The sequence below is a fragment of the Aotus nancymaae genome, unplaced genomic scaffold (assembly GCF_030222135.1).
Source record: "Aotus nancymaae isolate 86718 unplaced genomic scaffold, 86718_ANA_hifiasm-v0.15.2.pri h1tg000036l, whole genome shotgun sequence".
Taxonomy (NCBI): Eukaryota; Metazoa; Chordata; class Mammalia; order Primates; family Aotidae; genus Aotus; species Aotus nancymaae.
The window spans coordinates 91,143,569-91,284,251 of NW_026988450.1; the positions used below are offsets into that span (position 1 = coordinate 91,143,569).

General features: G+C 52.5%; 4 protein-coding genes across 12 annotated transcripts; 2 read left to right on the forward strand and 2 right to left on the reverse strand.

Moving 5' to 3' along the window:
• Nucleotides 1-10,503: 10,503 nt before the first annotated feature.
• Nucleotides 10,504-99,027, reverse strand: LY6H (lymphocyte antigen 6 family member H). Of its 3 annotated transcripts, XM_064384673.1 has the most exons (5): nucleotides 98,948-99,027; nucleotides 96,881-97,024; nucleotides 12,207-12,334; nucleotides 11,413-11,532; nucleotides 10,504-11,076 (listed from the first exon to the last, which is right to left on the reverse strand). In XM_064384673.1, the coding sequence occupies exons 2-5, from the start codon at nucleotides 96,991-96,993 to the stop codon at nucleotides 10,841-10,843; spliced, it is 597 nt and encodes a 198-aa protein (XP_064240743.1). In that variant the 5' UTR covers nucleotides 96,994-97,024; nucleotides 98,948-99,027; the 3' UTR covers nucleotides 10,504-10,840. The 3 variants fall into 3 exon arrangements, with proteins under 3 accessions (XP_064240743.1, XP_064240744.1, XP_012323783.1); XM_064384674.1 differs by lacking the exons at nucleotides 96,881-97,024; nucleotides 98,948-99,027 and adding an exon at nucleotides 13,161-13,242; XM_012468360.2 differs by lacking the exons at nucleotides 96,881-97,024; nucleotides 98,948-99,027 and adding an exon at nucleotides 12,553-12,619.
• On the reverse strand, nucleotides 63,224-84,767 carry LOC135278067 (cyclin-Y-like protein 2). The gene is made up of 9 exons (XM_064384672.1): nucleotides 84,163-84,767; nucleotides 83,420-83,454; nucleotides 77,039-77,139; nucleotides 73,444-73,479; nucleotides 70,231-70,282; nucleotides 69,316-69,435; nucleotides 68,240-68,406; nucleotides 66,027-66,189; nucleotides 63,224-64,544 (listed from the first exon to the last, which is right to left on the reverse strand). The coding sequence occupies exons 1-9, from the start codon at nucleotides 84,371-84,373 to the stop codon at nucleotides 64,434-64,436; spliced, it is 996 nt and encodes a 331-aa protein (XP_064240742.1). The 5' UTR covers nucleotides 84,374-84,767; the 3' UTR covers nucleotides 63,224-64,433.
• Nucleotides 99,028-100,415: 1,388 nt separating the features above from the next.
• Nucleotides 100,416-105,535, forward strand: GPIHBP1 (glycosylphosphatidylinositol anchored high density lipoprotein binding protein 1). Of its 6 annotated transcripts, none has more exons than XM_064384148.1 (6): nucleotides 100,569-100,775; nucleotides 101,282-101,442; nucleotides 101,949-102,054; nucleotides 102,494-102,610; nucleotides 103,617-103,730; nucleotides 103,901-105,533. In XM_064384148.1, the coding sequence occupies exons 1-6, from the start codon at nucleotides 100,727-100,729 to the stop codon at nucleotides 104,119-104,121; spliced, it is 768 nt and encodes a 255-aa protein (XP_064240218.1). In that variant the 5' UTR covers nucleotides 100,569-100,726; the 3' UTR covers nucleotides 104,122-105,533. The 6 variants fall into 6 exon arrangements, with proteins under 6 accessions (XP_012316661.3, XP_012316663.2, XP_064240219.1 ...); XM_012461236.3 differs by having other exon boundaries at nucleotides 100,570-100,775; nucleotides 103,862-105,532; XM_012461238.3 differs by lacking the exons at nucleotides 100,569-100,775; nucleotides 101,282-101,442 and adding an exon at nucleotides 100,416-100,458 and having other exon boundaries at nucleotides 103,862-105,532.
• A 20,322-nt stretch (nucleotides 105,536-125,857) lies between these two features.
• On the forward strand, nucleotides 125,858-140,467 carry ZFP41 (ZFP41 zinc finger protein). Of its 2 annotated transcripts, none has more exons than XM_064384675.1 (3): nucleotides 125,858-125,883; nucleotides 129,785-131,940; nucleotides 140,423-140,467. In XM_064384675.1, the coding sequence occupies exon 2, from the start codon at nucleotides 129,941-129,943 to the stop codon at nucleotides 130,535-130,537; it is 597 nt and encodes a 198-aa protein (XP_064240745.1). In that variant the 5' UTR covers nucleotides 125,858-125,883; nucleotides 129,785-129,940; the 3' UTR covers nucleotides 130,538-131,940; nucleotides 140,423-140,467. The 2 variants fall into 2 exon arrangements, with proteins under 2 accessions (XP_064240745.1, XP_064240746.1); XM_064384676.1 differs by having other exon boundaries at nucleotides 125,869-125,883; nucleotides 129,782-131,940.
• Nucleotides 140,468-140,683: the final 216 nt, after the last annotated feature.

Here is a 140,683-nt window from a genome sequence, read left to right on the forward strand (position 1 = left end):
ATTACCACTTGTCTGCTGAGGGGCTGGCTGGATAGAACTGGATTCTAGGGATCCCTGCTCCAGAGAGACACCTGCCAGCACCCACCTCACCTGGGGCTGTGGAGACAGGGGAGGGGCGGCCGGGGTCAGTGGCCTGGGGAGGAAGAGTGCGAGCCTGGCCCCAGAACCCACAGCCCAGTCACGCAGCTCCCAGCTCTGCCAGGGACCAGGGCAGTCTGGGGCCTGGCCTCACTGCTGCTCAAAACTCTCCCTCACCCACCCGGACAGTCCCCAGCCCTCACCCCACAGGGGACCCCCCAGCCCTCACCCACCAAGGGAGTCCCCAGCCCTCACCCACCAGGGGAGCCCCCAGCCCTCACCCCACAGGGGAGTCCCCAGCCCTCACCCCGCAGGGGAGCCCCCAGCCCTCACCCACCCGGGGAGCCCCCAGCTGGACACTCAGTGGTTTTCCTAGAGCCTCTGGCTCTCCATCGCTGAGCCAATGACCCATGACTGCCCCGAGCCAGCCCCCAGTGCAGAGGGAAGGAGCTCCATGACGTCAGGGGAGCGTGGGGACAGTGGTGGGGAGGGCAGGGGGGCTCTGCTATAGCTTGGGGATCCTGGAGCTTCAGTCAGGAGGGCTGCCGTTGGGGGGCAGGGGAGGCCCCCAGTCCCAGACTCTCCTGGTCCTTGAGGACCTCAATCTCAGCCAGTCCCACCTTTCAGTCCTCCAGGACACCCCCACCACGGTGTCCCGAGGTGCCCAGCTCAGCCCAGTCAGCCTCAGGCGGCCCTGCCCCACCCACACCTCACTTATGCCCTTGCTGGGTGGTCCAAGGTCCTGGGCCTCCTGGGCACCTCTACCCACCCATTTCCATCAGGCCTCATCTCCTCATCCCACTGGGGCTTCCCAGGTGGACACCCACCCCATCACGGGCTGCAGACCGTGGCTGGCCGGCCTTTCTAGGATCCTGGACCTGAGCCCATGGCTGGGGCTCACAGGCATTAAGGCCGCCTGGTCCTCTGTGGCTGAAGCTTCCTGGCCACCAGGTTTCGTTCATCCCTGTCCTCCCTGTCCCCTAATAACATTCACTGCTGGGAATGACCCCCTGACAAGCCCTCCCCACGCTCTGGACCTGGGCACACGCCTCACTGGTAAGAGCCCACGTGGGAGGGGAGACAGCCCCGCAGCTCAGGCGTCAAGCCTGCGGGAGCAGCAGGAGTCCCCACCCGGCTCTGCAGCCCCTGCTCCCCGTCAGGGCCTCTTGGTTCTGATTTATTCCCCTCTGCAAGTCTGAGCTGTGCTGAGGGGGGCGGACAGATGCATTTCAAACTCACATCAGCAAGCATGGACAGGTGCAGAAACCAGCAAGAGAGAATGAGCAACGGAGCAGAGCGAATGAATGAACACGTGTAGCCCCCTCCCATCCAGTTCCACCTGTACCCGCCAGGCGGGGCTAGAGCCTCACCGTGGGAAGGGGCTCACCAGGGCCAGAGCATCAGGGTGGGCTGCAGCGCCCAGGAGGAGCAGGGGCCACTGGACTTCCCTGGCCAGCGAGGGGACAGAAGACCAGGCCTGGGGCTCCCGGTCACCCAGCACAGGACAGCACAGCGAGGGCCTCAGGAATGCTTCAGGGCAGGGGGACAAATGCCAGGGACGGGTGACCCCGGGGACCACCCTGGTATGTGCTTCTGGGGAGAGGAGTCGTCCCCACAGCTGTGAGCTTGGGTCTGGGTCAGCACGTTCCACGTCCCTACAGGAAACACAGGGAGCAGGGTTGGTGGGTCTGGGACCCCCGCGAGCGAGGCAAGGTCCGCAGGTCCCTAGTGGACCCAGTCCTCCCTCCACTGGAGGTTGGGTGTGGGAAAGCAGCCCCGCTACTGTGCTGCCCAGCCCTGAATCCCCCAGCACAGCCCCAGCACAGCCCCAGCGCACACGGGGCCTCGAAGGGCAGGGGTGAGCCCCAGGCCTGGGCACAACACTGCTTCCAAGTGGGATCCTCCATCAGGCGCTGGGCAATCCCCTGCCCTGCCCCGCCCAAGAAGGAAACAGGAGAGTTTCGCTTTAAGCATTGGATGAGGGAAGATTTCTCTATGACTCAAATCCTGAAGCCTTAAGAAATGATGGTAACAGTGTCTCCATAAACATTCAAGGAAAAGAAGCTTCCATGTGGCAAAACACACACACACCGTAAGCAAAATAAAGGGGGAAATGTGTGCCACTCATACCATAAGTGAAGGGCTTATTCCGGGCTATGAAGAAAGTTCCCGGAAAAGAGGAAGGACTACAACCATCCCACAGAAAAGGGCCCAAGGTGACGAGCAGACACCAGAGAAATGGAAACAACTCCCCCGTCCCCAACAAAAACAGAGAAACCAGAATGCCCAGAAGGAAGATACAGGCTGGTACAGACCAGCAGGGAGCAGGTGCAGGCAGGAGCCGAGGGTCACGGTGCCTCCAGCTCCCCACACCTGTGGCCCAGCTGCCACAATTCAGATCACAGCTGCAATGCCGACCAGTTCCGCGACAGTCCACCAGCGACAGAGGAGCTGTGGTTTCGGCGTCGCTACTGGAAGTGTGACAGTGTGCAGCCATAGGGTAACCACACTCACTTGCAGCTACAGGCCCGGCAAGGCTGACGCTGGGGAGGCGTCCCCACACCGCTGCTAGCTGACATGTCTGAGGCTGTGATGCACAGCACGAGGGCGGCCATCTAAAGATGCAGAAACAGGCCTGGCTCGGTGGCTCACGGCTGCAATCCCAGCACTTTGGGAGGCCAAGGCCGGCAGATCCCTTGAGGTCGGGAGTTGGAGACCAATTTGGCCAACACGGTGAAACCCCATCTCTACTAAAGATACAAAAATTAGCCAGACGAGGTGGTGCACGCCTGTAGTCCCAGCTACTCAGGAGGCTAAGGCACAAGAATCACTTGAATCTGGGATCCAGAGGTTGCGGTGAGCTGAGATCACGCCACTGCACTCCAGCCTGGGCGATAGAGTAAGACTCTGTCTCCAAATAAATTAGCAGAAACAGGAGTGCATGTGCTGTGCGATGCTGCTGTAAACACGGGTCGGGAGCTGGCCCCGCACCGTCACAAAGACCTCCAGGCTGCGTGGAGAGGCCGCCTCAGTAAAGAGCTCAGCTGTGAAGGACGAGCATTTCGCACCCTCTTGTGTTTGTATAAAGACCTCCTGAATAGATACACAGGAAACTGGCAGATTACGACAGGGCAAGAGGCACGCTTCTCACTGTAGACCGTTTTTTAATTGATGCAAGCCTTCTGAGTCTCACTCTGTCGCCAGGCGCCAGGCTGGAGTGCAGTGGCGTGCTCTCGGCTCACTGCAATCTCCACCTCCATGCAATTCTCCTGCCTCAGCCTCCCGAGTAGCTGGGACTATAGGCGTGCACCACCATGCCCAGCTAATTTTTGTATCTTTAGTAGAGATGGGGTTTCACCATGTTGGTGATGCTGGTCTCAAATTCCTGACCTCAAGTGATCCACCCGCCTGGGCCTCCCAAGTGCTGGGGTTACAGGAGTGCTCTTACCTGTTTTTTAAAAAGAACCTAAACAGAGGAGCCCTTGAACCTCCTTGTCCCTTCCTGCTCACGCCCATCCGCAGCAGCCTCCCTCCAGGCAGGGTGACGAAGACGCTAGCCTCCCTCCCAGGTGGCCTCAGCAGCAGGTGCTGGAGTTGGACCCTGCAGTGGCCCCAGCCTGGCCTGAAAGGTCCACAGCTTCTGCCCCGTGAGGCCCACGGGCTCCATTTCTCACGAGCCATGAACAGCCACTCAGGCTACCTGCGCAGCTGGTGGGCTCCGCCCTTCGAATTCTCCCCTCCCCGGGCTGGGGCTCTTCTCAGCACCATTGCTTTCTCACGTTATCCCATCGAGGCAGCTGTGTGCTGTTTACCCTCTGCACCGCCCCTAACGCACAGGCCTGCGCACGCACACGCGGGCTCGCTGGAGGCCAGCCATCTCATCTGCCTCGTCCACTGCTCTGTCCCCAGACCTAGAGCCTATCACTGGCTCCGAGAAAGCAGAAAACTGAGCCCAAGAGCATATAAAACTGTGGGTGTGCTCCCCCTTCCAACGCTGGCACCCTCTGCTTCTCACGGGTGAGGCTGGTACAGACTCCTGGGGCCAGTGCTGGGTCCTTTACATCAGGGCTTCTGGGAGTGGGCCCTGGGCATCCGCCTTTGAACCCGCCTCCCAAGAGACCCTGATGCCCCTGGAGTCCGGGAGTGGCTGGTCCAAAGGGAGGCTGCAGGGAGGAGGGGACTTTCCTGCACCCACCTTGCTTCCCTGTCTGCCTCCAGGGAAGGGCGGCTTTCACCCCACCACTTCGTGAAACTCAAGGAACTTCCAGTCTCCAGTGTGCGGACGTTTCAGGGAGGCCTGGGGATGTCCAAAAACCACACATGTAAGCGTCTGTGTTATAGAGCACGGAGCAGCTGGGGGAGTTTGGAGTTCTGTTCACCAACAGTGATCTCTGCTCTCCTGTGAGGGGCTCGGCTGCCTGCTGCACCCTGGGGCCCCAGAAAGGAGGAGACAGGGCCCCTCCCCGGGAACACCCAGGGCAAGGGCTGGATGGGGGACAGGGGAGACAGGGCCCTAGGTGGCCTTAGCAGCTAGGGGCCCAGGCCGGGAAGGGGCCTGGGGGAAAGCATCTCAGGACAGGCTGTGTTAAAAAGAGCCTGGAAGACCAAGGGAAGCTGGGAAGGATTCCTGGTGGGAGTAGGGAAGCTACAGGCCCCCGGAATCAAGCTGAGGAGGGAGCAGGATTCATCCTCCAAACGCCTGCCCACTGCCTTCCATCCACCCTGCCTGGACCAGCGTCCTGCCGGCCTGGAACAGAGGCCAGAGGTGGGCTCAGGATCAGCCCCGCCCCCACGCCTACAGCGCCCCGTGAGCTGGGTGTGTCCTGCCTCACAGACCTGGGACCAGGCCCAGGGAGGCTGCTGAACTCAGCCAGAACCACACAGCCAGCAGGTGCTAGAAGAGCAGTTGGAATCCAGGTGGCCTGGCGTCTTCTGCAAATCCAGTGCGGATTTTGGTATGTCAGGGTCTGACTCTTCTAAACCTGTTTCCCAAGAAAAAGTGGGCACAGTTAGACCTCAGTCTGGCCGGCGGTCCAACACAAGGGAAGGAGAGACGGCCCGACACGAGGGCTCCCAGCACCCACTGATCTAGCAGCTTCCCCGGCCCCGGAGAGGGGGGCAAGAGGACCCCAGAGGCCCCACGGGGGAAGGTGAACCACTGACCCCAGAGCAGCCAGACTGCTCCAGAGTGAAGGAGACGGGAGACGGCCGTCTGTGCTCTGATAAAGATATCACAAGGAAGGCTACAGACACACCTCAGCCGTAACGTGATGCAAGTGTCTGCGATGCAAACATCCTAACCAAATATTGGCTATCTGAATCTGGCAGTGGTTTAAACGAGTAATACATCACAGATTTCAAGGCAGCTCACCACCAGGACGCCTAGCAATGGAGATGGCCGTGCCGACTATTCATTAAGTAGGAAAATGGGGACTTACCGCAATAGATCATGAAAGGGCATTTCTTTTAAGTTCATCAGCCATTCCTAATAAAAAAAAACTAAATGAAATATGAATAAGAGTCTAGACTGAATAAAGACTGGCTTTGATATCCAACAGCAAACGCTAATTTGTGGCGTAACATGAAGGACCTCCCATGAGCACAGACACCCTGGTCACTGTTACTATTCGGCCATGCTTTGGAGGGCTCAGCTAATGCAACAGAAACAAAAGCTGAACGAGCAATATAAGCACCGGGAAAGAAGCAACCAAATCTTCTTTATTTGCTGATTATACGGTTATGTCCCTTGAACAGCTAAGAGACCCTGCTAATCACGGAATTTAGGAAGATTCGCATTCAGGAATAAGCAGCCCTCCCTTGCTGACCTGCGGTGTTATCTGCGGCTGCCTCAAGTCACCTGAACACACTCTGAACATTTTTGAAAGTTCCCGCATCATGAATCCCACTTTCCCGTGGCAGAATTCAGCCTCCCAGGCCCTCGGGTGTAGCTGCCGGGTGGAACTCCTAAGGCGAGCTACGGAGGCGGGGGCAGCCTCCTTCCCGGGACGGGGCAGGGGCAGCATGCTGCTCCCGGGACAGCAGCGGTGCCAGCCAGGCCAGTTTGGAGTCCTTCCCGGAGGCCACGCCTGCATCCCAAGGCCCCAGCCCTCCCTGCAACCCCACTGTGGAATCCCTCTGCTGAAATGCACTCCAGTGGACGCTGGCCTGGCAGACACGAGGGTAGAAGGGCACAGCCCACAAAGCTAATGAGAAACACTTCTTCATTCCTACAATTTATATTTCTAGACCTCTCCACCCTTCCCGGCTGGCAGCGGCAGGAGGGCAGAGCTGTCCACTCAGGGCGTTTGTGCAGACACCCCGGGGCCCTCAGCCTCGGCCAGTGCCCGGCGCATACAGGCCACCACCAAATGACTTCTCCTTTATCTGCGTCCCTAACCCCATCCCGTCGGTTCTGAGGCTGTCGGGGGCCTGCCTGACCTGGCCACCTTCACCCGGGGCCACTCTGAGGTCTTGGCGCTCTGGGAGTGCTGCACAGGACACCGGGTGCAATCTCTCTCTGGGACCCATTCCAGCCTCAGCCCTCAGCAGCCCCCGTCCCTGCCGGGGCCAGGGGGTCTCTCATCCCGGTTGGAGGGCAGTGCCTCCCTCCCGTTCTGTATTCTGAGACGAAGCAGGCAGGGGACTGAGAGCAGCCCTGTGGAAGGGTGCCCCACAGGCGATGAGCCGGCTGCTGACTGTCCCCATTCTCCTGCCAGAATCACTGCATCTTTAGAAAGATGAGTTCAACAAGCCTGACCCTTGCTTCTTCCTGCACGAAAGAGAATGTGGACAGGATTTGCAAGTGTGCCCCTAGGCTCCATGGCCAGATGCAGCCACACATCCAGCCCCGAGGCTCCACCCTGCTGTCACGCCTGGGCACCTGCGGAGCCGCTGCCCCACGTAGGGTGTGGGCTGGAACCGCTCTGGAGTAGCCTACCAGAAACTCTTGGGGTGACCCCCGTTGCAATCTTCAGCAAGGCTTCTGAACAAAACTAACTTCCATCCTGTAAAGCCCGATTTTTCTTTACTTGACAGTGTCTTGAGATGTTCTGAGAGGTTCCTCCTCAGACTCCCCGCTCTGCCTCACTGTCTGCCTCCGAGGGGCTCACGGCCTGGCGGGTCAGGCTTCCCGAAGCACCAAGCCAGAAGTCTGGGGGACCTCAGTGTTCCGCCCTATCAGCCCCTCCCCTCAGGCAGCAAGCACCCCCAGCCCACCTGCTTCAACAGGGTGGGAGGCTCACGAAAAGAAATCACGAGAAAATGAAAAGCATCCACTCATGACACCAACAATGGCCATTAAATGTAAGGTGGGAAGGGAAACCCCATGCGCAACACCAAGAACCGTAAATGACCCAGTGATAAGCACACCAAGGAGCGAGCACAAGCCCGGTGGAGGGAATGACGAAGCTGCACAGTGGGACGTCACTCAGGAGGCCGAGTGAAGAGGCCGGAGGGGCGCCGAGCTGGCACCGGGAGACGGAGCGCTCAGGATGGCGGCTGCTCCAACCTCACGTGCCAGAGAGACGCATTCCAGTCGAAATGCTAACAGTGTTATTCTGCAACTGGAGACAAGGATCCCGAAGTGCATCTGTGAGAATAGATCGGGAGACGTAGCAATATGCGTTTAAAAAGAAGAACGAGGGCCCTTGCCTTAGCAAGTGTCCAACACGCCGCCCAGCTGCCCTCATGGAAATGGCATCGCATCAAAGGACCTGCAACGAACTGACCAGTGCAATCCCAGCTGGCAGAGGCTCAGAAACAGCCTGGCACGTGTGGGAAGGCATCCTGTTATAGAGCGGCATCTCGGATCAACGGGCCAGAGGCAGGTTACTTAGTAAAGGACATCGAGAAACAGTGGCCATTTGGAAGAAGCTCCTGCCCCTGCCACACTGTAAATGAACCCCAGATGGACTGGCTCTCTGAGTGCAGTAACCGAATCTGCAAACTATTAAGGAACTCTTTTCATAAGGTAAGAGTAGAGGAAATTCTCCTAAGATGCAAAGCCCCAACCACAAAAGAACAATTCGACAGATCTGACTGCGTCGAACCTTAGAACATCCAGCAATGCACGGTGCAAACACCACAAATGAGACACAAGCGGCAGACAGCGGGAAATAGCCACACAACGTATAGCACAGGAAGATGCGTGTCCCTAAAGTGTGCAAAAGGGTGGTGACAGCAGGAAAAAGACAAACGCCGCAATGGGAGCACGGGCAAAGGTGTGACCAGGCGAGAGAGACGCACACGTGGCTGACACAGACGACAGGGAGATTGTCGTTGTCCACGAGACGGGCAAAACATTCCTCGAGCTGAAGAGCATTCGTTGCCAGCAAGTGTGTCCGGAATTTTCAGAAGCAGCGATTTAGTCAGATTTCCTGTCACTTCTCGGCATTAATCCTACACCCATCACCACTTGAGCCCAGGAGGTATGAAGACAAGGGCGGTATTTCAGCGTTGCTGACCACAGACATTTGAGAGCAAACCCCTACACCCACCGATTAGGGACGGTGCAAATGCACAGCTCCCTCATCCAGGGGACCCCTAAGCAGACGTTGAAAACCGGCTGGCCTGGACACGGGGCCCTGGGAGGACATCACTGGTGAATTGCTCAGTAGAAAGAGTTGCGTAGCAGATCCATTTCTCAGCACCGTCTGTGTGCACCGCTGGACCAAGGGCTTCACGTGGACTGTGAGGTTCAGCCCTTCAAAGACAACTTGTCAGGTGGGGACCACACTGAAACTCCTCTGAGATGGGGAAACCGACTTAGCCGGTGCCAGCAGCTTGGGAGCTGGTGGCTTCCTGCCTGTCCCACCCTGGCAACGCCTCAGGGTGGGAGGTGAGGGAGAGGTGAGGGCATGCCCTTCTGATTTTATGATTCCTCAAGGAGGTGGGAGAATTTCACACCTTTTTGTGTCTTTAAATATATCTTTCAGATAATAAATTCAGCATACAAAGATTCATATGAAAACTGGCTCAAGCCTCACCCCAGTTGGGCTGGCCTGTCCATGGCCTCCCTAGCCACCCAAGGCTTCCGTGGGGATTCCCTCGCTCCTGGGCTTTCTGCCCCCTGGGAATTCTCAGCTTCTTTGCAAGTCCCCCCGCCCCCAAAACATCAGGCACAAGCAACAGTAGCACACTTTACTGAAGTGGGGTGGGGACAGGGGGCACATCGCAGAGCAGAGGCCCCTCTACGGTAAAGCCTTTGGCTGTGTCCAGCAGGGAATCGGTGCCAGTGCCCAGGACCACAGGCCTCCTCTCTCTCCCTGGCTCAGCAGCCCTGGACTCGACTCCTCGCCATCACTCATGCAAGGTCAGCTCTTATAGGAACCACTGCTTTCCCTAAGGAGTCCGGGATCCAGCAGTGACCACGAGACTGGGTCAGTCACAGGTGGCACGAAGCAGTAGTGGCCAGAGACCAGGCCGCAGAGAAACCCTGGGGTGCCTGCCAGGCACTGTGGGGCAAGCCACCGGTGGAGCATCAGACGCGGTGGCCAGTGGGTGTGGGAGGCTGGGCTGGATGCGGGGATGCAGCTGAAACTGGAGCGGGAAGGATCCGGACATCATTCCACATTCCCCAGGCCGAGTCTTCCCTGCCCCCTCACCCCGAGGCATCCAGTCCCTCTGGGCCAGCCCACACAGACAGGTGGGCTTCCTCAGCCCCTGGCCACAGGCACTGGCCTCAGGACCCCAACTCAGGGCCGGAAGTGGCCAGGATGGATGTCCAGCGAAGGGGCAGGGTGAGGGAACACGAGGGCTCCACTCAGCCCGACGCAGCCCACAAAGGCAAACAGCGAGGGGTGGGGGCAAGAGGAGGCCAGCATACGTGTGTGCTCACATCTGTGAGTCCCCAGGGTCCCGGGTACACGGCAAGCTGAGCATCCACGGGTGGGTGTGCACAGACGTGGATGTGTGACTGTGGGCGGGTGCACGTGCACCGGGACGCGCCAGTGTGTGCTAGTTATCTGCACACCCAGCACGTGTGCACAGGGCACCTGGGGTGTGCGTGTGTGAGGGTGTGAGCAGGGCAGGCATGGTGTGCATGCATGAGCCCGTGCACAGGCTGGCGGCTGCGTGGGCACCACTGTGTGTGCGAGTCTGGTGTCTGCAGTGTGCACCCAGAATTCCGGTGCCTCCCCCCAGGCCCACCCTGCAATCCTGCTCATCTCAACTCTTACCCATCACCCCAAGTGCTCCCAAACCTCCCCAGGCCCAAGCAGCCCCAGCACAAGCACCCAGCACCCCAGTGCCCTGAGCCCGGGAGCAGAGAGCACGGCTGAAGCACCCCAGTGCTCTGAGCCCGAGACCAGAGAGCACAGCTGAGCACCCGTGCTGCCCCCAGCCCCTCTCTGCTCCCTCCGCACCTCATTCCCGGCTCTCCGCCAGGCCCCCTTTCCTGCCCCCCACACCCAGGCTCAGACCCAGGTCTCAGGACTCAAAAGTGACTTTATTTCTCTGTAGAAGATGCCCTTCCAGCTAGACTGCTGCTTCACTTCCCCTCCGGGACCTGGGGGTCCCAACCCCCTGCCCTCATCCCCAGGTCTCCTGCCCAGATGGCTGGGTTCCCCAGGGATGTCCAGCTGCCCGGGACTCAGAGCTGGCGGAGAGACAGGGAGGCTTCACATCGGGGGAGGAGAGAGAGCCACTGGCCACAGGCACGGAGCTGGGCCAAGGCTGCCCCCAGCCCCAGCCAGGCCAGGCCAGGGAGGGGGCAGCCAGAGGCTCAGGGGAGCAAGCTCAGAAGCCCTGTGGGAAGGAGGAGACCTCAGAGCCCCGCCCAGAGGAGGGCGGGCCCCAGGCTGAGCAGGAGACCCCCAGCCAGGGCCCAGGGGCTGTGCCCTGCCCCGGCCCCCCCATTGCACAAATCCTTCTCGCAGCAGTCCACGTCGACTTTTAAGATCCCAGAGTTAATAAACCCCATCAGATAGTCTGAGAAAAAGTGTCGCTTGACGAAGTCGCAGGAGGAGGCACACATCTTGTTCACCGAGTGATCCTTCCTGCCTGGGAAGAGAAAGCTCGGACTGGGACTGGGGCTAGGGCTCCTGGGCCCTTTCAGCCTTGCCGGGGACCGAGCCCAGTCCCCTCCAAGTCAGCTCAGGGCCCCAGACAGGCAAAACCCAATCCCTCCACCCTCCCAGGCTGGCCCCAACTAGATGGAAAGGGTCACTAAGGAGCCAGAGAGGGACCAGGATCTGCTCACTGTCACACAGCACGGCAGTGTCCTGCCTGCGGCCCCACACTCTCCTCCTGGGCCAGAAGGGCTCAGAGGACACCTTTGACCTCCCCCAAGAGCCTGGCTTTCAGCACATTCCCCCACCACCCTCAGTCCCAACTTACTGCTGCTGGGGTCGGTGATTCGGACACTGGCACACACTGTGTCCGACGGCTGGCACTGCTTCGGAGTGCAATGGCTGGAGTTGGAGGTCAGGGTGCAGTCCTGGCACCACAGGCCATGAGCTGGGCAGAGTATGGGGGGTGACCAGATGCACTGGGGGCCGAACCAGGCCGCCCCCTGCGTCCCTCGCCCATCCCCCTGCTGCAAGCACTCCTAAAAGAGCCCTACCCCACAGGAGTGAGCAGGCCACCGTGACCCCTGGAGGGGGAGCAGAGGCCCTGGGACAACTGTGCCCCATCCTGGCAGTTTGAAGGGAGCTCCTATAGCCCCTGCCTGGCCCCCATGCACAAGTGTGTGTGTGTGCGCGCGCGCGCGCGCTCTCACACACACACACACACACACACACACGGGCTACACAGACCCCACACCAACAGTGCCCCCCCGCACACTCCCACCCAGCCTCATATCCCCCCACCCCCGAGTTCTGTGAGCTCCAAGCTGTGAAGGACCAAACTGCATTTGAAAGGAGGCCCGGGAGCAGGTGACGGATGACCAGGGGCTTCCGTGCGGTGCCAGCCGCCCACCAGTTCCCGGCCCTGGAGGAAGAGCGCTGGAGAGAGCCCGGTTGCGCGGGCAGAGCGGCCGAGGGCCGGGGTCGCCGGGCTCCCGGAGGGGGCGTGGGCTCTCTGGGAAGCGCGGTGGGAACCGTCAGAGGGTGGCGGCCCCATACCCCTCTCTCCCGCGGCGCCTCGGGCTCTCCCAGGTACCTGACCCAGCCCTCGGGCCCCCTACTCACCGGGCGCGGAGCACAGCAGGACGGCCAGCAGCGCCAGGCCGAGGCCCTTCATGGCTGCAGGCAGCATGCTCCGGGCGGGCTTGGGGCCGGCGCGGGGTCTCGGGGTGAGGGTCCTCTGGGTCGCAAGCCTGGCGGGAAGAAGCGTTGGTCAGGAGGCCCCAAGGACCCTCGCCTTTCCGGGCCTCAGGACGCAGCCTTCTACCCGAAATCCAGGGCCGGGGTCTGCCGGAGCGCGCAGAGCCCCACCCCCAGGCGGCTCCCAGAGCTCCCGCCGTCACAGCATCCCCGCTGGGAGAGGGCTGCCCTCCGGGGCGCGGGGACAGCTCGAGACGCCCCGCGCCGGCACCTGTGTGGGGAGAGGAGGGGGGCGTCCTCTTCTCCCCGGGGAGCCGTAGGTGCGTCCGGACCGGAACGAGCGGCAGGAGCGGGAGCCCGTGGTACCTGCCACGGGGGGAGGGGCGCGCGCCAGGTCCCCACCCCCACCCCTGGGCTGGGGGGCCGGGAACCCCGCGCCGAGTCCGGTGCCCGGGCCTTCCGCGCGCGCCTCGGCGCTCACCGCGGGTGGGGCGAGGAGCGCGGGCCTCGGGATCGGGGGCGCACTCACATCCCTGGGGTGTCCGCACTCCGGGCTCGGGCGGCGTGCGTGGCGCGGGGAGCGGTGCCCTTCGGTCTCCCTGCGGACCGGAATCCGGGCGCAGCCTCGTCTTTCGGGGAACGCAGCCGCAGACGCGGACCCCGCGCGAGGGGCGGGGCGGAGCCGGGGCGGGGGCCGCACGGGGGGCGGGGGCGGCGGGAGACGCGCGGGGCGGGGGTGCCCGGGGCTCGCGGCCCCCACACAGGTACAGCTGGCCCCGGCCCTCCGCGCCCCCTCGCTCTCGAGCGCTCGCTCCCTTGGGTTCCCGCTCCCTCCTCCGCGGCGCCCCCCGCTCCTCCCTCGCCTCCGCGATCCCCTACCCAGGCGTGGGCAGGATCCCTTCCCCCTCCGCTTGGCTGCGATCCCCTTGGAATTTCTGGGAAGAACGTTTATTGTGAAAGGAAGCAAAATGCACAAAGACGCAGAGAGGTGGAGGCACCCGGCGCGGCGCCCGGCTCAGGTCCGAGGTCGAAGACCGCTAGGGTCGGACGCCCAGCCCTGGGGCCCCGCCCTCCGCCTCCTCCCGGCCCCTCCCCACTGCTGCCCACCCTCCCTCCCCTCTGCTCCCCTCCCTCCCCTCCCTCCCCTCCCTCCCTACTCCTCCCCATTGCTCCCCATCCCTCCCCGTCCCTCCCCACTGCTCCCCACTCCTCCCCAACCTCATCCCCGCTTTCCTGTTTCCGATGGTTCCAGCCTGAGCATCCATGAAGACCCCCACCAGCAACCGCAGTCCCAGGAACTTCTGTCGCCAACCACACCCGCGCCGGAGGGTAAAGGCACAAATCCTAGCCAGGGCATCAGAGCCTTGGACTCGTGTCTGGGCTTCCTTGGCCCTCCCGCCCTGCCCTCCAGCTGTGGAAAAGCTGTGCCTTTGCACGTGTCCCTGTGCCTGAAATCCGCCTCCGCGGGGGCCCTGGGGAAGCCCCTACCTGCCACCGCGCCTTTGGTCCTGCTTTCTTTCATTCGACCTGAAAACATGTACTCCGTGCTCCCTGCTGGCCTAGCCCTGCCCTGGGCCCGGGAAAGGACACGAGGAGATAGACCTGGTTTCCGCCCTGCTGACTCTCACCTTAGACAAGTGGTGACCCCTAACGCAGCTTAGCTTTGCAGGATGTGACAGTCAGAGCTAATATTTATTGAGCATGTACTGTGCATTCCACCTGTTCTAGACACTTCGTATCTGTTATCATTACAGTCTCACCACAATCCCGCTGTGCAGATAGTATCATTTCCATCTCACAGATGAGGATACTCGCACAGAAAGCTGGAGCTCCCTGCTCAGGGTCACACGGCGACGCAGGTGGCGGGTGACACAGCTGATGTGTAACCTAAGCAGCTTGGGCTGCAGAGACTGCACACCTTCGCTCCGTGTGCGGCTCCAGAGGGGCAAGGGACCACGACGGGAGCCCGATTCGCCTCAGGGTCAGGAAAAGCTTCTCCCAGGACCTGACATTTTATCAGAGACCTGAATGAGGAGTTGAGATTCATAAGGTGCAGAGGGCAAGAGCTAGATCAAGGCTCAAACACAGTTCTTCTCAAAATATACAGAGCTCTCAAGAAAGTAAAGGAAATCTGAGTCCATAAAGAAAGAAGTAAATGGAATAATGGACCCCCAAAGTCTGCCCGCTGAGCAGGAGGCAGATGCGGAAGCCACAGTGGTCCTGGGCAAACCTGGGCCTGCACTGGGTCTGAGGTTCAGAAGCAGAGCCTGAGGCACGGATTCCAGGGCAAGCCATTTCGTAGGCAGTGTGGGAGCAGCCCTGGGAGTGCAGAAGTGGTCCGGGGTAGAGAAGGAGGCAGTCAAGCGTGTGGTACACAGCAAACCGCCACGGTGGGGAACTGGAGCCTGACCCCACAGAGGGCCTCTGGGAAGTGATATAAACTGTGAGCCTCGGTGAGCTCACCCAAGGGATGAGGGAACAGGTGTTTTCACAGCGATACCCAAGAGTCATTGATTGAGGGCTGCCCCAGGGGGTGCATTCTCCTCGACTCTCCACTTGCCACCCACACAGAGCCCTCGGGGGAGCCAAGGTGGTCCAAGGTCAGCAGCACCCCTGCGTGTGAAAGCAAAACCAACAATGAATCCTCTCTAGAGAAAGCAAGCCCCAGCTTAGGGACGGGGTTCCCACAAATCTAACTGAAGCAAATACAAGTTCAAAGTGAAAAATCAGCACATATCTAAAGAAAGTAAGCCTCCAAGTGAGACTCAGCTGAACAGTGACAAGCAACAGATTTAAATCACCACAACTTTCTAAATGGAAAATATCAAATATAGGATATAAAATTAACCTATTTACTATGCTTAAGATATATTAAAGTAAGGAACAAAGCACTATCAAACCGATCACAATGCTTATCAGAAAAAAAAATAAAAATAGAACCTCTAGAAATGAAAATTTTTCATTGAAATGAAAAGGTCAACAGAAACCTGAAAGAATTATGGTAACTGAAAGAAGCCAGTCACAAGAAAACACATATTGTGTGGTTTTCCTTTTATGAAATGTCCAGAATAGAACAATCTAAGAGAGACAGAAGGTAGCTTAGTGGTTGCCTGGTGCTAGAAGGGTGGAATAGGGGAATCAGTTCCTCCCTAGGAACTGGTAATAGGCACTACGGATAAATAAAGTGATAAAATCACTCATTTGGGAGTGATGAAAATGTTCTAAAAATAGTGATTATGGTCACACAACTCTATAAATATACTACAAACCACTGGCTTGTCTCTTTAAAAGGGTGTTATGGTATGTGAATTATATCTCAATAAAGGTGTTGTAAAAAAATACTCAGCAAACATTACACAGCAAATTAGACACAGTTGAAGAGGGAATTCATAAACTAGAAGTTAAATCTTAAAAAAGTTACCAAGAATGTAGCACAAAAGATAAGGAAATATAAAATAGGAAAAATAAGAAACAGATGGTATTTTTCTGATGCCCACTTAAGTCTGAGCAAGAAAAGGAGAAAAGAAAAAACTAAAACAAAACAGAAAGATTGTGTGCAGAGAGCTTAATGGAAGTCTGGTTGAAATCTCAAAGGAAAGAGAGTCAATCATTGATGAAGTTATGCCTGAGAATATTTCAGAACTGATAAAAAATAAGTATACACAGAGAGGTGCAACAGGGACTAAATAGAATAAAGAAAAAGAAAGGTGACACAGTGAAATTGTAGAAAATCTTCCCAGCCTAAAAGAAAAGAAAGATCAGTTCCTGGGAAACAGCAATAAGACTGACAGCAGAATTCCAACAGCCACAATGACAGCCAAAGGAGAGGAAAATCGGATCTGTAAAGGGCTCAGGAGGAAATAACTCTTCCACTTCTGGGCATCTAGCCAGAGAAACAGAAATCAGTATCTCGAAGAGAGACCTGCACTCCCATGGTCACTGTGGCATTATTCACAACAGCCAAGACATGGAATCCACTTGTGTCCATCAGCAGATGAATGGACAAAAGAAAAAGTGAGAGAGAGAGATTAGATAGATATAAGCCAGGCACAGTGGCTCACACCTGGAATCCCAGTATTTTGTAGGGCCAAGGCAGGTGGATCACCTGAGGTCAGGAGTTTGAGACCAGCCTGGCCAAAATGGCAAAACCCCCATCTCTATTAAAAATACAAAAATTAGCCAGGCATGGTGGCACGCACCTGTAATCCCAGCTGCTAGGGAGGCTAAGGCAGGAGAATCACTTGAACCCTAGAGGTGGAGGTTGCAGTGAGCCAAGATCATGCCACTGCATTCCAGCCTGGGCAGCAGAGTGAGATTGTCTCAAAAATAAACAAACACATAAATAAATAATTTAAAAATAAAAAGATTAAATAGATATAGATCTATAAAGTGTTAAAATAGAGATTATGAGATTGATGGAATGCACTCTTTGTAGCAATAATATTCCAAGTTATAAATAAGACCTAAGGTGATGCCAGGCAGGGATTAAGTCACACATCCCTAAACTTAAAGAATAAACTATGTTCTAACCACAAGAATTTTTCTTTTTCTCTAGCAGCTAAATAAGCACTGGCCACAAGAAGATGATAAGTGTGTGAGGTGATGAATATGGTAACTGGCTTCATTTAAGCATTATATAATATATACATATATCAAAATGTTACTTTGTACCCCATAAATACATATAATTATTATGTGTCAAACATTTTTAACTTTAGATAATTTTTTTCAGATGAATAAAAGTCAGAGACATTTAGAGAGTTTACCACTAATAGCCCTTCCCTAAAGAAATTTCTAAAGAATGTACTTCAAGTAGAAAATTTGCCACAGAGAAAAGACTGGGGCCAGATATAGTGGCTCACACCTGTAATCCCAGCACTTTGGGATGCCTAGGTGAAAGGATCACTTGAGGCCAGGAGTTTGAGACCAGTCTGGGAATCACAGGGAGACTCCACCTCTTACAAAAATTAAAAGATCATCTGGGTGTGTTGGTGCACACCTGTAGTCTCAGCTAGTCAGGAGGCTGAGGTGGGAGGATTGAACTTAGGAGGTTGAGGATGCAGTGAGTTGTGATGGTGCCACTGCACTCCAGCCTGAGTAACAGAGCAAGAGCCTGTCTCAAAAAAAAGGACCCAGCTGGTCTTGGTGGCTCACATCTATAATCCCTGCACTTTGGGAAGCTAAGGCAGGCAGAATCAGTTGAGGTCAGGAGTTCAAGACCAGCCTGGCCAACATGGTGAAACCCCATCTCTACTAAAAATACAAAAATTAGTCGGGCATGGTGGCAGGTGCCTATAATCCCAGCTACTCAGGAGGCTGAGGCAGGAGAATTGCTTGAACCTGGGAGGTGTAGGTTTCAGTTATTCGAGATTGTGCCACTGCACTCCAGCCTGGGCAACAGAGCAAGACTCTGTCTCAAAAAAAAAAAAAAAAAAAACCACATCACACATGCAATTAAATGAGTGAGAGAGAGGCTGCCTTCTGTCATGGTGGGCTTCATCCATTCAGCAGAAGGCCCTCACAGAACGAAAGGCGGGCCTCCCCTGTGGCAGACTGCAATGGCACATCAGGTCTTCCCAGGTCTGCACCCTGCCAGCCGCTGCAGGTTTTAGACTTGCCAGCCTTTGCCATCCTGGAAGCCAGTTCTCTAAAACCTCTCTGCACATATGCGTCCTGTTGGCTCTGTTCTCTGACCAGTGCAAGGAGGGGCTACAGCAGAGGGCTTGCCGGCCACTCAGGGAGTCATGGCTCCCGGTGTAAGGCTGGTTGCCTCACCGGGAGCTCGGATGTACACCGTGCCCCGCTTTTTTCCGAAAGCTCAGACATGCTCAGGCATGTTCCCTTCTCCCCTTCTCGCACAGCCTGGCCTTCCCTTAAAGAACCCAGTATGCAAGCGGGGTCTTGTGATTCTAGCCAATAGCAGCCGAGTCTTTCTAGCCAATAGCCGGAGTAATTCTAACCAATAACAGCCAAGTCCTGTATGCAAACAAAGCCTTGTAACCTTACCCAATAGTAGTCCTGCTCTCCCACAACCAATCAAGTTCTTTCACTCCCTATAAAACCCCACGTCTGAGAGGAGTCCGTGCAACTTCTCCGGCCCCTCCTGTCGGACTGCAGAACCTCGCCCAGGAGCCTGAATAAATTCCTTCATATTGGATCTTCTTGTGTTGGCCTCAGTTTCTTCCTTTTAAACTCGGCAAGAACAAACCTTACACCGGGCCCCTTTCCTTCCATCCTCCTGGTCCTGCCCTCCATATCAAAGGATGACTGGCCAGAGAGGAGAGCTTGGGAATGGCTTTGAGGTATGTGATCAAAGACGTCTGCAGAAATGGGAAACGCAAAGGGTTGAAGAGAGGACGGACGCTGTTGATCGGCATCTCAGAAGATCCTCTGATGGCCTCGTGGAGAATGGACTGGAAGGTTCTAGAACAGAACAGGGAGGCCAGAGAGGAGGACGTGGCTTGGACCAGGGCAACGGCTGTGGAAATGGAGTAAGTGGGTGGGCTTGCAAGGCTTGGTGATGTCTGTGTGCAGGACACCTGTCTCCTGGGCAGGAGCTACAGATGCAGATGGGCCGAGGGCATGGGGCCAGAAGGAATGGTCACTAGAGAGCGTGAAGCGCTATCTTAAGTCAGAGATACCTGGGAGGTCACCAGCAAGAGAACTCAAGGACATCTGGGGTGCAGAGGAGAAGCCTTGGCTGGAGACAAAGATGTGGGCATTGCTAGCGCAAGGAAGAGAGCAGACATGGTCATCCAAGGCGGAAGTGGCAAGGGGAAGGAGGGGTCCCCAGGCCCACTCTTGGAGGCACTGGCCATGGGGTCCTGTCTCAAGCAGCAGACAGCACAGGCTCTTCTTGCCAAGGGCGCAGTACAAGCCGGGCCCTGATGTGGGCACCTGGCACCCACCACAGCTGTGAGCCTGGCCCACCTGACACTGATCCCACAGGGCTGAGTCCCGGAGGCTGCTGTCAGGCTGGGGTGCTCTCCATCATCCACGTGGGTCGGCTGGATTCTTAGCAAGGGTTCATACTCTGGGCCCTTCCCATCTCTGCTCCCCTTGTTCCTGCCAAACCATCTTCCTCCCATTTATCCCAGCCACTCCCAAGTGTCCCAGAGTCACCTCTTCCCAGACAGGGCCTGCAGGCATCCTCCAGCAAAGCCCACTGAACCTCCTCCTTCCAAAGCACTGGCTCTTCCCTCCCCCAGCCCCACCTCACCCTGTACCCCTCTCACTCCTTCTCAGCTTCTCGTCTCAGCCTAAATGTTCCCTCTGACCCCCAGATCGGGTGTGGGGGGGCACCGGGGTGCGTGGTGGGCACAGGGGCATATGGGGTGCACAGGGGCATGGGGTGCACAGGGGCTCTGGGAGGACGCAGGGGTGCAGCCCCTCCACGTGGACCTTGTCCCACCGGGGACTATCGGGTCCTTGCAGCTTGGCATCTTGTGGACGTTGCCACCACCGGCATCCAGGGCAGGTCCCAACACAGAGCCCCTGGCTGCACTGACACCTCTCCCAGTTCCATTTCCGCCTGCCATCCTCCTGCTCACCCTCCCTGGGTCCAGGGTCAAGGCCATCAGAGGAAGAGGCCTGAAGAGGAAGTTGTGCTGGGACCAGCCACAGTCTCAAACGTGCCCCCACACCTGCCCCCACACCTGCCCCCACACCTGCCGCTTGCTCCTGTATCTCCACACCACCCCCTACCCCACGCCTTCCTCCCTCTTAGCCTTGGCTAGTGCAACTCATCCCTCCCCAACATCCCCCTCTCCATAGCCAGGACACACGGAGCTCCTCCCAGCCTGTCCTTCCGTAAGCACTGAACAGTCCTGAGCACATCCTCCAGCTCGCCCTCTGGTGGCCTGTGCCCACAGTCCTGAGCACATCCTCCGGCATGGCCTTTTGGTGGCCTGGGCCCGCAGTCCTGAGCACATCCTCCAGTGTGGCCTTTTGGTGGCCTGGGCCCGCAGTCCTGAGCACATCCTCCAGCGTGGCCTTTTGGTGGCCTGGGCCCGCAGTCCTGAGCACATCCTCCAGCGTGGCCTTTTGGTGGCCTGGGCCCGCAGTCCTGAGCACATCCTCCAGCGTGGCCTTTTGGTGGCCTGGGCCCGCAGTCCTGAGCACATCCTCCAGTGTGGCCCTCTGGTGGCCTGCGCCCACAGTCCTGAGCACATCCTCCAGTGTGGCCCTCTGGTGGCCTGCGCCCACAGTCCTGAGCACATCCTCCAGTGTGGCCCTCTGGTGGCCTGCGCCCACAGTCCTGAGCACATCCTCCAGTGTGGCCCTCTGGTGGCCTGCGCCCACAGTCCTGAGCACATCCTCCAGTGTGGCCTTTTGGTGGCCTGGGCCCGCAGTCCTGAGCACATCCTCCGGCATCGCCTTTTGGTGACCTGGGCGAGCAGTGAGGGTCACATCTCAGGTCCTTGCATCCTCCCCGAATGTCCCATCCCTCTCAGAGCCTCTCACACACGGACAGCCACCCTAACTGCTGGCCTCTCCCTGCCACCTGACCACGAGCCAGCGCCAGGCACCTGGCTCCCAGCCACCCCCAGAGCCCGCGCTTTGTGATAGCTCGTCCCTCTCCACACCAGGCTCCACAGCCATCCTGCCTGCACGTGCCTTTGCCCAAGACAGCAACGTCAGCATGCAGGTCTCCTTTAAAGGCACCTGAAATTGTGGGGTGCTCACATCTGCTCCAAAGCATCCCCCACAAAGTACAATTATCATGAGTGCAGCAGCAACCAGCAGACAGGAGAGGCAGCTGCAGGAAGTTCCAGCCACACGAAGCAGAGCCAGCCCCCATCCCCAGGGCAGGGACGGGCCATGCACCTCCCCAGCCTCGCAGAGCTCGGGAAGGAGAAAACCACGTCCTGAGCCAGGGAAGGTAAACGTGCACTCAGCCCTCCCCAGCTGCCGGCACATGAGCACACACTCACCGCACAGCTACACACACAGAATCACTCGCCGCACACACTGGCAGTCACATGCACACTGCACACTGCACACGCGCACCCCCACTCACATTCACACCGAGAGCCCTGGCTCTTGGCCACCCCCTGGCTGACCCTCCTCGGCTGCACACCACGTGGTGCCCGAGTCCTTGAGTGCTCTGTGGGCTCCTGGGCGGTTTGTGTGTCCTGCCTGCCCCTGAGCTGGCCTCTTCTGGCTTCTTTCCTTCGAGACAGAGACAGAACCTCAATAGGAAACCGCCATCCAGCAGGGGCGTGGCCTCCCTGAGCCTCAGTCCCTTCATCTGTAAAATGGGTGGTTCTGAGAACCACGTAAAAGTGTTGGGATTACACAGAAGCCATGGGTCGGGGCTCCTTGGGGTGCCTGGCTGGGGCGAGCACCTGGCAGGGACCGTCACTGCCTTCCCCGTCACAGGTGTCGACCGACTGACGACCAGCTGCGTGCCAGGCACCGTGCTGACACTGGGTCACCACATGAGAGAGCTGAGTCTCTGCCCAGGGAGCGTGTGTGCCAGGAGGAGGACAGGAAGGAGACAAGGAAGCAGATGGAAGGGGCTGTGGGTGCAGGAGGCAGTGAGAGACCGGGCAGCTGGGGACGTGGAAGGGGCTGTGGGCGCAGGAGGCGACGAGAGACCGGGCGGCCGGGGACATGGTCGGAGAAGACCCTCCCAGGGGACACTGAGCCAGGCCTGAGGACTTTGAAGTCCTGGAGGGAGGAGAGAGCCGTGGATGGAGCCAAGTAAGGGTGGGTGGGGGACGGAGGATGGGAGCTGGCTGAGGTGACAGTGGTGGTAGGGATGACTTAGGCCATGTGCTGGGAAAGGGACAGGGTTTTATACTAAAGGCCACAGGGGCCGGGGAAGTGTTCGAGGCGGGGTGGTATTTGGGCCCAGCCAGCCTCACCTGTGTTTGACGAGTCTGTTTCAGATTTCACACTGCCTTTGCCATGGGGCAGCAGACAGCACAGTCTGTCCCCAGGTCCCCAGCACAAGGCTGGCCTCTGCCTCTCTTAGCTGGCCCCAGAGTCCCTGTATAAGAGTGGGGGGCTGTGGGGGGCACTCAGCAGTGGTCCCTGCTGACCACAGCCAACCTACTCCTAGAATAGGAATATCTGCCAAATTGCCCTTCAGAGACTTGAAAGGCCCCTGCCAGACCTGGAGCAAGGCAGGCCCCACCTTCCAGCGTCTAGGCCTGTGGGGTGGTGGACAGGCTCCAGGTGGCTCCCAGTGCTCCACGCCCCTGCAGCTCTCACCTTCAGGGACTCACCTCCCCCCCCCCGCCCCCACGCACAGGCTGCACCTGCCGACTTGCTCTGATGAAGATAGCACAGCAGAGGACAGGACGCAGTTCCCGAGAGCGGTTACAAAACCCATGGCTCTGTCTCGGCCGTGCTCTCTGGCACTCTCTTGCATCCCTGGCGGGGGAGGGGTATCGGCTGCTGTGCTGGGAGGAAGCCCTGTGGACAAGCCCAGGTGACAGTCATGAGGGGCTGAGTTGACCACTGTGCAAGTGAGCCTGGGGGCAGATCCCCTAAGCTGAGCCTTCAGATGAGCCTGCAGCCCCATCCCGAAGACTCAGCACAACCCACGAGAGACGGCAAGCCAGAGCCACCACTGAGCCTGGATAGCCACCCCACAGACACTGAGAGAATAAACTGTGTTAATTGAAGCCCCTGTGTTTTGGGGCAATTTGCCACACAGCAAAAGACAGCACAGGTGTTTAGGGCCTGGCTTGTGCATGACCTGGGGTGGGCAGGGGATGCCAGGACCCCCAAAGAATCATGTCTGGGGGGGCAGCCCCTACGAATGGCAGAGTTCTGCAACCTGGCTCTGGGCTGCTTTTGGAGCGGAGACCCCCTCTTTCCTCACACCAGCTTGGTTGCCAGGGAGACAGATTTCTAGCCCGGTTTCCAGGCTACTCTGCATCCTCCCAGTGCACGTGGCGCCGTTTCACCCTATCAGGAATTTTGCAAACAAGAATAACAACCGTGGTCATGATTAGCAGAAGAAAGGTCTTTAATGACACAGAGCTAACCAATGTCAAGGTGTGGCCCTGGCCCTTGCACTCTGCACAGCCCCTGCAGGGAGCAGGGACAGGGACCACCACCTTCCGCCTCCCAGCCTAACCTGGCCCAGATGCCTGTTTCCAGGGACGCAGGGCAGCAACATGGCACCTGGACGCCCTGCCTGGGAACGCCCCAACAAGCACCCTGCAGCCGAGGCCCAAGTCTCCTTTCCATGCTCCAGGTCTGGCAGTGATTGGCAGCCAGCTGTTCGCCAGAACCCCCTCTCAGAGGCGAGGCAGGATGGGAGCCAGGGGCACTGTTGGAGCCCACTGCTCTCGGACCTTTGGCTTCAGGGCATCTGGGAGTGCTGAGGCCAACAGACGCAGAGGGGATGGCCCTGGTGGGGGTGTGGGGGCGGGCCCTGGCGGGGCGGGGGGCATGGGGGCGGGCCCTGGCGGGGAGGGGGCGTGTGGGCGAGCCCTGGTGGGTGTGGGGGCGGGCCCTGGTGCGAGGGGGGCATGGGGGCGGGCCCTGATGGGGGTGTGGGAGCGGGCCCTGGCGGGGCGGGGGGCATGGGGGCGGGCCCTGGTGGGGTGGGGGCGTGGGGGCAGGCCCTGGCGGGGGTGTGGGGGCGGGCCCTGGCGGGGCGGGGAGCTTGGGGGCGGGCCCACTGGAGACGTGCTGCACAGCTCCCTGTGTTTTCAGCCAGCACTGTCAGCACTATCCGCGCTGCTGGAGGTGGGACCTGGGTGTGTCTCAGAGAAGAGGCACCTGAGGCACCTGTCCCAAGGGCTCACATCGGAGTTCCAGAGAAGAAGGCGTTTACCAAAAGACAGGCCCTGCCCTCCAAGAGGGCCTGCAGGGGTAGGACAGAGACACTGTTGTTCACACAGTAAACATTTCCTGAGGGGCTGCAGCGCTCAGATACAGAGGAAAGCCCCTAATCCCTGAAGGCTGCCAGGACAGTCGGGGAGGCGGTGTGCAGTGTGGGGCCCGCAGAGACATCCACGGCCCAGCTCCCAGTGCTGTGAACGCGGCCTTCGGGAAAAGGGGTCTGTGCATATATAGTTAAGGATCTCAAGATCCTCCTGCATTTGGGCTGGGTCCTAAATCCAGTGACAAGTGTCTTTACAAGAGACAGAAGAGGAGAGGAGCACAGAGGGGGAGGCCGTGTGACCCCAGAGCAGAGGTTGGAGTCGTGGCCACAGGCCAAGGAACCCTTCAAGCCACAGAAGCTGGAAGTCAGGGCAGGACCCTGCCCGAGCCCCTTCCGAGGAAACAAGGCCCTCCTGAAACCTAGACTTCAAGCATCTGGCCTCCAAACCACGAAAGAATACATTTCTGATGTTTTCAGTCACGAAGTTTGTGGAGAGTTCTCCCGGCAGCCTGGGGCCGGCGCCATCACCTCTGGCACTGGGGCTTCTTCAGCCTGACTCCTGTGTCCTCTGACATGACCCTGTGGCTTCCCCAACACATTATGAACAATTTCAGGAACACAGGGAAAACGGAAATAAATTTACGACGAACAGCTGTATACACACCTGGCACCTGGATTCTACAATCCACACGTTACATGTGCTTTATCACATATTCACCCCGATCCATCTCTTGTTCTTGATGGACTTCGAAAGAAGCCATAGCCACCTGCCTGCTTCCCACAGACTCCAGCTCACACTCTAATAACTACTTCACGTGTCGTCAATTACATTTAGAAGTGAAACCATGTTCAGTGAAATGCATGTGCCCGGAGGGTGCCATTCCATAGTTTAGACAAATGCATACGCCCGTGTAACCCAAGCCCCTATCAAAATATACACACTACCACCCCCCACGTTCTCCCCTGCCCAGCTCCATCAAACCCCATCTCCTCCCCTCTGCAAAGGCAGCAACTGTTCTGAAACTTTTAAAACCACAGGCTACTTTGGCCTGCTCTAGAACGTCACAAGTCACACCATGTGGTCCATATTCTTTCCCGCGGGCTCCGGGTGATACGTGCGGCCGGGGTCCTGGCAGTTGGTTCCCTCGCGTGACTGAGCGGTGTTCCACGCAGGAGCGTTCCAACGTTTGCTTATCCACTTCCTTGCTGGCGGCCCCCGGGCTGTGCGCCGTGTTGGGCTCAGGTATGTTCCTGAGTCCTCCACTGTCTTGGGTAAATAGGAGGGCATAGAGTTGCCGTGTCCAGAGTTGCTATGTCCAAAGGTCAAGTAAATTGTTCTCTAAGAAACTGCCAGGCTGGGCACAGTATCACGCCTGTAATCCCAGCACTTTGCGAGGCCAAGACAGGTGAATCATCTGAGGTCAGGAGTTTGAGACCAGCCTGGCCAACATGGTGAAACCCTATCTCTGCTAAAAATACAAAAATAGCTGGGCACGGTGATATGCCTGTAATCCCAGCTACTGGGGAGGCTGGGACAGGAGAATCGCTTGAAGTTGCAGTGAACTGAGATTACACCACTGCACTCCAGCCTGGGTTATGGGTGAAACTTCATCTCAAAAGAAAAAAAAAGAAATTGCCAGACTTTTTGCAGAGCGGTTGTCCCGCCTCATACTCGCAGAGCGTGCCAGCGGTCCCGCTGCCGCACGCCACACACGCGCTTGGTACTGCATGGCAACGGCCCTGAGTGCTCCAGGCCGCCCTGTGCACGTCCTGCTCTGGACTCTGACACGCTGCTACCAGATGGGAGGTCTCGACTCTGAGCTGTCCAGGCACTTGGTGTGTTAAACAAAGAATTGAACAAAATGCACAAACAAATCAACAAAAGAATGAAGCAACAGGCCAGGTGCGGTGGCTCCCGCCTGTAATCCCAGCACTTTGGAAGGCCGAGGCGGGCGGATCACAAAGTCAAGAGACCAAGACCATCATGACCAACGTGGTGAAACCCCGTCTCTACTAAAAATACAAAAATTAGCTGGGCATGGTGGCGCATGCCGGTAGCCCAGCTACTCAGGAGGCTGAGGCAGGAGAATTGCTTGAATCCGGGAGGCGGAGGTTGCAGTGAGCCGAGATTGTGCCACCACACTCCAGCCTGGCTGACACAGCAAGACCCCATCTCAAAAAAAAAAGGAATGAAGCATCGAAAGAAGCAATGAATGCACAGATTCATTGGCGCAAAAGTACAGTCCACAGAGTGGGAGTGGCTCAAGCAAGCGGCTCAAAGCCTGATGCAGGGTTCCTTAGGGTTCTTATAACGCTCAAAGAATTTGGCAACGCCCCTAGGTACCCTTTAGAGGCCTCCAGTGGGTTACGTCTCATGAAGGATTGGCCTGTGCTGCGACCAATCAGAGGCTGAAGTGGAGGCGTGGCCTGCAGTGAGAGGCTGAAGTGGAGGCGTGGCCTGCAGTCAGTCAGAGGCTGAAGTGGAGGCGTGGCCTGCAGTCAGAGGCTGAAGTGGAGACGTGGCCTGCAGTCAGTCAGAGGCTGAAGTGGAGACGTGGCCTGCAGTCAGTCAGAGGCTGAAGTGGAGGCGTGGCCTGCAGTCAGAGGCTGAAGTGGAGACGTGACCTGCAGTCAGTCAGAGGCTGAAGTGGAGACGTGGCCTGCAGTCAGTCAGAGGCTGAAGTGGAGACGTGGCCTGCAGTCAGTCAGAGGCTGAAGTGGAGACGTGGCCTGCAGTCAGTCAGAGGCTGAAGTGGAGACGTGGCCTGCAGTCAGTCAGAGGCTGAAGTGACTTCTGTCTTGAGCATCATGCCAGGAGCGGACATGGCCCATGTGCTGCCTCGTCTTTCCTGGAACTGGCTGCACCTGCTGCCTTCTCACTTATGGCTTAACCCATGGTGACCCTAATTCCCTATTCTCCTGCCTCATTTCCTACTGAGAGAAATGATCTCGTAAGTCTTTTTTTTTTTTTTTGAGATGGAGTTTCTCTCTTGTTGCCCAGGCTGGAGTGCAGTGGTGCAGTCTAGCTCACTGCAACCTCCACCTCCTGGGTTCAAGCAATTATCCTGCCTCAGCCTCCCAAATAGCTGGGATTACAGGCACCTGCCACCATGCCCAGCTAATTTTGTATTTTTAGTAGAGATGGGGTTTCTCCCTACCTCAGGTGATCCACCTGCCTTGGCCTCCCAAAGTGTTGGGATTACAGGCGTGAGCCACCGCGCCCGGCCGATCCCCATAAGTCTTTATGGGAGGCAGAGGGGCTGAAGATCAGTTTTCTGCCAGCCGTGGGCATTGTCCCTGCCTACTGGGGGTCCTGTCTCTCTGTCCCTAGGCAGTTAGGTGGGTCTCCATGGGTGCAGCTGGCTTGATCCAGTTGCAATGGTTGGGTATTTTGGCCCAATTTTGGATTTTGTTCCAAACTGGCTGAAACCCTTGCACAAGTATCATACAAACATGGAATTGCTGTAAATGAGAGAGCAAAAAAATCAGTTAACATTTTAAACAAATTAAACCAGAAATTAAGGCCAACGATATGGCAAACACTGGTGCTACCAAAGGAAGTGATACGGACGGTGCCAGCGTTGCCAGGTTCTGCGGGCGTTCCCGAAGACTCAAGTGTATCTGCAAGTGATACGGACGGTGCCAGCGTTGCCAGGTTCTGCGGGCGTTCCCGAAGACTCAAGTGTATCTGCCCGGGCAATCGTATTCTCAATATTTTCTCGTACTAAACCAGACTGGCTGATGCAAAAACAACATTCTTCCTTTAAATATCAGCCAGCTCCTCCTTGCCGGGCCATGGGGAGGTCTAAGGATCTTTGTTTGTGACACTCCCGCAGCCAGGGAGTCCAGCTGTTGCCGAAGGCTAGTGAGGGCCTTTGCTGTCGGAGGGACACCACAGTGTCCTGAAGCCACTTATGCTGGATTCCAAGGCTCCTCGTCCTGCAGTGACCCCGCTAGACCCAGCCAGGAGAACACGGGTCTGGCATCTCCCCAGCTGTCAGCAGCCATGCAGAGCCAACAAGGATAAGCTTAATAAACTAACAGTTTGGCTAATTATTTCCCTTCTTGTGAGAAACATGCTCACCTATCCAAACCCAAAGAATGGACTTAGAGGCACAAAGAAAAGCGAAAGCGAGATTTTTTTTTTAATTTGGAGACAGAGTCTCGCTCTGTCACCCAGGCTGGAGTGCAGTGGCACGATCTCGGCTCACTGCAGCCTCCACCTCCTGGGTTCAAGCGATCCTTCTGCCTCAGCCTTACGAGTAGCTGAGACTACAGGTGCGCGCCACCACACCCGGCTAATTTTTGTATATTTAGTAGAGACGGGGTTTCACTGCGTTGGACAGGATGGTCTCAATCTCCTGACCTCATGATCCGCCCTCCTCAGTCTCCCAAAGTGCTGGGATTACAGGTGTGCGCTGCTGCGCCCGGCCGAAAGTGAGACTTTTAATAGCAGTCTCGCAAGATCAGGTGTCTGGCAGGCAGGCACAGTCAGTGCAGTGACGGCAAGCCATTCCCCCTCCCCCAGTTCCTCACAGGCTGAGTACTGTGGGGTCACGATCTTCCCGGACGTCACCTATTAGTCATTGGGTTGGAGCTTTCAGTGTTTTCATTAGGGTTGTCTTGCTGCATTTTGTTACAGCCCACAATGCATTGCTGTCATCTCGGGGGCTCTTCAGGTATTTGAATTATGACCCAGGTAGTCAGACAAGCTAAGAATAAAGTTAGCACCAGGCGCAGTGGCTCACGCCTGGAATCCCAGCGCTTTGGGATGCTGAGGCGGGTGGATCATGAGGTCAAGAGTTCAAGACCAGCCTGGCCAAGATGGTGAAACCCTGTCTCTACTAAAAATACAAAAATTAGCCGGGTGCGGTGGCAGGTATCTATAATCCCAGCTACTCGGGAGGCTGAGGCAGGAGAATCACTTGAACTCAGAGAGCGGAGGTTGCGGTGAGCCAAGATCACACCACTGCACTCCAGCCTGGGTGACAGAACAAGACTCCGTCTCAAAATAATAATAATGTTAGCTATTTTGCGAGCTAGTCTAAACTAAACTCTTCGGTTCAGGTGAGGGCAGTTGAGGGCCCCAGCAGGAGCCGGCTGTTACAGGGAGGAGGGGCTCAGTGTGCCTCGTTCTTCTGTAGTTCGTGGACCCAAGTCAATCTGGGCATTTTGTTTTGAAAACGGGCCATCATATACATCACGTTCCACACTTGATGGCAGGCCAACGTCCTTGAGAGCCATTAAGGTATGGCAGGTGAATGCCAGAAAATGAAGTGACACTTCTCAGACTGGCTTCATTTGGAGTCTTTCGTGGCTTTTTTTAAACAGAGAAAAACAATTTGTTTTATCATCACAAAGGAAGTGATTCCATCCGTTGAGAGGAAGGCAATTAAGGTGTAGAAACAACAGGACTACGAGCTCCCGGAGCTCCCCGCTTAAGCAGCCGCGCAGCAAAGGCACGGGGAAGGCGGCGGGCGCTGACTGATTTTCTGGCTGTCTTTTAAGCAGGTACTTGACATCTCCCACAGGTTCATGGGTGCAGTGGCTGGTGGAAGCCTCAGGTCCAGAGCTCCAGGTATTGCAGGCTTGACGTTGGAAAGATGTATCCAACTACTTAATCCTCGTACTTTGCCCCCGGAAGGCGTGGCTCACACCATGGAAAAGTGGTCCCTTCCATTTGGGTTGCAGTCGTTGAGCGGGTGGCCCATGGTTCCTCGGGGTTTTGTTTGTTTGTTTGTTCTGAGATGGAGTCTCGCTCTCTGGCCCAGGCTGGAGTGCGATGGAGCGATCTCGGCTCACGGCAACCTCCGCCTCCCGGATTCAAGTGATTCTCCTATTTCAGCCTCCCACGTAGCTGGGATTATAGGCATGCACTACCACGCCCAGCTAATTTTGTATTTTTAGTAGAGATGGGGGTTCACCCTGTGGCCAGGCTGGTCTCAAACTGCTGACTCGGGTGATCCGCCTGCCTCGGCCTCCAAAGCGATGAGATTACAGGTGTGAGCCACTACACCCGGCTCTTTCCGTGTTTTAACAGGTACCTTATCTCCTGGCCTGATTTGGGGTTGCTGGTTAGTTCCCAGTGTAGCGAGTCTTTGAGTTCCAAACTTTCGTAATGCCTGCTGAAATTGCCCCAGGTTAACGATGTATTTTATTAACCCACCCGTTTCTGGATCATTAATTAGATTATGAGTTAAAAACGGCCTCCCATATAGCATTTCATATGGGCTCACTTTTTTTTTTCTTACAGGAAGTTACAGATTCTTAAGTGGGCTACGGGCAGTGAGCTGGCCCTAGTTTCTGATGTTTGCTGACCTAGCTAAGCTAACTCTGGTTTTAGAGTTTCTACTTTCCCAGAGGATTGAGGCCTCCATACTGAATGTAAATAGTCTTTGACTCCTAGAGCCTTAGCAACCCCTTGAGTTACTTATCACTTTGGAGGCTCTGGGGTAACCGGAACCGGGGAACTATTTCCTTTAAGAGAATCTTTATAACCTCCTTGGAATTTACAGTCTTGATTATCTCCTTTTCACTCCTCTGATGAGTGCGTCAAGAAACTTTGCTCAATCCCAATTAGGGTTGGTGATGGGCATCACCTCTGGCCCAGGTGATTGCCCTGGGGATTTCAGGCAAACGAATCGTCTGCCTTGAGGCGGGGAACCTCAAAAACCCTTTCCTTTTCTGTAGGAGTGCAGCTGGTTGCCAAAATGAATTGGACCTCTCTCCATGATAAATTGAAAGCCAAGGTCCAGAAACCGTCTGCAGCGCTGCCAGGGTCCTCAGCGTCCCTTCCCAACTGTTCCTGACTTGGTCGCATATCAGTCATGGCAAGTAGGACTGGCACTCAAGCTGGCCCTCCTGCCCCGATATTTCCCTGAGAGGCGGCAGTGCCAGGAGCTGCTGAGTTGGCTGTTCCGCTTCCCGTGTGTTAGGGGCTTCTGTAGCTTGCTTCTCTGGCTGGCTTGGCATAGTTGGAGCATGTGGCAAAGGGTCATACGGGGTGGCCATAGTTCCCTCTGAGAGACAGTGACCTTTGTAGGAGAGAGGCATCTCCAATGTTCGGCTCAGTCTTAGGACTTCCTTTCTGAGGGCTAGTGTTAGGAGCTTTATAGATTGAAGGATTCTGATAGAAAGCCATAAAGGCTTCAGTGTATGGTATTTCTGACCATTTACTCACCTTTCCAAAATAAGCATAATTGTAGGATAGTGTTACGATTAAGCCTTCAATTTCTTGGCCATTGCTCCTGGCTGTCTAGCTGACGTTGTGACCAGACAGTATTACAATAAAAACTCAAGCATTGGCCGGGCACGGTCCCTCACACCTGTAATCCCAGCACTTGGGGAGGCCGAGGCGGGCAGATCACAAAGTCAGGAGATCAAGACCATCCTGGCCAACGTGTTGAATCCCCATCTCTACTAAAAATACAAAAATTAGCAGAGCATGGTGGCTCGCGCTTGTAGTCACAGCTACTCAAGAGGCTGAGGTGGGAGAATTGCTTGAACCCAGAAGGCAGAGGTTGCAGTGAGCTGAGATCGCACCATTGCATTCCAGCCTGGTGACAGAGTGAGACTCTGTCTCAATAAAAAATAAAAATAAAAACCTCAAGCCTTTTCTTCTCAGATTATCAGAATCAAATTGATTCCAGGGGTTGAGGGTGCAGCCAGGCAGGGAATCCGGAGTGGTTCCTATAGCTGTCTGGAAAAGAAAATACCCTAGGGAGGACTTATTTGTGGACCCAAAATTCCCACCTGGGGCAGCCCCCTGGGGAAGTCTCAGGTTTAGCTGTGGATCCCCAGGGCGTCCCCTTCAGGGTCCAGTCTTTTTTTTTTTTTTTTTTGAGACTGAGTCTAGCTCTGTCACCCAGGGTGGAGTGCAATGGAGTGATCTCGGCTCACTGCAAGCTCCGCCTTCTGGGTTCAAGTGATTCTCCTGCCTCAGCCTCCCAAGTAGCTGGGATTACAGGTGCGTGCCACCATGCCCAGGTAATTGTTGTATTTTTTCGTAGAGACAGGGTTTCACCATGTTGGCCAGGACGGTCTCGATCTCCTGACCTCATGATCCACGTGCCTTGGCCTCCCAAAGTGCTGGGATTACAGGCGTGAGCCACCGCACTCGGCCAGGGTCCAGTCTTACAGTGTCAGACGTGTCTGGCCTCAGGTGGGCACCGGTGCTGCTCTGGTTGTTTTCCCTCTGTAGGCAATGGCCTGCTATGGCTCCCTTTGTTCCCAGATGCACGCCCTGGCTTTTAGCATCCCACCAATTTAGATGGGCTACATCTTCCTGCATTCTTCATAGGGTCATGGTAGGGCCCTTTACTTCCAGCTCTTCATTTGTTCCAGGGTAAAACTCAAAAACCCCCATATTAACAACATTAAGGTTGGCAGGGTATTTCTGGCAGCCAGCGACACCAGAGGTGGTACGTGAATCCCTGCAGCCGGTAATTTACTTTGGGGTCTGAACAGGAGAAACGCTTAAGTAGAAACCACCAAGATGCGTGGTTTTCCCTAAGCTTGTTCTTTTCTGAACTTTTCACACACAAACAAAAGCGACTTGCAGATGGGAACAGCGGATCACATGCAACGATTTTGCAGTCCCTGGTCCCCACAAAGCATCAGCAGCAAGGCAAGGGCAGAAATGAGAAGATGAAGGATTAAAGCATCTCACGTACGACGGCTGCACGTACGCAAAGCTGACCGTTCACGAGTCTGTCTTGCTGTTGGCAGGACCCAGACGCCCTGTTCCTTGAACGAGTTATCCCGTTACTAGAGGCTTCCTGTAACGGGCCTAACTGCCTGACCCATGCCCGCAAATGGCAGCTTGGACAAAAGAAAGATCAAAAAGAAGAATGAAAGGAAATCTAAACCCCAGACAGCTGGGCTTACCTCCTGGCTGGCTCTCCAAAATATGTTACCAGATAGAAAGTCTTGACTGTGAGTTGTCCAGGGTCTGTCTACAAAGAATTTAACAAAATGTGCTGTGGGAAGTAGACAAGTTCCTTTTTAAAGTTTCCTTTCTTGTTAAAGAATAAGTGAGCTAATAACTTTGTTAAGCCCTATCCTATGTGGCTGTTAGACACGCCACGCTTACAGGCACGTAGTACACTCTATGTCCTTGTACTTTAACCAAGATATCTGTGCTGGACGTGCTCACAGGCATGTCCCAGCTCTCCATGGCTTTTACCTGTTAAAAAAGTTTTAAGTTGTTAGCCAATCGGGTTTTAGTTTAGATTGTGAGGTCTGGCTCCAGCCAATGGAGATCAGACACAGCAGTGAGGACGACCCCAAATGCATAAGGAGTAAATGTGTGTGTTTCCCTTTGTTCTTTGTACTCTTGTGGCATGATGGCTAGCGAGAGTACCCTTCCTGCAGTCCAGGCAGTAAAACTTGTGTTGCTGAAAGATCCTTTGTCTCCGTGCTGATTTTTCTTTGCAGCACCGAGCATCTATTTCCATCACGCACAAAGCAGGAAAAGAACGAAGCATCAAAAGAAGCAAGAAACGCGCAGATTCCCTGAAGTGGAGGCGTGCTCCGCGGAGCGGGAGCGGGAGAGACGCGCAGATTCCCTGAAATGGAGGCGCATCCCACGGAGTGGGAGCGGGAGAAACGCGCAGATTCACTGAAGTGGAGGCGCACTCCGCGGAGTGGGAGCGGGCTCAGGCAGGCGGCTCAGGGGCCCCAACTGCAGTGTTCTCTGGGTTCTTATGCAGCTAAAAGAATGTGGTAACACCCCTAGGTGCCCTTTAGAAGCCTCCAGTGGGTTACACCTCATGCAGGATTGGCCTGTGACCCATCTGTCAGAGCAGAGATGTGGCCAGCTGTCAATCGGAGGCTGAAGTGGCAACGTCTGTCTTGTCATCACAGGAGTGAGGGTGTGGCCTGCGTGCTGCCTCATCTTGCCTAGAACTGGCCGCACCTGCTGTTCCCTTGCTTCTGCCTTAACCCTTGGTTGCCCTAATTCCCTGTGGTCCTGCCTCAATTCCTCTGCAGCTCTGTTCTCTCAGTGGTAATGGTACTTAGAGCCCATAGTGTGGACGCTAGGTGTGCTCATTGCTATGAGGTTTGTATTGCCTCTATGTCTCTGCAGTTAGCAAAGTTAGGAGATAAGTATCCTTTTTCATTATTATTTTTTAAGTGAGGGTCTCCCTCTGTCACCCAAACTGGAGCGCAATGGCACAATCACAGTTCACTGCAGCCCTGACCTCCCATGCTGACACAATTATCCTTTTTCATTATTATTTTTTAAGTGAGGGTCTCCCTCTGTCACCCAAACTGGAGCGCAATGGCACAATCACAGTTCACTGCAGCCCTGACCTCCCATGCTGACACAATTCTCCGACCTCAGCTCCCACAACCCCTGACCCATCACCAGCAGCAGCAGCAGCAGTACCTACAGCTGTGCCACCACACTGGCATTTTTGAGTAGATGTGAGTGTCTCACTGTGTTGCCCAGGCTGAATATCATTTTTAAAAAAGCAAACAAATCACATGTTTACCCTCTTTCTAATTCAAAACCAGGGTTTCATGGTTTTTAACTTGAATTTTTAACCTGTATCTCTTAATTTTTATGCTGAAAAAACTTTGTTTTTAAGAATATTTACATACTCACTTTATTCTATGATATAATAGTTTCAAAATAAAAATGCTAACATTATTACGAAGAAGAAGACTATGAAGTAAGGGTAAGACTTCTGTGCAGTTCTTCTTGTCCTTGGTGTGTATCCCACCAGGATGTATCTTGAAAGTGCAGTGTTCTGAGGCTGCTGGAATAATTACCTTTTCTGTAAAAATAATTTACCAACATGATACACAGTTTGAAGTTCCTCTGTTTCTGGGGATTTTCATTTAGTATTTTTATTGCATGCAGAAAACAGTATAGACAGCATTACAAAACCAAGGCTTTGCTTTGACTTTTTAACAAGGCGCATTCTGAGAAGTCTCCCTTTTGTTCCTGTCCCCCCACCCCTGCCCCATTCTCTCCCTTCACCTATAAAGTTAATCTTGTCATTGTTTCTTTTTTGCAAATATATAAGAGAGTTGTTTGTCCTTACATTCTTTCCCTTACACAAAAGGTGGCATACCCACGGTGCTGTTCTTCCCCGGACGTTGGATTAATGCAGCCTGGAGAAGTCTTCCTATCAGTGCTTAGGGACTGTGCTCACTCTTTCCCACAGCTGCGTGGTCCCTGGGGGGTGTGCACCAATGCACTGGGACAGCCAAGCAGGGATGGGCTATCGGGGCGGGGGGCTTCCAACCCCTGACACTTCAAACAGCGCTGCGGTGAGAAGCACTGTGCTGCCCCGTTTTGTGGGTTGGGCCTATGCCTTTGAGATGGAATCCCGGGAGTGGGTCAAAGGCCAACCCAGACGCAGTCTTGCAAGCACTGACAGATTCCTTTGCGTTCCCGCAGCCGTGCCTGCGAGGGTACCTCCTCACAGCCTCACCCCTGTGAGGTGTGATGCACCTGCTGACTCACCGAGACTGCAGGATTCTGCCAGTATGAGAGCTGAGGAATGACGTCTCCCTGCAATTTTCACTGGCATTTTTCTGACTATGAAGGTGGTTGAGCCTCTTTTCGTGGCATTAAAGAGACATTTGTAAGGATCTTTCTGTAAACTGTTCATATGTTTTCTAAATTTTTCTGATTTTACCCCTAGAGTTTTAGGAACTCTTTTTGTATGTGCAGAAATCAGCCCTTTGGCTCATAAGCTTCCATTTCCCTCCAAGTTTGTCACTTCTCTTTTGACCTCCTTTCTTCCTTCTTTTCTCTTTCCCTGTCTCCCTTTCTCTGTGTGTGTCTGTGTGTGCGTCTGTGTGTGTTTCTGTATGTGTGTGTCTGTGTGTCTCTGTGTCTCTGTGTGTGTCTCTGTGTGTCTGTGTGTCTCTGTGTGTGTGTCTGTGTCTGTGTGTCTGTGTCTGTGTGTCTTTGTGTGTCTCTCTGTGTGTCTGTTTGTGTGTGTCTGTGTGTCTCTGTAATGTGTGTCTCTGTGTGTGTCTGTGTGTGTCTCTGTGTATATGTCTCTGTGTGTGTGTATGTGTGTCTGTGTGTGTGTCTCTGTGTCTGTGTGTGTGTATCTCTGTGTGTCTATGTGTGTGTCTATGTGTGTGTGTCTCTCTGTGTGTGTCTGTCTGTGTGTGTGTCTGTGTGTGTGTCTGTGTGTGTCCCTGTGTGTGTCTCTGTAATGTGTCTGTGTGTGTCTGTGTGTCTCTGTGCATATGTCTCTGTGTGTGTGTCTGTATGTGTGTGTGTCTGTGTGTCTCTATGTCTGTGTATCTCTGTAATGTGTGTGTCTCTGTGTGTGTGTCTGTGTGTGTCTCTGTGTCTTTGTGTGTGTCTGTATGTGTATGTGTCTCTCTGTGTGTCTGTGTGTGTGTCTCTGTGTGTCTGTGTGTGTCTCTGTGTGTCTGTGTGTGTGTGTGTCTGTGTCTCTGTGTGTCTCTGTGTCTCTGTGTGTGTCTGTATGTGTGTTTGTCTCTCTGTATGTGTCTGTGTGTCTCTCTGTGTGTCTATGTGTGTGTGTCTCTCTGTGTGTCTTTGTGTGTGTCTGTGTGTATGTGTATCTCTCTGTGTGTCTGTGGGTGTCTGTGTCTGTATGTGTATGTGTGTCTCTCTGTGTCTCTGTGTGTGTCTCTGTAATGTGTGTCTCTGTGTGTCTATGTGTGTCTCTGTCTCTGTACATATGTCTGTGTGTGTGTGTCTGTATGTGTGTGTGTGTCTGTGTGTGTCTGTGTGTGTCTCTGTAATGTGTGTCTGTGTGTCTCTGTGTATGTGTGTGTGCGTGTCTGTATGTGTGTCTGTGTGTGTCTGTGTGTGTGTCTCATGTGTGTCTGTATGTGTGTGTCTGTGTGTGTCTCTGTGTGTGTCTCTGTCTCTGTGTGTGTCTGTATGTGTATTTTTATCTCTCTGTGTCTGTGTGTGTGTCTCTGTCTGTGCGTGTGTGTGTCTGTGTGTCTCTGTAATGTGTGTCTCTCTGTGTGTGTCTCTGTGTGTCTGTGTGTCTGTATGTGTGTGTCTCTCTGTGTGTCTGTGTGTGTGTCTGTGTGTGTCTGTGTGTGTGTCTGTGTGTGTGTCTGTATGTGTGTCTCTGTGTGTGTGTCTCTGTGTGTCTGTATGTGTGTGTGTCTCTGTGTCTGTGTGTGTCTGTGTGTGTGTCTGTGTGTTTGTCTCTATGTGTGTGTGTCTGTGTGTGTCTGTGTGTGTCTGTGTGTCTGTGTATGTCTGTGTGTGTCTGTATGGGTGTTTGTCTCTGTGTGTGTGTCTGTGTGTGTGTCTGTATGTGTGTGTCTCTCTGTGTGTCTGTGTGTGTGTCTGTGTGTATGTGTCTGTGTGTTTGTCTCTATGTGTCTGTGTGTGTGTCTGTGTGTGTGTGTCTGTATGTGTGTTTGTCTCTCTCTGTGTGTCTGTGTGTGTGTCTGTGTGTGTGTGTCTGTATGTGTGTTTGTCTGTGTGTCTGTGTGTGTGTGTCTGTGTGTGTGTCTGTGTGTGTGTGTCTGTATGTGTGTCTGTGTGTCTGTGTGTGTCTGTATGTGTGTGTCTGTGTGTGTGTCTGTGTGTGTGTCTGTGTGTGTGTGTCTGTCTCCCCCTTTCCTCCTCTGTTGCTGTCGCCCTGGGCATGCATGTCTCCCTCCCGCTGGCGTCAGGCACACAGGCTCCCTCCTGTGCCGGGCACAGTTTGCTGCAGGTGCACATGCTGTGGGCTGGGACAGGCTGGGGACTGAGGCTCTTCCCCTTCAGTGGCTTCCTTGGCCTCTGATACCCTTCCCAGACGTGCTGCGGGCTCTGGGCTTAGTGGACATGTCTGAACTGGGTCACCTCCCCACTTCACTTCTACCAAAGGGAGCATCTGTGCATATGTGTGCATATGTGTGCACATGAGTGTGTGCATGTGTGTGGTCTGCAGACTCTTGGGCCAGAGGCTCCTCTGCAGATGAGGAAGTTTCAGGGACTGCCCTGGGGGCTCCTGTTCACCTGCCGAGCTATGGGGGACCCCAGACCCTCAAGTTCCTGCCCCTTGTCAGCCCTGCCTCTCCGGCCTCAGTCGGGCCTTGGAGCCTGGACAGCCTTGGCCTAGGTCTGCAGCTTGCGGTGTCTTCCCAGGAAGTGAAGTGTCCCTAGTTCCCGCAGCCCCCTCTCCATCTCCCACCTCCCGGCCCCGGCTCTGTATTTGCTCCTGTGCCATCCACCCCCGCCCCCAGCTCCAGCTCCCTGGGAGTGTGTGTTCAGTACACTGGCCTGCACACAGCTCGGTGTCTGTGGAGGAGGGAGCTGGACTCAGGGGTTCCCTGACAGACCCTCTGGGGCATTAGGACCCCGCCAAAGAGATATGGTGTGTGTGGGGAGGCAGTGAGCTTGTGAGAGAGCCCTGGGGGCAGAGCGGGGATGGGGGAGCAGGGGTCCAGTCAGGGTCTCCCTGTGGTCTTCTGTTCTTCTGGAGGTCAGACTTCCTGCAGGGACTGGCAGCCCCATCACACCCAGAGGCTGAGTGAGCTGGCCTAGAGGGCCTGGTGGGAGGTGACGCTCAGCCTCGCCTCACAGCAGGGCCTGCGGGTGGGTGGTGGAGGAAGGTTCCCGAGGGCTCACCTGCGGCACGGGAGGTGACACTGCCTGTCGCCTGAGCAGGGGCCTGGGAGCAGAGCCCAGCCCTGTATGTGAGCTTCTGGGTCTGGAGCAGGGCCAGATCCACTGGGCTCCTCCACACAGCCCTGGTGGGTGGGACAGTCCTGCAGCCCCGCAGCCGAGGCCCAGGCATGGAGAGCGCCTGGACCCACCTTCAGAGCAGGAGCGGGTGTGACGGGTGGCTCAGGCCAGCCAGCATAGCCTTCTGCAAGGGCCAGTGCTCACTGGGGTGGGGCAGATCAATCACGGCCCATCCCAGATTCCCGGGGTGGCTAGGGCCATACCGAGGGGACAGGTACCCTGTGCAGAGGGAGATGTGCACTGGACCCAGGTCCCACCTCACTTGCAACTCCTCGGCCAAGGGCTGCTTTGCAGTTGAGGGTCCCTACCCTGGTACCCCTGATTCAGCGCTGGGGCCCAGTCCCCACACTCCTGGCTGGTGTGGAGAGGCATTGAATGAGAAGGAGACCAGAGTTTCTGGGGAGTCGAGGTGTGGAGCCACCTCACGTGGAAAGCCTTCATGCTGTGTAGTATCCGTGTCCCCTGGTCTCACCCCCCGCCATTCTGTCCAGCCAGGCTACTCCATCCTACGACCTGGGAGGATGGCAGGGACCCAGCCCAAGGCAGGCTCCAGTGGGCAGAGCAGTGGTCTGGCTGTGGCCTGTCACGCTGCAGAGGAGTCTGGGCCGGGGCTGCCTGGACCTCACTGAGACTGGCCAGGCAGGTGTGTCAAAGGCCACCCCAGGAACACATGTGAGTCCCACAGAATTGACTGTGGCTAAGTTTGCCACCTGGCACAACAGGCTGACTCAATATTAGGCTGAATTACTAAATACTCATATCTAGAAATACCAAGGCTGTCCCCACAAACATCCATTTCCGTCCTCTTGGGGACCCACTCTCCCCATGGGGGCCTGGGCTGTTGGGGAGGTGGGCTCGAGTCTGAGGTCATTGAGGGCCCCTCCCTGGCCTCAGCTTGTGGTTAAGTGGCTCATATTCCCTCCGCCCAGTGAGGGGTGAGAAGCCCTGGGACGGGGGCCAGGGTCTCCGGGAGCCCACGAGGAAGCAGATCTGCTCTTGGCAGCCCTTCAGGATTTGGTGTGGGATGAAGCTGATATGACAGGAGACAGAGCAGAGACATGGAGGGGCCTCATGCCTCAAGGTCGCCAACCGGCTGAACCAAGCTCGCCCAAGCCTGGAGTCTCCTGACCTCCGCTCCTCCAACCAGGGGCTCCCGGCGCTAAGCAGAGAACCAGCCTGCAGCCTCGGTCAAGCTGCCGTCCACAGTAACTCTGTTTTCCATTTCATTAAGTTCTGTGATTACCTGTGTTTCATTCTTTCTTCAGATTTATATTGCTCTTTCTCTAACTTTCTGAGGCGGATGCATAGCTAGTTAATTTCCAGCCTTCTCCAATGTATGCATTTAAGGCCAGCATCTTCCTGCTGAATTGGGCTTACTGTGACATTCCCTTCTTCATCTCCAGCAATGACATTTACCTCCAAAGTGCTTTGCCTGCTGGACATGCAGCCACATGAGCTTTCTGGTCGGCCCTGGGCGCTTAGATGTCCTCTCTCTGGGTGATGCGGATGCGTCTCTGGTCGGCCCTGGGCGCTTAGCTGTCCCCTCTCTGGGTGATGCGGATGCATCTCTTGTAAACTATACACTTGCCTTTATTTGTTCTTTTGTATGTGACGTAGCTGCTGCTGGAGTGGGGTTTAAATCTTTCGATGCTTTCTCCACAATACCCCTTCCAGATAATTCCCATCACCTCCCTCCCACTGCTCAAAACCCTGGGTCCTCCCGGCTCCTGCATCCACTGGGCCAGCACCTCTCCTCCTCATCCTCATGCCCCGTCATCCTGCCCACTCCCCTCACACCGAGGACGGGGCCAGTGCACGCAGGGCCCTGGGGCAGGAAGGGGCCTGAGTTGGACATGGGCAAGGAGGGCAGGGCGGGGCTGGGGGGCAGGGACACAGGCCAAGCCCTGAAGGACTTTGAGCTTCAAGAACAGTGGGAAGCCCCCACAGGGTTTAAACAGGGAAGTGGCCAGGCCACCCGGGCAGTTGCTGAGGCCAGCCCACCACTGCAGGAGAATGGGTGGGGGTGGGCAGGAGCCAGAGGGGAAGGGGGCACCCTGGCTGGGGTCCAGTTGAGAGGCTGTTAGGCCGGGACCAGGCGGTGGCCCTGGGGAGGAGGAGAGACAGACTGGCCTCCCCGAGGCCCTAGGACTCCCGCAGGCGGCTAGGCCTGGCTTGGTCTCCTGTCCAGAGGTCCAGCCCTGCCCTCCTGCCTCTCCCTGCTGTGGTCTGAAAATTCCTCCCCACCCAAAATTCCAGTTGAAACTTAATCCCAGTGTGGAAGTATGATGTGTGGGCCTTCAGGAGGTGGTTAGCCAGGAAGACTCTGCCCCACGATGGGGTCAGGCCAGCAGCCCATCAGGAACAGGCCCGCCAGGAACCACGATGGGATCAGGCCAGCAGCCCATCAGGAACAGGCCCTCACCAGACACTGCAGCTGCTGGCCCTGCTCTTGGACTCCCAGCACCTTGATCTTAGATTTTCTGACTTCCAGAACTGTGAGTACTAAATCTCTGTCGTCTATAAATTACCCAGTCTAGAGGGGTTTGTTATAGCACCCAAAGGGGTTAAGATGTGACCCTCAGGCAGGGTGACCCTCAGACCATCCCCACCCCTATGGGTGCTCCCCCAGCCTCCACTGTGGACTCCCCAACTCACCGTCCCCATCCCCTCAGGTCACCCCCACCCCTCTGGTCTCTCCCCGCAACTTCCACCGTGGGCTCCCCCAACCCCCATCCCCGTGGGCTACCCCCACCCCCACCCCCGTGGGCTCTCCGCACCCCCACCTCTCACCCCCGTGGCTCTCCCCACAGATGCCACCTCTCCCAGTCTCTGCTGGGTGCCCCCACGTGTGTACCCAGGTGTTTGCCAGGGCGTCTGCTGAGGGTCTCCAGGCATCTCAGGCCCCACAGGGATGAGGTCACCGGCCACCTCCTTCTTGGAGCAGGCACCCTCACCTGTCCACTGTCTAACCATGATAGGGACACCCCATCCATGGGGGGGCTCAGGCCTCACACCCCACGTCCTGGTGCCAGGTCCCTGGCACTGGGGGAGGAGAGCAGGGGAGAAGGGGAGGGCTCATGTCCCCTAAGCTCCCCAGTCAGGGGCTTTGGAGACTGCTCTCACCTACACACCCTCATACCCACTCCACCCACACCCACCTCTGGACAGACGTCAGAGTCCCTGCCACCTTCTCTCCCATGAATGGCTGCCCCGGGGCAGGAGGGTGGAGTGTGGGCCCCAGCCCTGCAGCTACTCTTGGCGGGTGGGGAACAACAAGAAGCTGGGCCCAGTAGGGGAGGTAGAGCCTGAGCCCCGAGTGTGGCTGAGGGAGGAGGCAGCAGTGCAGGTGCTGGCAGGGGCCTGGAGCCGCCCCACCTCTCCCACGGTTTCCTGGCTATGGTCAACGGCGAGGCCTGTGGGGAACTGGAGGCTATTCTGGCTGCTGCAGAACAGATGTATTCAGGCCTTGCCCTTGGCCGTGTCCTGCACAAAGGGGGCGTGTGGCCGGCCACAGAACATGGAGCCTCCATCCCCGTGCAGGTCCTGATGGGCCTGGGTGACCCTCTTCCCTTCCTCCCAACCCAGCCTGGCTCTGCTGCTCTCTAGTTTGGGGGCAGCACACTCCTTATTTTGGAAATGTTTCAGCCTCCAGGGAGGCTGGCACGGCGGCTGTTCTCCTCTCCCCGTCACACGCGCCACCTGCACCCGTCCATGGGCCCCCAGCTTTTCACCAGGTCTGGATGTGAGTGGACGCCATTCTGGCACCTGCCCGGCACGGGGGGTGGCGGTGGCACAGGAGCCCTCCCAGGTCCCTGCCCCACTCCTGTCACAGCAAGGCTTGCCCGCATTTGCTTCCTGCAGCTGCTGTAACTGATTATCACCAACGCCCGGCTTCAAAGAACCAGAAGGCTCTTCTGGGGGAATCCCTCCTGGTCTCTCCCAGCACCTGGTGGCTCGAGGCGGTTGGTTGCTGTGGCGTGGCCGCATCCTCCAGTGCCTCCTCTGTCTTCACGTGGCCTCCTCATCCTTTCTCTTCTGTCATCACGTGGTCTCCCCGTCCTTTCTCTTCTGTCTTCACGTGGCCTCCCCGTCCTTTCTCTTCTGTCTTCACGTGGCCTCCCCGTCCTTTCTCTTCTGTCTTCACGTGGCCTCCCCGTCCTTTCTCTTCTGTCTTCACGTGGCCTCCCCGTCCTTTCTCTTCTGTCTTCACGTGGCCTCCCCGTCCTTTCTCTTCTGTCTTCACGTGGCCTCCCCGTCCTTTCTCTTCTGTCTTCACGTGGCCTCCCCGTCCTTTCTCTTCTGTCTTCACGTGGCCTCCCCGTCCTTTCTCTTCTGTCTTCACGTGGCCTCCTCGTCCTTTCTCTTCTGTCATCACGTGGTCTCCTCGTCCTTTCTCTTCTGTCATCACGTAGTCTCCTCGTCCTTTCTCTTCTGTCTTCACGTGGCCTCCTCGTCCTTTCTCTTCTGCAGACACTTGCCGTTGGATCTAGGGCCACCCCAAATCTAAGACGATCTCATCTCCAGACCCTTAACTTAATGGCAAAGGCCTTTTTCCAAATCAGCTCACATCACAGGTGCCTGGGGCTGGGAATCAGATATACGTTGTGGGCACCACTCAGCCCGTTGCAGATGGGAGCATTTGAGCATCAAAAGTCATTACCGTAGGTTCAAGGTCCTATTGTACCACATGGTGACTACCATTAATAAAACATAATGTATTCTTGAAAATTGCTGAGAGTAGTTTTAAATGTTGTCACTTCAAACGCTAAGCATATGAGGTAATGTATATGTTAATTCACTCAATTCATCATTCCACAATGTACATATATTTCAAAACCACTTGCTGTACACAATGAATATACACAGTTTTTATTTGTCTAAATAAATAAAATGTCTTAGAAAAAATCATGACTGCAGTTCATTAAACCATGCTGAACATAGTCAAGTCATGAGTTCATACTGACTCTAGAAGGAAGTTACAGAACCAGGTACATTCATCCATCATTGCGAGCTATAAAGAATTACTGGAGTCCAGCACGGTGGCTCATGCCTTTAATCCCAGCACTTTGGGAGGCCGAGGCAGGCAGATTGCCTGAGCTCAGGAGTTCAAGCCCAGTCTGGGCAACAGGGTGAAACCCTGTCTCTACTAAAAAATACAAAAAAGAAAAAAAAAAGCCAGCCATGGTGATAGACAGCTGTAGTCCCAGCAACTCGGGAGGCTGAAGCACGAGAATCACTTGAACCTGGGAGGCAGAGGTTGCCAGGAGCTGCGATTGTGCCACTGCACCCCACAGCCTGGGCGACAAAGTGAAACTGTCTCAAAAATAATAATATTAATAACTACCTGAGACTGGGTAATTTATAAAGAAAAGAGGTTTAATTGACTTACAGTTCCACAGGCTGTACAGGAAGCAGGGCCAGGGAGGCCTCAGGAAACTTACGATCATGGCAGAAGGTGAAGGGGAACATGGCCAGAGGAAGAGCGAGTGAAGGGGAAGGTGCTACACTATTCAAACCGCCAGGTCTGGTAGCACTCACTTGCTATCACGAGAACAGTAAGGGGGAAGTCCACCCCTGTGATCCAATCACCACCCACCAGCCCCTCCTCCAGTGTTGGAGATTACAATTCAACTCAAGATTCAAGCAGGGCCACAAACCCAAAGCATGTCACCTGGGAGCGGGGCAGCAGCTTGGGCCTCCCAGGAGTGGGCCCTGAGCCAGGGAGGCCCGTGCAGGGTGCGTATCAGGGACTGCAGGAAGGGCTGGGAAGGACTGGGCAGGGGGAGACACTAGGTTACCTCTAGGCCAGGCTCGGGGGACCTCACAGGGACTCTGCAGGGGTGGGGAGTGCCCTTCCAGGTGGCTCTGAGCTGGGAAGATGGAACAGGCCTTCTCAGCCACTGGGATTGTTCAGACATTGACCGTCCATTGATGGAAAAGTGTCAGGAGCAGTGCCACCACCTGAACCTGCTGGCCTGGCCCAGCCTCACTCCGACAGGGACAACCAGACCTTCTATGCCTCATGACATGGTGCATATGGAGGCAGAAAGCACTCCTGAGCCTGGGCAACATAGTAAGACCCCATCCCTACAAAAAATTTAAAAATCAGCTGGGCAGGGTGGCGATACCTGTGGTCCCAGCTACTTGGGAGGCTGAGGCGGGAGGATTGCTCAAACCTGGGAGGTCGAGGCTGCAGTGAGCTGTGATCAAACCACGGCACTCCAACCTGAGTGAGGGCAAGACCCTGTCTCAAAAAAAGAGAAAGCCCTCCTGTAAAATATTCTCCCCAGACCATCGAACACGAATCGAGTCAAGCCACACAGGAAACACTGTGGCTGCAGAAGCGAGTCCAAGGATAGCAAATCCCCACATGGAAACATCTACGTAGGACTGACTGCTCTCCTTGGAGGCCAGCATCACGAAAGAGCAGGCTGGGGTGACTGCCCTAGGCAGAGGGAGACTTTAAGAAACCCCAAAAAGACCAAATACAAATGGTCCTTATTAGGAATAGTCCATCAAACTACAGGAAGACGCTTTCACACAATCAGGAACACAGAGACGTAGACAGGTGCTTAGTCTGTTTTCACACTGCTCAGAAGGACATACCTGAGACTGGGCAACTTATTCAGCAAAGAGGTTTAATGGACTCAGCTCCACGTGGCTGGGAAGGCCTCACAATCATGGCGGAAGGCAAGGAGGAGCAAGTCATGTCTTACTTACATGGATGGTGGCAGGCAAAGAGAGATAACTTGTTCAGGGGAACTCTTCTTTATAAAACCGTTGGATCTCAAGAGACTCATTCACTTTGATGAGGACAGCACGGGAAAGACCTGCCCCGGGATTCAATTACCTCTCACCAGGTCCCTCTGAGATTTGGGTAGGGACACAGCCAAACCACATCAACAGGGCTTCAGATCACATGAGGAAATTATTCTAAATTTTGGTAGGGGCGGTAATAGCATCGTGGTTTTATAAGGAAATGTCCCCTTTAAGAGATTCACAGCAACATCAGGGCTGATGATGACTTCTGGGATTTGCTTTTAAATACGCCATCAAAAGGGAGGACGGGAGACCAGAGCAGGGCAGCAAAGCGTTCACGGCTCTTGAAGCAGCACGAGGGGCGTGGGGTTCATCGTGGGTGCAGACGTTTCCCTGATGAAATGCTTGCATGCTCGACACTGTGTACCAGAAGAGGGGCTGCACCCCGTCCCTATGGGGCTCTTCCACCACCCGAGGACGATGCTTTTAAAGTTCCCAAATTTCTGTCACTTACTCGTTCTGTGTTCTTCTAAGTTAGTCCAGAATCTCAGAGTCCCAGACACTTGACAGAAGCTGGTACCAATTGGAAGGAAAACAGACGGGGCCTGGGGAGGCAGAAGGGCCTGGGCCAGGTTGCAGCTCTGTGCTAACGTAGTTTTCTTAGTGTGCTGTCTTGACCCAGTTTTGAGGCCCTGGCGAGAGGCGGGTCAGTTCCCTCCTTGAGCAGTGGACTAAGCCACACCCTTTACAGCCCCTCACCCTCCAGGCCACTGCACACCCACCTGAATTGCCCCATGGCCAAGTGCCAGACAACCATGGACAGCCATGTGCCCCAGAGCCCACCAAAATTGCCCAAATTAGTCAATCCACAGGGAGCTCGACCAACCACCCACCCCACCTCCTGGCCACACACCAGCTGCCCAGCAGCCCAGCTGGCTGCTACCCCATCCCCGGGTGCCCGTGTGGCCCTGCCTGGCAGGCGGCCTTCCTCATTTGGAGCTGTAAGTGACGCAGCACCCTGCCTTTCATCTCTGGAGTGTCAGCGTCCGGTGCCCCACATCAAAAGAAACTTTAAAGTCTACAAAATAGACATAGGGCCAGGCATGCTGGCTCATGCCTGTCCTCCCAGCACAGCACTTTGGGAGGCTGAGGTGGGAGGATCACTGGAGCCCAGAAGTTGGAGACCAGTCTGGGCAATACAGCAAGACCACAACTCTAACAAAAACAATTAGCCGGTTGTGGTGGTGCCACCCCGTAGTCCCAGCTGCTCAGGAGTCTAAGGTGAGAGGATCACTTGAGCCCCAGAGTTTCAGGCGACAGTGAGCTACGATCACAGCATTGCACTCCAGCCTGGGTGACGGAAAGAGACTCTGTCTCTAGAAAAATAAAAATAATAAAACAGACCTAGAAAGGCTGGTGTGGGGCCCCAGTTCTGATGCTCACCATCTGTTTGCCCTTGGGTAACCTGCTCTCCCTCGGCTTTCTCACCTGAAAATGGGGACCCCAAATGCACCAGGCCAGTGCAGGGGCCGGGGGAGAGGACGCAGGTGGCCGGTGGTCAGGGCCAGTGCAGGGGCCGGGGGAGAGGACGCAGCTGGCCGGTGGTCAGGGCCAGTGCAGGGGCCGGGGGAGAGGACGCAGCTGGCCGGTGGTCAGGGCCAGTGCAGGGGCCGGGGGAGAGGACGCAGCTGGCCGGTGGCCAGGGCCAGTGCAGGGGCCAGGGGAGAGGACGCAGGTGGACGGTGGCCAGGGCCAGTGCAAGGGCCGGGGAGAGGATGCAGGTGGCCGGTGGCCAGGGCCAGTGCATGGGCCGGGGGAGAGGACGCAGGTGGCCGGTGCCCAGGGCCAGTGCAGGGGCCGGGGGAGAGGACGCAGGTGGCCGATGGCCAGGGCCAGTGTAGAGGCCGGGGGAGAGGACACAGGTGGCCGATGGCCAGGGCCAGTGCAGGTGCCGGGGGAGAGAACGCAGGTGGCCGATGGCCAGGGCCAGTGCAGGGGCCGGGGGAGAGGACGCAGGTGGCCGGTGGTCAGGGCCAGTGCAGGGGCCGGGGGAGAGGACGCAGCTGGCCGGTGGTCGGGGCCAGTGCAGGGGCCGGGGCAGAGGACGCAGGTGGCCGGTGGCCAGGGCCAGTACAGGGGCCGGGGGAGAGGACGCAGGTGGCCGATGACCAGGGCCAGTGCAGGGGCCGGGGGAGAGGACGCAGGTGGCCGATGGCCAGGGCCAGTGTAGAGGCCGGGGGAGAGGACACAGGTGGCCGATGGCCAGGGCCAGTGCAGGTGCCGGGGGAGAGAACGCAGGTGGCCGATGGCCAGGGCCAGTGCAGGGGCCGGGGGAGAGGACGCAGGTGGCCGGTGGTCAGGGCCAGTGCAGGGGCCGGGGGAGAGGACGCAGCTGGCCGGTGGTCGGGGCCAGTGCAGGGGCCGGGGCAGAGGACGCAGGTGGCCGGTGGCCAGGGCCAGTGCAGGGGCCGGGGGAGAGGACGCAGCTGGCCGGTGGTCGGGGCCAGTGCAGGGGCCGGGGCAGAGGACGCAGGTGGCTGGTGGCCAGGGCCAGTGCAGGGGCCGGGGGAGAGGACGCAGGTGGCAATGTTCATAAAATACCAAGCTTCACAAATGTTGACTATAACTTCTCTCTACAGCTCCCAACATGTGTTATGTCTCCAGCATTCCCAGCCAAGCTGTACACAGCTGGTACCTTCAGGGAAGATGACCCCAGCCCCAGCCCAGGTGTAAATCCTTATCATTCTCAGCCAAGGGTGGTACAACAGTCCCCCTGTCCATAATTAGTTTGCTCCGAGGCATGGAGAGTAGTTCTGGCCCAGAGGACGTCTGCCGGGGGTGACTAGAAAGGTCTCCTCACTCTGGACGCCACCTCCGGTAGGACAGATCAGTTTCCAGCAGGCACGGCTCCCACCGATGTCAAAAGAACCAGATAAATCACAGAACCATATCTTTTGAGACAACAGAGCACTGGAGAAGCAACAGGAACAAGATAAACTAAAATTCCAGAGTCAGGAGGCCATTCAGAGCTGACCTGAAAATTCGCAGCCCCCTCTGCTCTGGGGCAGTTGCTGACTTGGGGCTGGCTGAGAATGTGCCTGTCGACAGGGCAGAGGCTGCTGCTAAGGACAGAGAAAGAAGCAACATTTCTGATGGCTATGCAGGCCCAAGCAACCAGACTGGAGCGCTGAGAGGCCTCAAACACATGGTTGGTGTTCACCATCCTCCTGCAGCAGCTGGATTGACAGAACAGTGGAATGGGTGACAACGAGGTGGCGCTATTTCGCAGGGCTGGGGCAGAGCTCTCCAGAAGGCCGTGTATGCTCTGAATCAGCGTCCAACATGTGGTACTGTTTCTCCCATAGCCAGGATTCACGGGTCCAGGAATCAAGGGGTGGAAGTGGAAGTGGCACCACTCACCATCACCCCTAGTGACCCACTAGCAAAATTTTTGCTTTCTGTTCCGAGGCATTACATTCTGCTGGCCTAGAGGTCTTAGTTTCAGAGGGAGGAACGCTGCCACCAGGAGACACAACAATGATCCCATTAAACTGGAAGGTAAGTTGCCGCCGGGACACGTTGGGCTCCTTCTACCTGCAAATCAACAGGCTAGTAAGGGAGGTACAGTGTTGAAATCAGTCCACTACTCCACCACCGAGGTACGGAAGAGTATGCGTGGAACACAGGAGATCCATTAGGGCATCTGTTAGTATTACCTTGCCCTGCGATTAAGGTCAATGGCAAACCACAACAGCCCGATCCAGGCAGGACTTCAAATGGCCCAGGCCCTTCAGGAATGAAGGTGTGGGTCACTCCACTACCAAAAAAAAACAGGACCTGCTGAGGTGCTTGCTGAAGGCAAAGGGCACACAGAACGGGCAGTAGAGGAAGGGGGTCATCGATACCAGCTCTGACCGCGTGACCGGCCACAGAAACGAGGACTGCGATTGTCAGGAGTATTTCCTCCTTCTTTTGATAAAAACATGTTTGCACATGTATACACTTGTACTAAGAAAACGTCTTCATTTTATTTCCCTTTGCCTTTGTCACGCAACATAAGATTCACTGGCTTCACAGCAGCATTTAAGTATTGTTAACTTTACGTGATCGCATTTGGGTCAGGGACTGGTGCATTTCCCGTTGTACGACAGGTGACTGTATTATGTTGGGCGTAATTATGAGCTCATTGTCTTTATTTGAAGATTACTTATGATCTCAGGAGATATGCATGGGTTCAAATTGACAAGGGGTGGAATTGTGATGGTTAATACTGAGTGTCAAATGACTGGATTGGAAGATGCAAAGTATCGTTCCTGGGTGCGTCTGTGAGGGTGCTGCCAAAGGAGACTCACATTTGAGTCAGTGGACTGGGAGAGGCAGACCCTCCCTCAATCTGGGTGGGCACCATCTAATCAGCTGCCAGCAGGGCCAGAATGAAAGCAGGCAGAAGAACATGGAAAGACTAGACTGGTTTAGTCTCTGGCCTCCATCCCTCTCCCGTGCTGGATGCTTCCTGTCCTCAAACGTCGGATTGCAAGTTCTTCAGCCTTGGGACTCGGACTGGCTCCCTTGCTCCTCAGCTTGCAGACGGCCTATTGTGGGACCTTATGAGTTAATACTACATAATAAACTCCCCTTTAGATAGATAGATGATAGAGAGATTGATGGATTGATAGATAGATAGATAACAGACATAGATACAGATAGATATCCCATTAGTTCTGTCCTCTAGAGAACGCTAACTAATACAGTTGGTTTCACATAAATCTTAGAATCCGGCTGTCAATTTCCACACATAAAAACTAAAACCACAAAGTAAGTGCCACTACACACCCAGCAGCACCGCTAGGAGCGAGAAGGCTACTATACCAAGCACTGGCAAGGCTGCGGAGCAAGCAGAACTCGTTTACAAAACCTGTGGACCTGGTACAACTGCTTTGGAAAAGTGTTTGGCCGTGCCTGCTAAAGTTAAGCACACACATGTCCCGCTCCGGGTGTTTGCCCGACAGAAATGAGGGCTTACGTCCATCAAAGCACATGCGGAGGATGCTCAGAGCAGCCTTCTTCTAAAAGCCAAGGCTGGACACGAGTCACACACCCCTGACAGTGGGGTGCTCAGAAGGCTAGTGACGCCAGCATTTTCACACAGCAACACTGCATACAGCAGAGCCGCTGACAGTGAGGGGACTCCGGGCACACACAGCAGCGTGGACGAACTCAGACGTATGTTGTTCAATAAAAGAAGCCAGACATCATACTGCGTGATTCCGTTTGCACGATGTTTTAAAACAGACAAAAAGGTAGGCTTTGGGGTTTCTGGAATGTCCTGCATCTCGGTACGTGTGGCTGTGACACATTATTTTATACGTGTGTGTCACATCTGTAGTTATGTAGATGATATCATTTCATCAAGGTGTACATTCAGGAGTTGCACATTTAAGCTCTGTCTCAGTCTGTATGTGCCGCTCTAACCGTACCTGAGACTGGGTAACTTATAACAAAGAGAAATTGATTGGCTCACTGTTCCGGGAGCTGGAGGTATGAGGTCAAGGTGATGGCAGTTTCGGTGTCCAGTGAGGCCACTCTCATTGTCTAAGATGACACCCTGCATGCTGTGTCCTCCAGAGGGGAGGAAGGTGGGACCCTCACATGGCAGAAGGCAGAAAGGTCAAGAGGGGTGCCCACCCCCTCAGCCCTTTTACAACAGCACTAAACTCACCCATAAGGATGTCCCCCTCCTCACACCACCACCTTGGCTATTAAATTCCAACATGAGCTTTGGAGGGGACGAACCTCCAAACCAGAGCAAGCTCTATATAAATTATACCTTAATGCTTCCAATGAAACGAACAAGCACGCTTGTGCAGGAACGCTCACGGCAGCACTATTTTAAACGGCCAAAACCGAGAACTCTCTGAAGCCCATCCCTGTGGGATGGATAGGTACCTCTGGCATGGGCACAGGCCGCACTGCCGCAGAGCACTGCAAGAACCAGACAGCCCGATCCACAGCGGTGCTGACGGGCCTCGGAGCCTCCAGGAGAGGACACAGCGGAGAAAGCACCTGCTAGAGGCTCCCACCATGGACAGCGCCCGGTTTACGACGCTTGACTTGGGATTTTTTTGACTTTGCCATAGGCTTCTCTGGGTATTAAATGCATTTTCTACTGGGAAAGTTGTCACAATGAAAATGAAGTAGAGTGTTAAGAAAATCACATTACCTGACAAACAGAGCCAGGGAAGGCCATAAAGGGTGGGTTCTCAGGCTCGTACATGCCCAATAGCAAAAAAGACTGCCAAAAACACAAGCTCACACAAAAGCCACCAGCCTCACACAGAAAGTGCTTCTGCAAGGACCTCTGCCCCATGGCTGCCGTCCAGCCTCAGCGCGACTCTCGTTATTGATCTTTGTGGCCAAGGATAATTATCTCAAAACAATTGCGCGATCCTCCTCGTTCATTCCTTTAAGCATCTTTGTCTTCCTTTACCTCCCTGAACACACAGAGTTTACCACAACATGCGTGTTTCCACTGCAACACTCTGTTCTGAAATAAACATCTTTTCTTGCAAACAAATGACCTCTCTCTGTTACTGAGATTGACAAGACTTACCATATTTTCGACTTGCAGTGGGTTTGCTGGGACATCATCCGTGTATGCATCAAGGAGGACTTGTATGTAAGATGCGCCCAACTATTCTGTGATATGGAAACTCAGGAAGCTCGGGTTGGTGGTGACTGGAGGAGAGAATGAGGGCACCTCCCGGGTGCTGTTAATAGACTGTTTCCTGGTCTACAGGCTGATTCCGTGGATAGTTCCAATTTGCGAAAGTGCATCAAGCTGGATTATATATGGATATGATACCTAAAAACAAACAACAAACATCTTGGCTTGGGAGGGTGGATTCTTCCTTCTTTGGAATGCTGGGTTTGTCTCCAACGCCTGGAACTGCAGCAGCCATTCTGCGAGCATGAGGGAAGCCGTCCTGGTGACTGCGTGCTGCGGGGTGAGGAGGTGGGGAAGTCCTGAGCCTTCTGCTGCTAAGCCACTGGGTTAACCATCCCTGCGCTGGCCCTACCTTGAGACTTCCTGTTACATTAGACAACACACTTTTCTTACCGTTAATGATGTGACCTCAGATCCCATTCTCTCCAGTTTGTAGCCAAAGGCTCAGTAATCCAGCCAGGACTATGAGGGAGAGGTTTAGGCAGGAAGAGAAATCCAAACGGAGTGAGGACGGAGCACCGACTTCTTCTCCTGGCTCAAATTCCTTTCTAAGGGGCCTTGGGAAATTCATGCTTACAAGTCATAAAATCATGTTAAACAGGCCTTTTGACCCAATACACTGGGATCTTTTTTTTTTTTTTTTTTTTTTAGATAGGATCTTGCTCTATCACCCAGGCTGGAGTGCAGTGGTGCAATCTCAGCTCACTGCAGCCTCTGCCTCCTGGGTTCAAGCAATCCTCCCACTTCAGTCTCCTGTGTAGCTGGGATTACAGGTGTGCGCCACCATGCCCAGCTAATATTTGCATTTTTAGTAGAGACGAATTTTACCCATGTTGGCCAGGCTGGTCTCAAATTCCCGACCTCAGGTGATCCAGCCACCTCGGCCTCCCAAAGTGCTGGGATTACAGGTGTGAGCCACCACGCCCAGGCCTGGGGCTCCCTTTTCAGCCTGAACTCCGGCATGGCATTGGCATTGCATAACAGACAGCAGACCCCCTTACCTTACCTTAGGTGTTCCTTTCTACTGACTCCAAGTGTTTAGGCAAAGCTCAGCTCTCTCAATCAATTGCAAACTAAAGAATCCTCAGCCCACTAAGACTTGCAAGCCCCAGCTTCCAGATGTCCCGCCTTTTCAGACCAAACGAATATGCACCACCCCCCATGTTCTGATTCATTATTTTACCTGGAATTCTTGTCACTCTGAAATGTATAAAACCAAACTGTAACCCAGTGGCCTCAGCACCACTTTCCCAGGACCGCTTGAGGCTGAGTTTCCCAAGCCTCAGTGGCTCACTCGCATAGACTCAGAACAAACCTCTTTATATCTTTGGCAGAGCTTGGCTTTTCCATCATCAATAGCAAAAGTAACACAGAGCCTGGGACATGCTTAGTGAGAAGAGCCATGTCATTATCCGATGTAAGTTTCCCTCCATCTTACTTCAGACGTTCTGCTACCCACAGTACTCTTTCCTCAAAGAAAACTTTACATGAAAGCTCAACAAGCATATTCAAACCTGAAAGGAGGCCGGTGCAGTGGCAAAAGCACAGCTAGTCCTTTTTAAGTCAGATTTGGGAAGACCAGGCCCTGTGCCCTCCCCTGCAGCCCCGCGAGACACCTGGGTGGGGTCCCAGCACTCTGAGGAGCTGCCTGGGAAGCCATGGCCGTCCCCGCAGGAGCGTCTGGGCTCCCAGCTTCAACCTGTAGCTCTGGCTGGTGAAATAATTTCCGGGCCCAGGAAATGCAGGCAGCATGGTGGAAGGGGCTGTGGCTAAAGAGAGCTCATGGAAGGCCAAGCTCCCAGTGGAACCCAAAGTCTGTGCATGAGGCAGCTGCTCCCAACAGCCCTGGGAACTTAAAGAAAGAGAATGGCGAACTTGAAGTGCTAAATCTGCGTCAAGATGCAGCCTGGAAGCTGGGCCTTCCCGTCCTGTAACTAAAGGAGCTTCTGTTCTTGCCAATATCACTGAGAGGGGCACAGCCGGCACCAAGTGTGAGCCCCCAGGACGCCCTGTGCAGATCAGCCGAGCTCCACCCCAGCAGGAGCGCAGTGTGAAAGAGCATCAGCCGGGAGCTGGGGGAGAAGAGTGGAGGACCCGGGAGTCTCCTGAAGCCCACCCTGCCTTCAGCCAATGCGTCCGCTTCTGAAGAGGCTGCACCTGCCCTGTCTAGCACCCTGCACCTACTGCACCTCTGAGACAGGGCAGGAAGAAGCTGGTCGCAACCATGACCCTCCCAGCTCCCCGCTACCCAGATAGCCAGCTTACTTCTGACTGCAGTCAGAATGTCATGCATACCCCAGGGGACTAAGCATACTCAGACCTGAAAGGAGGCTGGGTGCGGTGGATCATGCCTGTAATCCCAGCACTTTGGGAGGCCAAGGCGGGTGGATCACCTGAGGTCAGGAGTTTGAGACCAGCCTGGCTATCATGGTGAAACCCTGTTTCTACTAAAAATACAAAAAATTAGCCTGGCATGGCGGTGCATGCCTGTAATCCCAGCTAGTTGGGAGGCTGAGGCAGGAGAATCACTTGAACCGGGGAGGCGGCGGTTGCAGTGAGCCAAGATTGCACCATTGCCCTCCAGCCTGGGCAACAAGAGCAAAACTCCATCTCAAAACAAAAAAAAAAACCTGAAAGGAGAAGGCTACCTAGCAAAAGATTCACAAGAGCTTGTTATTTTATATCAGCAAACATCTGGTGAATAGGAGTGGAGCTGGGGAGGGCGGCATTTTGGATTGAGCTCACGTGCTGGTCTGGACACCCTGAGCAGAGACCTCATATTCAAAGGGATAGCTCTAGCAGCTGTTAGGGGCTCGAACAATTTGCTCACCTTGGTGACAAAAACCTGGAATTCACAGTGGCCAGGTGGAGCCGAGAGGGGCAGCTAACAAGGAATGAGGCCCTAAGCCAGGTGCAGAGCACAGAGGCCCCCAGCTGGGGACGGAGGCCCAGCCAGCATCTCTGCTGCATTCCTTGAGGCCGGGGCCTGTTCACAGGCCCCGATATTCTCCCGGCCTCCTGCACGGGGCTACTGCCATTTGTCTGAGGAGCCGGCAGCTGAGGGAGGAAAGCAATGATCTCTCGGGCAGTCTGGCACGGGCTCCAGGCCATCACTGCTTTTTCTGGGCACCCTGGCTGCCCAGGGGTGTTGCAGTGTGGTTGGGACGTATGAGGGTGAGGTGACAGAGTTGTGACCCAGTTCTGCCCTCAAGCTCAGTAGGACTAGAACCTCACCCTTGGTGACTTCCCAGTCCCCAGGTGCAATGGCTACACCCCGAGCTTGCAGGGTCGTCTTATGGGCTCCCCGATCCTGGAGGAAGGATCTGCAGGACGTCACCACTAGCGAGGCCACACAGGGGGTCTGGCCGTCAGCACCACGGCCAGGGACATGCGGCGCAGGACCCATCCCCTCACTCCCGACTCACCACCCTCTGGTGAATGGAAAGCGGGACCTGAGGAATAACAGTGACCATCAGAAGTTCAGGGGCCATTTAACCACAGGTCTACGCTGGCTCTTGGAACACAGGGCTAGTGATCTGGAAAATGTGTTTTTCTCCTGACCAATAAGCAGAAAACACACAAAAGGGTTCCCTCATCTGCCAAGGGTGCAGCAGTCCCTTACCATCCCGCTCCAGGCCTTCTCCGGCCAGCCCTGTGCCTCAGTTTACACTGAGGGGCACTGGGCTCTAGGGGGCCATGCTGCTGAGCAGCCCACCAGGAGCAGGTGTTGTCTGACCCATGGAGTCTGGAAGTAAAGGTGGCCAACACAGCCTACTTCCCTGGAGAGAGGGAGGGACAGTTGGGACCCCTGCCTGATGCAGCAGAAGCTGTGAAGCCTGTGTCACGGGGTCGTAGATGACAGGAAGTGCATCCAGGACACTGCGGTTCAGAAGCCCCATCCGGCTCTCCCTGTGAGATCCCACCCTGCACTACTGTGTGAGCTCAAGAGGGGCTTACAGCCCCGGGCTCTGGCAGCCACAGACTCTGGCTGAGACACAAGGGCTGTGCCCTGGGACTAAACACAGAGCTTCATAAGTCAGGCTGGAGAGGAGGAGCAGGGGCAGGTAGGTGGGGGCAGGAGGCCCAAGCTGAGCCCCAGAGAGGCTGCTGGTGGCCACTGTTTTTCCTGGAGGGCTGGGTGGGGCTGGGGGCTGGGGGCTGGGGGCTGGGGCCCTCCCTCCACCCTCCACCCAAGCCCACTCAGGAGCAGAAACTCAGGTGGCCCTGCCAGCACAGGGACATCCCCATGATGTGGTCCTGACATGTAGAGGACCACCCTCACCCACCTCACACCCCAGATCCAGTTGGACCCAAAGGACCAACTATGAGAAGCCATCGCGGTGGCCCAGGAGGGCCTGCATCCCCAGAGTCATCAGGGCCACCTCTGCTGCAGGGTCAGCTGCCCATCGCCACCTGCGGGCAGAGGGAGACCCCGCCCAAGACTTCCTCCTGTGGCCTCCTCCCCCATCCTCCCTGGTTCCCACCTAACCTCCTCTCCTCTCCTCTGACCCTCCAGTGGGGCCACTGTGGAAGACACTGTAAGTTCTGCCTCCACGCCTGCCAGGAGTCCGAGTGGGACGTCCCCGCAACGTGGTCCTGACGTGCAGAGGCTGCCAGGGGCCCTGTGCCACCCTCAAGGCTGGGGTCCATGCCGTAGCCCAGCAGGGGTTCCTGCCTGCCCTGGGCTGTCCCTCTCTGGCTTCTCCAGCAGCTGCTCTCCCTCCACGTACCCTCACCCGCCGCTGTGGCCAGTGCCTGCCGCTCACCCACCCACACACAGATCCCACCCTGAGCTCAGCCATCAGCTTCTTGCCTTCCAGGGACTGCAGGGCCCCAAGCCTCTGGTTCCCAGACCTCTCTGCTGGGTGGTGGGGTTGGGGGGCGGTCAGCCAGAGCAGAAGACACTACCCTGCAGATCAGAAGCCAAACGTGGACCCTGACAGAAGGCAAGCCCAGCGGGCGCAGTCTCCACAGGAACACACAGCAGCGGTGCAGATCCGGCCTCCTCCTGTCCCTACAGAAAGCAGCGTCCTCTGCTTCCTCCGCTTCCTGTTTTTCTGATTAGGATGTAGAGTTTCTTCACTGTCATACAGCTGCAAAGTATGCCTGCATCGTTATTTTTAGTCTCTTAATATTGTGAAGTTGTTACATCGTTTCTAACATTTTAACAATCTCAGTGTGAAGGAGACTGATTCTAAATGGATAAAATAAATGATGGGAACATGTGTCCTTGCTCTTGCGTTTTTCCAAGAGGGGGACCCAGTCCAGCCACGGGGGGATGTTAAAGTCAAGCCTTGAATCGGGCACCAAGCTAGGGGTGGGGACAGGAGGCCCTTCATGGAGAAGGGTCTCCAGAGAGGATGGTGCCTGGGCCCTGCTCTAGAAATGGAAGACAGACAGCGGCAGGAGGCAGCGTGGTGGGAGCTTGGAGGACTGTCTGAAGCTGTGTTGAGCGGAGCTAGACGGAGGTCACTCTCACAAGTGGGGGACAAGAGGGACCCCTTTGGAAGAGCGAGGAAAGGGAGACTCTCCAGGGTTACGTTGGTAGGGCTGAGAGTGTCTAAGGACTAGGAAATTGAGCATGGAGGGTTCCGGGTGTGGAGCAGCGCAGAGGGGAGCTGGGAGGCCAGGGAGGCTACCCAAGTGAACCACATGTGAACGAGTTGATGAAGGAGCTTCTGGAAACAGGGTATGTTTCCCTCATGGGTTCTAGGGGTGCATGGGAACTGCAGGAGCCATGGGAGCTCCTTCCCCTGGCCCACCCACCCACAGCTACCTCTGAGTGCTAGATTCCAGGAAAGAAAAAAGGCTTGTGCCTCAGTATGCACGGTGGGCAGCCTGCCCAGCCTGGCACTGTGGGCTCATCAGATTCAGAGAGTGCCAGGCGCAGTGGCTCACACCTGTAATCCCACCACTCTGGGAGGCCAAGGAGGGTGGATCACCTGAGTTTGGGAGCTCAAGACCAGCCTAGCCAACATGGGGAAACCCTGTCTCTACTAAAAATACAAAAATTAGCTGGGCGTGGTGGCGCAAACCTGCAATCCCAGCTACTCAGGAGGCTGAAGCAGGAGAATCGCTTGAACCCAGGAGGCGGAGGTTACAGGGAGCAAAGACTGCATCACTGCACTCCAGCTTGAGTGACAGAGAAAGACTCTGTCTCAAGCAGAGTAACCCCAGGAGAGGCCCCTCACTGCCCACCCAGGGGAGGAAGGTCTGGACTCTACTCTGAAAATCAAGCCCCTCCCTCTGCCAGACTCAGGTTCAGTGAGACAGGAGAGGGTTGGCTGCAGAGAGAGCAAGAAGGAGCCCAGGCCAGGGAAAGCGGCAGCAAGGCCAGCCCCTCTGCAGCCCACATCCACCCAAACGGTCCTGCACTGCTAGTATGGACGCTGGACACTTGCCCCTCAGTCAGAAACATTTCCCACCCTTCCTTACAGAAAAACTGCTCACTCATGCCCAGCCACAAGGTGCCCTCCTCCCTCCCGATGCCTCCCTGATTCCAACCCCAATCACTGGGCCAGCTGCCTGCTGGAGACGGCGGTGCACAGGCCTGGATCTGACTCCAGCTGGTGTCAACACGGGGAAGGGCGTACAGGAGAGAAGCCCAGGCCCAGGATGGGACCACACAGCCCCCAGGACAGCAGAGCCCATGGGCCCACCTGGGCATGATGCCAGCACGGACCCTGCCCACCGAGCCCCACCCTCTCCATGTCACCCAGGCAGGAGGGAGTGTGGATGGCTGGGCATCCCCTGTCCACAACCAGCACCAAGGTCTGAGCCCAAGGCTGCTGCTGCCAGAAAGAGATATATGACTCACACAGGCCCCACCTGGGAGGAGGCCCAGAGAGCAGCTGTGTCAGAAGGGCCAGCCCCAAGAGCCGGGCCAGCCCCAAGAGCCAGCCCAGCCTAGCCGCAGAGCAGGCAAGTCCAGGCCCCACGGCACAGGGGTCTGCGGGCCGGGAGCTGGGGTGACCGGGCTGCCCTTAAAGGGCACCTTGGGGCGTGGGCATGGCTCAGGGAGGAGGCCCAGGCCTGGAAAGGTGGTCGAACCCAAGGGCACAGGTGCAGGCTCTAAAATGGCCCATGGCAGCTGCCCTCAGGACCACCAGCCCTTAGCCCTGGCTCTGGGGACCATTGCCCTGCCCTGAAGATCTCGGGGGTCATATCTTCACCCTGGAGTGTCTGAGAGGTCATGATCCTGTCCTGGAGGCTTGAGGGAGGCGGTGCCTGGGTGGGAGGAGGGGGTCAGCTCCACATACAGAGCCTGCCACACCCACCTGTTGGCTGGGGGAAGTGCTGGGGGACCAGGTGTCTGCCATTTGTGGGTCCTCCTTCACACCCACGCCCCATCCCAAGTGGCAGCTCCTGTAGGGGCTGGATCAGACTCAGAAGCCTTTCCCGGGCGGGACAGAGGGAACAGCCTCTCAGCGGCGAGCACTAAATTTAGCACTAAATAGCTTTTCAAGTAACGTAGTTAGATCAGCAGATGACATGTATAGTGGATCGTGTTTCACTGTCTCCGTTGTGTTACTAAGAATGAGCATTTGATTATTTCTTCCTGGTCTCTGTCTATGTGGCTATCTTGTAAATCGATACATTTCTTTATATTCCAGGTGGATTAAACTTCTCATTTCTTTTAAGTATATCTAATTAATAATACAAGGAAGTAGGCATTCCGTTTAATAATCAAGAGCAAGGTGTACTCAAAGCATTCATTTAAAGCGTACCTGTGTGTGGAACTAATTTCAGACAATAGAAATTATTAGTTCAAATGTTTAAGAATTAGGCATAAAAAATAAATTTGAGAAATTTTGTTTCCTTGCATGTATTTTTAAACCATAAGGGTTATTTTCCATCTGATATAAAATTAGTTTATAAATCTTAATCAGTTACTAGATGTGAATTAAGTTTTATGCCATGAAAAGTTGGAGTCTCAGGGTTGCTGATTTTCTGCTAATGGGAAAAATTGAGTAAGTATTTAAAATAGTTTGCAGCCTTCTCCCACAGGAGACAAGAGAAAGATAAGTGTGATTTTAGGTCTTTCTTGTCCATTTTTGTTTTCAGTGGAGTCTTCTACTCTGTAACTTCCCCCAAGATCTGGTTCTTCCCTCCCCCTCTCCCCCCACCCAACACCCACCAGTTCACATTACTAGATGATTCTTAATTGTCAAACGAGTTAGACCTTGTATATCCTACTCCTGGGCCCTACAAGTTGCCTGTGGGGGCTTAAGACCAGGTTAATAAGTAGGAACTGAAAGTCTTCCAGATTCACAGTAGAAAATTTTATAGACATTTCTGTTAAAGAAATATATCAATTTTATGTATTTCAGTTCTGTTACTGTAAATACCTTGTTCATGTAAATACCTAAATATCTGTTCACGGATATGAGTAAGAAGAAAATCATAATACTCTTTCTAGAGGTGGGTCTTTTATATTAACAAAATTATATGAATAAAAACAGTAATTGGTTAAAACAAGATTTTATTTAACATATTTCAAAGATTTTATTTAATATATTTATTTCTGAGATGCAGTCTCACTCTGTCACCCTGGAGTGCATTGGTCCAATCTCGGCTCACTGCAACCTTTGCCTCCCGTGTTCCAGCAACTCCATCTATACTTCTGTCCATAAATCATGGGCTTCCATAACCCTCTTGCTCAAGTTTAATAATTCGATAAAACTTCTCACAGAACTGAGCAGAGAAACTTTACCTATGATTATCAGGTTTTATATAGGATACAACTCAGGAAAACCAAATAGAAAAAAAATGTATAGGACAAAGTAAAGTGGGGGAAAAGATGGGGTGGTTAGTCAATCTTGGTAAACAGCCATGGTTAAGAACTCTCCATCTTTTGTTTCTGTAAGAACAGCTTACTGCAAATAAACACCCTTTTCATAATGACTTAGATGATGCTTCCTCTTTTAGATATCACAAATCCACAAACTCTCTAAATTCTCCCTTATAAATTAATCATCTTGTCTTCAGTGTTCAGAACAAAATACTTGTTAAATACACTTTGCTCAAATTTCTCTCCTTTCCCCAGCTCCCAGAATCTGCTCTGCCTTCAGTCTGATCCAACATACAACACCCCCTTTATGCCCCTCCTAAGAACAGGCTGACTTTAGGGTGAAACATTCCCTAAGCTTGAATCTGATTTTGCCATTCTCCATTCTCCTCTCTTCCTCCCACCTTCCTTCTAATCTTGTTTGCTCCTCCATATGAAACACAGCCCTTTTCTGCCTCTTTTGAGATGCTTGCAGATCTGATGCTTGGTGCTTTCCCCATTGCAATACTCCTTTACAATAAAGTCTCTTCTTATCCACATCTGAATTTATTTGGTAGTATCTAGAAACAGCCTCAGGACAATGAGAATTACACCCTCACAGAGGACATCACCACCTGCCTCCCATCTCAACTCTCACCATGTCTGCCTGTTCACTCCCAGCTTTCCAGGGCTCTATAGCTCCCCTCAGTATAAAGGTCCTTCTATGGCGACTGTGAGCATGCTGGGACACCTGCAGGGGAGGCTCCCCAGGAAGAAATGACTGTGCTATTCATGAACTCCTTTGACAAGTCAAGTTTAGCCTTAGGCTGCAGTCTACAGGCTCAGGTCTCTGATTTCCAGTCAAGGTTATTCATTTGGTTTTAAGTTAAAAAAAAACAAAACAAAAGAAAACCTCAGTGTGTGGCAGGGCACAGTGGCTCACACCTGTAATCTCAGCAATTTGGGAGGCTGAGGCCGGCGGATCACCTGAGGTCAGAAGTTCAAGACCAGTTGACCAACATGGAGAAACCTCATCTCTACTAAAAATACAAAATTAGCTGGGCATGGTGGCACACGCCTGGAATCCCAGCTACTCGGAAGGGTGAGGCAGGAGAATCACTTGAACCCAGGAGGTGGTGGAGTTCCAGCAAAATTGATCAAACTCACTGCTTATGTTTACAGGAGTAAAGGAAAATGTAAGGTACTTAAATTTTATACTTCAAGAGAAACCAAAATATCCATCAGACAATAAACAGGTCATTTAGCTATTATTTCCATAATGACAAATAATTTATTAAGGAATCATATATTAACACTTCCAGGAATGTTGAGTTTTATCTCATAGAATTTAACATTAAGACATGCAGATAACAGGATACAGAATAGATTTTTCCACTATCACAAATACTCCACCATACAGAAAAGAGGAACTAATTTTCTTTTCATAAATCACTAATTTGTCTACCACAATTTCTTGTGGAAATGAATTTATTTCTCTGTAGCTACAAAGAAAAATCTCACCCAGTAATATTCCTGAAACTAAGCCCTGAGATTCTGCTTGAAATCATTCACAAAAAATATCGACCTCAGGTACTTATTACACATTTTTAGGAGAAGAACAAATAAAACTAAGAATTTTTTTTTTTTGGTATATTTAGTAGAGGTGGGGTTTCACTGTATTATTAGCCAGGATGATCTCGATCTCCTGTCGAGACCATCCTGGTCAACATGGTGAAACCCCGTCTCTACTAAAAATACAAAAAATTAGCTGGGCACGGCGCGTGCCTGTAATCCCAGCTACTCAGGAGGCTGAGGCAGGAGAACTGCCTGAACCCAGGAGGCGGAGGTTGCGGTGAGTGGAGATGGCGCCATTGCACTCCAGCCTGGGTAACAAGAGAGAAACGCCGTCTCAAAAAAAAAAAAAAAAAAAGACCAATTCACTTTTTCTTTCTTTCTTTTTTTTTTTTTTGAGAAGGAGTTTCGCTCTTGTTACCCAGGCTGGAGTGCAATGGCGCGATCTTGGCTCACTGCAACCTCCGCCTCCTGGGTTCACGCAATTCTCCTGCCTCAGCCTCCGCCTCCTGAGTAGCTGGGATTACAGGCAGGCGCCACTGTGCCCAGCTAATTTTTATATTTTCAGTAGAGACGGGGTTTCACCATGTTGACCAGGATGGTTTCGATCTCTTGACCTCGTGATCCACCCACCTCGGCCTCCCAATTTATGTTTTTTTGATAATATTTTCCCATCTTCCAAGCTTTATCAATAAAATTCATTGTATACTTAATAAAAATGCAAGTTGAAATAAGAAAATAAATCTTTTCAAGGTGACACAGCCAAGAGTGACACTCCTGGCTGGAATAACACGCCTGACTCCAGTGTAAGTCAGGACATCCTATTGTGGGGATCCTCTCACCCCTATTCTGCTCACCGAAGTACTCAATAACCACCTTCTTGAGAGACGCTGCACTGTGCCCCCGGGTATGCCTCAGGGCATTTTACTTCGCAGGGCCTTGCACAATCTTGCTAGGGAATCAATTTTCATTGTCTTTGGGGAGTTTTTCTCCCTTTCCAATACTGAAAAAAACCAGATGGTCGGAATTATTTCTGTCTTTCCCCTAAATATAAGCATTCAATTTGGCTGCCAGCAGTGTGTCTCCAAGAAATGGAAACTGGGGTTAGAGAAAGAAAATCTTAAGGCCACAAAGATTTAGCTTTTTAGATAAAGGGTAAAGCAGATTTATAATCACCTACCGGTAATAATGTAAAGGTTCAAGTTAATTGTCTACAAATAAAATAGCACTGGCTCAGATATGGAAGTTCTGGATTTAACAGGACAGTGCCTCCACTGCATGGGACAGGTACTACACACATACGAACATCATAAAGACTACTGAACGCCTGCATTTGAACTACTGACTTAGGATGAGCCTCATTTGGCTCGGTGACAAATGCACCTGACCAAACTCATATCGTCACTAAATCTCTCATCTACATTGTATCTATTCTGTAGATACAAAGCCCCAAAATGTACATACTATACATACAGTTGGTACCGACATGAAGGCCCATTGCTTTTTCTTTTCTTTTGGGGGCAGAAGGAGCCTTCACTTTGGAGTGGTTTCTAAAACACGGATTACATTAAAAGGGACCGAAGAGTGTAAGAGTGTGTTGTTGCCCTGACAAGGTCCCATTCTTTACTAGGAAGTATAATCTTAGTTGTCCTTGAGTTCACTTGAATTGAGGTGTTTCTTCTTTTGAAAATATTAAGTTTTCCAGTTCTTTGGCAGGAGAGGTGATATCTTCCTGTCTTTTTTGATGAGGGGTTCAGATGTTACACTACCCCTCATTTCTTCATTCAGCAGAGGATGGCCTTAGCGCGCTGAAGACCAATTAAGTCATCAGCACTGAAAGACCTAATTTTGTTAGCAGTATAGAAGAAGTTGTCTTGTTCTAGCCTTGAAAAAGCCTAAGAATGTCAAATAGAAAAGAGGTACAATTTTAAAAAGGGTTCCAACCTTTTAACAATCACCACTGATGAGAAGCCACACATGCAGACTCCTTTAGATAGTTCAGCTACAGCTACTTTGGCTGAGGTTTACACGGCCAACTTCCGGCAGCTGACTTAGGTCACCTCCTTTCAGGGCTGGAATTAGATTGCTGGAGCAAAGGGGAGCTTGCTTTATTAAGTTACTTAAAAATTGGGCTCTCAAAAATGTCACAGCATTGTGACCGGCTTCTAAGAACACTATCTGTTACCTGTGCACTTGTTCCTTAAACATAATGAACACACACTTTTGCAAGAAGTTAGTTTATCCATCTATTCAAATTCTACCCAATCTGCAGTAGTTACTATATACTCAAAGCAAATTTTAATGAGGCAGGCACGGGCCGGATTGTATTGGAACGTCAACGAAGTCTAACGACTAAAGCATCAAAAGGCACTACTTGACTTGCACTAATTATGGTAGAAAAATGTATTATTTTAAAATACCTTCAAGGTGCCACAGAACATGCCTATTTTAAAGGTTCATCCTTTTCAGCTGTGAGTAATTTTGCTGCGTACTTACCAAAAGTCACAAACCACAAATACTACTTTGTCCCATAAAAGTTATCATTTCCAGGAAAATCCCATGTACTTCCTGCATCCAGTACTTGAGCTACACACACCTCATACAGTCTAAGTGCAGGTCTCGGCTTAGGCACTAATGCTTTGGTCTACCAAACCCACGGGACTGACTGCACTGTGGTATACAAAGTAGAAAATGACAGAAATTTGCAAACTGTGCAGTAAAAAGTATTCAAGAGTGGTGAGTGCATTATGGCAAGAAATCATTTATGTATGATTATTTGCAAGGGCAAAGGTTCAAATTCATTAAGAAAGAAGTAAATTTTATTAAAACATTCTGAATTGGCCGGGTGCGGTGGCTCACGCCTGTAATCCCAGCACTTTGGGAGACCGAGGCGGGTGGATCATGAGGTCAAGAGATCAAGACCATCCTGGTCAACATGGTGAAACCCCGTCTCTACTAAAAATACAAAAAAATTAGCTGGGCATGGTGGTGCGTGCCTGTAATCCCAGCTACTCAGGAGGCTGAGGCAGGAGAATTGCCTGAACCCAGGAGGCGGAGGTTGTGGTGAGCCGGGGTTCACGCCATTGCACTCCAGCCTGGGTAACAAGAGCGAAACTCCGTCTCAAAAAAAAAAAAAAAAAAAAAATTCTGAATTATGGTCACAAAAGAGATAGTGTCTTTAATTTTCAAATAACGTGGATCCTTGTAAAAACTATAAAAGATACAGGAAATAGAATGCCAAAAGGTTAATAAGCTCTTCAGTATGTTAGTTATTTTTGAAGCTTTCCGTTTTTCTAATCACTACTTAATATGACCTAGTCACAGATGCTGGCATTGGTGTTTGACTGAAAACCCACTTAGTAACTTCGTAGCCTTACCCCCAGCTTCCATGCTCTTTCTCTCTCAAGAAGGTAAACTGGCAAACGCAGGCCACGCTCGTGTGCCAAGGCACGAAGATTGAAGTAGTATCTGCCACGAATGCTGCCAGGAACGCTGATATTACGATCAATTAGCTCCACGAAGCGCCTTTCCAACTCATTCCTGGGGAAGGAGGAACAACAAAACCAACACAAGACAATGTCAGTTCACTGGGCCATCTTCAAAAACATTATTCTCACGTAAGAACTGTGGTAAAGCCATCCCATGCTCTAGTTTATTAGAATGCATCAAAGAACTGACACTGGACAGAACCCTATTGATCAAAGAAATACAAGAAAGCGTGCAACTTTCCCAGCATTCCTTGAAAACTTAGAAATAACTTATACTGGAAAAGAAACTTGAATGTAAAAAACATGTTAATAAACTTGATTTTCCCACGTGCTTTCAAAGGCATATTCAAATGTAACATGGAGAAAAACAACGTAATCTTAAGAAACATAGCCTTCAGTTTTTTCATTTCTTTGAAAACATGAAAGGACTCAATGGAGTAAAACCCTTATAAATACAAACATGTGGTAAGGTCTTCAGCTGTTACAGTTCCACATGAAGATAAGAACTCATTTCTGAAATAAAACCTATGAATGTATAGCACGTAGAAATGCCTTCATTTACGTGATATTTGCCCAAGACTCATGATAACACACACTGCAGATACACCTTATAAATATAAGAAAGCATATAGGACTGGAACCCTAGTCAAATACCAAATACAGAGACGTTTTCAGTTTTAAGAACTTCTTCAACATTTATGTGAAAACTTCCCCTAGAGGGAAATCCTATCAATGTTTGTAAATTGGAAAGCCTGATGCAAAATGATTCTTGTATAATCTTCAAAAATGTACATAAGTAAATGTTATACTACTTCTATTTTGTTTCTCAGTGATTCTTCATTGCAAAGGGTCTTTGTACTAACATTTTGGTTACAGTTTTGCAGATACTCTTTAAAGATTACTATATGAATTTAATAGGCAGGTTTGTGGTGTTGTTGCTGTTGTCAGTTAGTAAAATTTTTCTCTATTTAAAAATATCACACTGAGCTACTACAATCGCTCCAAATTCTGTTTTGAAACAAATACAGCCTATGCACGTGGATTCCTATGCACATGTCCAAACAGGGCACAGCTGCTTGCGGTCCATTCTGCATCTAGCACAAGTTTGGGATGAGGAGAGAGGTGACAGCCTCCTCTGCACTCCTACAGCTGAACTTGGGGCTCATTCCTGAGGGTTCCATTGCACAACTCAGACTCCATGCTCACTCCCAAGGCACCAACAATAGTGATCAGATGACAGAAATGATGGATGCCATTTATTACCTGTCGCTATTATGGGACAGAAATACTCTTTACATTTCGAATGGTAGAAAGATCAGAGAGAGACATCTTGGCTAAACTAAACTCATTTCATGAAAGTACTTGTCATGGGCCTGGAGTGAGACTGAGAGCCCTCCCAAGTGCTGCTGTGGTTGCATGAGTACCCCAGGAACCTCCTGAATGTGGCGAGCATTGGGTGATGCTCCAGCAACGTTTCTCAGACTGCCTGAGGGGAACACTGGAACTTCTAACTCATCAGCCCAATGATGCGACACTCTGAAGAGGGAGAGGACGGGGCACAGGGATCTGTGGCTATTCTGTATCTCAAGGTTTCTATAAAACAGATCTTCAGATAAAAGCAGGGAGAACACCAGCAAAAGCAAGTACACAATGTATGACTCAGGGTGAAGCTACACATTTTCCCCAGTCCACAGGCCCCAGACCTGTCAATGGCCAAACAATTATTTCAAAGGCCAGACATGTGCTCCTTACAAAGAGACTGGAACTTGCAGACAGCTTGTAAAAAGCCGTAAGGATATTTACTGTACTATTATGTTCTGGCAGCACACTGGTAAGATATTTGCCAAAAACATTCACCAGAAAAATACTTTTCCATTTATGAGATTATTTACAACAGCAATTTACCAAGACCTACCAATGAACAGTGAAAAATATGAATGGTTGTTCTAAAGCTGGGGAGAAAGAGTATGTGGTATTCATGTCCATTCTTAGTATCTGCACAATGTAACCTTTACAAATATTTCTGAAAGTGTTTAAGTTTATGGGAGCAAATAAAGTACTCAAAAATGGTTACAACGTTCACAAAAACCATACAAACTCACATATCTTCAACCGTAATGCTCTCAAAGAGCCTGCAGTAGTGCTCATGGCACACAGCCACATTGTGCCCAACCCTCATGGCAAGAAGAGTGGCTCCGAAGACTATCCTCTTCCAGTTGGTTGGACAAATGTTGATACCAGCATAACTTATAAGTCTTTCGACGTACACCTGCAAAACAGAGGACCGGCCTGTGACTTAGCTGGGTTGCAGTGTTGTGATAAGAACTCTTGTGAAAAACCAGAATACTCCTGCTTTTGACCATAAAGTAAGTGCCTGTTATTCTTATGTTCTACAAAGGCTTTGCTTGACCAGGCCAAGCAAGGGACCATATCACAATCATACATCAAATATTTCTGCTACCTACTCTGCCCAGCAAGGGTAGATTAGGCACATCCAAGGAACAATGAATTGAAGGCAGCAGCTCTCAATCACGACATGCATCAGAACTGCCTGGGGATACAGTGTGGGACTCAGCTTAGATGTAGGCATCTATTCCTGCCCATCAACCAGATGGTTTTGCTACTACTCCCCATTCTAAGCCCTCCACATGCCTTGGATGTGTGCGTACTGTGTGCATGTGTGCACTCAAGTGTGGGAGGAGAAATCAGAAATCCTTCCTGCTGCCTTTCATAGCAATTGTTCTGTGATGAGAAAAGCAATGGCAACATTTTAAGCCATGAGGATGACTCAACTCCAATAGTATATTTGCTTTCATAAGTTTCTCTTAAAGTTCTGAGATAATTTCAGAAACCTACCTTTATTTAAAAACAGGACCATGCCACCCTGTTTACAAGATCAATTTCTTTTGTTTCCTTTCTTTTTTTTTTTTGGAGATGGAGTCTCTCTCTGTCACCCAGGCTGGAATACAGTGGCTTGATCTCTGGTCAAGGCAAACTCTGCCTCCTGAGTTGAAGCAATTCTCCTGCCCGAGCCTCCTGAGTACCTGGGACTACAGGGGCATGTCAGCAAGCCTGGCTAATTTTTGTATTTTTAGTAGAGACAGGGTTTAACCATGTTGGCCAGTCTGCTCTACAAGACCAATTTCTAAAGATGCTTTATAAACAGAAAATAGCTCACCAAACTTCTGATTGCCAAGTCAGCTGTTAGCCTTTTGACTTTAAATAGAGAACGAAGAAATCTGAAAATCAATCTGCGTTGAGGATCATACTGAAAGTAGACCTCCGGAAGCCGTTCTTGCTGAAAGAAGAAAAAAATGCAACGTAAGTATCCAGTGAAGAAAAAACCTAAAGTGCTCTTAAAACAGCAGTGTTCACATTTGTGCCCATCGTATCACAATAATTTTGATTAGTGAGATGTCTTTTAGATTTTACAATATGAACAGTGGAATCTTAAAACACCATAATGATTTAATACTCATCAGCATTCACTTAAAGATAATATGAGCTTAGCCTCAGAAAATTATGGTTCTTTTTTACTCTTTCCCCCACATAATTCCATCCAAATGTAAGTTACTTTTAGGCTTTAATGTCTTACTGACCATATGTCATTCTTCTCAGCAATAAACTGAGAAAACACAGTTTCCTCTAACCATGAGGCTCTAAGCCTACGCTGTTAAATACAATAATTACTAGCCACATGTGGCTATTATGTACCTGAGGAAGCACATTTTAAAATTTTTACACCATGTAAGTTGATTTAAACTGAAATTATTTTTAACTAGCTTCATAGCTTCTGTGTGAAAAGTACTTACATATTGCTTATTGCAATATGAGTATATGTGATTGTCCTTTAATTGCCTTTTTAAAAGATACATTTTCCATTATTTGGATATTATATTTACTCATACTAGCTCATGTACTGAAGAGAGCTACACATCAGTTCTTATTCCAGCCTATTCTTTTTACAGCACTTAAGATGACTAAATGCAATACAAAATGGGGAAGAGGATTTAAAGAAAGATGACTTCGAGTTCAGCATGAAACAAATGCCAGTCTATGATGCAAATACAACTTCAGTAAAAGTGCCACTTACTGTAAATGGGTGTAACCGTTCATCAAAGATGCTCAAAGTTCTATCAGCATCTCTATAAAATAAGAATGTGCATTACTTCAAAAACTGTTCAATATCTTAGTAAACTGTTTAGTGAAATAATGCCTCCTATGTGCTCTGGGGCTTATTTCAGCAAAGCAAACAGTTTTTACAAATTCTTCACCTGGATCCTGACCTGCAGAGGGTTTCCTGACTTCTTCCTCGGCACAACATGTCCTGTGCTATGAATTCTTTTTTATGATAACCAGTCAGAACTGCCTGTAAGTATTGACCCTTAACAGGCAATGACAACAAACCAAACATATTTTCACTCTTCTAACCACACACTGAAACACAAGAACATTTTACGAAGCAGTGGTGGTGGGCAATAAAGTCTTTAGAACTTTAATAAATCAAAAAGTGATTCAGATTTTCTAACTCTCTTTCTCTTTAGTTCTCTGTAGCATAGTCTCGTGATGTATTTATTTTCTGTTGTTTGAATTAAAAACTCATCTGCCTTATTTTAAAAGAGGTCAGTCTTTGACAAACTTTAAACTTCATAAAACTAATGCATTGTGCTTGTGTAATAAAACCAGTGGTTCTCCAAATGTGCTCTGTGGACCTCTGGGGATCCCCAAGACCCTTTTCCAGAAGGCCTAAGAGGTCACCTCCCTTTCCCTTTCCCTTTCCCTTTCCCTTCCCTTCCCCTTCCTTCCCCTCCCTTCCCCTCACTTCCCTTCTTTGTTTTCCTTTCTTTTTTCTTTCCTTTCCTTGTTTTGTTTTTTTTTTTGAGACAGGGTTTCACTCTTGTTGCCCAGGCGGGAGTGCAATGGTGCAATCTTGGCTCACTGAAACATCCACCTCCCAGGTTCAAGAGATTCTCCTGCCTCAGCCTCCCAAGTAGCTGGGATTACAGGCACCCACCACCATGCCCAGCTAATTTCTGTATTTTTAGTAGAAATGGGCTTTCACCATGTTAACCAGGCTGGTCTTGAACTCCTGACCTCAGGTGATCCGCCTGCCTGACCTCCTAAGGATTACAGGCCTGACCCACTGTGCCCACCCAACACTGTTCTGATAATCATACTAATTCAACCTGAGAAAGCTGATAATAACATTTTTTTAATTATGAAAGTAATACAAAGACACTGCCTGCTTTTTCATAGACACTTGCCATGACTGTATAGAAGCAAAAGTGGGTAAAACTGCTGGTTTCTCAGCCTAAATCAAGGCAGTGGTACCAATTACATTCTATGCTTTATTGTCCATTACAATTTAAAAAGATAGGCTGAAGTACTTAAGGATGTCTTTGATGAAGCAGTAAAAAATGGTGTTACTAAATCTTGACATGTAGCTTTAATATTCTGAATCAGTGGAAAGTTAACAAGAAGTGCTTCTGCTGACTGTAGTACCATTGTGTTTAAAAAAAAAAAAAAGAATTCATGATTTAATTGTGAGCTGAACAATCACTTTTTTCACAGGACACCATTTTTATTTAAAAGTACAACTGAGTCAGTGCAGCAGCTCACGCCTGTAAAATCACAACACTTTGGGAGGCTAAGGCAGGCAGATCCCTTGAGCTCCTTCAGGAGTTCAAGACCAGCCTGGGCAACATGGCAAAACTCTGTCTCTACCAAAAATACACAAAAATTAGCCAGGCGTGGTGCCACATGGCTGTGGTTCCAGCTACACAGGGGCCTGAGGTGAGAGGACTGCCTGAGCTGAGATCATGCCAGTGCATGCAGCCAAGTGACAGAGCGAGACTTGGTCTAAAAAAAAAAAGGGCAACTATCATTCTCAAAAATAAATGACATGAGGTTGTCACTTCAAGGAAAATAAGTATTTGTTCCCAATGATAAAATTTAAGCTTTCCTGAGGACTCTGAAAAACTCGTTCTTTCTACTATAGCTTGACAGCTTTTCAATATTTAAAGATATTTTAAAATAAGACTGGTGGTTAAACTAAAAGTAATTTTTGACAAAATAAAACACAAACCAACATATTCCAAATAACTAACGCCTAAGATTATAAATGCAAGTATGGGTGAAAAGAACAATTTACCGTGCAAGAAAGAGGAGTGAGTACTGATGGAATAATTTCAGTAATACGTAAAATGCCACTGTAACTAAGTTAAGAAAGTAGCACTTGTGGAGTTTTGACTTAGCATTAATGAATACCCACAACTGTCTCAGAGCTTTAAAAATACACCTTTTACCAACTACACATTTGCATGTTAGGTCATGTTATTGCCTCGTTATTTATTTATTTTTTTTAAGTTGAGACAGAGTCTCACTCTGTCACCCAGGCTGGTGTGCAATGGCACGATCTCTCTGCTCACTGCAACCTCTGCCTCCTGGGTTCAAGCGATTCTCTTGCCTCAGCCTCCGTAGCAGTTGGGACTATAGGAATGCACCACCACGCCCACCTATGTTTTTGTATTTTTAGTAGAGACGTGTTTTCTCATGGTGATCAAGCTGGTCTCAACCTCCTGTCCTCAAGTGATCCGCCTGCCTCGGCCTCCAAAAGTGCTGGGATTACAGGCATGTGCCACCATGCCTAGCCATCTTAAAGTAAATTCTTTAAAGCAAATGGCAAAGAAAGAGCTAGAAAACCCAGCTTTGTTCTACTAAGCTCCACATTAGAGATTTTCAACAATAGAAATACCTGACACACTTTTTACTCAACTTTCCGCTGAAAAAAGTTATTTTTTCTTTTTTTTTAATTTCCAGTTTCCTGATACATGAGAAAAAAGTTATTTTTTCATTAAAAAATTTATGTTAACAATATTGTTCTCAAAGAATACTTTCTGTTGGCAAAACTTGGGTCATGGGTTACTACTGACATCTAGTTGGTACAGGCCATCAATGCTGCTAAGCTTTCTGCAAAGCACAGGACAAAGCATTATTTAGCTCATAATATCAACAGTGGTAAGGCTGTGAAATCTCAGCTAAAAATAGATTTGGAAAACAAATCTCAATTTTATAGTTCTACAACAGTAAATACCAATATAATCAATATAAACACATACTCTTTGAGATTCCCAATCATTTAAGATTTAAGAGAGTCTTAAGGTCCAAAGAAAACACAAATAATTTGCCTCGATATTTTAGTCGGCACAATACAGCTTATGATGTCTAGACCTGTGACCTAACACTGAGCTTGACAGCTTGCAAAGTAATTAGCTAGAATAACAAGACAGGTTTTTAAAAAGCTCACCTTTGCTTGATATGATAATATATCTGCAAGGCCACACTGTGGAAGGAAAAACATTCATCAAAATAGATGTTATCACTGGTTAGGCCTGAAGACATATTTTTAAAAGGGTGCAGAGGAAACTCTCCTAGTGGCCCTGAAATTAAAATCTTCTGGTTCAGAACAGTACCATAAGGGCACTTTCTTGTTTTCATTTCTTGGCTTTCAGCAAAAACGTGAGAACCAAAATGCAAAGCAATATGCTGTCAGAAGACGTGTTTCTATTGATTATTATAATACATAAATAATAACATATTTCCCTTATATGCTCTTCTATCCACAAAACCTTTCATCGCGTGCAATTTATTTTATGTATGTATTTATTTTTTGACCCAGAGTCTCACTCTGTTGCCCAGACTGATCTTGGCTCACCACAACCTCCACCTCCAGGGTTCAAGCAATTCTCATGCCTCAGCCTCCCAAGTAGCTGAGACTACAGGTTTCCACCACTATGCCCGGATAATTTTTATATTTTTAGTAGGGACAGGGTTTCACCATGATGGTCAGGTTGGTCTCAAACTCCTGGCCTCAACTGATCACCCTGCCTCAGCTTCCCAAATTGCTGGGATTATAGGCATGAGCCGCCACACCCAGCCTCATGCAATTTATATCTCTGTGTACATATGCTTAAATTTCAGCCACACAGTAGTGGTGTTTTTTTTTTAAGATGTTAGGCCCTGCATTTTAGTTTAGTTCACTATCTCCTACCCACCCATTTCTTTATTATGATTTCCCTAAAAATGTTTCACATAATGAAAGTGCTTTCTAACAAATAAAAGTTGTTTGAAATCTCTGTTACAAAATTATTAGAAAATAGATTAGTGAACATAAGCTCACATGACATCAGTGATAGGTACAGCAATCCTAAAATAAGCAGTGCTAACAAGGTAGTGTGTAATATCAGTGGCAGGTACCTTCAGTTAGCTTAACTGAAATATTTATGAACAGATACAACTCTTCAGATATATGTAACTGTATTTCTAAGTTACCCACAGATGCTGTGTATCACAAAACAAGAGCATCTCTTAGATAAGTTATGTGCTTCCATTTGCCCTCAGCATATAGAATGAGGCTCAAAATAACTGAGGGAAGGCAAATCTCAATTTTAGTCATAGGTCTGTATAATATTAGCACTTTTCAAAAAGCCTGCAACATTAGCATTTAAGCATTTAAAACTACTTCAAGTAGTTTTCATCTCTGAAATCATTTTTTATTTTTGGAGACGGAGTCTTGCACCTTCACCCAGGCTGGAGTGCAACGGCGGAATCTCAGCTCACTGCAACCTCTGACTCCTGGGTTCATGAGATTCTCCTGACTCAGCCTCCTGAGTAGCTGAAATTACAGGCGTTTGTCACCACGCCCAGCTAATTTTTTGTATTTTTAGTAGAGACAGGGTTTCACTATGTTGGCCAGACTGGTCTCCAACTCCTGACTTCATGATCCACCCACCTTGGCCTCCCAAAGTGCTGGGATTACAGGTATAAGACACCGCACCCGGCCTTGAAATAATTTTACAATCACAGAATGTGAAGGTATATGCTGGAAAGGACCAATGACCATACATGACATTTAATCAAACACTCATTTCACAGATCAGGGAAATAGATCTTAAAAAACTGACGTGCCCAAGGTCCCACCAAATAGGAGCAGTTTCTCATCCTAAACTCAAATTAGGCAGTGGCTCTCAAATTTTGCTGCACATTAAAATCACCTGAGAAGCTTCAACAATTGCCTCATTTGAAACATGAGATGTTTTGATTTAATTAGCATTGGATATAACTTTGGACATCGTGGGTTGTTGTTAAAAGTTTCCCAGGTGATTTCAATGCATAGGAAAATTTGGAATGATTGAGTTGGGGTGCAAATCAGAATCTTATGGCATACTTTTTCTTTACATGAAGATGCCTCACATAGATCCCTATTTTCCTAAAAGGCTTCTCAGTGCCTAGAGATAGAGGGAAAGTGGAGATGGGAAGATGCATGTGTTTGCAGACACGTATTTTGAAGAAAAACTTTGCAAAAGTGATCCCAGTGAGTTCCATCTATCCCATTGATAACAGTGCACTACTAACTCATGATATTTTCCAAAATCTTTTCTTGAAGCCAATCTGCCCTATTAATTTGCTCAATAAACCTATATTTCACCAATAGCAAATATTCTAAAAAAAAATTTTAACTTGCTGATGGCAAGTTAAAACTTACTTTACTTTTGAAAGTAGACTTCTAAAAATTAGAATAATGAGGGAAAAAGCATGAAATTTCTTTGAGCAAGATTAACCTTAAAAGCTACTTTTGAATGGTAGGCTAACACATCAAAATCTTTTGAATTCAAAAGAAACCAGGGACTCGTGATGTGGTGATCCCAGCACTTTGGAAGGCCGAGGTGGGTGGATCACCTGAGGTCGGGAGTTCGAGACGAGCCTGACCAACATGGAGAAACTCTGTCTCTACTAAAAAAAATAATAATAATACAAAATCAGCCAGGCATGGTGGTGCATGCCTGTAATCTCAGCTACTCAGGAGGCTGAGGCAGGAGAAACGCTTGAACATGGGAGATTGCAGTGAGCTGAGGTAGCGCCATTGCACTCCACCCTAGGCAACAAGAGCAAAACTCCGTCTCAAAAATAAATAATAAATAAAAAGACTGACTAGACTTGGCTGACTACAGACATTTAGTGATTACTCAATAGGTCCCAAAGCTCAGAACCTGAGACAGAGTTTGAGTCCAGTTTTTGCTGAAACACAATTTCATCTCAACTATTGTTATAAGGGAGAGAGGAAAGTGGCATTATTACAAGTGTAAACTTGCAATTTTTAATTAAAGTAAAAGTTACTGACAATCAAATTAGCTAAAAAGGCTAGTGCATTCTAAACAAAATTGTTTATAAGCTAAGTAGTTATGTTTCTAGAATTAAAAGTAAAATTAAAAATAAAGACATTAATATTCTAAATTAGCACTTTCCAAACTCTGTTCTAAAAATCAACACTCATGACCCAAGGAGATGATAATAATGTACACTGGACAGCCCCTGTGGTGTTGGTGTTGGTGGCTGTTCCTTTTAAAATAAACTTCATCTCAGGGTGCTCTCAAAGTGCATCTTTGTGGCCCATGAGGTGCTCATGCACAATGGGAGAAATTCAAATGCAGATACACTGTGGTGCCAGAAGAGAAAAAGCTATTCCTTCCTCCAAGACTAATGTCCAAAGTAGTACATGTTGATTTAGGCCTGCAACTTATTAAACAAACTAATTCTTCACACACAAAAAAAATTCAATAAAGGGAACCTATCCTTCTCACTGCACTCAACATTGCCTTAAGGTTTAATAAAGGCATCAAATAAATAGCTACACTTTTTCTGAAATTTCTTACTTGCTAACTGATTTTTCCTTCCACCACGATGTCCGAGATTAAAAGAGAAATTGATATTTAATATTTAGAATCTGGATATCAATATATAGTTGACTCCAATTTCTTGAAAGTGATTGAAGAGGACAACCAAATGGCTGAAATAATTTTAGAATAAAGGAGTCTGTCCCTTGGCAGTACAGTTGTACTCACGAGTTTACTGTCAGTGAAGGATGAGGGCAGCTGGCTGTGCTGTCATCAATGAATATGGTGGAGCATGAACTATATAATTGCGGTAAATGCCCAGTAGATACCTGAAGAGGAAGGGAAGTATATGGTAAACTTATCAAAGTGTATTTTTTTCTCAGTTAAAATGTCAAATGACAAAGCACTAAGATATTCCTTACACTCCATAAACCGCCTGAGTGTGGTATCGTGTGCACTCTACAGAAAACCCGTTGGAGGCTGTTAACTTCCAGAGATGATGTTTGAGATATGGATTATAAAATGCTCCTCTTAATATGGTACCTGTCACCAAACCTAACAAGGATTTTATGAATAAGATTTCACTGTTTTCAGCAGCTGAGAATTTCTACTATTTACTTACTACAATAAAATGTAACCTATTAAATAATACTGGTACAGGAGCATTTCATTGCAATGAATATAAAACTAATGCATTTACTGAGTTACTAGTCCTAAATGTATTATTTCAGGTGATAATTGTGACAAAATAGGTGTTTCAGATTCAGAGGCTCTGTGTGCCAGGGCTGCTGGGCTACCAAGTGAGGAAGCCATAGGTTCCTCTAGTCCTGTTTTCTTATGTGGAGGATAAAAAAAGTATCACTTAAATATTCTCTCACACCCTGAAAACAGATGACAACTTAAAAATTTAACTTTTCCTTCATGTTTAAATGAGACTGCCATCACATGACTCAAATGAGACTCCCAGAAAACTTACCATTCATTTCAAAACTTGATTAATTTCATTCTATAAATCATGTGACCTGCACCTAGGCATTTTCCTGCTATACCCCTGCTCTCTGCCTACTGCCTTTCTCTTTCCTGGTTTCAGCAAACTTGACTCCATCTACCCTCTTGGATCGATCTCTTTGACAGCAGCCACACCAAAAACGGTTTCTTTGCACACTGATTAGTCAAATTCACCACTGATTACAAGATACTAAAATTTTTTTATTTGCATACGTTTTAGAGGGAACAGGTGGCATTTGGTTACAAAAGCAAGTTCTTCAGTGATGATCTGTGAGATTTTGGTGTACCCATCACCCGAGCAAGGAAATACTGGCAAAATATTCCCCTCATGAGAAAGTATGCCACTCCATAAGAGTAAGGGAAGGTTCTTACTCTTCCTATCTCTAGCTGCTGAGCACAGAATTTTGAATAAATCAAAAACTTCGACAAGTGTCTGACAAATTCATTCAGTCTTACTACATTTAATTACACCAAAAACACTACTAACAGTTTACTGTTTATAGGTATTATTTAAGGTAATCACAAAAAGAAACAAATCATCTAACTTCAGTCAGCATAAATCAGAGTGTGAAATTTTATGATCTTTAACAAGAAATAGAAGGGGTTACATAGAAGTTTAGTAACAAAAACTAGAAAATGATGACACCTGTAATTTAGTAAGTCAAACCAAAGGCTTACCATCAAAGGTCCAGTATCCATTGGATGCCGATGCCCAGCCACTGACTTCTTCCACTGTACCCGCTCCCTCTGATTTTAACCCATGAAAAATACTAAGGTTGTTTTCCTTGTCAAGGTCTTTCACCTCCTCGGTTAGGTCCTTTCCTAAGTATTTTATTTTACTTTTGCAGCTATTATAAAAGGGGCTGAGTTCTTGGTCTGATTCTCAGCGTGGTTGCTGTTAGGGTATAACAGAGCTACTGATTTGTGTACGTTAATTTCATCTCCTGAAACTTTGTTAAATTCATGTATCAGTTCCAGGAGCTTTTTGGAGGAGTCGTCAGGGTTTTCTAGGTATACAATCATATCATCGACAAACAGCAACAGTTTGAATTCCTATTTACTGATGTGGATGCCCTTTCTTTCTTTCTCTTGTGTGACTGCTCTGTCTAGGTCTTCCAGTATTACAGTGAACAGAAGTGGTGAGAGAGTGGGGCATCCTTGTCTTGTTCCAGTTCTCAAGGGGAATGCATTCAACTTTTCCCCATTCAGTATTATGTTGGCTGTGGATTTCTCATAGATGGCTTTTATTACATTGAGCTATGATCCTTGTATGCCAATTTTGCTGAGAGTTTTAATCATAAAAGGAGGCTAGATTTTGTCAAATGCTTTTTCTGCATCTATTGAGACAATCACGTGATTTTTGTTTTGAATTCTGTTTATGTGGCGTATCACATTTATTGACCTGTGTATGTTAAATCATGCTTGCATCCCTTGTATAGAACCCATTTCATCATGGTGGATTATCTTTTTCACATGCTGGTGGGAACTACAAACATTGCTGAATGAAATCACGGACACAAACAAATGGAAAGACATACCATGCTCATGAATGGATAGAATGCATATTGTGAAAATGACCATACTGCCAAAAGCAATCTACAAATTCAATGAAATTCCCATCAAAATACCACCATCCTTCTTCACAGAACTAGGAAAAAAAAAAAAAAAATCCTAAACTCATATGGGACCAAACAAGACCCCACATAGCCAAAACAAAATTATGCAAAAACAACAAATCTCGAGGCATCACCTAACCTGATTTCAAACTATACTATTAAACGCCATAGTCACCAAAACAGCATGGAACTGGTATAAAAGCAGGCACATACACCAATGAAACAGAACAGAGAACCCAGAAATTAACCCAAATACCTATAGCCAACTGATCTTCAACAAAGCCAACTAAAACATTAAGTGAAACAAGTAAACCTTAGTCAACCAATGGTGCTGGGATCACTGGCAAGCCACATGCAGGAGAATGAAACTGGATCCTCAACTCTCACCTTACACAAAAATCAACTCCAGCTGGATCAAGGACATAAATCTATGACCTAAAACCACAGAAATTCTAGATGATAACATTGGAAATACCCTTCTTGACCCTGGCTTAGGCAAAGACTTCATCGCCAAGAATTCAAAAGCAAATGCAACAAAAATGAACAAGTGAGACTTAACTAAAGAGCTTCTGCACAGGGAAAGGAACAATCAGTAGAGTAAACAGACAACCCACAGAGTGGGAGAAAGTCTTCCCAGTCTATACATCTGACCAAGGGCTATTATCCAGAATCTACAAGGAACTCCAGCAAATTACAATTGACAAATTACAATTACAAAATATGGAACCAGCCCAAATGCCCATCAATCAACAAGTGAATAAAGAAACTGTGATATACATATACATACATACATATATATATATATTTATGATGGAATACCACTCAGCCATAATATTGAATACATTCATGGCATTCCATTCCCAGCAACCTGGATAAAACTGGAGACTGTTATTCTAAGTGAAGTCACTCAGGAATGGAAAACTAAACATTGCATGTTCTCATTCATATGTGGGAGCTAAGCGATGATGATGCAAAGGCATAAGAATGATACAGTGGACTTTGGAGACTCAGGGAAACTCTGGGAAAGGGGTGGGGGATAAAAGGCTACAAATCAGGTTCAGTGGATACTGCTCAGGTGATGGATGCACCAAAATCTCACAAATCATCACTAAAGAGCTTACTCAGGTAACCAAATACCACCTGTTCCTCCAAAAAGAAGTGAAAAATAAACAAACTACAGCATTCTTCTCAGCAAACATAAAAAAAATAAAATAAAAGCTAACGGTTATATTTTTTTCTCTGCTTTTTGGCAGAACAAATTTCAGGTATGTTTTTAAACAATTAGTAACTCTTTTCCTTTTTCTGAGATAGGGTCTCACTTTGTTGCCCAGGCTGGAGGGCAGTGGTGCAATGATCGCTAACTGCAGCCTCAAACTCCTGAGCTCAAGCAATCCTTTGCCTCAGCCACCTCAGTAGGTAAAACTAAAGGCATAAGCCACCATGCCTGGCTAATTTCTTAGTTCACCTTTTTGAGGAGATGAGCTCTTGCTATGCCGACCAGGCTAAAAATAAACAAATCTTAATTAACTGAAATATTTCTAACACAGTGAGCATTCATGAAAACAGCTCCATCTATGTTGTCAAGTAATGGGATAATATGACAGTGTATAAAGTTTGAATGAAAATATTAAACAAGGCTTTAGAAGAAAACTGTAATATGCTTATTATAGATACATCACTCAAGAATTGTCTTGGTAAATATCATTAATGATATTGAAATTAAACTTTGATTTACACTGAAATATAGGTCTTAAAAAAATAAGAAAAAAGAAAAACAGAAAAACAAAGTGACTGGAACAGAAGTGAGCAGTTTGTCTTGCAGAGCTAAAGGCAGGCTGTGAATTTCAAGGCAAACAGCACTTTGAAAAGTAGGGTGAAATATAAAAAGGAGGGCAAAAGCCATCAAGGTCAGTTGAAAATCTGTGATTAGAGCCCCAAGTCCACCTGTTCTCCCATCTGATAAGAAACTTAGATGTGTGTTCCCTGAATACACCAAAGCTGAGAATTTCTGCCTCACGGCTACCATGGCCTAAACCTGAGATAGAAACAAAACTGTACACCAAAAATGGAACTCCAACTTTCTTCCCTAACTCTGCTTTTGGAAAGCAAGTAGCCACGCTTTTACTTCCCAGGCAGAAACTTGGGAGATCCTTCTCAAGAAACTGAACTGTCTCGAATAAAAAGATCCCCAGATAATACACTGAGGTCCCCCAAATGAAAAGCTAGTTTGGCTTCCAAAACCTCACACTGGTGCCATCAGTTAACACAAGTCATGCTTTCAAATCAAGTAAGCCAGGGACCACCACACATTGGAGAAAAGCCTCCAACAAGAGAGACTGAAATAACAACAAAAAAAAAATTTCACGGGACCAGTCAAAATCAGGAGCAAAACTTTAGAAAAATCTTAAAACACCCTAAAAACTATAAAAATTCAATAGACATAGTAGAGGATAAACTCACAGAATATCCCAGAAGTAGAATAAAAAGACAAACTGAAAAAAACAGAAGGGGAAATATTTAAAACCAATGCAGACATACTCTCTAAGCAGTCTAGTGTCTCAGTAACAAGACTGCCCGAAACAAAGTAACAGAGAACATAAAAACATTCTCCGAAAGAGACAGTCTGCAGACTTAGTAGCCTCAATAAAATGAAAAGATTCCCCACCAAGATGTTATTATGAAATTTTGGAATCTCAGAGACAGGAAAGCTCCTAAACAGCTTCAACAGATACATAAAACACAGTTAGAAACAATGTATCACGTGACGGCAACAGATTCAAGAACAACACTGTGATGAGAGCACAATTGCAGAATATTTTCAGAAGCGTAACATTTAGATTCAACCTAGAAGTTGACGCTGTATCAAGAAGGAAGGATTTTAAGACTGGCCAGATCTCTAAACATCTCTGTCCGGGAAAACGTGCTCAAGTACAACTAGAAAGGATAACAGGACAGAAGAAAACACAGAATCTAGGACTCAGGCGATCCCACACAAGCCGGCAGTTATGTGAGACCAAAAAGACTTTAAAGAGATAGCACAGAAAAGCAGACATCGAGCCTATCTAGGGAAAGCCGCTCTATATTGAACTAGAATGACAAAAGGCCAAAGACAGTTGCCCACCCCCTACCAAAAAAAAAAAAAGAGGAACAGATATGTTTTAGCAGATGGAAAATATATTTGAAAGGCATGTGATAAATGCTACAGCACTTGGGCGAGAAAACAGCTGGTAGAAAACAGGCCAATGAATATAGTCAGAAAATTAGCTTCATGCTAAAAAATAATGGATGTGAAATGTCAATTATATGTAAAATATAATTTAATCATAATGATTAAAATTATTTAACAAAGTGACAGACCACCCTGAGGCTACTTACTGCTGGATAAACCAGCATAGGCTAGGAAAAAAGAGATGATCCAGAAGAAGTGCAGAAGTGCTCAAATTTCAAAACTGTTTCAGAGAACAAACGAAGGAACATGTAATGCAGAGACACAGTGAAAACACCATATGATTTAGCCGTGAATAATATTTGGATAGACACAATCGTGTCAATGTTACTGACTGAATTAAAAAGCGTGCTACAATTGAAAGAAACAGAGGGAGAAAAATAAGGTCATGGCTAGCAAGGAAGATATGCTTTCACCTGCTGTGACAGAGGGTCAACAGACCATACTGACAATTAACTTAGCTCTTCTATTTTTGTTATTTCATGAAAGATAAGATTAAATATTTAAAGCAGATCTTGATAGCACAACAAGACTACTGAAATTTAACTTAAATGTCAGAAGTCCTTAAAAGGTGGGCACACTAAGCTCAAGACTTTCCTGGATAAATTGGATACAAATCAAGAGATTCCTTTAAATTTAAAGGAATTAAACCCAATTAATAATAAATAAAGGAATATAAACCCAATTCTAATTTAAACGAATCCAGAGATACTTTTACATCAAACTGTCAATCTCTCACCTTTATTAGTGTGTACTTACATGGTTTGCATAGCTGCTTTGTCTTTTTTCGTGCACTAAGAATGAAAAAATAAACTGGTCACTTCTCACACAAATAATATAAAGTAAAAGTAGTTGTTAGCATCTTACTGACTACTCCCATATGAAATGAGATAAAATTCCATTTCAAAAAATGATTTTCGACAATTTATAATTTAAACTATCTGGCATGATAAATCTCCTAAAGTAAAACCTAAAAACTTCGATTTACTTTTTAACCTAGTTTACTTTTTGTTTTTGTTACATATGAATGAAACAATACTCATGTACAAAAGAAAAGGGCAAAAAATTAGGCCAGATGAAACATTTAGCTAATAAAAAAGTTTACCTGCTGCATATATGAGCCACGATCCATTAGTATTCTCCCATTTTGCATTTACACATAGCTTAATTACTAAAGAAGACTTATCAAAGAGCCACAGGATAATAAATAGAGCTACAGACAAGAGCCATGAATAAATGCTCCCACGCCAGCCTGGGAGAATGAGATGAGGGAGGAAGAACTGGGCATTTGGGAGGGGAGGAGAAAAGAAACTGAGTGGACTCTGTGGAGAAAGACTAAGCGGTGGGAATGGGAATGCAAGGCAGAGCCAGCCTTTGTTCCTGGCCAGCCCTGGGAAAGCTGGCTACAAGCAGAAAGGAGCTTTAAGTGGGGATGCCTCCCAGGGGACCCTGGGGACAGCAGCAGCCAGAGTTGTGCCAAGGGCACAGGTTCCCCTCCTTACCTTCAGGCATCTCCCGGTCATGGACGTGGTGCACGTGGAGGTCCTTGCCAGCTTCAAAAGTCACTTCAGCAGGGGCTACAATGGGACTCACTGGTGCTCCTGCCATCCTGTCCCCAGCTGCTGCCCTATAGATCTTAGACTTACGGCGAGAAACTGGCCCCCGGTGCTGGTCCACCTTGGGGCGCACACAACAGCTCAGTATATTCCCCATGAGCACCTCTACTCCTGTCTGCCACCACCTGTGCTTCTGCTCACAGTGGTGGCCACACACTCCCGCTGCCCTAGGCTGAGGCTATGCCGCACTTGCAGAGATGGTATCGCCCGCTGCTCGCCTGCCCACCCCACAGCCTGGCCCCAGCTGGGACTCGGGCCAAGGCCTGCCCCTGCCACCTCCTCTGAGTTGACCTGTCTAGGAAGGTGAAGACCAGCCGGCTTATTTAATAGGTTGTGAACCCAACGAGCGCTGAGAGACCGCAACAACTGCCTGAAGAGAGTAAAGACAGAGGAGCTCCTCCTCCTTCTGCAGTTACCTACAGACTGAAGCCCACTGGCCCAGGTCGGAACCCAGGCACGTGACTCACAATGCCCCACCCTAACTGCCTACCCTCCCCCGCATGCCCCACCCTAACTGCCTACCCTCCCCAACAGCTCGGAATGCCCGTGCCTGGGCTGCCCCACCCTGTGGCTTAGGATGCTGCTGCTCTCCTGGCTCCTCATATAGTGCCAGTGGGACTGAGGTTTTCATTCATCACCAGATTCCTGAGCTTTTTAGTCCTAAGAAAAGCACACAGTGGTTTGTTACTGGAAGCCATCTTACCCTATGAGTTCTGTATGAAGCCTCAGTCAGTAGAGTGGGTCCCATTAGCAACCAAGTTAGACAACTTGTATTTTGCTCATTGAATGTAGATACATGTGAATTGTTGATTGTGTTTGTAATGAGATGCTCCTCTCCTGTCTTCCAATGAGTGGTAGTTTTTGTCTGCAACTTGACCACAGCAATCCCTGGCACCCAAGCTCTACTCTCACTGAAGCATTATGGCTGTGTGTTTTGAATGACGCCTTAGGACCCAATCTGCCTCCGCCTCCTTCTCCATGAAATAGAAATCTAACTTGTCCTTCCAAGCTCTGAAATGCTGAAACTTATCCACTCCCTTTTCCCCGCTCTGTTTCTTCCTTCCATGGCAGGGACTTTCAGATTTTCTTTATTTTACTAACAAAGCACTAACCATGACTTTGTCATACAAAATCAAGAGCCATCAAGTTGGGTACCACAGTCCTAACTCAATAAAGATGAATACTCAACATCTGGCAGGCAGTATGTACCTGACAGTGTCCCCACTGTGCTCTGCTCTGCTCATTTAACCCTCAGAAACAATCTCATTTTACAGATTTTACAGAAGAAGTGGAGATGGGAAAGGTAAGTAACCTCCCCAAGGTCACATGACTGCTCAGGGTGGGACTATGATTTGATCCCAGGTAGTCTGAATTCCCCAAATCCTCAAGTATGATTATCAGAAAGGGTATTAGTCCATTTTCACACTGATTCTGAGAAATACCTGAGGTTAGGTAATTTATGAAAGGAAGAAAAAGTTTAACTGACTCATAGTTCCACATGGCTGGGGAGGCCTCAGGAAACTTACAATCACAGCAGAAGGGGAAGCAGGCACGTCTTACGTGGTGGCCACACGGAGAGTGTGAACATGTGAAGGAGCAACTGTCAAACACATATGAAACCATCAGATCTCAGCTGGGTATGGTGGCTCAGGCCTGTAATCACAGCACTTTGGGAGGCCAAAGCGGGTGGATCACCTGAGGTCAGGAGTTCCAGACAAGCCTGGCTAACATGGTGAAATCTCATCCTCTACTAAAAATAACAAAAATTAGCCAGGCGTGGTGGCCCATGCATGTAATCCCAGCTACTCAGGAGGCTGAGGCAGGAGGATCGCTGGAACCCAGGAGGTGGGCACTGCAGTCAGCCAAGATCATGCCACTGCACTCCAGCCTGGGTAACAGAGCAGGACTCCATCCCCAAAACAAAACAAACCTCATAAGATCTCAAGAGAACTCACTGACTATCACAAGAACAGCCTGAAAAAAACTGCCCCCATGATCCAATCACCTCCCACCAGGCCCCTTCCTTCGATATGTGGGGCTTATGGGGATTACAATTCAAGATGAGATGTCGGTGGGGACATGGCCAAACCATATCAGAAAGTAAAGGCAAAAGTCAAGCTTGGAGAATTGACATTGTAGATTAGCATATTTTTAAAAGAACAACTTATTTTTTATCTTTTGAGACAGAGTCTCGCTCCATCGCCCAGACAGTGGTACAATCTTGGCTCACTGCAACTTCTGCCTCCCAAGTTCAAGTGATTCTCATTCAAGTGCCTCAGCCTCCCAAGTAGCCGGGATTACAGTAGCCCGCCACTGCACTTGGCTAATTTTTATATTTTCAGTAGACATGGGGTTTCACCATATTGGTGAGGCTGACCTCGAATTCCTGACCTCAAGTGATCCACCTGCCTTGGCTTCCCAAAGTGCTAGGATTACAGGTGTGAATACTGCTCCGGCCAGAACAACCTTTTTTTCACGTGGATTTTAAAATGCCTCCCCTTCGTTCAACATTGATTAAGTTCCTTCTACATGCCAGACACTGTATGTGTAAAACAGTACGAACTCTCAGTGAGTGTAGGCAGATATACAAACAAAGGCTTCAGGAGTTCCCGTTTTCTGAGTGCTAGACAGTGTATGAACCTGAGACACAAACCCACCTCTATTTGACCCTGAATTTGATGCTGGGGTGGTTTTAATTTTATGCTGAGAATTTGAGTCATTGAACCATACAAGGGTGAGGAGTCTCTGCCAGATGTGTGGGGAGTGGTCTGGATAATAAAGAAGAATTGAAGGAAGCAACGAGACCAATTAAGAGACTTTATCTAAAGGAAGAGTAATGCCAAAGGCACTGGCAGTGACAAAAGTGGAGGACAAAGTTTGTGATCATTTGGGAGACAGACTAGGAAGTGCTTGGTCATGAGATGTGAAAGAAGAGGGAAAATAGAGGAGAAACACAGCTGCTCAGGCTCTGCCGGGGAAGACTGGGCACATAGCGGTGTCTTCCTCCTGGTAGAGAATGTGGGAAGAGAAATAGGAAAGGAGGAACAGATAGTTTTTTACTCTCAGTGTCACACTAAAATGGAACCCTCTGGTCAAAAGTTGAATACAAATCTCTGCAGGCCAAGTCCATTTGTGACATCCCAACATATGTTCTCAAAAATAACACACATACTAAATCAAACCATTAAGACTAACTGGGGAAATTTCCTAAAATTTACATGCTAAAAATATCACCAGTTTTCATTTATTACTTTCATGGAATAACTATCAATCTATGGTTATAGCATATGAGACGTCTTGCATAAAATAAAGCTAATACATGAAACAAAACATTTAAAATTCTATTGTCCCCAGAGAATAGAGAAAGCCACTGAAGCCATGGGTGTGGAAGTGACTGCCTTGAGAAGTTGTGTATAGTAAGGAGAACTGGAAAGAAAGAAGACCTGGAGAATAGGGTGATTTACACGGCATTAAGTAAAGCTTGCAAACGTGAGCACTCGGAGTCAAAGGGAGCTGCGTATGATCAGGAACAGCTGTTCTTGTCAGTCATTAGAAAGGAGAGAATGTCTGCTTTTCATTTCTGTAACAGAAGCACCTAGCGTAGTACCTGGTCAACAGATACTCAGTATAAATTATCCCAATTCACAGAGTCAAATTTTGCCAGGAGGGCAGGAAAGCTACAAATCAGTTATGGCAACTTAGTGATTGGGCTTGTGCACGTGTGTGAGTGAGCCGGATGTCAGGCAGTGGGGAAAGTAGTGAACTGGAGGTGAGAAAGCAATGACACAAACTGAGAGCTTCTCTTCCCAAGTATTTGGCTGAGAAGAGAGATGCAGCAGTGGTTCAAGGGAGATACGTGGTAAAGAAAGCCTTTCATTCCAAGATTCAACAAAAGCATGAGGATACTTCTATGTTAAAGGGAAAGAGCCAACAGAGAAAACACATTTTTGAGGTTAGAAGAGAAGGAAGAACGAATGCACAAGTGGCCCCAAAAGGCACAGGTGCATGCAATCTGGATAAGGAACAGATTAGCTTTGGATGCCAACAAAAGCAAGAAGGGAGAAAGGACTTTGTATCTCTAGAGATATTTCTGGTAGAGGAAAGGTTTAGGAAAGAGATCTTCTGATGACCTTTATTTTAACAGATTTTTCAAAAAACTACTGTGTATTCCTTCAAAAAGGATTTTATTATAGAAAATCGCACACTTCTTGATCAGGCTTTTGTTGCCTCTTCCCACCCCCAAGCATTTCAATCTTTCCTCTTGTCACAGGCATCAAGGAAGCTCCCTGTGCATCATCTGCACAGCCTACAGTTGTGTCACCCTTAGCCTCTTATGTCCTCCTCCGGTAGTGTCAGTCAGGACATCCAACCTTGCAAACTCAAGAGTCCGCACGTGGCCAAGATCACGTCGGGATGAGCAGAACCCCTCTGCTGATCTGCAGACAAATGTGCCCTACCTTCTGGCCTTCTACCAGCAACTGGAGGCTCTGGAAATTTCCAGACACACAACAGTGTTCTCAACTGCAGGCTGCTGCCCCATCCTATGGCAGAGTAGACCTTTTCTCCACTAGACTTGGCCTGTTATCCAGTTGAATGAAATGTCTTTTTAACACAGAAACAGGGCACAGAAACTAGTGTTCCTTGGCCCTGAACCCCATCACACGGTCTGCAGGTACACACCAGTCCTCAGCAAATACCACACAATTGAGGCCTCAGGCCCTGGAGTGTGCTCATCGGCTCTGCTTTCCGAAAACATCAAGGTACTTTTGGCAAGTCTGCAGACTTCACGCAGAAAAACAGAAACAAGTGATGAACACACACACACAGCCCCCACAGTGACTACAAGGATCTCCCTCCAGGGCATTTGCAGAGAGGAGAGCAGAAAACATCCCAGGGGCCTCTCACGGCTACTTCCTTGAGCCCCTTTTCAGACAGTGCTATCTAGACCTGTCTCAGCCCAAGCACCAACACCTTGATATACAACAACTGTCTTTGTTACCTGAAATTCTCCATCAAGAAACTGATCTCTTCTATTTAACATTGACAGGAATGTCCTCAAGCATTGTCCTCATTGGCAGGGGTGCAGTAGGGTAGTTTCTTAAAAAGTCAGGCCTCTGCCCACCACCTAGAAAACCTGGAAATTTCCATCTATGCCACAAAGTCCAAATCACTGGCTACTGCTACAATGTATGGCAGACTAGACCATCTCTCCAATAGATCTGGGTTGCTGTTCCATTGAATGAAATGACTTTTCTATTACAGGATCAGGGTAAGGGAGCAAAAGGGTCTTACAACTGAACTCCAGTGTACAGTCTGCACAGACACTAGTATTGTGCAAATATGATACAGCGAGGCCCCAGGACCCTTAAGCCAGCTGAATGCATTGAGTTTCAGGAAATAGTGAGATACATTCAGTGCAACAGTGGGCTGCATGCTGAAAGAAATCAAGCCAAGGAAACACACACCACTCTGACACTGACACACACACACACAAAGACACCCTAGTGGCCAATAGCTCCTCTCACCAGGAACCTGCAGACAAAAGAGCAGAAACCCTCTGAGGGGTCCATCACTATACTTTCTGGAGCCGCTTTTATCAGATGACCAGTTCCAGGACAGCACTGTCTTATCTTGGTCCCATCCAAATTGCCATCACCCTGTGATGTGGGAGCTGGCCTCCTAACCAGAACCTCTCTGTCAGACAAATTTTTCTTTATAAAATGATGAGGATGAACCTTCAGATGGTGTCCTGATCAGGATGGGTGGAGAGGGGGGTTTCCTAGAAAGTCAGGCAGGGCAGGGCTGAAGCCCTCTGTGTTAGCTGTGGGCTTCTGATATGAAGGCAGGTAAGACTGCACAGATTTGGGGTCCAGTCAGGGGATGGACTGGGTGTGCTGAAGAACTCCAGTTGGGAATGTTCTATTGCCATAACAGAGTACCTGAACCTAGGTCATTTATAAAGAACAGAAACGTATTCTCTCACAGCTCTGCAGGCTTGTTAGTCCAAAATCAAGAGGCCTCCGGCAAGGGCATTCTTACTACAACCTCACATGGAAGATGCTGAAAGGGAGAGAGGATGGATATGATGTGCTCGCATGACAGCAGAGTGACAAAGAGTAAACGCAATCCTTCAAGCCTTCTTTATACTTATATAAGATGTAACTTTTTTAATGTATATAAAAAATAACATCCCCCTCATCTACTACAGGGTAGTAGATACCACCCATGTGTGGGACATGCAGAATAGATAAATAATTTAGCCTCTCCTTTATCAGTTTTCCTTTTTGACCTAAACACCTCCATTAGGCTGCAGCTCCCAACACTGCTGTGTTAAGGATTAGAGTTCCAACACATACCTTTTGAAGGATACATTAAGACCACAGAAATTGTAAACTAAAAGAGTATTGACAATGGGAGAGAGATCCAAGATGGCTGATCACTAGCAGCTCGGGCACGTAGCTCCCAGTGAAAGCACAGAGAACGAGAGGACGCCACACTTTCAGACAAATTTTTGTTGCCCACGGACTAAGAGATTCCCAGCGGAGGAGCCCCACGGCTCGCCAGAGCGACTCTTGTGGCCGGCGCGGTGGTTTTGCTGGTGCCTCAGCGCGGCAGTTCCTGGTGCAGAGTTCGGAGATTCCCGGGCAGAAAAGCACCATCAATCTTAACACTGCTGTTTTGGCCAGTGTGGTGGACTGCTCAGATTTCGGTGCTGGGAATCAACAAGTTGGACGTCTGCTCAGAGACCTACTTAGAAAGTCGGTAATTACAAAGACGACAGAGGGATAAATATATAATGAAGGGAAGAAACCAGCCTAAAAAGGCAGAGAATACTCAAAATCAGAATGCTCTCCCTCTACAGGGGATCACAGTTCCTCATCAGCAACGGAACAAGGCTTAATGGAGAACGAGTGTGTTCCAATAACAGAAGCAGGTTTCAAAAGGTGGGTGATAAGAAACTTCTGTGAATTAAAAGAACTTGTTCTAACCCAATGTAAAGGAAGTAAGAACCTTGAAAAAAGGTTTGACGAAATGCTAACAAGAATGGACAATTTAGAGAGGAATATAAGTGAATTGATGGAGTTGAAAAACACAACAAGAGAACTTCACGAAGTATGCACAAGTTTAAACAGTCGAATTGATCAAGCAGAAGAAAGGATATCAGATGTCAGGGAACAGCTTAATGAAATGAAACGAGAAGACAAGATTGGAGAAAAAAGGATAAAAAGGAATGAGCAAAGTCTAGGATATATGGGACTGTGAAAAGACCTAATTTACGTTTGATAGGTGTACCTGAATGTGACGAAGAGAATGAATCCAAGTTGGAAAATACTCTTCAGGATATCATTCAGGAAAACTTTCCCAACCTAGCAAGGCAGGGTAATATTCAACTCCAGGTAATACAGAGAACACCACAAAGATATTCTTCAAGAAGACCAACCCCAAGGCACATAATCGCCAGATTTATTAAGGTTGAAATGAAGGAGAAAATACTAAGGGCAGTCAGAGAGAAAGGTCAGGTTACCCATAAAGGGAAACCTATCAGACTCACAGCAGATCTCTCAGCAGAAACCCTACAAGCTAGAAAAGAGTGGGGACCAATATTTAACATCCTTAAAGAAAAGAACTTTCAACCCAGAATTTCATATCCAGCCAAACTAAGCTTTAAAAGCGAAGGAAAAATTAAATCTTTTGCGAACAAACAAGTACTTAGAGATTTCACCACCACCAGGCCTGCTTTACAAGAGCTTCTGAAAGAAGCACTATACATATAAAGGAACAACCAATATCAGCCTTTCCAAAAATATATCAAAAAGCAAAGAGCATCAACACAATGAAAAATTTACACCAACTAATGGGCAAAACAGCCAGCTAGCATCAAATGGCAGTATTAAACTCATATATATTCAAAGTGGATAAAAAGCCAAAACCCATCGGTATGCTGCATCCAGACCCATCTCACATGCAATGATACACAAAGACTCAAAACAAACAGAAGGAGGAAGATTCACCAACCAAACAGAGAGTAAAAATAAATAAAAAACAGGAGATGCAATTCTCTCCTCTGATACAATAGACTTTAAAGCAACAAAGATCAAAAGAGGCAAAGAAGGACATTACATAATGGCAAAAGGATCAATGTAACAAGAAGAGCTAACGATTCAATAGATCAATGAGACAGAAAATCAACAAGGACATCCAGGACTTGAACTCAGACCCAGAACAAGTAAACTTAATAAACATTTATAGAACTCTCCACTTCAAATACACAAAACACACATTATCACCTCACACCTATTCCAAAAGTGACTACATAATTGGAAGTAAATCACTCCTCAGTAATCACATAGCATTTCATAGGTTTAAATGAAATATTGGTTGGCTGCTTGTTTGTCATTTTCTTCCCTTATTCCTTCCTGTCTGCATCATTAAGTATAATTATTGGTATAAAAAAGGTTTTCAATACCCATTACTAAACTGCATTCTAGCCTGGGCAAGAAAGCAATACTCCTATTCTCTCTTTTTCTCTTCCTTTTTCTTCCTCTTCTTCATTCTTTTCTTTCTTTCTTCAAAAAGAAAAAAAGAAAATGAAGGAATTTATTCTTTTTGAATTCACCTCAATTTGAGACAGTTACATAAAAAAAAAAGTATGCATATGTCAATGTCTGTATCAATATGTAATATCAATATAATCAATGCACACAACAATATGTATCTGTACTTAAATCATCTCTTTAGCACTAATTATTACAATCTGATGGACTGCAAAGCAAAAGTATAAAACCCCACAAAACCAAAAAAAAAATAAAAAATAAAAAGAGTATTCAAGCCAGGTTTCAATCAATGTAAAAGTTTATTTTGCCAAGGTTAACAACATGCCCAGAAGAAATAAACACAGAATCACAGAAACAGTCTGTGGCCTGTGATTTTCTCCAAAGGTGATTTTGAGAGCTTCAATATTTAAAAAGAAAAAGTGTGGAAGTGTGATGCCTCTGGCTTTGTTCTTTTTGCTTAGGATTGTCTTGGCTGGGCAGGGTCTTTTGTGATTCCATATGAAGTTTAAAGTGGTTTTTTCCAGTTCTGTGAAGAAGGTCATTGGTAGCTTGATGGGGATAGCATTGAATCTATAGATTACTTTGGGAAGTATGGCCATTTTCACAATATTGATTCTTGCTAACCATGAGCATGGACTGTTTCTCCATCTGTCTGTGTCCTCTCTTATTTCGTTGAGCAGTGGTTTGTAGTTCTCCTTGAAGAGGTCCTTTACATCCTTTGTTAGTTGTATTCCTAGGTATTTTATTCTCTTTGTAGCAATTGTGAATGGGAGTTCGCTCTTGATTTGGCTCTCTGTTTGTCTGTTATTGGTATATAGGAATGTTTGTGATCTTTGCACATTGATTTTGTATCCTGAGACTTTGCTGAAGTTGCTTATCAGTTTCAGGAGATTTTGGGCTGAGACGATGAGGTCTTCTAGATATACAATCATGTCGTCTGCAAAGAGAGACAGTTTGACTTCCTCCTTTCCTAATCGAATGCCCTTTATTTCTTTTTCTTGCCTGATTGCTCTGGCTAGAACTTCCAACACTATGTTGAATAGGAGTGGTGAGAGAGGGCATCCTTGCCTAGTGCCTGATTTCAAAGGGAATTCTTCCAGCTTTTGCCCGTTCAGTATGATATTGGCAGTAGGTTTGTCATATATAGCTTTTATCATTGTATGATACGTTCCATCAATACCTAGTTTATTGAGAGTTTTTAGCATGAAGGCTTGTTGAATTTTATCAAAAGCCTTCTCTGCATCTATTGAGATAATCATGTGGTTTTTGTCTTTGGTTCCGTTTATGTGATGGATTACATTTATGGATTTGTGTATGTTGAACCAGCCTTGCATCCCTGGGATGAAGCCTACTTGGTCATGATGGATAAACTTCTTGATGTGCTGTTGCAATCTGTTTGCCAGTATTTTATGGAAGATTTTTGTGTCGATGTCCATCATGGATATTGGCCTGAAGTTTTCTTTTTTAGTTGAGCCTCCGCCTGGTTTCGGTATCAGGATGATGCTGGTCTCATGAAATGAGTTAGGGAGAAGTCCCTCCTTTTGCATCGTTTGATACAGTTTCAGAAGGAATGGAACCAGCTCCTCTTTGTACGTCTAGTAGAATTCGGCTGTGAACCCACCTGGACTTGGACTTTTTTTAGTTAGTAGGCTATTGATTGCTGCCTCTACTTCAGCCCTTGTTATTGGTCTAGTCAGGGTTTCAGCTCCCTCCTGGTTTAGTTTTGGTAGAGTACAAGTGTCTAGGAATTTATCCATTTCTTCCATCAAAACAGCATGGTACTGGTACCAAAACAGAGACGTAGACCAATGGAACAGAACAGAGACCCCAGAAGAAACACCACACATCTACAACCATCTGATCTTAGACAAACCCAGCAAAAACAAGCAATGGGGAAAGGACTCCATGTTTAATAAATGGTGTTGGGAAACTGGGCTAGCAATGTGCAGAAAGCAGAAACTGGACCCCTACCTGTCACCTTACACTAAAATTAACTCCAGATGGATCAAAGATTTAAACATAAAACCTAACACCATAAAAACACTCGAAGAAAACGTAGGCAAAACCATCCAGGACATAGGCATAGGCAAGGACTTCATGACTAAAACACCAAAAGCAATGGCAGTAAAAGCCAGGATAGACAAATGGGATCTAAATAGAAATTCCATTTGACCCAGCAATCCCACTATCGGGTATATACCCAAAGAACTATAAATCATTCTACTATAAAGACACATGCACACGTATGTTCGTTGCAGCCCTGTGTATAACAGCAAAGACCTGGAACCAACCCAAATGCCCATCAACGATAGACTGGACAAAGAAAATGTGGTACATATATACACCATGGAATACTACACAGCCATAAAAAACGACGAGTTTGTGTCCTTTGTAGGGACTTGGATGAATCTGGAAACCATCATTCTCAGCAAACTGACCCAAGAACAGAAAGCCAAGCACCGTACGTTCTCACTCATAGGTGCGTGTTGAACAACGAGAACATGTGGACTCAGGGAGAGGAGCATCACACACAGGGGACAGTTGGGGGGGCAGGGGAGAGACATGCCAGATATAGTACGCACCTAAAGTAAAATAAATAAATCGAAATACAACAACAACATTGGCTCAGATTTGTTATGACACACTATAATGGCCAAACAGAGCACATCGGGGTGCTGTATTTGGTGCAAGGGACGCTGCTTGGCAACCTCTGATCGAAGTACAGCTCAGTCATATCTTGAGCACCGATGGTGACGGGGAGCTCACCACCTCTCTGTGGTGCCTCCTGCCTCAGATCCAAGTGGGTGCTGATGGCACAGCGTCTCCAAGTGGCTTCCTAGCCCTTGGGACTGCAGACTTCTAGGGCCCTGGCAATGCTTTCTCAGTAAAGAAGCCAAGCTGGCAAAACACATCCTCTTCAAAGCCAACATAATGCCCCTGCCTGCCCACGGCACTCTCTGCTGGTGCACTAGGCGACCTTCAGGCTATCTGGGACCAGCTCTGACAGCCTCCGCTTTGGGATCAGCTGCTGCGGCAGCCTACACATGCCATGGGGCAGCAGCGGTGGCATCCCTGGACACTGGCCCCAGTAGCATGGAACCCAGGAACAGATACTGCCACAGTCAGCCCGCAGATGCAGGAGGGCAGGAGGCGCTCAGTCACAACTCTGTGTCTGCACAGTGCCCAGTGCCTGCAAACCTGTGCTCTGGGCCAGGCCCAAGGAAAAGTGGACCCTAGGGTGGGACGGCGGTACGCTCCACGACCCTCAACGCCCTCGGGGAGCAGCCCTGCCAGAATCTGCCAGGGGCTCAGCTACAGCTCCCACCTGGAAATGGTGCAAGTCACTATCAGTGGCAACCCCTGGCCCTGTCCTCCCCCACCAGCAGCAGGAAACCCGGGACCGGATGTCACCACGGCGCCTAATTTAGGTTGTTGGCGGCACAGCTGCAAGGTGATGGAAACCGGTGCTCAGCCTCATCGTGGGTGCTGCAGTGGGCCCAGAGCCCGCGACCCCACACTCTGGGCTTGGGCCAAGGAGGCACAGGTCATAGGGTAGGGGGAGGTGCCTTGGGCAACCCCCAGGCTGTCTGAGACCAGCCCTGCAGTCTCCCGTGCATTCTGCTGCACCTGCCACTTATAGATGGCATTCAGCAGTGTGGTGGCAACCCAGGATCCTGCCCGCCTCCAGCAGCAACGCGGACCCAAGGGCCAGACCCTGCTGCGGTGCCTAAATCAGGCCTCGAAGCAGGAGGAGGACTGGAACTGGCATCCAGCCCCATCTCAGTGGCTGTAGGGTACTCAGCACCTGTGACCAGCACCCTGAACCAGGGTGGAAAAGGAGGAGGGCGGGAACAGGCACTGCCACCCTCTGCCACGGGCTCAACCGTAGCTGCCACCTGCACACGACGCGGCAGAAGCGGCGGCAGCCCCAGCTCTGCCTGCAGTAACCAGCAGGGGGAGACCCAGGGACTGAGGCCGCCTCAGAGGCTGCCACCTGGCCACCTCTGCACCCCTGTCCCTGCCCTGGTGGCAGCCAGCCACGCTCCTACCTCTCCGACGCTCTGCAGTCTCCGTCGCTGCCACCCACCGCAGCGAGGCGAGCCGTGGTGCCACAGGCTCCAGCCTCCAGCATGCAGCAGATGGCTCTGCCTTCTCCTGGCATGGAGCAGCTGGGCAGGCAAAGCCGGAAAAGCCTAGAACGGGACACAGAGAGTGGTAGTGTTAGACCCCCACCTTGTCCTGATGGCCGCTGGGTGGCACAGGCCAGTTTCAGTGAAGGCACTCACACCCACCCTCCACAGTCCACAGCATCTCTTTCTGGCCCAAACTGGCTAGGGAGTGGAGACTGGAGACACGATGGTGCCTGGGCTTCCTGCTCCACAGGAACCACTGGGACCACCCAGGCTGTGCTCGGGAAGCAGGAGCAGCAGAAACTCAGACCCAGCCAGCCCTCCCCACCAATGTGCTGGTTCCCACTCCTGAGACCTCCACCCACGGGGCCCTGTCACCCCGTGGTGTCTGCTGCTGCATGCCTGGGCATCCCTGGCAGGCTCTGCAGCACAGAATGTGAGGGCTCAGGCCTGGGAACCATGATGGGTCTGGGTGCCCTGCTGTGATCAGAATTTTCACAGAAACATGTGCCCACCACGCAGGAGGAGATGGTCCTTTAGAGTTTAGAGTCCGGGGAGAGCAGGACCACTCCTCTCTCAGAGACCACCGCTGTCACTGAAACCTCCATCGCCTGCCACTGGTAGGGCAGCTTCCGACAGAGCCCCCTGATCCGCTGCCACCGGCAGTGTAGCCCCAGGATAGTGTCAAAACCCCATCCCCCACCACCAGCAGTGTAGCCCCAAGATAGTGCCAACACCCCATCCCCCACCACCAGCAGTGTAGCACATGATGGCAGCCCCTAACCTGCCCCTGCCTTAGACACTGCAGCACTCGATGGCACCCACAAACCAACCCCCTGCCATGGGCAGCACAGCCTGGGATAGCATCCCAACAGGCTCCCTGGGGTGGGCAGTGTAGCCACAGATAGGGTCCCCAAGCAGACCCCCACCGCAGGCAGTGATGCCCCCATATGGCACCCAAACCACCCCCCACTGCGGGCACTGCAACCCTGAATAGTGGCTGCCCTAACTCACTCCCCGTCGGGAACAGTGCGGCCCTGGATAGAGCCCCCAACCAACCCCCTGCCTTGGGCAGTGCAGCCACAGAGAGCACTCCAAACTCCCTCTCCACCTTGGGAAGTACCACCATGGACAGCTCAGGTAGCCCGATAGTGCACCCAACCTGCCCCTGTCACAACCCACGCAGCCTGAAATAGCACACTCACCCACTCTTTGCCAGGCAGTGCAGATCCCTGGGAGCACCTGACCCACCCGCCACCTCTCCACCACTCAGGCTGTGTATCCGGCCCCCACAGTTCCCCCACCAACCCTCTACCCACCTCCACAGGCAGTCCAAACCTGTGTAGCTCTCCCAACAAGCCCCCAACCTCTGTCTCAGTGTAGTCCCCATGGTGCCTTTAACACCACCTCTCCACCCCACCAGAACCCTAACCCATCCTCCACCGCCAGCACTGCAGCCCCAGATAGTGCCCCCAACCTGCTCCCCATGTGGGCAATGCAGCCTTGGATAGTGCCCCCACACAGCTCCCAGACACAGGCAATGATGTCCTGGATACCACACCCCCCACCCACTGGGGGCAATGTAACAGCTGATAACACCCCAACCTATCCCTCACCGCTGGCAGTGTTGCACCCCACAGTGCCACCAACCCATCCCAGACCTGATAGCTCCTCCAACTCACCCCCCACCTAGGGCAGTACATCCCTGGACAGTGCCCACAAGATACCCCATTTCTGCTGACAGTACCGCTTGGGACAGGCCCCATCCCAGCCCCCAGCAATGGGCAGCACATCCCAGGAAAGGGCCCCCAACCCTCTCCCCTATGCGGGCAGTGGCGCCTCAAATAACCCCCCAACCAGCCGCCGCAACACCAGCAGTGACACCCTGGATAGTGCCCACTGCCCATGGCAGGGCACCCGCAAGCCGTCCCCCATGCCTCAGGCTGTGCGGGCCAGGATGGCGAACCTATCCCACCATCTTTTTACCTTTCCAGCTGTACTGTAGTCTCCGTCACCGCCACCAACTGCAACAGCGAGGCGAGGGGATACTGCACACTCCAGGCTCCAGCCTCCAGCACGGGCAGCTACTCCTCCTTCAACTCTAAGCCAGCTCGGAGCAGATAGGCCCACGAACTCAGAAGAATCTGAAATGGTGAGACCAACGTGTACACACACACAGAAAAACACTACAAATAGCAGAAAAATCCAATCTAGAAACTGACCAGACAATTCTGCAGACATAAAATCGAAAAACAGGTAAGAGATTACGTCCTCAATTCATTAGGAAAATGCAATTTGCCAGGCAAGGTGGCTCACGCCTGCAATCCCAGCACTTTGGGAGGTCTAGTTGGGCGGATTATCTGAGGTCAGGAGTTTGAAACCAGCCTGACCAATATGGTGAAACCCCATCTCTACTAAAAATACAAGTATTAGCCAGGCGTCATCGTGGTGGGTGTCTGTAGTCCCAGCTACTCAGGAGGCTGAGACAGAACTGCCTGAACCCAGGAGGTGAAGCTTTCAGTGAGCTGACATTGCGGCACTGCACTCCAGCCTGGGTGACAGAGCCAGACTCAGTCTCTTAAAAAAAAAAAAAAAGAGGAGGAATGCAGGTGTGGTTTTAGAAAAAGGGAACTCATACGCTGTAGGTAGAAATGAAAATTAGGATACTCCAGCTCAGAGGGCCGTGGGGCTCGGAGGGACCCAGGTCCCACACTTCACCATGGCTCAGGGCTTGTGCACTCCTGGACACTGGATGCAGGTCAGACATGGACACAGCCTTCCCGGCAGGGCTGTGGACACCGTCACAGCCAGCACCCTACAACCGCCCCCACACGGACGACTGGGGCCCAAAGGCCCACAAAGAAGTCAGGACTGGAAAGCACGGAGCCGCGGAGAAGGAGCAGGGAGGTCTGGAGGATTCCCGGTGGGGTACAAGTCCCCGCCACTCACCTCAGAGATACGCGTAGTCCTCCACCCTCACGTGGAAGCCACCACGGCTTCTCCAAAGAAATTCGCTCTGACCACGCCGCGGCCTCTGCTGACTCCCTCCGGCCGGGCCGGGCCGGGCCGCCGCCTCCGTTGACTCCTTCTGGCCGGACCGGGCCGGACCGCCGCCTCCGCTGACTCCCTCCGGCCGGGCCGGGCCGGGCCGGGCCAGGCCGCCGCCTCCGCTGACTCCCTCCGGCCGGGCCGGGCCGGGCCGGGCCAGGCCGCCGCCTCCGCTGACTCCCTCCGGCCGGGCCGGGCCGCCGCCCCCGCGGACTACTTCCTTTTGGGCCGGATCGCCGCCTCCAGTGACTCCTTCCGGCCGGGCCGGAAGGGAGGCAGGGTGACAAGGAGGCAGGACGTAGGGGAGGCGGGCGAATGGGAGGCACAGCAATGGGGAGGCGGAGTATGGGGAGGTGGAGCGATGGGGAGGCGGGGCAGGCCTCGGGGAAAGCAGGGAGAGGGCAAGTGGGGGCTGGATGGGGGCGCAGGGGAGGCGGGTCCGCGGGGAGGTGAGTCCATAGGGAGGCGGGGCAGTGGGATAGGCGGGCTGAGAGCAAGAAGGTGCTGGGAGGCAGATTGGGGTGAGACCACAGGCAGACGGGTGGGGCTGGGCTGGGGGGAATGGCACCAGGTGTGAAGAGAATGGGGCCTGCGGGGTGTGTCCGCATGAACACCGCTATGGGCGACCCTGGCTTGGAAGTGGCCTTGCAGCCTTGGACTGGGAAGGGCTGGACCCTGGGTGGGTGCCCGTAGAGTGGAAAGAATGACAGGTTCGAGATGAATGAAGGAGAGATGTTTGACGCGGTGGCTGAGACATCAGAGACAGGTATTCCCAGCCTCAGGCGCTGTCCTAAGCCCAGCAAGTCACCTCATCCCACGAAGGAACTGAAGCCCGGGAAACCCAAGGGGCTAGTCCAGGACCCAGAGCCGGGGGAAGGAAGAACCCGGTCTTAAATGCCCCACCCCACCCGTTGAAAGTCGGGGAAACTGAGGTCTCGGAAGGCGAGCGCAGTCCCAGAGTACAGGGACCTCCAGGGAGAAGGAGGGGATGAGGCTGGAGCCCCCAGGCCAGAGGGGTGTGGATGGCCCAAGCTCCAAAGCACACAGATGTGCAGGCTTGACCCTGGCTCCCGCTGCCCCACCCCTCTGCTGCACTGGGGAGAGGGGCGGCTCAGAGCCTGGACTCTACCCTCTGCATCCTCCCCTAGGGGATCTGCATCCGCTTTGGTGGAGGGGGTGGTTCAGGGAGAGGTCTGGGGGTGCCAAGCCTCTCCCAGGGCAGCCTTGTCTCACACAAGGCCAGAAGGCAGGTGAGTCTGATGGCTTTCCCAGCTGGAGGCCGAGGGAGCAGGCTCAGCAGCTCCGGAAAGCTCTCCACAGGACACAAGCAGGAACAGCACTACAGACAGAGAGAACAGCAGGGGCAAAGTCTGGAGGTGGAAGTGAGGGGCAGCCAGGAGGCCTCAGGCCCAGCAAGCACACTGCTGAGTGGGGTAAGGAGGAGGTGAACACACAGGCTTAGCTTGAGGGCGTTGACTGTGTTTTTATTTAAACACTCTTTAAGGGGCCCGGGTGGGATGCTGGCTCTGGGATGAAGATGCTTGGCCAGTGACTGGCAAATAGAGGGTCTGGGACCCAAGCTCCTGTGGCTGTGGAGCCCAGACATGGGGTTAGGGGGTGTCAGGCATGGCCCAATCTGAGGCGAGACTCCCTGTCCTGCCCTGCAGGGCCGAGGCACTGAGCAGCAAGCCAGGGCAGGGCCAGCAGCTCCTGTGGCCAGCACCACCTTCAGCCGCCGCAGTACAGGTGCACAGGACGCTCCAAGGCCAGCCACAATGACTTCTCCTTCCCCTCTGGCCCCAGAGGTCCTGGAGGGAAACGACAGTCCCTGGCCTGGCGCCTGGAGCTGGGGACCAGTGTGAGGCCCATTGTTTGAGGCTGGAGCTGGTGGGGGCCACTGGGAAGCCCCCGGCAATGCCCTTCATCCCACTTACCGCAGCTCCAGAGCCCTACAGAAGGACTCAGAGTGAGGGACACAGCAGCGTCCGGCAAGATGAAGGCGCTCGGAGCTGTCCTGCTTGTCCTGCTGCTATGCGGGCAGCCAGGTACGGAGCAAAGGGTAACCCTGTGGTGGGGGGCAGCGGGCGCAGTCCCGGAGCACAGGGACCTCCAGAGACCCCCAGCAGGGGCTTAGGGAGAAGGAGGGGATGAGGCTGGAGCCCCGAGGCCAGAGGGGCATGGATGGAAGCTGGCCTGGGCCCCTGAGAGTCCCCAAACATCTGTGGCCCTATTTACGTGGGGTGTGAGGAGGGGCTATCATAAAGCGCCAGCCCACAGCAGCTGCTGTTGTAACGCCAATGCCAGGGAACGCTTGGCTGCAGGACAGTGAGTAGGGTGTGCGGGGGCCAGAGGTGACACCAGGTAGGCTGCCCTGGGGCCTGAGGGGGTGGGGGGGCCAAGGAGTAGGGGGCGCGACACTTGCCCAGAGCCGGTATCCCAAGGATCTGGGATAGCTGAGGCTTACAAGCATTTTCGCACGGCCAGGGAGAGGGCAGGCAGAGCAGGAGGAGGAGGAGGACTACAGGCCAGATGGCTACGACGAGGAAGATGAGGACGAGGTGGAAGAGGAGAGCAACAGGCTCCCTGGTGGCAGGGACAGAGGTACGGCCACCCAACCCCAGGGCCCTGCTCTGCCTGGAGCGTTCTGGGTGGGGCTGTGGTGGAGGCCAACAGGCCAAAGCCCTGCTGTGAGCTTGCCTCCAGCAGAGTGGGGGACACTCAGCGCACCCCTCACTTCTCCCAGTCACCATGACACTCAGTTGCCTTCCAGAGTCGGGAACAGGGGAAGAAGCCACCAACTGGGAGGGTGAGCGGTGCCAGGATGTAGAGGTTAAACAGTTCACCAGGCAGAGAAGGGCTGAGTGGGGCCCAGCGTGGAGACAGCAGGTGCAGGCGCCCCAGGGTTGGGTTCAGTTTGGTGGGGCAGAGAGAGCAGCAGGGTGGGCCGCCCTGTGCCGGGGAGGGCTGGACTGGCTGCTGCAGGCTGGGGAGCCAGGGAAGCGCTGAAGGCAGAGCAGCATGGGGCCAGTGAGAGCCCACCCTCAGCGCCCCCTCGCACGCCCCCTACGCAGTGGGGCCACCCTCTGCTGTCTCCCATCTGAAGAACGAAGCAGAGCAGATTGCCACATCCAACCCACTGCCGGCCCCTCAAGCCGGGGCTCCCAGCACGCCCCACCACACCCAGCCCACACCCGCCCCCAGGGCCCCCAGGCCTGCCCTCAGCCCAAGCCCCAACCCACACACTCACGCGGTGTCCGCTGTGAGGTCCTCTTCTGCCAGGCCCGGTGCTCCTGGAGGCAGGACTGAGTCAGACTCACTGCCAGGTTTTCCATCCCACAGCAGGAGCCTGGGCAGAACTGTCACAGGAGCTGAGTGATGACGGAAAGTTCACCCTTCCTAGCCTGAAATCCCTCACCCCTGAACACACAGGCTCACGCACATGCACAGCTCCCAGGGCCAAGCTGGGGTCACCAGCCCATCTGAACAGCGGGTACCGAAGTCTCAGCAGGCTAGGCTTTGGGGGCACAGCTGAGAATGACGAGGTGGACAGGGGTGTGGGAGGAGACCCAGGGGACCCAGCCTTGGCCTGAGCCTGGCTCGTCCACAGTGCTGCTGCGGTGCTACACCTGCCAGTCCCTGCCCAGGGACGAGCGCTGTAACCTGACGCAGAACTGCAGGCATGGCCACACCTGCACCACCCTCATTGCCCATGGGAACACGGGTAAGTGGGTGTGGAGCCCCAGCACATGCACCCTCAGGCGGTGGGAAAGCCGAGGGCCCTAACAGAGCCCTGCAGAGCCACCTCGGAGGCCCTGCCCAGCCTCAGCCCCTGTTCCCCACTCCCCTCCCCAGAGTCAGGCCTCCTGACCACCCACTCCACCTGGTGTGCAGACAGCTGCCAGCCCTTCACCAAGACGGTCGAGGGGACCCAGATGACCATGACCTGCTGCCAGTCCAGCCTGTGCAACGTCCCGCCCTGGCAGAGCTCCCGAGTCCAGGACCCACTGGACAAGGGGGCGGGCGGCCCCCTGGACAGCTCCAAAACTGTGGGCACGGCCTTCCTGCTCATCCTCCTCGCCGGCCTTGGTGCAATAGAGGCTGGGAGACCCTGACCCACCCCAGGAGACCCTGACCACGGCCCTCCCCACCCCCGAAAGACCCTGACCACGGCCCTCCCCACCCCCGGGAGACCCTGACTCATGGCCCTCCTCACCCCCGGAGACCCTGACCACAGCCCTTCCCAGCCCCAAGAGACCTTGACCCACTGCCTCTCCCTACCCCGAGCCCACCTGACTCACCCCCGGCCTGGCCAGCACTCTGTCTGGTACCTCCCCCTCCTGCCCCTGCGCCAGCTTTGGAGAATGAACTCGGAGTGTCGGGCGATCCGGCCATCATAGGCCCCCTTGCCCAGTTGCCTCCTCTCCCCACCCCCTGTGAGCATCAGAACGGCAGCACGTGGGCACCATGCCCCAGGACCTGCAGCCCTCATGGGGGTGGGGGTGCCCACCAGCCCAGCCAGGCAGAGACGACACCCACCACATGCCTGGGGGCCCCCACGACCAATCCTTACCCTTTACTTTCTGCCGTGGGAATCCCTCCATCTGCCAGTGGCCACATGGGCACGCCCTGCCCTTCCTCAGGGCAGCCTCCCCACTGTCCGGAGGGAAGAGGCTTTGGAGGGAGGGTGTCGTCGCCCCTAAGAGAGACAGGCCTGGGGCGCTGCGGGCTAGAGCAGGAGACGCGTGGAGTTGTTGAGAGGAGAGGAGCAGATGAGATGGAATTTTTCCAGCCTCATCCTGGCAGCACTCTAGATTCCAGCCCCCAGGCCCGAAGCCTGATCGGTGTCACGGAGGGGCCTGGGGGTGGCGGACAGGCTACCCTGTGCCAGGGAGGGGGAAGAATGGGCCTGCAGCTTCCTGCAGGAAGCAGGACTGGGTAGCAGAGCCAGGCGGGTAGATGGCCTATTCTGGGAGGTCCCCAGGGGCTCCTCTGGCGGGGCTGGTGACTGCTCCAAGCTCTGCCTTCACCACGGTCCTGGGATGGCAGGCAGAGGCCCAGCCTGGGTCACAGCTCAGCCACTCACTTGGGTCTCAGTTTCCCCTTCTGAGAAGTACAGAGCGAGACTTAAAGAACCCCTGGATCCCACCAGTTCTACACTCCATGCACCAGGAAGCCCAGAGTGCTGCCCGGCCTGCCAAGTTCATCCCAGCGGGCACGGGGGGCTCCGCTAACTACTCTCTCCTTTCCCTCAATAAAAAAACCCGCAATGCCTACCTGGGGGTCTCGAAGCAAATGCCTTAGATGGAGGGGTCACGTCTTTCTCCTTCCCCTTCCTCCTTCCTGTTGGCTGAAGTGATGAGTGGAGCTCAGCAACCACTTTGCACCGTGAGGCAGCACCAGGCATCAGGGCAGCACGGCCAGAGGGGCCCAGCTCGCTGCCGACGGAAGGCACTGCCTACCTCAGGGTCCCCTTACCTGGGAGGGGAATAAATTTCTCCTGTGTGGAAGCTAGTGATTTGGGGTCCCTCTGTTACCTGCATTTCGCACTCACACATGCAATCGTGTGTGCACAAACACGCACGCCTACAGCCCCGCTGGAGCACAGTGCAGGGCTCGGGCTGCCTGCTTGGAATCTCAGGTCCAGCCCTCCCCAGCTCCATGGCCCTGGGAATGCCTTCACCTCCCACTCAGCTCTGTTAAGCGGGAGTCCAGGAGAGCCCTCCCTGTGGGCTGCAGTGAGGCTCCACCGGGGTGCCACGGGTCGGGGCTTACAGCCCCATGCCTGGCAGAGAGCACGTTCTGGGTAAATGGGAGCTGTGGCCATCAGGACCCTTCTCGTGACCCCACTCTTCACTTGCCATCTGTGTGTGTGAACATAGCACATGCCCCACCTGAGCCAGCCTGAGACCCTCACGATCCAAACAAACCTCATTAACCACACCCGACTTAGAAACGCTGGGTGATGTAACCTGAGTTCGCCAAATGCTCCCTGCACACAGCTGCCTTAAAGCCCTGCACAGGTCTGTGTGACAGATCCCCACCCCTCCCCACCCACACCACCTCTGGGCGTGCAGTCTGAAGCCACTGGCTATAGGACCTGCCCCGGCCTTGGGTTCCTGTCTTCTCCCAGGGTCCTGGGCCCTGCCAGCAGCTGGGTCCCTCATCCTTGCCCCTGAGGAAGCAGAAAGCCCAGCCAGACTCCCCTGGGCTCTCACCTGCCCTGCCCAAAGGCGCGGGAGCTGAGCGTGCCCCTGCAGCTTTAGAAGCTGGTGAGGGGCCAATACAGGGACAGAGCAGCCCACTGCCAGCACCCACCGCAAACACCACCCCCAGCAGCCCACAGAGGGCTTTCTCCTGGCACCCACAGGCTCTGAGCAGGAGGGGGCGTCATGCTTAGCTGGCTAAGGTGCCCTGTCACAGCCCACCTGAGGTAGGAAAGGCTGCAGCTGGGATGTGAGGCTGGAGCTCAAGGTCCCACAGCTGGGCCGTGCAGATTCAGGATCCATCCCAGGGCTTCCTGCCAACCGCAGCCGCTTCCCATAGGTGTCCCAGGCTCCAGGACGCCTGAGCTGGGGACTGGATGCCAGCCAAGAGCCAGCCAGATTTCCAGGCCAAGTCCAATCTGAGCCAGGTGGGTCAGTGGAGCCAACGGGCAGATGGCCACAACCGAGACATCCTGGGCCCCGTCTCAGAGCCCAGGACACGCTGTCAGCCTCAGGAGTGAACACAGAGGGGCCACCCTTTCTCATCCAGCCTGGGCAGCAGGGAGACTAGGGGCTGGGTGTGCTGGGCAGGGAGGGGCAGGGCCCCGGCCCTGGAATCCACGTCCATCTGTACCAGTTTCCCAAGGCTGCCGGGACAAATCACACAAATCTCATGACCACACAAGTTCATGCTGTGGTTCTGGAGATCAGACGTTAAAGTCAAGGCTCTGGTTGGGCTGTGTTTTCTCTAGAGAGAAGCCACTCCCCGCCCCCCTCAGCTTCAAGAGGCTGCCTGCACTCCTTGGCTCCTGGCACTTCCTCCACCTTCAAAGCCTCTCCAACCACTGCTCCCTCACCGCCTTCCCAAGTCAGTTCTCCCTCGGACCCCTGCTTACAGGGACCCTGTGACCACACTTAGGACCCGCCTGGAGAATCTGGAGCCATCTCCCATCTCAGGGCCTCTGCTTCCTCATGGCTGCAAAGTCCCTTTTGCCATATAAGGCACATTAGCAGGCTCAAGGATTTGAAACTGGGTATGTCAGGGACCTTTCCTGAGCCCACATCAGCCCCTCCCTGGACACCTGCCCGAGACTGGCCGTGCTCTGGAAGCCGCCATCTGGGGACATCAAACCAAGCTCCCTGGCTCAAGGGGCCACAGTCCCAGGAAGGGGCCTTGCCAGAACCCCGGTGGCCGCAGTCCAGAAGTCAGCCCCGCAGTTATGTCTTCCTGCCCCAAAAGAATTCAGACCTTTTCGCCCCTGCTCATCATGAGAAGCCAGCCAGAGGTTTGCTGTCACTCCATCTCTCCTGCACCCCTTGGGCCTGCCCACACCCATGTCTCCCAGCCATCAAAACTGACCAAGAGCCAGGGTGCAGTGCCTGACTCAACTCATAGGACAAACCCTAACCACGCCTCCCTCCCCCAGGAGCTCTGGCCACGCCCATATAAGGACACACACAAGGGGCGTCTGACACCCCCAGGACTGGGCCCCCCACCTCCACCCACCAGCCATTCGGTGACAGGCGGACTCAGATACGTGGGTGGGGCAACCTAGGTGGGGCGGACCCGAGGAAGTGCAGAAGAGACAGTGAGAGCAGGACTCTGCCTCGAACCCTGGGGGACATGGGACTCTCCCCAGAGCCCACCAGTCCATCCCCTCCCTCCTCTTCAGGGACTGCGGCCTGCAAGCACTGCTCCGGCACCCACTCTCTGAGGGATGGAGCCGGTGTTGCCGTGGAAACGGGCATCTCAGACTGGAATTCGTTCCTAACACGCTCGCCAGTTCTGTCTCTTAATTCATTGGACTTAATGGTGACGTCCCTGCAGTGGAGGAGCAGGTGAGGAGCCAGCTGCAGAAGCTCGCCTGGGCCCCTGTGAACCTGTGAGCCCAGCTCCCGTGGCTCAGTGGCGTCCCCAGCAGGCTCTGAAGTGCACTGCAAGTCACGCCGCACTCTGGGCAAAACCCAGCTCTCTTTCTTCTCTCCCCTCTCCGCTCTGGAGGCCACCAGCCTCCCGGGGACCCCTGTCCTGACCCTGCAGCGCCTCAGGCTCCTGCCCCTTGCCTCAGGCTAGGGAGCCCAGGAACCCAGGGAAAGGGAACCTGCCACGCCCCTCCCCGAAACCTCTTGCATCCTCTAACTCCCACGCTCCAGGGAACACAACTCCACCTCCACGTGAAGAGACGGGACGAGTGAGAAACAAGATGAATCGGAAAGAGGGAAACGTCGGCTGGGCGTCATCAAACCAAAGGCGAGGCGGCGTCCTCCCTGCCCCTCAGCCCTTCCTGGAGCTCCGGGCCAGCAGGGGCCTCCAGCACCAGTGGGCAGGGAAGCCTGTCCCACCTGGCCCGGCTCAGCCTGAGGTCTGGATCAGTTCCCAATGCTTTCAGTAGCAAGAAACAGGAACAGAAAACCGTCTCATTGCAAGTTTGAAATAGAAGCTTCATTTTGCCAGTAAAGAGAATTGTGGAGGCAGGTGGCTGCAGGCACCCCTGAACCACCCAGGGATGAGTGTGCAGGGGCCTGGCTGTGCCTGTCGGGGAAACCCCGCTTAACTCGCAGGGAATCAGGGAACACTGCCCTTCCTGCTCACCGTGGCGGCCCTAGAATTGCACCATCAACCAGAGTCTGCTGCTGGCAAAGGGGCCCAGAGGTCTCCACACTCAGACCACACACCTCAGGTCACGGAGCTCGGGCAGGTACAGGTGGGAAGGGGTGGGGGCCGGTGCCTGAGGCCCCAGATGCCTGATGCCCCTAGGGAGGGCCGGAGGGCACTGCCAGGCCTTCACGAGCACACAGAGGGGTCCTGCGGAGATCTGCTCCCACGCCTCCGGGCCTTGTCCTCTTCTGTAAAGGGGAAGCTGGCCCAGGAGCTTCCGAACCCTTCCGAGGGAACCTGGTCAGCCTTCGGGAGACCCGGCAAGATGAGGGGAGGCAGAGTCTCCGAGCCACAGGCCGTCCGGGGTGTGTGGCCCCTTCCTGCGGGGGAGCTGGTGGGGAGGCACACGGGTTACAGCCAGACCCCCAGAACCACCTGGGGCAGGGGACCCCAGGCCCAGTGCCAGCACCCTGCCCCTTCTGCAGCCCTGCCCCAGCCACCAGCCACTGAGGCCCAGCCAGTCCTCCCCAGCCTAGGGCATCCCTCTGGAGCTACCAACCTCAGTACCCGCCTCTGTCCCCTGCTCCCTAGCCTCTCCCCTGGGCCCGTCACAACACCGGGCTCTACCCCCTACTCCAGGACCCTCTCCTAGGCCTCTGTTTACCCCATCCCCAGCCACTGACCCCCACCCTGGGCCTCTTCCCCTCAACCCTGTGCCTCTGTCCCCCGCTTCGACCTCTGTCCCCCACCCCTGACCTGTGTCCCCACGGGGCCTCTGTCCTGTTCTCTGTGCAGCGTCCATGTGGGTTCCCCAGGGGCCATCGCCTCAGCACTTTGGCAGCTCCGAGTGGCCGCCAGGTCTTCCAGGTCCAGCGTGGGAAGGGCCTGCAGCTCTCAGCCGCACTCTGTGAGCCGCACTCCAGTCAGCAAGCACCTGGTGTTCCTGGCGGCATGAAGGTGTCATGGGCCCTCCAACCAGAGCGACTCCATCTTGAATAGGGGCTGGGTAAATCGAGGCTGACACCTGCTGGATTCTGGGACTTTGGGCGTTCAGTCACCAGGATATTACAGTTAAGGGAACAAGGTAATAATGTTTGCCAAACAGACCCAGGAAGTAAGGTCCTGATATCCGATGTCTTAGGAACAAAAGCATTCTTTTGTTCTGGTTTAAGAATGAGTTTCGCTTTGAAGATAATAATACAGATTCTTGCGAAAGACAGTAGTTCCACACAGATAAGCCATCCTTTCTCCGGAGCTCTAGCAGAGCTCAGCTCCCCATCCTTTCCCCGGAGCCCTAGCAGAGCTCAGCTCCCCATCCGTTCTCCGGAGCTCTAGCAGAGCTCAGCTCCCCACAATGTTTTGGCTTTCCTGTCTCATATATGAACTCACACTGCACTAAGGCGGCACCTTCCTCCTGGTGCTTTCAGGAATGCCCACTCTGTCTACGGAGTAGCCATTGTTTATTCCTTCACTTTCTTAATAAACCTGTTTTCTGCGGACTCGACCTGGATTCTTTCTGGCATGAGATTCAAGAAACCTCTCTTAGGGTCTAGATCAGGACCCCTTTCCAGTAACAAAGGTAACAGGCAAATCAGCCTAGAACCTGGGAACCCTGGGAACCCTGGGACCTGGGACCCATGGAACCCCGGAACCCTAGGAACCCTGGAACCCTAGGAACCCTGGGACCTGAGAACCCTGGGAACCCTGGAACCCTAGGAACCCTGGGAACCCTGGGACCTGAGAACCCTGAGAACCATGGAAGCCTGGAACCCTGGGACCTCTGGAACCCTGGGAACCCTAGAACCCTGGAACCCTGGGACCTGAGAACCCTGGGAACCCTTGAACTCTGGGAACCCTGGGACCCCTGGAAACCTGGGAACCCTGGGAACCCTGGGACCTCTGGAACACTGGGAACCCTGGAACCCTGGCACCTGAGAACCCTGGAACCCTGGAACCCTGGAACCCTGGGAACCCTTGAACTCTGGGACCCCTGGGACCCCTGGAACCCTGGAACCCTGGAACCCTGGGAACCCTGGGACCTCTGGAACACTGGGAACCCTGGAACCCTGGCACCTGAGAACCCTGGGAACCCTGGAACCCTGGGAACCCTGGGACCCCTGGAAACCTGGGAACCCTGGAACCCTGGGAACCCTGGGACCTCTGGAACACTGGGAACCCTGGAACCCTGGCACCTGAGAACCCTGGGAACCCTGGAACCCTGGAACCCTGGGAACCCTTGAACTCTGGGACCCCTGGGACCCCTGGGACCCTGGAACCCTGGAACCCTGGGAACCCTGGGACCTCTGGAACACTGGGAACCCTGGAACCCTGGCACCTGAGAACCCTGGAACCCTGGAACCCTGGGAACCCTGGGACCTCTGGAACACTGGGAACCCTGGAACCCTGGCACCTGAGAACCCTGGGACCCCTGGAACCCTGGAACCCTGGAATCCAGGAGCTCCAGCAGTCAGGCCCTTCTTTTCCTGGAGCCTGCCCTGAGGCTCTGGGGGACACACCCCAGGGCTGGTGCCAGCATCCTCACTCCTTCAGGACCCACGGACTAGGCTTTCCCTGGAACCTGCCCCATACTTGTGACAGTAACTAGACTGTGGCCAGAAATCTCCTACCCTGAGCTGTCGCTGCCCCTTATTTTTTTGTAAGCCAAAAAAATATTTTTGTAAGCCAAAAAGTATCTGAGACGAGTCTCAATCAATTTAGAGGTTTATTTTGCTAAGGTTAAGGATTGTGACCCATGACACAGCCTTAGGACGTCCTGAGAGCATGTGCTCGAGGTGGTCAGGGTACAGCTTGACTTTATACATTTTAGGGAGACAGAAATTGCAGGCAAAGCCAGAAATCAATACACAATGTATCCTCTGGTTCGGCCCAGAAAGGCGGGACATGTGGAAGCAGGGGCCACAGGTGGAAGGCTTCCTGGATTGGCCATTGGCTGGAGGGATCAAGCTGGGCCTGAAGAGATGAATTCAGCTAGAGTCACGCTAAGAGGGGTGCAGGAGGGTGTGAAAGCCGAGGCCCTCGTAACCGAGCCGCTTAGTAGCTTCACCTTAAATCGCCTTTTCTGCTTCCTCCCCAGTTTCAAGCTGTAGCTCTGAGATAAACTTTACAGCCTCGGCATGTGCTGTGAGCTCCACTCTCGTTCCCATTCTGTGCTCCGAGCCTTATGCACACTTATTTACCTGGAAGGTTGCTAGGTACGCACCATGCTCACTTATCTGCTCGCTATTTCCTTAAAACCATCAGATCCTGATACAGACCAGACACCTCCAGAACTCTCTCTCCAGCAAAAGGTTACTTCAAGGCAGGAACGCGCTCCCGGCTAGAGACTGACTACATGTCTGAGGACAATTCGTTTATAACCTGGTGGAAGCCACGCTGGCACCGGCCCCTTCACCCGATGGAACAATAATTCAAGATGAGCCTTGGGGGTGGGTCATGCGCCTGGCACCTCCCCACCCCCTGCCTCCTCTGCATTCCAAACCCTCTCTTTCAAATCCCTTGCCTGGCTGGGCATGGTGGCTCACGCCTATAATCCCAGCACTTTGGGAGGCCAAGATGGGAGGATCACCTGTGGTCAGGAGTTCGAGACTAGCCTGACCAACATGGTGAAACCCGTCTATACTGAAAATACAAAAATTAGCCGGGCATGGTGGCACATGCCTGAAATCCCAGCTACTTTGGAGGTTGAGGCAGGAGAATCGCTTGAACCTGGGAGGCGGAGGTTGCGGTGAGCCGAGACTGCATCACTGCACTCCAGCCTGGGCGACAAAAGCAAAATTCTGTCTCAAAAAAAAAAAAGAAAGAAAGAAAATACCCTGTGTTCCCTCTGCAAATGGAAGAGTGGAGCTGCTTTCTGCTCTTCCCCTGCTGGCTCGGATAATAAAGTCTCGTTCTCTTTCCATCACAACTTGTTACTATTTTGGCTTCTTTCTACAAGAAGGAGCAGTGAGCAGCCAGACCCTTCTGCAGATTGCATTATCACGTAGAGGAAGGCACCAGGTAATTTTTTTTTTTTTTTTTTTGAGATGGAGTCTCAACCAGACATGGTGGCTCACCCCTGTAATCTCAGCAATTTGGGAGGCCTAGGTGGGCAGACCACCTGAGGTCAGGAGTTCAAGACCAGCCTGACTGACATGATGAAACCCTGTCTCTACTAAAAACACAACATTAGCTAGGCCTGGTGGCAGACAATCATAGTCCTAGCTACATGGGAGGCTGAAGAAGAAGAATCGCTTGAACCCAGGAGGCGGAGGTTGCAGCGAGCCAAGGTCATGCCATTGCGCTCCAGCCTGGACAAAAAGAGCGAAACTCCATCTCGAAAAACAAAGAGAGAGAGAGAGAGATGGAGTCTCGCTCTGTTGAGTAGGCTGGAGTGCAATGGCGCAATTTTGGCTCACCGTGAGCCACCACACCCGGCCGCCTCCAGGTAATTCTTGTAGAAAACTTAGAACATAATGAGTGACCAACACACCACCAACCAGCTGATGTACGCCAGGTTGTTTCTCCCTGTCCACATTTTGGAGCCTTTTATCTAGTTTATCTAATGACTGTTTCATTCTGGATGAACTCCGCGCACAACTTTGTCTCCTGCAATTTCGTTGGGATCAGGTGTGGCTATCTGGAGCAGCGTGCATTTCAGCAGCTCGGATGGTCCGTGACCGAAGCCAGGTAGGAGCCTTTCAAAACCTGATGGCTCTGGCACTTACTGCTAGGAACGGTCCTCGTTTCCACTCTGTAGAAGGAGCTTGGCTTTGAGGTCCTTGATGCTGGTGGAGTGACGTGAGGAAGCACTGCCTTTGTGGTCAGGCCCCTGAGGAGGGAGGTGGCTCCTGGCGCCGGGCCTCGGCCTCCTGGCTGTACAGGGGACAGTGACGTTCTGCAGAGCTTTTAGCAGATCCTAAGGAGCCTCAGTGCTCCTTAGGCAGCAGATCCTGGCTGCCTCAGTGTTGCTTCCCACCAGCCCTGGACCGTCCCCTCCAGAATCTCTGAGCCCAGGTGACAGCAAGGTACACATTGCTTCTTGTCACCCTCCTGGCCACACTGGCTCACTTACATCCAAGAACAGCCTCACAGAGGGTAAGATACTCACGCAGCAACCCTGCCAGTTACAAGTTATTGTTCTCTTTTTTTTTTGTTTTATTTTTTGTTGTTGTTTTGAGAAGGAATCTCTCTCTGTCGCCCAGGCTGAGTGCAGCGGCACGATCTCAGCTCACTGCAACCTCCACCTCCTGAGTTCAAGCAATTCTCCTGCCTCAGCCTCCAGAGTAGCTGGGACTATAGGCGCACACCACCATGCCCAGCTAATTTTTGTATTTTCTCAGTAGAGACGGGGTTTCACCATGTTGGCCAGACTGGTCTCCAACTCCTGACCTCAGGCGATCCTCCTGCCCCAGCCTCCCAGAGTCCTGGGATCACAGGCACGAGCCACCAGGCCCAACTGGTTTTTCCTACAAGTTGTTGTTTTCAACGTGTGCTTTTGCATAAGCAGAGAAAACCGTCTGGAAGTGGGCGCGAGCTCCGGGGAGCTGCTTTCAGGGACAGCAGTGAAGGGGCGCTGCCTCTTTCGTTTGGATCTCCTCGGTGGGCATGCCAATTTTGAAACGAAAAGTCAATGTCAATGAAAGAAAAGCCATATGTGGCTGAATCCCCACAGCAACTAAGCCCCTGCTCCCCCGTCTGGGGTTTGCAGGAGGCCTCCAGGAAGGTGACGCTTCACTGAGCACTGAAGTCGGGGGAGGAAGGGCAGGAAGGCAGCCAGGAGCAACTGGGCAGGGGCACGGTTTCCAGGAGACGCTGGGAGCCCCCAGCAGCGCAGCAGGCCTAGGGGTGCTGGGCAGAGTGCTCCGTGCTGGACCAAGGTGAGTGGGAACCCAGGTCGGGGACCTGCAATATCGGCCACAGGAACAAGGAGGTGTGGTGGGAGAGAGCATGGCCCTCAGGGAGCCCCCTCACCCCCAGCTCCCCCTCCTTGCCAGTGCTGTGAGTCATTTGCTGGTTCCTTCCACAGACCTTCCCAGAACTCTGTACCAGGCGCTATGTGGGAGGCGGGGCTGGGGGAGACGCACATCTGAATGAGAACATCCCAGACCCCACAGCCAGGCTGGTGAGCACGGGCACAAGCAGAGGCGTCCGTGTGGTATGGAGAATCTGTGTGGAGTCAGAGGTGGACGTCACAGGGACGTGGAGTGCAGGGAGGCCTGCCTGGAGGAGGGGGCGCCCAGCTGCCCGGCCCCTGCCTCCTGCACCTCCTTGCATGCACTTGGTCCCCGTGAAGTCCCTCCTGGGTGCTTTGGGAGTAAGGATGAAGTGCCCCAAGGGCATTTCCACACTCCAGCCCCACCTCTGCACTGGACTTCTTCCCCCAGCCTGAACCCCATGCTTTAGACCGCCCTGGCCCAAAAGCCCCTCCTGTTCTGAAAGACGAAACCAAGGCCCAGCAGAGGGAGGGACTCAGCTTCTTGTTCTGACACAGGGTGCACACGTGACACACCCTTCGTCACAAAACAATGTGGGGGCACCCAGCCTGCAAGCCAGCACCCCCGCAGCACGTTCCTGCCCCCCATCGTCCTGTGGTCTTAGCACCCCCGCCTTGGCTCCCCACATCCCGGGCCCAGGCTGGGTCCTGGCGAAGGTCTCACGCAATCCCACACAACTCACGAGGTTGCTGTTGCGCCCATTCTGCAAAGCGCAGAGGCAACGAAGGAGACTGGATGGAGCCAGGATTCAAGGAGCGCTGAGCCCCGGGGCACAGGCCACCCTCCCGGGTTTCCCGATTCTGGGCTTGGCCTGCCTCCTCTGTCCTCCAGCGAGCATCCTGACTGCCCCGCCCTCTCCATCCTCCTGTGACCCCAGGCTCCTTCTGTCCAGTGCCCACAGCTCGTAGTTTTATGTTGCTGCCACCTGGGGTCCTGCCCAGTGTCCCAGTTGATGGGAAGCTCCTGAAGGGCAGGTCAGTGCAGGGACGGCTCCCGGAGGAAGGGTCTGAAGTCGCTGTTAAGACTGCAGTGAGGCTGGGTGTGGTGGCTCACACCTGTGATCCCATCACTTTGAGAGGCCAAGGCAGGAAGATCACTTGAGTCCAGGAGTTCCAGACCAGCCTGGACTGGTGATAGTGAGACACCATCTCTACAAAATTAAAAAAAAAATTAGCGCAGCATGGTGATGCATGCCTGTAGTTCCGGCTACTCAGGAGGCTGAAGTGGGAGGACTGCTTGAGCCCAGGAGGTCGAAGCTGCAGTAAGTGAGGATCACACCACTGCACTCAGGCTGGGCAACAGACTGAGACCCTGTCTCTCAAAATAAAAGAAAAAGAAAAGGAAAAGAGAAAGAGACAGAGAGACTGCAGTAAAAGAGAACCTGCAAAGAGGAAACAGTTGTGTGTGACTTTGCACCCACAGGATTTAATTTATGGAGGTGACAGTGCTGGCACGGAGAGGCCAGTGCCATGAGATGGTGCCATCATGCCCAGGAGGGCATGAGGATATACGGATGGGACAGGAATGAGTGTGGGGTCAGCCCCAGGCCTCCTAACAGCCAGGCTAGAGGCTGCCTGCTGGCACCTGGGACTTTACCGTTGTGTCTGTGAGCCTCACAGGACTCCAGGACCCTCCACACCTCAGGCAAGATCACAAAGTCTCCTTGAGAACCACGGACAGTGCCGGCAAGCACCTCCAGGCCACTGACCTGACTATGGCGCCTCTGTCTCCTCCAGGCTCAGCTCTCACCATGAGCTGGCCAGCAGCAGGACCACCGGCACCCACGTCTGACCTCGGGCTCCATCCCCTGCAGGACCCACGGGGCCTGGTCCAGCGGCACCAGAACACCTGGGCCCACCCCTCCCCCGCACTGTTTTCTCAGCACTTGCTGTTTCCTCCCAGGCCACCTTCCCAGCTAACTCCTTTTGATTGATTGATTGATTGATCGATTGATTGATGGAAATAGATACTCGGTGCCACAAAGAAAAATTAGCCCTGAGACAAAGGATCTTTCAGCAATGCAATTTTTACTTCCTGGGCTGCAGGAAGGGTACTCTCACTAGCCATCGTGCCACAAGAGTACAATGAACAAAGGAAAACAGACACATTTATTCCGTTTGCATTCGGGGTCGTCCTCACTGCTGTGTCTGATCTCCATTGGCTGGAGTCAGACCTCACAATCTAAACTAAAACCCGATTGGCTAATAACTTAAAACTTTTCTAAACAGGTAAAGGCAATGGAGAGCTGGGACATGCCTGTGAGCACGTCCAGCACAGGTATCTTAGTTAAAGTACAAGGACATAGAATGTACTACGTGCCTATAAGCATGGCGTGTCTAACAGCTGCTTAGGATAGGGCTTAACAAAGTTATTAGCACACTTATTCTTTTTTTTTTTTTTTTTTAAGACGGAGTTTCGCTTTTGTTACCCAGGCTGGAGTGCAATGGCGCGATCTCGGCTCACTGCAACCTCCGCCTCCTGGGTTCAGGCAATTCTCCTGCCTCAGCCTCCTGAGTATCTGGGATTACAGGCACGCGCCACCATGCCCAGCTAATTTTTTGTATTTTTAGTAGAGATGGGGTTTCACCATGTTGACCGGGATGGTCTCGATCTCTTGACCTCGTGATCCACCCGCCTCGGCCTCCCAAAGTGCTGGGATTACAGGCGTGAGCCACCGCGCCCGGCAGCACGCTTATTCTTTAACAAGAAAGGAAACTTTAAAAAGAAACTTTTCTACTATGGGCAGAGATCCAGGAGCTTGGCACTGTGGGGGTCAGTCCAGACAGGACAGTGCAGCCTGGAGGAGGGAGCGGGAGCCAAGCCGAAGGGGGGTGCAGGCCAGGGCCCTGGGGGCGAAGCGCGCTGCTGGGAGCTGCCCCTGACAGCTCCGTCGTCACCTGGTCATTTACGCAAGCCTGAGGGAGTCCCTTCCCCCAGTTCACCTGCCCAGACCCAGCGTGTCCCATCTCCATGCCCCACCCCTGGGTGACCTTCCTGGACCAAGTGTGTCCCGTGCCCACACCTCATCCCCCGGGGTCACCTGCCCAGACCAAGTGTGTTCCATCCCCACACCCCATGCCCACTTCACCTGCCCAGACCAAGTGCGTCCTGTGCCCAGGCTCCTTCTCCTAAGTCACCTGCCCAGACCCAGCATGTCCCATCTCCATGCCCCACCCCAGGGTCATCTACCCAGACCGAGTGTGTCCCATCCGCACACCCTACGCCCACTTCACCTGCCCAGACCAAGTGCATCCTGTGCCCACGCCCCTTCTGCCAGGTCACCTACTCCTTCTCCACTCACCCAGAGGAAGGAGATGGGGTGTGCAGATCTGATTTAATCTGATGTCTTCCCGGGAATTTCCTGTCTCCCAGGACAGGAAATGGGCGTCCACGGCTGGGCCTCCAGCTCCTTGTTCTAGTCTGTGGGAACTCGCTGGAGAACGAGGCAGTGTCCCCAAAACAGGAAATTCCTGAGGAAGGAGCCTCTGTCTTTTATCCCAGATAGACCCTAGGGATGCCTTCCTGAGACCACTGAGGTCTACAGAAGCTGATGGTCACCGGGTGGGTCAGCTCTGCAGGAAGCAGGGCGAGGCCACGGCTCCAGCACCCAGGTCCCTGATGGGAGATGCCAGTATCGAGACCTTTCCAGAGGAGGGAGGCATCCCCGGCTCCTGTCATGGAAGCAGGTCATGCGCCTTCTGGCCGGCCTCAGGCTTGCGCACAGCCAGGGGCTCCTGCCCTCCAGGGTCTGAAGGTGGGAGGGGAAGGGGTTCAGCTAGTTCCACGCTGGACACCACAGGGCGCAGGGGGCTTCCAGATGTCAGGAGGTGGGAGCGCCGCCTGACACTCAGGCTTCTGGCAGCAGAGACTTTATGGGGCAAGGGTGAGCCTTTCACTGCCTCTCTGGACCTGGCTCCCAGCTGGGACATCCCATGACCGGGAGGAGGGTGGGAACCCAGCAGAGGACGGCCTCCTTGACATAAAAACTGCTCCGCAAAAGACCTATGGAAGAGGAAGAAGACAAACCACAGACTGGGAGAAAATGTTTGCAAATGGCAGCGCGGACAGTGGACTGGAACCTACAATCTATTCACAATGTATCAAAACTCAACGGCACAAACACTCCACTTACAACACGGGCAAACGACGTGAAGAGCTATTTCCCTGAAGAGGACACGCAGAAGGCAAACGCGCACAGGAAGAGATGTTCAGCACCAGGCACCCTCGACGTTCAGACATGAAAACCTCAGCAAGGCTGCGGCAGCGGCTCACAAGTATAATCCCAGGACGGGGAGGCTGAGGTGGGCGGATCACTTGAGCCCCAAAGTTCAAGATCAGCCTGGGCAACATAACAAACCCTGTTTCTAAACAAACAAACAAAAAATTTGCAGTTTGGTCTCATTTTACACCTATCAGAATGGCTAAAATAAAAAATAAACCGGCCGGGCATATGGCTCACCCCTGTAATTCCAGCACTTTGGGAGGCCAAAGCGGGTGGATCACTTGAGGTCAGGAGTTCGAGACTAGCCTGGCCAACATGGTGAAACCCTGTCTCTACTAAAAATACAAAAATTAGCCAGGTGTGGTGGCAGGCCCCTGTAATCCCAGCTACTCAGGAGGCTGAGGCAGGAGAATCGCTTGAACCTGGAAAGTGAAGTCTGCAGTGAGCCGAGATCGTGCCACTGCACTCCAGCCTGGATGACAGAGCTAGACTCCATCTCAAAAAATAGAAATAAATAAATTAAATAAATAAATAAACCATGACCACCCCACATGCTGATGGGGAGGCAGAGAAGCTGGGTCCCCTGTGCGCTGCTGCTGGGAGTGGGCGATGGCATGGCCTCTCTGGAAGACCACTTGACTCTTTCTTATCAAACTAGACATGCAACTTCCATGACCCTCTGATCAAGCCCCAGAGAAATGAAAGTCACATTCATACAAACACCTGCTCGTGCATGTTCATAGAAGCTTTACTTGTTTTAGCCAAAACCTGGGAAGCAGTCCAGATGTCCTTCAATGATAAAGGGTTCAGCTGGGTCCATGGGCGTCAGGGGAGACAGCTCAGCCACAGGAAGGAAGCGCTGCTGAAAGGCACAGCCGCAGGGGGAGCCAGAGACTCTCCCAGAGTCAAAGAGGCCTCTCAACAGGTGACCTCCAGGACGACTTGCTCCGCACAGCACTCTGAAGTGACAATTCTGGAAATGAAGAGAAAGGATGAGTGGCTGCCTGGGCTCCCAAATGCCCCTCCCCACGGAGGAGCATGTAATATTCACCACAGTGAGGCAAAATGTTACCCTTCGGGCGGTGCGGTGGCTCACGCCTGTAATCCCAGCACTTTGGGAAGCCAAGGCCAGAAGATCACCTGAGGTCAGGAGTTCAAGACCAGCCTGGACAACTTGGTGAACGCCATCTCTACTAAAAATACAAAAATTCGCTGGGTGTGGTGGCGGGCACCTGTAATCCCAGCTACTCAGGAGGCTGAGGCAGGAGAATCACTCAAACAAAGAGGCAGAGGTTGGGGTGAGCCAAGATTGCACCACTGCACTCCAGCCTGGGTGACAGAGTGCGACCCTGTCTTAAAAAAATAGAAAGGAGAGAGGGAGGCCCTTGCTTACATGTCATGACTTAGGTCCAGGAGACCCAGGGGTGGGCAGAATGCAAGGGACTCAGAGCTCCAGGCTGAGTCGGCTTGGAAGAACATTCAAGGCGATTGAGCTCCACGAGAGCAAAGCCGGTTGCGTGTGCCTTTGCTATTGTGACTGCTTTATTTTTTCCTTTTTCACTTTTCAGAGGCAGGGACTCACTCCATCACCCAGGTGGGAGAGCAGTGGCGTGCTCTCGGCTCACTGCAGCCTCGACCTCCTGACTCCAGCCATCCTCCCACCTCAGCCTCCCAAGCAGCTGGAACCACAGGCACGCACCACCACACCCGGCTGATTTTTTTGTAGAGACAGAGTCTAGCTGTGTTGCCCAGAATGGTCTCAAACTTCTGAGCTCAAGTGATCCTCCCGCCTCGGCCTCCTAAAGTGCAGGCATCACAGGTGCAAGCCACGGTGCCAGCCTTGCTGCTGTGGTTTTAGCATGGGTTGGGTTTGGTTTTATTGTGTGTTTTGGAGCCACGGTGCCAGCCTTGCTGCTGTGGTTTTAGCATGGGTTGGGTTTGGTTTTATTGTGTGTTTTGGAGCCACGGTGCCAGCCTTGCTGCTTTGGTTTTAGCTTGGGTTGGGTTTGGTTTTATTGTGTGTTTTTGCACAGCACTTGGTCAGACCCTGCAGAAATCAGAAAGTATGTACTGACTGGTTTCAACTGGCGTGGGAAAACCGGGATGTAGGGAGCCAGCCCTACATCACCTGTGGATACCCTGAGTTTGGTGGCAACAAAGCCATGAGAAAAAGACAGATTAAGAGAGAAAGTGGGACCAGGGGGCCATCCGTTATTACTGGAGGAGACAGTGAAGGCCACCAATCCCAGTGTCTCTCTTAATCTTTTTCTCATTCCTTTGTCGCCACCAAACTTGTGGTACCCACGGGTGATGTAGGGATCCATGAGCCCTGCATTGGGTGCCAGAATGTACGGAACCAGCCCTACATCACCCATGGGTACCCCATGTTCGGTGGCAACAAAGGAATGAGAAAAAGACAGATTAAGAGAGAAAGCGGGACCAGGGGGCCATCCATCATTACTGGAGGAGACAGTGAAGGCCCCGAGCTCTGATCATCTACATTATTTATTGGTTACAGTCACTGTGATCTATAGGGTAGGGGTGGAGTGATGGCAGGGAGAGGGTGACGTGATGGTGGGGTGAATCAGTGAGCTGGAACTGAATCAGTGAGCTAGAACTGGTGTGTCATTGTAAAGGCTGATAACAGTGGCAGTTTCAGGAGTTTCACAAAACAAGCACATGTGGTTATCGTTGGCCTGATATCTATGTGCAGCTGATAGAACGCGGGCCTTACAAGGAGCCTGCAAGTCTGGCTATGTCATAGTGCTACGAAGGGGTTTTACGTCTTTGAGCACAATGTTTATGGTAACAGAGTCGAGGTCACCCTGCACCGGAACATGAGGCATGGGGAGGCCTTCCTCCTCAGAGGCCTTCTGCGGCCTTCCGCGGTTTGTTGGTCCTTGCTTAGGTGTTACTCACAACCCATTTACGTAGGCACTCTGTAAGTCCCTCCTCTGCTGCCTCTCCCAACATGGGGAACCCTCTCCTGTGTTTCCTTAAAGGTGCCCAGGCCACCAGCTTCGTGAACACCCAGCCAACAGGCTGTGCCTGGTGCCACCGTGGGAGGGCCAGCCCTGGACACAGGGAGGACAGACGAAAGGCCAAGACAGCTTTCTACCAGTGTGAATGCTGTATGCCAGCTGCTGGGCTCTCCTCCTGGTGGCCACCCACTGTCACGCTCTGCCCTCGCACCCTGGGGCCACGAGGCCAGACAGCCTGGGCTCCGATCTGCCACGTTCCTCAGGTGGCCACGTTACTCCAGTTATCCCTCATGCTGTGACAGCAGCTACCTCTGAGGACCCTGGGGTGCATATGAGTGTGCAGTGGAAGCCAGGCGTCTGTGAGTTCCACCGTCACACACCCCCGAGGGATCCCCAGCCAGTGTCACATGGCCACCAGAGGCACAGAAGCCCTGTCTCAACCACATGTGCTGGGTTGTCCTGTAAATGTGCCCCAAGGCCACACACAAACCTGTGTCACACAGACCTCCCTCAGGTGCTGGGGGCCCTGGTGCAGCCACCCCTACCTGTCGCCCACATTCCTACCGAGCGATGCAGCCTATTGCTGAGACCTCTGGTGGACCTGTATCACCCTCCCCCAGGCACTGTGGTCCGGGTCCCTCTCCTCCTGCGCCCAGGTCTCCTCTTCTTCCGAGGATCCCCTCTCTCCTGGACCGTGACATGGGTGGCCTCAGCACTGTGAGGCCAGGTGTCTGCCTCCCCCACAGACACAGGGCTCCTGCATCTTCCCTGCCAGCTCTGTGGACCCAGGGTCATGCCGCTCGGCTGGTTCAAGACCACAGCTCACCCCCACTGAGGGTTCCAAGGAGCATAATCGCTATGACAAAAATAATCTTAAAACAGACCTCTTCGCCAAAAAAAAGAATGAAAAGCAAAACAGACCTCTTCATAGCCGTGGGAGACCAGGCTGCACAGAAAGTAAGCTGTGGAGCCAGTATGTGACATCAGCCCACCTGTCCCTGGAGACCAGTGCTGCCTCTTGCTTCTCCAAGGCAGAGACCGTCCTGAGTATGGCGCAGGGCCCAGTTCCTGTCCACACCTGCTCTGTGCAGCCGGCAGAGGGAGGAAGGCCATGGAGTGTAACGAACATGGTGGCCCCACCACGTTGAGTGGGCCGGGGGTAGGGATGAGTGCGTGGGCCTGGGAGCCAGGCCGCCTGCGCTCAGATCCCAGCACTGACTCCGTATTGCCGTCTGGTCCTGGGCAAGACGCTTAGCCTTTCTGTGCCTCAGTTTCCTTATCTGTAAGACGGGAGTGTAAGCCGGAGCTATGTCATCTGAGGGCTCCATCAGGGCTGGCTCCCACGATGGCTCCACATGCAGCTGTTTCTCACTACGTGAGCATCTCCATCAGCTTCTGCGTTTGCTCACAACATGGTGGCCGGCTCCTACCAGAGCAAGTGACCAGAGGGTGAGAGCAGTCAAACGCCCAGGAGCCCCTCGGGACCTGTGTCTGAAGTCGCTCTGTCTGGACCTCACTTTATTCCGACTGCGGAAATGAGTCACCCAGCCCAGGCCACATTCAAGGAGGTGAGTGAGGTTCTGTCTGGATTGGAGGAGTGGCCAAGCGTTGTGCCCAAGCGTTGTGCCCCATGTTTTAAACAGAACCATTTCGTTTTCACTGGCCGCTTTCACTCGCTGATCGTTGCAGTTCCGTAAGAAAATCACTGCGGCACAGCCTCGGGGGAGCCGCCTCGGAAGTCTGAAGGAAGGTTGGTGGGCGTGCCCTGCTGTCTGCAGCAGAGGGACTGACCTAGCAGGGGGACAGACAGCAAGCACCATGGCCCACGGCTGTGTTCTCACGCACACAGACATGGCTGTGAAGTGTCGGTCTATGAGGACACATGGTCAGGAATGTATTTTGGGGGCATGTTTCTTTTTTCTTTTTCTGAGACTGAGTCTCACCTCGTTGCCCAGGCTAGAGTGCTATGGTGCAATCTCGGTTCACTGCAGCCTCCACCTCCCAGGTTCAAGCTATTCTCGTGCCTCAGCCTCCCGGGTAGCTGGGACTACAGGCATGAGCCACCAGCTGGGGGCGTGTTTCTTTACAACTTTCTATTTCCAATCTCTCTGTCATCTGGCTGCAGCCAGGACCTGGGACACAGACGTGACTTTTCTTACAGAGCTGTAAGGTCACGTGCAGCACGTAACCTGTGGGGACAACTACCCATGCAGCCTCAGCCTGAGGCAGGCAGGGGCAAGGCCGGGGCTGGCACAGAGGAGCTTGAACAAGTGGAGTCTTAAAAAGCAGGAAAGGGTCTGTCAGGCGGAGGCGGGGAGGGGTGTTCAAGGCCCAGGGCTGGGGCACACGGCCAGTGGCCTGTGGCAGGGCATGCGCTTGCTGCTGAATCTCCTGGGAGAGGAAAGGGTGGTGTGAGGGGCAGCCTGCAAGTCCGAGCAGGCCCCAGTGCAGCTGCTAAGGGGACCCAGGCCTCATCCTGCAGGACAGGCATGAAGCTGTTATAGAGCCACTGCCGGTTGCCCTATAAGTCAGTCCCTCAAGCTGTAGGGGGGTGGCGGCGGGTGGACAGGGGAGCCCAAATGAAGGCAGGTAGACCCTGGGGCAGGGCAGCGAAGTAGTGCTGTGGAGAGGAGACAGGGCTCCAGCCAGGACAGAGAAAGCAGCCTGGACAGGAGGGGGTGGTTTAAAACATTGGGAGGTAAAAGCAACAGGATGAGAGAGGGGGTGGGACGAGGAGGGCGGAAGCAGAACTGTCTGGTTCTCAACACCTTGCCAAGTCCAGGAGGCAGCTGGAGAGAGGCCTGGGTGGGGGCAGGCAGTTCCTAGGGTCCCACCGCACTGGCAGCACCTAAGATCTCCACCCACATTCACTCGGTCCACAGGACATGAGGACCCAGAACGACACAGCTGGCTGCCCTCCCAGGGCTGATCCGCGCGGGAGTGTGTGGGGTGGGGGATAATTAATAATAAATATAATAAGGAAACTATATGCAAAGTGTAAATGGGAAGGGTTGTTGGGGGCAGAATCCTGCGGATATACTAAGGTGAGCCCCCGGAGCCGGCGCCATGCCCATCCTTCCCTTGGCTACAGGTGGCACCTGTGACTTCACTCTGAGTAGAAGTGGGTGGAGGGGGTGGGTGGCTCGTCACCCATGATTAGGGGTGTTCCATAGGACTGCATCTGGGGGTGGGGGGGGCCGGCTGCTGCGGGGGCGGGGCATGAGGGTGCCAGTTCGGGGCGGGGCTCTCGGGGGCGTGGTGCGGGGGCGGAGCCTGTGGGGCGGGGCATGAGGGGGAGCCGGCTCCGGGAGGAGCTTTTGGGAGCGGGCCTCTCAGGGGCGGGGCATGAGAGCAGAGCCTGATGGGGTTGGGGGGCAAACGGGGAGCCGGCTCAGGGAGGAGCTTTCTGAGGTGGGGCCCGCTTGGGGCGGAGCCTGCTTGGGGCGGGGCCTTCGGTAGGACGCCTGCCATAGAGGACTGTGAGGGGGCGGGGTCAGCTCTAGGAGGAACCTGCGGCGGCTGTTAGGGCCGGAACCTGAGAGTGCGGGGCCTGATCGGGGCGTGGCCTTCGGGGGCGGAGTCGTCTGTGGGTGGAGCCAGCTCGGGCCGAGCCCTCCACCGCCCATTACCACCGAGTCCGACCCCGGGTCCTAGCGCGGCCACCGGAAGGGGCGGGTCAGCAGGCGGGCTCTTCCTGCGAGCTCTGAGGACCAACCGGGACGCGGGCGCGGAGCGGTCGGGGTCCCGCGAAGAGGGTGCCCCTTTTCCGTCCCCTGCCCCCGCGAGGGGCGCGCCCGCCCAGGGCAGTCCTGGTAGGGCCCGGGCGCATCCGCGCTCTGCAGCGGCAGGTGCTCGTCGCCCCTCGTCTCCAGCCAGGTACTCTCGGGGCCCCCGCCCGCCGCCTCCGTCCCAGGTCGCGCGGCGTCGGGATGGGCCCCGCGGTCTCCCCGCGCCCGGCCCTCCAGGGAGGGAGCGAGACCCGGCTCTGAGCACCTCCCAGGCCCCGGCCCCGGCCCCAAGGCCGACCTGGCTCCGCACGCGGGCCGCGGGGCTCGCCGTTGGAAGGGGGCCTCTTAAGTAGGAGCTCGCGGGACACCCTGGCGGGCCTCTCCGCCTGGCTCGGAGCCTGACATCTCAGGCCTTGGCACAGCTAGCTGGCCCCTGTTAGGCCGTGGACCCAGCAGGCTGTTTCAGTGCAGTTTGCCCTTGAATCTCAAGCCCACTAATGTTCCAGTTTCTCCATGAGACCCAGATCCCTGAAGGCAGTGGAGGGAGGCACCAAGGTGAGTAAGGTTTCCTAGGCAGCCCCTACCGCCCATGGATACCCAGAGCTTCATGTTACTAGTGAAGGGTCGTCGGTCCAGAGAGGCGATGGAGCTACGCTGGAGTTGCATGACAGAACCAGAACCTAACCTTTGGGGCTCTGGCAAGCGTGGGTTGCGTTGTCTGTAACTAGCTAATCACTCCTGTCTACAGGCCTGTGAAGTGAGGCCAAGACAATCGCTATGGTCCACTATGTTTTTAAAAGTATTTTATTTCTCAGGGTGGGCAGCGTGTAGAGAAGTGAGTCATTCCAGTCTGCCATTTAACGCCTACCAGCCTGAGTTGGGTCGACAAGACCATAATGGAGAATGTTCCTTGAGCACAGTATGTGACCAGGATTTGGAGATAAAAAAGACATGATTCTCGCCTTCAGGAGCCCCTGCTGCATAAGGAGACTGCCACGTCAGTGACCAGCCACATCCAGTTACAAGTGTCTGGAAGAGGGAACAGTGCTGTGCAGCACGGAGGACCCCCACCCAGACCTTGGGCAGCAGGTGTCAGGCTCAGTGGGTTCACAAACCGCCCCTCCATGGAGTGGAGTCTGCAGAGAGCCAGATGGGTTTCCACTGTACCCTGGAGAGCTTCGCTTCTCCACCTCAGCCCTGCCCGTGAGGCAAACGGAGCTGGGCGACTGGTCTTCTGTGTTGGTTTTTGGTTCTCATCTTTGTTTCCTACCAGAGCTGGACCCCGGTCTCAAACTCCAGGCAGCTTGGGCTGTGATCCTCTCTCCTGGGAACCAGGGCTCCCCCTGCCCACCCCAGCAGAGATGCTGCATCCTCCCTCAGCACACGTGGCCTTCAGCTTTGGTTCTGGCACCCACCTGATCTCCCTCCTCCCACACACCACCTCTAGATAGAGCACTAGAAAGTGATGTTGGCCTGAAACAGTCACATTCATCTAAACATTTTCCTGTAAAAAAGACCAGACTCCCCTTGTTGAGATAGGAAATCTGTTTACGTGTTACCTGCACTCATAAGGGAGAGGAGGGAAGGCCACAGACCTTGTCTCGACTTAACAAAGAGAATTCAAGGTATTTATGTGTTGAAACGTGTCCTTTGCAACATGTGTTTCAACTCCATTTTCCACTTAGGCTCAACCCTGGCCTCAGACTCCAGCCTGGTTAACGAAACAGCTAATACAAAGGGTACACGATAGTGCTACTTAGAATACAAGCGAGCATGGTGGCTCACACCTAGAGTCCCAGCTACGCAGGAAGCTGAGGTGGGAGGATGGCTTAAACCCAGGATCTTGAGCCTTCAGTGAGCTGCAGTTGTGCTGCTGCACTCTAGCCAAGGCAACAGAAAGAACCTGTCTCAAGAAGAAAAAAAAAGAACGCCACTGTGGGATAAGGCGGTGGTGAGAATCATAGGCTTCCTGGTGGATGAGAGGAAGCTTCTCGGTCCCGGGGGCTCCTGGCGTTCTCAGCAGGAATGGTTTGAAGTCGGAACGCTGTCTGCTTTCCTGGGAGCTGCAGAGGAAGCAGTGTTTTCCAGTCTCAGAGATTTCTTTCCCCAGCAGCTTCGAGCCTGGCGTTTTTCAAGGCTTTCCACTGGCATTCTGTTGCCACTGAGAGGCAAGGGCAGGTCAAGGGAGCCCCGAAACAGCACAGAGCAGGGCTCCACAGTGGAGGGATGGCCTGCGGCTGAGGCTTCCACGTCGCACCTTTCCCGTCGCCTCCAGCCGCTGGGGTTCACTGATTCTTGTTGGACTCATGGCAAGATTGGGCTGCAATTAGATGGCATCATGGACAGGGACAGACCTCTGTCTTCCCCCTGAGCGCTAGCGAGAGATATTTCCGTGGCGTAACCTTCAAACAACGCAAGCCAAGTGCCAGCCAACTGTCCCCGGGGCTGCAGCCTGCGTCCAACTGAGAACAGGCCTGGGCATCCCAGTGCTGCCTCGAGTGTGACCTGGGGAAGGGGTGTTGAAGATGAGATTAATGATCCAGAGATTTGTGAAGAGCTTAGAGCAGGGGACATACTCTAAGTGACAGCTGCTGTTGTGATTTCTCAGTTATTCAACCAATATTTGACAAGGAACCTTGGTGTGCCAGGAGCCATGGCAGGGCTTTGGAACAGAGAGCAAACCACCCAGAGGAGTTTAGCCCCTCTCATGTGCTGGGAGGAAAAATAGGGCAGGGAAGCTGGCGGGGGACAGTTCCTTAAGAAGGGGGCGTCAGAGCAGAAAGTTGAGGGGCCAGTCAGGCGAGGCAGAAGGGATTAGGTGTGTTTGGTGAACCTAAAGAAGGCTGGGATGGCAAGGGGGTGCCCAGGGGATGGGTGTGGCCCCAGGCAGGGTATGTGGGGCCCATGGTGTGAGGGACACCACCGGGAGTCTGAGCCAGGATGTGACACAAGGGGGTCTGCCGGCTGCTGTGGGCCGTGGCGGGGACGGGGGCAGGGGCAGCCCTGGTTTCATGAGTTCGGAACCCAGCTTCCGCTGGGAGCCTAGTGAAGGGTCGTCGGTGTGGGTGACAGTGTTGCTCTGGGATTTAGGGGAGTTTTATTTTCCAGTTCTAGGCTATTTCTACTTCTGTGGGGAAAGGGAGGTGAGAGACACATCTGTCACTGCAGCCTCTGGGCAGTGGGCACGAGAGAGGCTGGGCAGCCTCCCCATGATACTGCAAGTGGCAGCACTCAGGACCGCCTGCCACAGAGCAGGCTCCTTGGGGCGGGCCAGCAGCAGGAGTGGCTGGGAGAAGAGACATGCTCTCCTGTGGAATGTGCTTCCAACATGTCGGAGAACAGGGATTGAAGCAACCCCCTAGTGGGAGGGGAGGCCTGCCGAGGGGCCCCCTTTCCGAGTGAGCAACCCACGCTTGCCAGAGCCCCAAAGGTTAGGTTCTGGTTCTGTCATGCAACTCCAGCGTAGCTCCATCGCCTCTCTGGACCGACGACCCTTCACTAGTAACATGAAGCTCTGGGTATCCATGGGCGGTAGGGGCTGCCTAGGAAACCTTACTCACCTTGGTGCCTCCCTCCACTGCCTTCAGGGATCTGGGTCTCATGGAGAAACTGGAACATTAGTGGGCTTGAGATTCAAGGGCAAACTGCACTGAAACAGGTCGTCTAGTGAAGGCCGCCTGCAGCGGTAGCTCCAAAGCACGGTGACTGATCCCAAGCCCGGGATGGTAGAGAAGGAGACTAGGGCAGGAACCAAGGGGACTCGGGGGTGGATGAGGGAAGCCGCAGGGCAGTCGGTAGGGGCATCAGATCCTGACAGCATGCAGACCCCGAACCCTGGCAGAGAAGCAGGGATTCCTTGGTGAGCCACTGATCCCTTCACCGACAAGAAAAGGCCAGGAGAGTGAGTCAGGTGGGGCTCTGGGGAAGTCAGCTATTCTGTTTGAGTCACTCGTTGGGGAACACATGGGAAGGGAGGGGCTGCACCAGAACCCCACAGCACCTGAAAGGGGACATCATCTGATGTCCATGTTCTTGCTTCTCCCCAGCAGCAAGAGGATGGTGGCCCTTGGCCTCCTGCAGAGGGTTGGCCCCATGCTGAGAGCTTGGAGAGGTGCGTGGGAAGCAAACCGTTCTTGAGGAAGTGGCGCCAGCTGAGAGAAGCCAGCAGCCCCCTAGCCCTCAACGCTTCCAAGGAACAGAGAACAATGGAGAAGCCTGCAGGCAGAAGAAAAAGGACTCCAACCCCAAGGGAAGAAGCAGACGGGCAGAAGAGCGCACTCAGAGAGGAGAAAGCGTCCAGGGATAGGAAGCCACCTGAGAGACCCGCTGTGCCCAGGAAGCCCCGAGCAGAGCCCCGCCTGAGTCCTGAAGACGAAGAGCACATCTTTGATGCCTTCGATGCTTCATTTAAAGATGACTTTGAGGGGGTTCCCGTGTTCATTCCTTTTCAGAGGAAGAAACCCTATGAGTGCGGTGAATGCGGGCGGATCTTTAAGCACAAGACAGACCACATTCGGCATCAGAGGGTCCACACCGGAGAGAAGCCCTTCACATGTGCGCAGTGCGGGAAGGCCTTCCGACACAGCTCCGATGTCACCAAACACCAGAGGACTCACACGGGGGAGAAGCCCTTCAAATGCGGGGAGTGCGGGAAAGCCTTTAATTGCGGCTCCAATCTCCTGAAACACCAGAAGACGCACACCGGGGAGAAGCCGTATGAGTGCGTGGACTGTGGGAAAGCCTTTGCCTACAGCTCCTGTCTCATCCGCCATCGGAAACGCCACCCGCGGAAGAATCCCTGAGCTGGGGCCGCCGTCTGCAGACTCGGACTCCTGCTCCGTGGCTCCCTGATGTTGGGCGTCTGGTGGAGGTGCTGGGCCATGTGTGCTGTGTTCAGCGCCCTGGGGGATCCCCAGAAAATCGCCTGGTCAGAGGTGGGAATGCCTGAGTGAGTGAGAGACCTTCCCGCTGCAGAGAATCTCTAGATCAAGATGCTGCAGTCATGTGGAAGCCACCAGAGGCTCCTTGCAACCACAGACCATTGTCCAAGTTCCTCGATGGCTCCTAGGGCTCAGCACCAGAGACCAGGTGTATTCACTGCCATCCACGGGACGGGCTTGGGTCACCTCACAGCGCCCAGCAGGAGAGGCTCCTGGTGTGTTGGGTGCCCACCACTTCCCACTGCTGCCTGCCTGTAACATCCACTCTGCTTAAGCCTTTCATCTGCCCCTGAAGGCCCCAGTCTGTGGACTCCCCACCCTCTGGGGTCCCAAGCTCTGCAGCAAGCCCCAGGACCACTCTTCCCTGCCTGGTCAGCTTCAGTGCCCGGGCCACTCCTTGCTGCCTGGCCAGCTTCAGAGCCCAGGGCCATTCCTCCCTACCTGGCCAGCTTCAGAGCCCGGGGCCATTCCTCCCTGCCTGGCCAGCTTCAGAGCCCGGGGCCATTCCTCCCTGCCTGGCCAGCTTCAGAGGCCGGGGCCATTCCTCCCTGCCTGGCCAGCTTCAGAGCCCGAGGCCATTCCTCCCTGCCTGGCCAGCTTCAGAGCCCGGGGCCATTCCTCCCTGCCTGGCCAGCTTCAGAGCCCGGGGCCATTCCTCCCTGCCTGGCCAGCTTCAGAGCCCGGGGCCATTCCTCCCTGCCTGGCCAGCTTCAGAGCCCGGGGCCATTCCTCCCTGCCTGGTCAGCTTCAGAGCCCGGGGCCATTCCTCCCTGCCTGGCCAGCTTCAGAGCTCGGGGCCATTCCTCCCTACCTGGCCAGCTTCAGTGCCTGGGGCCGCTCGTCCCTGCCTGGCCAGCTTCAGAGCCCAGGGCCATTCCTCCCTGCCTGGCCAGCTTCAGTGCTTGAGGCCGCTCGTCCCTGCCTGGCCAGCCTCTGTGCCGAAACTGTGCTTGGTTCTCTGGCTTCTCTCCTCTGACTGGAGCACCAGTTCCTGAGCTCAGACCCCCGTCCCCAGAACTGGGGCCACAGGACATGCCCTCTTGGCCCAGCCTTCATCCCAGACAGGCGGCCTGACTTACCTGGATGGACTTCTCGGGACAAAGGCTCCTCAGGACCTTGGACACCGCCACCTACTGAGCTTCCTGCCCCAGCCACCTGGTGGGGCCCCCGGGGTGCCCTTGGCAGCTCAGTCCAGCCTGCATCTACCACTCGGCCTTCCGACGTGGGCAGTGGGCCCCAGACCCACGGACCAGCCCATCATTCAGGTCAGTTCCACTTCTGCGTGTCTGTACCCAGTCCTGTCCCACCATGGGCAAGTCCACAGGCCTCTGCCACCCTTGGGGTCCATCCAGGAGCAGAGTGGGAGGGGCTCTGTGCTCTCCAGGGACTGTGGTTCAGAAGAGAGTAGCAAATGGCTTTGTCAACCGGGAGGCAGTAGGCTTTTTACTGGGAACCACTGGCACCTGTGCTTTCAGCTGTTAAGACGTGAAACCCTAATCACGGCCTTAGTGTTTGGGGATTCTGTCCTGGAAGGAGAGTCCCGATTCGAGCTGGAGATGGCCTTGTCCTTGTCCACTGAGCAGTCTCAAACCAAGTAGGGGACGCTACCCAGGTGATGGAGAACAGTCGTGTCCGGGTAGAAATGTTCACTGGATTAACACGTTTTTACTGCCGCAGTCTTTCTGAGAGCCGTAATGTTCCTGCCCGCCTGTGTAGGCCCCATGCCAGCTCAGCCACCGTGGGGTCACTCAGAAAGGGGGCCCCTCGGCAGGCCTCCCCTCCCACTAGGGGGTTGCTTCAATCCCTGTTCTCCGACATGTTGGAAGCACATTCCACAGGAGAGCATGTCTCTTCTCCCAGCCACTCCTGCTGCTGGCCCGCCCCAAGGAGCCTGCTCTGTGGCAGGCGGTCCTGAGTGCTGCCACTTGCAGTATCATGGGGAGGCTGCCCAGCCTCTCTCGTGCCCACTGCCCAGGGGCTGCAGTGACAGATGTGTCTCTCACCTCCCTTTCCCCACAGAAGTAGAAATAGCCTAGAACTGGAAAATAAAACTCCCCTAAATCCCAGAGCAACACTGTCACCCACACTGGCTTCGCCTCTGGCCTGGTTCACTTTCTCTACAGCAGCTCCCAGAGCCCACCCGTCACCTGCTTGCACCTCCCAGATCGCAGGGCAGCATCTCCCAGATGGCTGCAGGGCACTGTGAGGACAGGCAACACTCAGTGCCCGGGCTGGCTGTGGACCCAGGCGGGCTAGTCCACCTGGACGGCCCTGCCCCCGCCACACCCCAGCCTCAGCTGTGGCTGCGCTCACCTGCATGGCCTTTCCTTGTTTGGGTGGAGGCTGTGTTGGCCCTCATCAGTCGTGTTGCCTAGGGGGTGTTCTGCTCTCAGGACCTCACTGGAGGGGTGACCCCGGGCACAGCTGGGCAGATGAACTGCCAGAGGGGAGCCATGGCGCCTGTGGCCTCCTGAAGGTCCTGTTGCCACAGTCACTGCCGAAAGCACGGCCTTTGTGGCTTCTCAGTGGCCCATGGTCCCAATGTGGGCTAGGTGGTGTCCACATCCTGTGGTGTTGTGTACCTGCCTCTGTGGCAACCACGTCTCACACTGCTGGGCATGTGCTGAGGCGGCCAGTCTCCCCGTGGGGCTCCCTGGGGCTGTGGTCCACCCAGTGCTCTCAGCATGGGGGTGAGAGAGCGAGGAGGGGCAGCCTCAGCCTCACCTGGGTAGACCGTCCCTGGATGCCACCAAGGACCATGGCCAGCGTTGCCCCCCGCAGGACAGAACGTCCTGGTGGGCCCCCTGCCCCGGATGTCCTTATGCAGCTGTTTCCAGGATGTCCTAAGGCTGGACAGCCTCAGCCAGCTGTCACCAAGAGAGGAAGACTCGCACTCCCAGAAATAGCCATCTCAGGAGCTGACACTGTTCACAAGCAGGCATCAAAGCACACGTGATGTGTGATCCTGAATCAGAAGAGTTGCTGTGAAGGACTGTGCTGGGGCATTTGGCAGAGCTGAGTGTAGACCAGGCACACTCGGCGCCAGCTCAGCAGGGATGGGCAGTCCTCACGGACGTCCTCCTACTGTGGATGCGCACTGAGGCGCTTGGCCATGGAGCGTGATGCCTGCAGTTCACTCCAGCAGTGTGTGTGTGTGTGTGTGTGTGTGTGTGTGTGTGTGCACCCCGAGAGTGAGAGGAGACTGCTAAATGTCAGTCACTGGGGAATCTAGAACACACGTTGGCAAACTTTCCTGATAAAAGGTCAGACAGTAAATATTCCTGGCACTGAATCCATACGGCCTGTGCCTTATCACTCCACCCTGATGTGTAGGGCAACAGCAGCTATAAATGACATATGAGTGAACGAGTGTGGTTGTGTGCCAATAAAACTTTATTTAAAAAAGTAGGTGGGCTGGATTTGGCCTGAGGGCCATCGCTTGCCGACCCTGTCCTAGGTGAAGGGTGCATTAGAGCTCACTCCTGGTGTAGTTTGGACGTCTGTCCCCTCCAGATTCTATGTGGAAATGTGATCCCCAGGCTAAAAGGGGTCTGGCCAGAGGCATTTGGGTGGTGGGGACGGGTCCGCCAGGAACGGCTTGGTGCCTTCCTCACAGCAGTGAGTTCTCACGGTAGGTTCATGTGAGCGCTAGTTCTTTAAAGCAGTGGTATCCAGCCGTTTTGGCACCTGGGACCAGTTTTTTCCATGGAGAGGGAGATTGTGGGTGGTTTCAGGATGAAACTCTTCTGCCTCAGATCATCAGGCATTGGATTCTCATTAGGAACATGCAGCCTCGATCCTTAGTTCACAGTGGGGTTCATGCTCCTATGAGAAGCTGATGCCACTGCAGATCTGATAGGAGGCGGAGCTCAGGGGGCAATGCCCACTCACCTCCTGCTGTGCAGCCTGTTCTAGCCATGAGCCACTCTGGAGGTTGGGGACTCCAGGATTAAAGAGCCTGGTGCCTTCTCTCATGTCTCTTGCTCCTGCTCCTGCTGTGTGGCGCACCTGCTCCCCCTCCCTGCAGCCTTTATAGTAACACAAAATGAACTGTCACAATTCCCAGTCCTCACATGCTTTCTCTGTGTCTTAGCATCCTTCAGAATTAGCTGCTGTCAGGGAAAAGCCGGCGCCAGAAGTCAGGAATGCAGGAATTCAGACACAGGAAAGAAACCAGGGGGGCGGGGCAGGGAGCTGCTCATGGCAGGCGTCCTCTGCTGTCTGTTGGGATGCACCACGGAGGGTGGCAGATGTGGACACAGCTGTCAGGATGGCCCAGGAGACTGGCATGACACCCTGGTGATGTCTGCATTTGGTTTGATTTTACTTAAAATAGTATGGTCGTCGCTTTCCCTGTTACCGCCAATGGGAAGCATTACTTTTAATGCCCACTCAATGACCAGCTGAATCGAAAGGCACAGGTGACTTATCCACTTCCCAACATGGGTGTGTGGGCTGTTTTCAACCTATAAATACCTTTTCCATATTTAGGGCCAATAGGATGGACCCCAGATGCGGAATGACACCTCACCAAATGCCGGCCCCAGGTCCCGCCCACAGAGACGCCTGCAGCAGCGCACAGCTGGCAGGGCCACGTCCGCCTCTCTAGCAGCGGGCAGGTGGATCCTGATCCTAAACTCGCTTTAATCTGATATCTTTGACTTCTAGGGTGGAGATAGGTGGTGAAGAGCACAGCTCTCGAGTCGGGGCTGTGGACTTAACCCTTCACTCTGGAGCTCTGGGACCTTTGCCTCAGTTTCCCCAGGTGTGAAATGGTGATGCTGACAATGCTTAACTGCACAGGGTCTCAGGGAATCCAAAGCCTTAATATGTGATGTCGTAAACACAGCACTGGATCCTGCTGACTGCGTGACCATGTTAGCTTGCCCATGTGCCAGTGTGCTTAATGAGATCAGCTATTTGTTCACACACGAGGGGGTGGCCATGCAAGCTGACAGCCTTGGATACCTTTCCAGGGAAGATGAGGGAGCTGGCTTCAACAAAATCAGCATGGAAAACTACAACAAAAGATACATTGGACCAGACGCAGTGGCTCACACCTATAATCCCAGTGCTTTGGGAGGCCGAGGCAGGAGGATCACTTGAGGCCAGGAGTTCAAGACCTGCCTCAAGACCCTGTCTCAAAAATAAAAGATGCATTTTTTTTTTTTTTTTGAGACAGAGCCTCGCTTTGTTACCCAGGCTGGAGTGCAGTGGCACGATCTTGGCTCACTGCAACCTCTGCCTCCATGTTCAAGCGATTCTCCTCTCTCAGCCTCCTCAGAAGCTGGGATTATAGGCACGCGCCACCATGCCCAGCTAATTTTTTGTATTTTAGTAGTGACAGGGTTTCACCATGTTGGTCAGGCTGACCTTGAATTCCTGACCTTGTGATCTGCCTGCCTCGGCCTCCTGAAGTTCTGGGATTACCAGCATGAGTCACCAAGTCCAGCCAAAGGTACCTTTTTTTTAATGTACTTGGAAATTTTCTTTTTTTGAGATGGAGTTTTGCTCTTGTTGCCCAGGCTGGAGTGCCAGTGTTATGATCTCAGCTTACTGCAACTTCCGCCTCCCCAGTTCAAGTGACTCTCTTGCGTCAGCCTCCCAAGTAGCTGGAATTACAGGTGCCCGCCACCACACCCAGCTAATGTTTTGTATTTTTAGTAGAGACAGGGTTTCATCATGTTGCCCAGGCTGGTCTTGAACTCCTGACCTCAAGTCATCTGCCCGCCTCGGCCTCCCAAAGTGCTGGGATTACAGGCGTGAGCCACCATGCTCTGCCTGGAAATTTTTTTTAACATTTATGGCTATGAGAAAAAATGCACAATGAAACCAAACCGAACTGCCATCTTTTTTGCCCCTATCATTTGGCACAGACAGTTGAACTCCTGACATCACAACAAGACCAAAAACTGAAGCCAGGCTTTCTAGGCTGAGCTCTGCTTTGGTGTTTTGTTGTCTAAATGAAGCTCGTATTCCAGGAAGAGAAAACCTGAATGACCCAGGTCAAAGAAAAAACATGATGAAAGTTAAAAACACTTAAAGCTCAGTGATCATATGACTTAACAGAGCGCCTGAGGCAGCGGAAGCCAAGGGCAGGGTCCAACCCTGCGTGCCTCTGTTGCTGTTAGGAGAGGAGCTGGGAGTCAGGAGAAAAGTACCCGGTGTAACAGTTAGAAAAAGAAGGCCGGGCTCAGTGGCTCACACCTGTAATCTCGAGGCAGGTGGATGAATCATGTCAAGACCAGCCTGACCAACATGGTGAAACCCCGTCTCTACTAAAAATACAAAGATTAGCTGGGTATGGTGGTGCACACCTGTAATCCCAGGTACTCAGGAGGCTGAGGCAGGAGAATTGCTTGAACCTGGGAGGCAGAGGTTGCAGTGAGCACAGATCACACCACTGCACTTCAGCCTGGGCAACAAGAGCAAAACTCCATCTCAAAAAAAAAAAGAAAGAAAAAGGCCAAACAAGCTCCCAATGGAAAGGAGGAAATAATAAAGTCACTTATTAATACAATTAATGGCAACAGACACCCTTGAGAGGACAGAAGAGCTAAGAGTTGGTTCTTTGAAAGCTATTAAAATTTACATCCTCTGCCAAAATGACCGAGAAAAAGAGAAGGAGCAAATCAACCATTAGGAATGCGAAGGGAAGAGAGTTCAGCCACATCCGACGCTGAAAAGGTGAGAAAGCCCTGTGCTGACAGAGTGAGAACTCCACCGTCAACAGCTGGACCATGGGAGGAAGGTCACATGGCAGCCCAGCTCGAGGAGACCCACAGCCGTTACAGAGATTGTGTGGATGGTTCTCAGTCTTCCCAAAGAATACCAAGTCCATGTGCTTTGCAAGTGAGTTCAAGAAACAGAGAACTCCAGTTTTACCCAGACAAGAAACACACCCTGTGTTATCTTGTGAAGCTTGTATAATCTGGATACCAAAATTACAGTTCAGTGTCAGTCATACACATATACGTGAAAAAAGGTACCAAGCACTTGCAGGCCGGGCGCTGTGGCTCACACCTGTAATCCCAGCACGTCGGGAGGCCAAGGTAGGAGGATCAGTTGAGCGCAGGAGTTTGAGAGCAGCCTGGGCAACATAGATTTCATTTCTAATAAAAATTAAAAATTAGGTATGGTGGCGTGCACCTAGGTCACATGTGCTTGGAAGGCTGAGGCGGGAGGATCAGTTGAGCCTGGGAAGTGGAACCTTCAGTGAACTGTGATTGTACCACTGCATTCTGTCCTGCAAACGTGAGTGGGAGTGATGGACGCCTCTTCCAGGCCTGGCCTCTTAAATGTTCCTTTGATCATCCACTCTCCTCCCTTCCTACAACTGAAAGAGAAGGACTCTCTGAGATGGCAAAGCCACACACACCAAGGGAAGGAGCCGTGTCCTGGAGTCGCCCTCGGGAGAGCCTCAAGACCCCATTGTGATGTGAGCCCAAAGGGAAGCCTTCCCGAGTGAGACAATGAGATTTGGAGGTTCTCTGTTATCCCAGCCACCGTTATCTACCCTGACCACTGCAGCCACAAAGGACAAGCATTCAGAATGTGTGCAGCACTCATAGGAACCAGGATTTTTAAAGACAAATATCTAAATAGAAAAATGACCAGAACAGGAGTTCATGAACAGCTAAGCAACACAGCGAGACCCCATCTCTAGAAAAAAGAAAAATGGGCAGAAGTCACAGAAGAAGAAAACATGCATGGCTGATAAATACCTGAAAACATGCACGGTCTCTAACAGGGAGCATGAAAAACGTGCGGTCTCTAACAGGGCACAGAGAACATGCGCGGTCTCAGTCAGGGGGCACGGAAAACATGCGTGGTCTCTAATAGGGAGCATGGAAAACATGCGCGGTCTCAGGGGGCATGGAAAACATGCACGGTCTCCAACAGGGAGCACGGGAAACATGCACAGTCTCTAACAGTCAGGGAGCATGGAAAACATGCACGGTCTCCAACAGGGAGCACGGGAAACATGCACAGTCTCTAACAGTCAGGGAGCATGGAAAACGTGCGATCTCTAACAGGGAGCACGGGAAACATGCGCGGTCTCTAACAGGGAGCACGGAAAACATGCGCGGTCTCAGGGAGCACGGAAAACATGCGCGGTCTCAGGGAGCACGGAAAACATGCATGGTCTCGGGGCACGGAAAACATGCGCGATCTCTAAGAGGGAGCACGGAAAACATGCGCGGTCTCAGGGGGCATGGAAAACATGCACGGTCTCAGGGCATGCAAAACATGCGTGGTCTCTAACGGAGCACGGAAAACATGCGCGGTCTCTAACGGAGCACGGAAAACATGCGCGGTCTCAGGGAGCACGGAAAACATGCATGGTCTCGGGGCACGGAAAACATGCGCGATCTCTAAGAGGGAGCACGGAAAACATGCACGGTCTCAGTTGGGGCACAGGAAACATGCGCAGTCTCTAACGGAACACGGGAAGCATGCACAGTCTCTAACAGGGAGCACAGGAAACATACGCGGTCTGTAACAGGGAGCACGGGAAACGTGCGCGGTCTCTAACAGGGAGCACGGGAAACATGCGCGGTCTCTAACTGGGAGCACGGGAAACATGCGCGGTCCCTAACAGGGAGCACGGGAAACATGCGCGGTCCCTAACAGGGAGCACGGGAAACATGCGCGGTCCCTAACAGGGAGCACGGGAAACATGCGCGGTCTCTAAAAGTCACATAGTGCGGGTAGACATCCGCGGCCTCAGAGGTCGCGGGAAACGTGCGGTCTCTTAACAGGGAGCACGGGAAACATGCGCGGTCTCAGAGGTCACGGGAAACGTGCGGTCTCTAACAGGGAGCACAAGTTAAAACAACAGAGAGATCCAGTTTTGTGCCCTCAGTGAGGTAAAGACGGACAAGTCTGATCGTGGCATGGACGGTGTGGGAGCCCTTCTCGCCGCCAGAGCGCTGGGCTAGAGAGCAGTCTGGCAAAGGTGAAGACGTGCGTTCCTGCTCCCAGGAGCCACCTGTTTACTTAACCTTGAGAAACGTGCATGCACGCAGCCAGCGACACAGTAACATTCACGGTGTGCGCTGTCAGAAACGCCGGAGAGAACCCACATGACTGTCCGCAGCAAAGCAGGTAAGTCATGGTGTGTCGACCAAGGGACGCTGTTGGTGCAGTGACCACGCAGCTGGCCGGGACCCGGGTCAACACCTACGCATGCCAGATTCGACAGTGAGCAGAGAATGTAAGGCCCAGAAGACACACGGTGCGATTCTAACCACCGCGACGTTCAAACCGAGCAAAACTAAACAGCATGTGGTTTGGGGACACGTGGTGGAACTGTGGAGAAGAGCAAAAGCATGGTTCACGCGGAACTCAGGACAGGGGCGGGCACAGGGCATCGGCCCCTGGGTGGTGTCTGGCTCTGAAACCAATGGAGGGTGAGTGGGCGTTTGCTGTAGGTGGTTCAAGGATCATGTCATGTACACTCAGCTTACCCGTGTGACACCCTCCCACCATCAGAAACGCTTTTAGGAAAGAGGAAGCTCTTCCTCCTGAAGCCGGCGCCATCCAGGCCTGGGGTGCGCAGGCTTAACACCCACTCCACACCCCCACTGATCCGAGGCCCCCACCCTGGCCTCCGTCTCCTGAAGGTGCCTGTTTCCGCTCAGCCCAAGCCATTCTCTTGTTTTCATAGTGTGTTCTTTACCAGCAGAGGAACCAGCTAATAACTGCACTTCTCACATACTCAGAGATATTTCTCCTCCTTTTCAGGCTGGTAGAGCACATTAGCCCCAGACCAGGAAATTCCAGATGAAACATGCATAAGAAGCAACCTCAAAACTAACGAAAAGAAATTGCCTGTTCCTCAGTTCAGAGGAGGAACGGAGATGAAGAAAAAGAGAAGAAAAGCGCTCGGAAGAGAGAAAGGGAACCTCCTTCTGTGCAGCGGGCTCCTGGCCCGGGAAGGGTGGTCTGCAGCAGAGTGCATGCGGGGAGGCACCCTCTGAAACACCTGGAAATAGCTGCAGGGCT

Coding starts and splice junctions, on each gene's coding strand:
- LOC135278067 (XM_064384672.1), bottom strand. CDS start 84,373: ATGGGGAATATACTGAGCTGTTGTGTGCGCCCCAAGGTGGACCAGCAC. Junction 77,140..83,419: donor AAAGCAGCTATGCAAACCAT/GTAAGTACACAC, acceptor CTTCCTCTTCAG/GTATCTACTGGGCATTTACC. Junction 68,407..69,315: donor ACTTGGCAATCAGAAGTTTG/GTGAGCTATTTT, acceptor TCTGTTTTGCAG/GTGTACGTCGAAAGACTTAT.
- LY6H (XM_064384673.1), bottom strand. CDS start 96,993: ATGCCAGGAGAAGGCAGAGCCATCTGCTGCATGCTGGAGGCTGGAGCC. Junction 12,335..96,880: donor GACTGCAGAGCGTCGGAGAG/GTAGGAGCGTGG, acceptor TCTTCCCGCCAG/GCTTGCGACCCAGAGGACCC. Junction 11,533..12,206: donor CCTGCTGTGCTCCGCGCCCG/GTGAGTAGGGGG, acceptor TACTCTGCCCAG/CTCATGGCCTGTGGTGCCAG.
- GPIHBP1 (XM_012461236.3), top strand. CDS start 100,727: ATGAATGAAGGAGAGATGTTTGACGCGGTGGCTGAGACATCAGAGACA. Junction 100,776..101,281: donor GGCTGAGACATCAGAGACAG/GTATTCCCAGCC, acceptor TGGCTTTCCCAG/CTGGAGGCCGAGGGAGCAGG. Junction 101,443..101,948: donor CAAGCACACTGCTGAGTGGG/GTAAGGAGGAGG, acceptor CACTTACCGCAG/CTCCAGAGCCCTACAGAAGG.
- ZFP41 (XM_064384675.1), top strand. CDS start 129,941: ATGGAGAAGCCTGCAGGCAGAAGAAAAAGGACTCCAACCCCAAGGGAA.